This window comes from Cervus elaphus, chromosome 33, assembly GCF_910594005.1.
Source record: "Cervus elaphus chromosome 33, mCerEla1.1, whole genome shotgun sequence".
Classification (NCBI taxonomy): Eukaryota; Metazoa; Chordata; class Mammalia; order Artiodactyla; family Cervidae; genus Cervus; species Cervus elaphus.
In genome coordinates, this window is record NC_057847.1 from 62,090,158 (window position 1) to 62,234,336 (window position 144,179).

Genomic DNA, 144,179 nt, shown 5'->3' on the forward strand with positions numbered 1-144,179 from the left:
TGACCTTGTCCAACATGGTAATGATGCTCAGAGAGGCAGCTCTCCTGGCACTGAGATTTCACACACCTCCACCCACTCAGAGCGACAAGGTTAACCTTAACAGGACCCTAAACCTTGCCCCAAGTCCCCATAGATGCCCCAACTCTAAAATCTGGCCCAGGAATACATAATTTTCATTTTAAACCAGACACAGATCAGATCAATCTCAAGTTCTTTGGATGTCGGTTGACATGGCAGAGCAGCAAAGGGAGTAATCATTGCCGATAAAACTGAGAAAATGGAAGAAAAAGCTCTTTTAGCTGAAATTGTTTCCTATAAAACAGTTTTGAAGGTAAAAGGTACTATCTTCTTGTCAGTGTCAACACTTCTCTCACTGGGTAAGTGAAATTATGTTTTTGTCAATGACGAAATCTCTCCAAAAGAGAGATGACATTTTGTTTGGTTTCTGGCAAGGAAAGATTGGGTCTGATGAAACTGGTAACTATATGGATGCATAAAAGAACATTTGCATAGGAGGCAGAAACATCACACCACTTCTTCCGTGTTCAATGAGTATATGCCCAGAACTCTTAAACCTTGCCTATTCTAATTTGGCTCAATTGACTTGATGAGTATTTTTCACTGAATTTCTGCCTGTTGTTTGTGTGAAAGATAGCGCCAGAAACTGCATGCTACTGCTTTCTGTCACCTATATTCCAAACTCACTGCTTGATTGTCAGCAGCCAATATTCAGATACATGTCTTAACTCTCTGCCCCATAGCCTCGAGCAGTGCCGCCTTGCTGATCCAACCATAGCCATAGTCTAAGACCCACTGATCTGAGCTCAGTTGTATCACAAAATCAAAACCAGATTAAGAGATGCCTGGTCCAGCATGAGGAAATATTCAAGGCTCCTGAGCTGGGGAGGCACTGGTTTTTCAGCTGCACTTTCTCCCCATCTGTGTGATGAATGGCACACCCACTGAGCCCATGAGACTTAATGCCCTCACTTCTAAGTGGGAATCCTCAGGACCTACAACTGCAGAAAGGGATCAAAGGAACTGCTTTGAAGGGTGGAAAGCAACTCCCTCCTATAGGAAATAATCAATGCCCCTTTATTTCATAGTTTCTGGGCTGAAGCCTTCAGTTGCTTAGCATCTAGTGGGAGCTTGTGCCCAGAAAGCAGAAGCACAGCTTGGGCGCACATCAATATATCTGGACTTACTATAACTCTCTAAGATATTAGGGGCATTTTTGTCCTACCTTAGCGTACAGACCTGATGCTCCCTTCGGATTTTTTCATGGTTGATTCTTCTCAAACTAACAGTCAATCTCAGTCATGGGCACATTTTAGAAAGATGTAAATGTGGACCTCGAACCAAGCTAAAATTATGCATGTATGAGAGGCAGAAAAGGCTGGGAGAAACAAGTTCAGAAGGAAGAGTTTAACAATTTTCATGGATTCATCCAAAGAATATAAGCAAATGCCATTTTTATCCCCAGTCATACAAATATTAGGAATTGAAGTGAAAAAGAATTTTTTCTAAATTATGCCATTACTGCAAAGTAACATCACATTTTCTCCTACTTCTGTCCTTTTCCTCTTTCTCCAACCTACCCTGCCACTAAATAAATCAAATTTACAACATAAGATGTGGTCTATTATAATATGCAACGTTATTTTGTGAGCCATCAAGACAGAAAAGATGCTGCCAATTAAACCTTGACACACACCTTGGTTTCAAAGATGTTGAAATGTGAAAAAAGGTTTCATCATAAAATCCATGAACCACAGCATACATACAGGCATACACACACATCACACTCGTCAATGAATTTTTCTTGCAAGAGCAGAAAACTGTCATGAAGAACCAATTTTCCAAACAGGCTAGATTTGTGCCACCCCTAAAAAAAAAGGAGGAGGTGGGGAGTTTAAAGTTTATTTTATGGCATATATTTGCTGCCTGAAGACAACTCAGAATACCATTGACAGATAATGGACCACATTTCATATCTGAGAAATGTGTCTTATTTTTAAAACTGAAAGCAGAGAAAGTCATTAGATTTGCTTTCACTCTTGCCACAGAATGGCAGGGCAATTTTCATCAGACCTGCTCCTTTTTGTTTTCTTCATTTTCCATTTTCCTCTTCTCTTTTACATTCATCTTTATTCTTGCTATCTCTCTCTCTCTCTCTCTTTTTTTTTTACTTGAAATCTAATTTAGGTGTCTCCATATCTCATTAATGTGGCCTGCCTCAAAGGTCCTTAATAATAACTTATTGTACATGTTTATTACACTTGATAGGAAGTAATTTTATTGAAGCTCCTTCCGTCTCCTCGTTTGCAGGTAATCTTGTGTCTCCACATGGGTAATACTGTCCCTAAGAAAGTAGTATTTTTAGCAGTATTCTTGCTTGTTATAACCAGGGAGATGATAATGAGAATTCATGAGGCTGCAAAGCAGGTACAGTGACTCCATCTCCAAAATAGCCCAGTGCCTAGCTATAATGAAGATGCTTTGTATTTATTTGGCATAATATTCCTGACACCTAATAGTGACCATTTTCTCTCCAACACTAAGAATTTGTTTTAGAACAACTTACTCATTGCATTGGTCATTTGTTAAAGCCTTATCTAGGTCACTCATACAAAAGGGGGGTGTCAATCAATTGAAGTTTAATCATCCATCGAGTCAATATGTATTAAGGGCCCAATCTTTTCCCAGATATGCTAGCAGGCCAAAGGATAGGCCAATAGCTGAGACAGTCCCTGGTCTCAAGTTTAGCAGGAAAGTGAAACATATTTGAATTAAACATGGCCCAATATATTTATATCTTCTAGCTGCTATAACAAAATACCACAGACTAGGGACTTCCCTGATGGTTCAGTGGTTAAGAATCCACCTCCCAATGCAGAAGATGCAGAATCAATCCTGGTAGTGGAACAGGCCACATGGCGAATAAGCCTAAATGCTGCAACTAGAGAAACCCATGTGCCGCAGCTACTGAATCCCAGCACCCTATAGTCTATGCTCTGCAACAAGAGGAAAGCCCTTGTAAGGCAATGAAGAGCCTGTGTGCCCCCAAAAGACCCAAAGCAGACAAAAGCAACAACAGCAAAAAACACAGACTGGGTGGCTTGTAAAGAATAAACACAGTTCTGGAGGCTAGCAGTCTGAGATCAGGAGGTCAGCATGGTCAGATGAGGGCTTTCTTCTAGGTCACAGACTTCTTGCTGCATCTTCACATGGCAGGAGGGCCTAGGAAGCTCTATCCCATTAATTAAGCATTAATCCCATTCATGAATCTCCACCCTCATCATCTAATCACTTCCCAAAGGCCCCAACTTCTATTAGCATCACAATGTGCATTAGAATTCAATGTGAATTTGAGGGGAAAACACACACGCACACCACAGCATCCAACAGTCTCCAGACAGTTAAACTGGCACTGTCCTTTCTACATTTCCTCCACTGACCAGCAATTACCAACTTCTTCTCTGGATCCCTGTTCCCTTCAAATAAGACAGCTTGAACCTGTGTCTGTAGCATTCCCACCTCCTAATCCGACCAACACCCACAAAATACATCCTTAATAAAAAAGAAAAATGGATGCATCAGTTAGAGGCATAGTTTATTCCATTATTTATGTCCTCTGCTTCATTACTCTGAGGCCTTCAAACAAATACTAGAACATGTTTCAGTTTCATTAACTATTCACTATTGGAAATTTTCACATATATGAAGTAGAAAGACTAGACTATGAACTCCAAATACTTACTCTCAGCTTCAATAATTATCATCAATTCTGCCATTTTTATTTCATCTCTACCTTCTGCCTTTTTTTGTATTGGTTTTCAAAACCCAGATTTCCTATCACTTCACCCATAAGTACTCCGGCATGGATTTATGAATGTTTGGGGTTTGTTTGTTTTTTTCTTTTTAACTTCACCACAATGTCATTATCTTATTCAACAAAAGTAAGAAGAATTTCTTATTATTGCCGTATAACCTCCCTTGTGTTTCTCTGATTGTCTCAAAAATGTATTTTTATAGTTAACTTGTTGAAATCAGGATCCAAACCAGGTTTACAAATAGCATTTGCTTGATGAGTCTTGTAAGTCTCTTTTAATCCAAAACAGTTTTCTCTCCCATTCTTCTCCATGCTATTTATGTCCAGTGACTGAATGTCTCCTGTGGTGTTACCCAACTTTCCTCTGTATTTTCTATAAATGGGTAGGTAGATGCAGAAGTTTGATTACATTTAAGTTCAATATTTTTAGCAACAAGATGCTATAAACAATGCCGTGATGACCTACTGCCTCACGTGGGGAGGAAAAGAATGTCTAATTGTTGCACTTTTTGTGATAATCAATGAGTTTAAATCATGTCAACTTGATTCACCCACTAAAAAGTCTCTGCATGAACTTTAACCTAGTGTTTGTGTAGCCATTGATAATTGTTGCCTAGAGCCACCTGTCCATTCGAGATTTTTTCCAGTTAATCAATCACTTCATGTTACAACTACACCACAGAATGAGATCATTTACCCTGGTACTGATTAAGCTAAATCAGGGGAAAAAAATTATAGTTAAAATATGTTTAAAACACTGAAACACACTTCAGACAGTTATTCAAAAAATAAATAAAACTGGAACAATTCAACCAATAGATGCCTCCACCTCTTTTGAGAACGAAATCTCTGTTTTAACTGAAAATTTCCTAGACCACCTACCTGATAGAACTTGCCTTTTAATACCTACTGGGAAAATGCAAATGATGAAAAGCTTCTATGAATTCAGTGACCCACTGAACAGATTTCTAGTATATTAATCATAGCAGTAGTCTACACATCCTTGAAATATAGCAAAGTATGTGCCATAAAGATAAAACATAATTTTAAATTGTCCAAGTTTCAATCTTCCCCCTTCTGTCTTACATCACAAACCATGCCCTGTAAAGAGATGCTCACTAGAGAGACAATCGCTAGAGAGACTAGTGGAGGGAAAATTTCTTCAGGTTGAGTGTCACAAGAAGCCTGTGGGAATTTACAGAAAAAAAAGAACAAAATTTTCTGGACAATTTGCAGCAACAGGGGTGGGCCTAGAGGTTATCACACTAAGTGAAATTAAGTCAGACAAAGAAAGGCAAATACTATATGATATCGTGTATATGTGGAATGTAAAGTAGGACACAAATGAACATACCTACAAAGCAGAAACAGATTCACAGATACAGAGAACAGAACTGTGGTTGTCAAGGGGCAGGAAAGGTCAGGAAGGGAAAGACTGTAAGTTTGGGATTAGCAGATGCAAACTATTATATAGAATGGATAAACACCTATGGTATAGCACAGGAACTATATTCAATATTCTGTGATAAACCATAATACAAAGGAATAAATAAAGATCAAGAAAATCACTCAGTCGTGTCCGACTCTTTGTGACTCCATGGACTGTAGCTTACCAGGTTCCTCCGTCCATGGGATTTTTCAGGCCAGAGTACTGGAGTGGGTTGCCATTTCCTTCTCCAGAGGATCTTCCCAATCCACAGGGATTGAACCCAGGTCTCCTGCATTGTAGGCAGATACTTTACCATCTGAGCCACCAGGGAAGTCCTCATAGAAAGGAATATGAAATGAATATATGTGTGTATAACTGAATCAGTTTGCGGTACACAGAAATTAATGTAACATTGAAAATCAACTATGCTTCAGTAAAATTTTTAAAAATTAAAAAAAAAAACAATTTTAAGATTTTTTGGCCAGATTTTCTCCCCTCTCCACCCTTGGATATTCTCAAAAGAGACTGCAGAAGCTTCGAATACCTATTTTAATGATTCTGGATGCTGAGATTTTACATAACTTACATATGTATGTGTAAGATATGGTGTTGATTCAGATGACAACGTTTTCTTACAGATCTGCAACTCGAGCCAGCTCTCTTTTCTGCCCCCCACAGGGGTCCAGCAACTGCCCTCTCTGTCTCTCTGGTTCCAAACATTTCAACCATAGGCTCTACCATCACCATTCTACAATAATATTAACAGTACTCTCCATAAATCTAGAAGGCAAACAAGTATATTCCCTCCTAATCCCCTAAGGGCACCTTTTAAGCTAGAAGCTGGTTCCCCAAGACCAACTTGATAGCCCACAGTAGCATTCGTCCTAGTGGTCATCAAAGTAAAGAGCCCCAGTGGCCTACTCTCCTGCTGAGGCCAAAAACACACAGGGTGCAATTGCCTAGTTAGACTGATTGCTCACAAAGACACAAGGCTAATCTAGCCATTGATCTAAACTCTGATTTGCAGCATACACTGTTCAGTTCAGTTCAGTTCAGTCGCTCAGTCCTGTCTGACTCTTTGCGACCCCATGAATCGCAGCACGCCAGGCCTCCCTGTCAATCACCAACCCCCGGAGTTTACTCAAACTCATGTCCATCGAATCGGTGATGCCATCCAGCCATCTCATCCTCTGTCGTCCCCTTCTCCTCCTGCCCCCAATCCCTCCCAGCAACAGGCTCTTTTCCAATGAGTCAACTCTTCGCATGAGGCAGCCAAAGTATTGGAGTTTCAGCTTCAGCATCAGTCCTTCCAATGAACACCCAGGACTGATCTCCTTCAGGATGGACTGGTTGGATCTCCTTGCAGTCCAAGGGACTCTCAAGAGTCTTCTCCAACACCACAGTTCAAAAGCATCAATTTTTTGGCACTCAGCTTTCTTCACAATCCAACTCTCATATCCATACATGACCACTGGAAAAACCATAGCCTTGACCAGATGGACCTTTGTTGGCAAAGTAATGTCTCTGCTTAGGGGGCCCCCAAATCACCCTCCTTCCTCTATGTAATAGGCCATTTGATATTTCTGTTGATATTCTTCACTCAACAGTATTTTATTCCAGAATTCATGAAGCGAAACTTGAAATTGTGAAGGAATGAAGTGATTTGTTGCAAGCATAAATGGCTTTACAGAGAAGATGAGATGAGGAGTGGTTTCAATCTATCAATCAGAAAGAAAGTGCAAAATATCTTAGATGATAGTTTGGAAAAAGGGGTGGGGAAACAGAGTGGACCTGAGTAGAATGGTGAGGATGCCAGTTAAACAAGGACTCCTGCTCCAATCCATGCTCCAATTATTATAGAGCACTTTTTCCAATATTAAAAAAACAAGGGGGAACAACTTGCCATGATCCAAAAGGCTAAGTCTACCTCTTCCTCAAACCTAGCCCAAGATTCCTCTTAACACATTAGAACTGCTTAATCAGAACAAACCCCTAAAATGCAAATCAGGAAGAATATATATATATATATATATATACCATATTGACGCAGACTCCTGCCTTGAGAAATGAATGCTGACAGAAACAGCCATGTAACATCTTCTCAGAGAACCACTGTGTCTTCCTCCTGTCTTGACAACTTCAAATGAAACTGGATGGTAATAAAGTCAGGCTTAGCATTTGTTCATTCATTCATTCAAAAATATTTATTGGGCAGTCCTGTGCTAGAAGGTAGAGAGATAAATAGGACAGATTGCTGCTCCACAATTTCCTGATCTAACTAACGAGATTGAAAGCTATGCCACTAACCTTAGAGCCTTACAGTAGGATGATGCTACAGTAGAAGTGAGTCTCTCGTGATTAGGATGCAAGTTTCTAACTTGTCAGTGGGCAGCGAGTGGAGAAGAGGCTTGCATAACTCATTGAAGCAATGAGCCATGCTGTGCAGGGCCACCCCAGATGGACAGGTCATTGTGAAGAGTTCTAACAAAACATGGTCCCCTGAAGGAGGAAATGGAACCCATTCTAGTATTCTGGCCACAAGAACCCTATGAAGAGTATGAAAAGGCAAAAAGATATGATACCAGAAGATGAGTTCCCAAGTCAAAAGGTAGGCAATATGCTACTGAGTAGAGGGCAATTACTAATAGTTCCAGAAAGAATTAAGTGGCTGAACCAAAGTGGAAACAACGTTCAGTTGTGGATGTGTCTGGTGATGAAGCTAAAGTCCAATGCTGTAAAGAACAATATTGCATAGGAACCTGGAATTTTAGGTCCATGAATCAAGGTGAATTGGATGTGGTCAAGTAGGAGATGGTGAGACTGAACATTGACATCTTAGGAATCAGCGAACTAAAATGGAAAAGAATGGGTGAATTTAACTCAGATGACCATTATATCTACTACTGTGGGCAAGAACCCCTTAGAAGAGATGGAGTAGCCCTCAGAGTCGACAAAAGAATCCAAAATGCAGTACTGGGATGCAACCTCAAAAACAACAGAATGATCTTGGTTCATTTCCAAGGCAAACCATTCAACATTACAGTAATGCAAGCCTACGCCTCACGCTTTGATGCTGAAGAAGCTGAAGTTGACCAGTTCTATGAAGACCTACAACACCTTCTAGAACTAACCTCTGAAAAAAATATCCTTTTCATCACAGGGGCCTGAAATGCAAAAGGAGCAACTCAAGAGATACCTGGAGTAACATGCAAGTTTGGCCTTGGATAACAAAATGAAGCAGGGCAAAGGCTAACAGAATTTTGTCAAGAAAACATGCTGGTCATAGCAAACTCTCTTTTCCAACAACTCAAGAGGTGACTCTATCCATGGACATCACCAGATGGCCAATACCAAAATCAGCTGAAGATGGAGAAGCTCTATACCCTCAGCAAAAACAAGACCTGGAGATGACTATGGCTCAGGTCATGAGCTCCTTATTGCAAAATTTAGGCTTAAATAGAAGAAAGTAGGGAAAACCACTAGGTCATCCACGTATGACCTAAATCAAATCCCTTATGATTATACAATGGAAGTGACAAATAGATTCAAGAGATTAGATATGACAGACAGAGTGTCTGAAGAACTATGGACAGAGGTTCATAACATTGTACAGGAGGCAATAATCAAAACCATCCCAAAGAAAAAGAAATGCAGGAAGGCAAAGTGGTTTTCAATTTTCTATGATGGTTCAGTGGTAAAGAATTCACCTGCCAATGTAGGAGATGCCAGTTTGATACCTGGATTGGAAAGATCTCAGGGAGAGGAAATGGCAACCCACTCTAGCATTCTTGCCTGGGAAATCCCATGGAGAGAGGAGCCTGGGGGGCTACAGTCCATGGGGTCACAAAAGTCAGACATCACTTAGGGACTAAACAACAACAAAGTGGTTGCCTGAGTAGGCTTTACAAATAGCTGAGAAAAGAAGAGAAGCAAAAGGCAAGGGAGAAAGGGAAAGACATTCCCAACTGAATACAGAGTCCCAGAGAATAGCAAGGAGAGATAAGGCCTTCTTAAATGAACAATGCAAAGAAATAGAGGAAAACAACAGAACGGGAAAGACTAGAGATTTCTTCAAGAAAACTGGAGTTATCGTGGGAGGGAACATTTCATGCAAGGATGGGCATGATAAAGGACAGTAACAGTAAGGATAGAACAGATACAGAAGAGATTTAAAATGTGTCAAGAATACACAGAAGAATGATACCAAAAATGCCTTAATGACACACATAACCATGATGGTGTGATCACTCACCTCGAGCTGGACATCCTGGAGTGTGCACTCAAATGGGCATTAGGAAGCATTACTATGAACAAAGGTATTGGAGGTGATGGAATTTCAGCTGAGCTATTTCAAATCCTAAAATATGATGCTGTTAAAGTGCTGCACTCAATATGCCAGCAAATTTGGAAAACTCAGCAGTGGCCACAAGACTGGTTGGTTTTCATTCCAATCCCAATGAAGGGCAATGCCAAAAAGTGTTCAAATTAGTACAGTTGTGTTTATTTAGCAAGGTTATGTTCCAAATCCTTCAAGCTAGGCTTCAGCATTATGTGAAATGAGAAATTACTGATGTACAAGTTGCATTTAGAAAAAGCAGAGGAACCAGAAATCAAATTGCCAACATCCATTGGATCACTGAGAAAGCAGGGGAATTTCAGACAAACATTTACTTTTGCTTCATTGACTATGCTAAAGCCTTTGACTTTATGAATCAAAACAAACTGTGGGAAATTCTTAAAGAGATGGGAGTACCAGACCACCATACCTGTCTCGTGAGTAACCTGTATGTGGGTCAAGAAGCAACAGTTAGAACTGGAACTGTGACAATGGACTAGTTCAGAATTGGGAAAGGAATACAACAAGGCTGTAATATTGTCACCCTGCTTATTTAACTTCTGTGTAGAGTACATCATGCAAAATGCTGGGCTGGATGAATCACAATCTGGAATCAAGATTTCCAGGAGAAATATCAACAACCTCAGATACACAGATTATACCTCTCTAATGGCAGAAAGTGAAGAGGAACTAAACAGCCTCTTGATGAGGGTGACAGAGGAGAATGAAAAAGGTGACTTTTAAACTCAACATTTAAAAAACTAAGATCATGACATCTGGTCTCACCACTTCATGCAAATATAAGGACAAAAAGTGGAAGCAGTGACAGATTTTATTTTCCTGGGCTCCAAAAATCACTACAGACAGTGACGGTGACTGCAGCTGTGAAATTAAAACACAGGCTTTCTCCTTTGAAGGAAAGTTATGACAACACTAGACAGTATATTAAAAAGGAAAGGCATCACTTTGCTGACCAAATTCTGTATAGTGAAAGTTATGGTTTTTCCAGTAGTCATGTACAGATGTGAAAGTTAGACCATAAAGAAGGCTGAGAGCCAGAAAATTGATGCTTTCAAACTGGTGCTGCAGAAGACTCGACAGTCTCTTGGTTTAGGAGATGAAACCTAAAGTCAATCCTAAAGGAAATCAACCCTGAATATTCACTGGAAGGACTGATGCTGAAGCCTAATTTGAAATCCTTTGGCCATCTGATGTGAAGAGCCAACATATTGGGGAAAAACCCTGATGCTGGGAACGACTGAAGTCAAAAGGAAGAGAGGATGGCAGAGGATGAGATGGCTAGATAGCATCGCTGATTCAATGGATCTGAATTTGAGCAAACTCCGGGAGATAGTGGAGGACAGAGGAGCCTGGCATGCTGCAGTCCATGGGGCTGCAAAGAGTTGGACACAACTTAACAACTGAACAACAGGTGAAGGAAAGCTATGCTGGAGCATGCCTTTGGTGTCTTGACCTTGCTTCTGACTTATTGTATTTACAGGTGCGGCCCTAGAATATGCTGGATTCTATTCACTCCCCCTCCACTCCACACCAAGGAATTCCATACCTCAGCTTTCTGGGTTTTCTCTGGTCAAAGCTCTTGCCCAAGAATGACAGTCACCTAAGGAGGACAAAAGACGAGAATAACTTAATTGAAAGTAAGACTTCCTCCCCAAGGGAACTGCAGAAGAAGAAAGAAGAAAAATAACTCTTAACAAAGATCTCCTTCAGATACATGAGGGACAGCATGGATAAGATGAGAAAGTTGAAGTCCAGGCCCCATTTTATTAATTAAAAAACTTATTGCAGTAATTGTAGATTCACATGCATTGTAAGGAATACTATAGAGAGATCCCTGTACATTTTTCAAAGCTTCTCCCAAAGGTAATATTTTGCAAAATTACACTCTACTATCACAACCAGGATATTGACAGTCACGTAATCCACCAGTCAGTACAATCTCCCAGTCTTACTTGCACTCATTTTTGTGTGTGTACAATTTCATCCCATGTAGATTCACATGTCCATCATGAAAGTAAAGAAAATGTACAACTCCAACACCAAAGGATCCCTCATCATTTATGACCATATCCATCTTCCTAATACTTAATAACCACTAAATCTGTCTTCCATTTCAACTATCATCATGTTCTGATTGTTATATAAATGGACTCCACAATAGTAGCTTCTTGGGATTGGCTATTTTTTTTGCTCAAAAATAATGCCCTGGCTGTTTGTCTAAGTTGTGTATCAATGGTTTGTTCTCGGTATTGCTGAGTAGTATTCTGCTATGGAAGGCATGGCAACCCACTCCAGTATTCTTGCCTGGAGAATCTCATGGAGAGAGTGCCTGGTGGGTTATAGTCCATGGGGTTGCAAAGAGTTGGTCATACCTGAGTGACTGAAAAACAACAAACCATCTAGGACTGGCTTGGAGGAGCCTTAGGGGTGCCAGCAAGAAGGAATGCCAGGTGCCCCGGCTGCTCAGCGTGGCTTCTCCAACCAGGAAGTGCCTGGGGAGTCACTGCAATGCAGATTCCTGGGTCCCACCCCAGAAATCTGAGTGGGTCATCTCAAGGTGAGCTCAGCAAACTGCATTTAGAACAAGCAAACTAGATGTGGTTCCCCTGACCCCTTCTTCTTCCTAGTATTCACAGTTTTGTGTAATCTCTTCAGAGTGGGCAGGACCTATGACTTAATTCTCAGCCAGTAGAATATGACAGAGATGAATAGGTTATTGGAAGACTGGATTGAAGACTTGCTCTAGAGACACCGTTGCTGGCTTGATGATGTAAGTGGACATGTAGGCAAAGCCCTAGTGTCAAAGAACTGCCCGTGGCCTCCAGGAGTTGAGGCAGCCTCTGGTCTCCATCAGCAAGAAGTCGTGACCCTTAGCCTGACAACCACACCTGCCTCAGTGAACTCAGATGTGGATTCTTTCACAGCCTGGCAGTCAACATCTTGATTGCAGTCTCATGAGAAACCAAGCAGAGTGGTGCAGCCTCTATGGAAAACAGTACAGCGCTTCCTCAAAAACCTAAAAATAGAATTGCCATACGATCCAGTAATCCCACTCCTGGGCACATATCCAGACAAAACTATCCAAGCAGATAGATGCACTCCTATGTTCGCAGCATCACTATTCATACTAGCCAAGACATGGAAACGATCTTAATGCCCATCAACAAACAAATAGAAAAAAGATGTGGTACAAATATACCAATGGAGTGTTACTCAGCCAATTAAAAAAGAATGAAATAACACCATTTGCAGCAACATGAATGCTACTAGAAATTATTATACTAAGTACAGTAAGTCTGAAACCAAGAAGAGGATCCAGCTGAGCCCTGCCCGGACTCCTGACTCACAGAAACTGTGAGATAACAAATGCAGGTTGTCTGAAGCTGCTAAATTTGTGGTACTTTGTTATATGACAATAGAAAATGAATACAACCACTGTTAGCGGCTCCCCCCGCCCCCCGCAATATTCACATGTTGAAACTGAATCCCCAATGTGATGGTATTTGGAAGTGGCTCTTCTGAAGGTGATAAGGTCATGAGGGCAGAATCCTCATGAATGGGATTAGCACCCTTACATAAAGAGAGGCCAGAAACAAAGCTAGTCTTTTTTCAGCCATGCAAGGATACATTGAGAATTCAGCACTCTACAACCCTAAGGAGTCTAGAACAAACTCTGCTGGCACCCGGATCTTATACTTCCAGCTTCCAGGACTGTGAGAAATAAACGCTTGTTGTTTAAGCCACCCAGTCTATGGCATTTTGCTATAGAAGCCCAAGCTGACTGAACACCAGGTGAATTTTGCTGGTTCTTGCCAGGGAGAAAGGATAAAAATCTCATCCTCATGTATAATGGACTAAAACACAAAAAAAACTTGTTAAAAACACCTGGCTCTGTCATTCACTACTATAAACTTGGGTAACTTCTTTGGACCTCAGTTGCTTCATCTATGAAATGGAAATAAAAATAACTTTCTCATGGGAAAAAAATTTTCCCCAGGAATAGATATCCAGCCTACCAAGTGATCCTGACACAGAGTGGTGGACCCTAGCCTGGCCCCCATCTTGAGAACCACCGACCCAAACCGAGGTGAGGCTGAGCCTCAAGGAGCTGCTAGTCAAATGAAACCCTACAATCTTCTTGATATGGAAGACCTGCCTGTCCCCTGGGGGCCCTTCAGTTGCCCAGGAGCTTGAGTAACAGCTGCTTCCTGCCCCAGGCTACCATCTGCGTCTCCCACTCACAGCTGGCCCAAGCTCACACTCATGGAATCAAACAGCAGACACTTTGTAATCTGACCCCTTTTACCACTTTGTGAGGTAGTGGGGAGCTTCTGGAAAAATCTTTGGAGTCTTAAATGCCTCTGCTAACTTTTCTAATATCTGGGCTTCCCAGGTAGCATGAGTGATAAAGAATCTTATGCGCAGGAGACATAAGAAATGTGGGTTCAATCCCTGGGTCGGGAAGATCCCCTAGAGGAGGGCATGGCAACCCACTCCAGTATTCTTGCCTGGTGAATCTCATGGACAGAGGAGCCTTGTGGGCTACAGTCCATGGGGTCGCAAAGAGTCGGCCATGACTGAAGCGACTTAACACACGCAACTGGTCACAGGATCAACTTCTAAATGGCAAAAAGACTGTACAATTAGTATACATAAACACACATTTATTTATCTGCCTTAGTATCTGATTCCTCCTGTACACACACACACACACACACTTGCATGCATGCACAGAGGAATTCAAGCACCACAATACAAGGGTAGAAAATTTTTCTGTGGTGTTTAATGATGTGTCTCCTGAGCCTAGAAATTTGTTGACATGTATTTGTAGGAAGGGAGGAAAGAAAGAGGAAGGGATGAGGGGCAGGGTGGGGGTGAGGGGAGAGCTAGTCTAAGCAATGAAGTTAATTCAATGTTAATAAATGATTGCAGTTTCATCCTTTCATACCTCAAAGAAGTAGCTAGTAGAAATATTTTAGGGCTGTGCTATAGGGATTCATATTCCAAAGGCAGTTGTCTGTCCCCTTTCAGGGATAGTAGGGACATCTTAACTGCATATTTATCTGTCATAAAATACCCCTAGTCCTCAATCAGCTACAATTTGCAGCCAATTGAAGACAGCATGCATATTTTTAGAAAGCCTAGCAGTGACAACCACTGTTCACCCCGAGACTTCTTTTTAGGATGATCCACTTCCTGTCAAACAATGGAGTCACAGGACGAATGGCCCATTGGGGAAGGACCTTGTTAATGCACAATAGTCTTAATGGGCCAATCTTTAAACAGACTGCCCAGTATGAAAGCTGATTAATAACACAGTCAAATCTGAGAGGGAAGCTTCTCTTTAACTTTCAATTTCCTTCTCCAGCTGAAGACAGATCTGTAATATGATTTCAGCATGGTTTTTGCAGCTTCAGATTTCTCAAGCAATGAAGCCAGTTTCGTGGCAATATTTTTTCTCCTTCACCACTTCCCTAGCTTTAGGGGATCAAATTCTTTCAAATCTGTCAGCGGACAAATCTGATGAGCTTCTGCATTATTTATTGCCCAGTAAATGAGGGAAACTCTTACCAGATTGCCTTGGATCTCTTGGCAAGTCTAACCACTGGGCACACTGATGTCCTGTCTAATCAAATAATTTATGTACGTAGAATTGACATTTCTATCCATACTTCACACTGAAATGACAGAAAGTGAGTCACTGTCACACATTTTCCCTTTTAATTCCCACGAGATATAAATTTGTTCTTCTCCCTTTTAAGAAAACTTTTTACATTACTAGTCTTTCATTTGGAGCCATCACCTCTCTTGACTCTAGGAAGTTGGGGCAGAAGGAAGGGAAGGCACTGGAGCATGCCCTGACTGAGGTCCTCCCAGCATGTGATGCTTGTGCAGACATGTGCCTGGGAGAAGAGGAAGGGTCTGTCTCACACCAGACACCTTCCCTGTAGTGTGGTGCTCATCCAGGCTCCACTGTTTACACCAGGTTCCAAATGAGAGATCAGAGAGCAGCGTTGAGGCAGGTTGTCTGCCTCCTGGGTTTTGGAAGATGCCGAATGCCTGTGTGTGCTCAGTCGCTTGGTCACGTCCAACTCTTTGCAGCCCTGTGGACGGTAGGGGCTCCTCTGTCCATGGGATTCTCCCAGCAAGAATACTGGAATGGGTTGCCATTTCCTCCTCCAGCGGACCTTCCAGACTCAGGAATTGAACCTGCATCTCTTATATCTTCTGAACTGGCAGGCAGGTTCTTTATCATGGCACTAACCAGGAAGCCCTCTGACTGCCTGACTCTGTATATTACCCAGCAAATATCAAGTGTTCAATATGTGCAAGGGACTGAATCAGGAATATGTATAAAACAGAAGACCACCCAGTCGGGAGACGGGAATGAGTCTGTGCCACACTGAGCACTAGGCTTGGACACACATTTTCTCCTTTAATTTCCATGAGATACAGATGTGTTCTCCTCCATTTCATCCACACGGAAACCGAGGCTCAGAGGAGTTAATCAACTTGCCTATGGTCACGCAGCTGAATCTGATCCAAGTCCACTGTCTTCCTGCTAGAGCACAAATCACCCCTGGTCTGCTGACTATCAGCTATTGCTCTTCCCCAGCTCTTTGATTCCTCCATTCACAGTCTAGGTTTTTATTCTTTTTACTACCACAGTTTTAGGGGTACTCTCTCCCAAGATAACTTCCAAAAGGGTTATTTTATGTTACTGCTAAATTCACCCAACAAGTGGAGGCAAATTTTGGGAGAATGGTGTGACTCATCATCAAAACATGAAATGTAAACTCATCATGGTACAGCTGTACAAAATGTAGGATATGAAACTTTACAGAAAGATCTGAAAACCAAGTACAGGACTCCTAAGAAGGACAGGATTTGGTGGCACAAATCCTTAAAAACATAACTTTTATTTCTTCAATAGGGCTCTTCCTTTAAAATTGGGGAAATAAGCAAACAAACAAATGAATAAATAAATAAGGCTTTAAAGAAAGTAAGGGCCATAGAGAAAATCTAACGTGTTCCCTCTTTGCTGTCACCAATCACATCAACAACCCTCTCCACCCCCACATCATGGGGTGTCTCTTGCTCCTTCGTGCGTTCACCCCTAAGAGCAATGACATTTGCTGATTACTAGCATTAGGTTTTTAGAGGCAAAGGTGGATTGTGTTCGCCTTTCCTATTAGCCTAGCAATACCTCCCTGTATTTTTTTGCAGTAGATTTTCTGAACAGCAATAGGTTCTAATCAATCTTCCTGGCTTCATTTCTTAGAATCTCACAGTCTCCTCAAGGAGCATTTCAAACCTGATTTATCATCATTACCAGACCCTAAATATTCACCAGATTCTATATTATTTATTACACCTAGTTAATTTCCCTGTTCTGGACTTATGGGTTGAATCACAGAGCATGTAAAAGCTTATCCCCACAATATGTCATGAAGACTCTACAATAATGCAGTCACATTTCGAAAGAAGCATTTCACCCCTCACCGAACAGCTCTGAACAGCAGCTGAGCCCTTCTGCATCTCTTTATGATCTGTCCCACATCCAGTTACAGGCTCCCAGTGGCCCCTGAACTGTACGCCTGCAGAGGCAAACAGCAGACACTTCCCCACCCCTGTTCCGCCCACCCAAAGCCCTCCTCTGCTCCCCTATCACAAAGCCTGGGAAGCGGCTGCAGAAGAAAGTGATTCCAGGTCAGCCCGGTGGGCAGAGAGAGTATGCAAAGGTTATAGCAAGGTGAGAAGTGGACATAGGTCAAAGGACAACCCTTCAAGGACAGAACAATACTCCCAGCTTGACCCTCCTACAGAACAAACAGCCCCCAGTGGTGACCCTCTGAAAGAGACCCTACATCCTTCAAACCTCCTAACAGGCTATATGGCTTCCCAGTCCACACCACCCAGCACCCCCCTCCCCAAATGTGGGAAACTCACCTCAGAACAAGGAATGCTGGAAGGGGTGCCAACTGAATTCTTGTCCACAAAACATCTCTAATTTATCTAGGGTTCTGTGCTGTAAGACCTTTCAAAGCCCTGATTGCCCAAGAAGCTGCTCTCTGACTTGTGTTGGGGAATGGGAGGCTTATAGAGGTCTAAAGCCCCAAGAGACAAAGATGTCCTCTGTGTTGCTCCAGATGACAGAATTAGAACCAAGAAGACAAATTGGTGAGTGAGGGGTTTCTTCTCAATACAAGAAAGAACTTCAAACAGGGCCTCTTTCCAGACAGTTTGGCTTGTGGACAACCTAAACGGAGGTTAGGTAACAACTACCAGGGATGGTACATGAGAGGCAAACCAGGAACCCTCTAAGACCTCTTCTGCCTTGACGCTGGTGTGACTCTAAGGAGTTATCTACACGACACTCAGAAGGCCATCGCACTCTGCACCTGCAATGGATTTCTGAGTTCTTCTTGTCTGAGAGTTGCAAATTAGCACCCGCAAGTTGAATGACAGGAAAACCTCATGGTGTTCAGCGTGGCAGTTCACATGGGTTTATTGTTACATGCAGTATACTTAAAAATGGAAAGATTTTACATAAAAATCTGGATTTTTAAACTTCTCAAAAAAATCAGATCTGGTCATATGAGATCTGCATGCTGCTTGAAATTGACTAGTGGCGTGTCCCACAAGGCTGTGTTCTGCTTCAGTCCCCGCCATCCCCGACTGCCCCCTAGCATCATGTGAAAGTTGGTATTCTGTCGGCTTTCTGTTTCACTGTTTTTTGTTTTTTTTCCCAAGTCCTCTTTAACCACATGTATTTTCTGTCTTGCACCTGTGACTAGGAGTGTTTGACATTGCTGGAGTAGTGAAACCCTGGATGAACTAAGGCTCAGAGAAGTTCAGTGATTTGTCCAAGGTCACACAGCCAATTAGTATCAAGCAAGGAACAGAACACAAGTCTTCTAGTGATCCAGTGCTCCTTCATCTTGGCTGCCCTGCCAGCCTAGAGACAGCTCATTTCCCTTTTGATTGATTTGACTCTTCACATTCAGTGTATGCAAATTGCCCCTCAGCACTTCCATTTAACATTTTCTAGGGATCAAGTTTCCACATAGTCCCTTAAAAAAAAAACAATAGCAAAAAAATAAATCTTCAACTGACTGCAAATAACTGGCACCCAAAGACCAAACACCCTTTTGTGTGTCCAATAAAAAAAGCAACCTGATGAACACATAAGATTTCAATCTTCTTTGCAAAATCAGGAATAGGCCAAAACCTTATTATTTCAGAGTCTGCATTGATAGTCCAAATCAATAGTGAAAACAAGATTTCTGGGGGAAAAGTTTAAAGTAATTGGTAGAACACCAGGTGTTAAGCCACCAGAAGCACTTTCAAAGCAAGGAATTAAATACAAATAATTGATAAGCTCATTACAAATCATCTTTATCTATATACATATTAGGGGCTTTACAAGACATCTCTCTATAATCTAATTTGAGTTAACTGCCCACATGTGAAAATGTTATAACTGCACATCTTTTAAAATCTTCTGTAATCAGAATCTGTAAGCTGATTTAAGCTGCCTGTGTTCCCAATTAGTCAGGATTTGTACAAACTGAGTAAACTGAAGAAAAGACTGGTTAAGGACTTTCAAAGCTTTCGCTTGGGGTGGGAGGTCCCTCTCTGCAGAATCTAGGCTTCCTCACTCTGTCTGTGTGGTCAGCAGAGTTGTATCCTGCCCTGGCACTAAACAGAGATGCAGCTTAGGCTGACTTGTTATCAGGTCCCTACACAGCAGGGAGTTGAACTTGGGCTAGGTCAAGTCACATGTCACATTTATGCTCACATTTTAGAGAAGATTAATCTTAACAGAGCAGGTTAAAAGTAAGATTGCTTAATTGCTGAGGCCACTGGCATAGAGCTGTCAAGATTAGAAAAACGGGGTGGGAGATTACTCTCACTGTCCATTAAGCCTAATATTCAGTTAGACACATAATAGGCTAAGCAGTCACTGTGGACTGCCTACCCAGGATCTATGCTCCCTTTCTTCTTCTTAGGAAAACCCACATTATGGTTGGGTACTGATATTGATAAGATTGATAATCAGGTAGTCTAAAACAGATAGACTTACTGCTTTTTATAAAGAGCATCCATCCTGATGGTGTCCAAACTGTAGGAGATGTAACATATTAAGAATTTCAGTCCTCTCTCCTGATAATCTAAGGACCAACCATGACTATAGTTATGAGTCCTGATTAGTATCAGCTAATCATAATCATCCTACCCTTCTTGCCAGTGATTGGTTCAGGTACCTTGACTTGAGCCAATCAGTATAGAGTATTTCCCCTGTTGGCTGCTATTGGGCCAGGGTTGGATCCACAATCCAAATGGACTGAAGAAAGGAATACTTCGTCCATAGTGGAAGAAATGAGTTTTATCTCACTCACAAAGAACAAAGAAGGCACTTGTCTGGACTGTTAGGGCAGCCCTTCTGAGGACAGAGCCTACTCACAGAGGAGGGTAAGCAGGGGACAGAGCTACAGTCCCAAGGCTTTAGGCGCCGTGCCTGGATCCTGCCCTGCTTCCTGCCCTCTGTTACAAGAAACAGTACACTTCCTCATTGTTTAAACTACTTTAGGAAGGATTTCTATTCCTTACAGTCCAACATAGCCTATATTTGCCAAGCCAATCTATTCAAGACAGGTTAGAGGAACTTTACAGATAAAGCCAGTGTCTTAACCCAGCCCCACATATTTTTAATCAGAGCAGATAGAGCAATGGTTGTCAGCTCCCAAGAAGGTTCAAAGTTTTAATGAACTCACCCAATGCAAGCACACATACTTGTAACTGGGTAAGGCAGGGAGGTTGGCAACCTGAGGAAAACACGAATCTGGAGTAACATAGTTTCAGGTCCATCTCAGCTTTGCCTCTTATAAACTCTGTGACCACAGCAAAGTGTCAATACCTGTAAATTATGGGGTGAATATATGTCTTGCAGCACTGTTCTGAGAAGTCAATGAAATTCTGCACACAAGATAGAAGATCAATAAGTAAAAAACATTTTTCTTTCTCCTTTTGCCACACAAGAAGTCTTCCCAGATCCCTGACTCAAAGCTCCTGACTCCTGGCTTGTTCCATATTGTTCCATCCTTTTCCTTTCTTCCCCTTCAACCCTACACTTGTTTAACTCTATCCACAGTATGTTTTGTGTGGTTGGTATATGGTTTTCACTGATTCCATTTACTGGTACTTACTATGTGGTGGATACTGTTACGACATGTAATGCTCATGATCACAATCACCCAGTGAGGAACGTGATATGCTTGTTTCATAAGTGATGAAAGTGAATATAAACTTGCCCATGATTTTTTCCAAAGGTGAATTAAGAGCAAGGAATTCTAGGCCAATGGGACTCCAAAGGTTATACTCTTAGCTACTTCATTACCCTGTGTATCCAAGCAATAATATATATCATATATCTCCCAGTGGACTGAGTTTTTCAAAAGTAGAGCCATTGTTTTCTAAGGGAAGACAGGTAATGCCACGATTGGACAGCTGCTTATTCTACAACATCACTGACAACGCCCACTTTGGGCTGCCCATTGTACAAGCCTTCTTGAGGCCTGAGTACACAAAGAAGCATGAGATATTGTTCTTGTCCTCAAGCGGCCCAAATCAGAAGCAGAAACAAGATCTCTGCATAGAAAGAAATATGACATACCGTATCTTATTTCCCCAGGGAGAAGCACCACATCCAAGTGATACAGGAGGTCAAAAAAAGGAGACGACCAAGAACTGGAAGTGGGTGAGTAGAGTGAAGCAGGCAATGCAGGTGCGTGGGGACTAAGCAGGACCTCAGAGGGAAGATCCTGTGTGTATGGGGGCATGGAAGGAGATGAGGGGGGCGTGGAAGGCGGTTAAGCGGGGAGGAGGTGGAGGCAAGCATTGAAGGCAACACAGGATACAGAAGGTGTCAAAGACAGATGAAGCCTGACACTAGTTAGAATGGTAAGGACAGATTTTAATCAGCAATATACTAATGCAATAGGGAAAAGGGTCCAGCAGGAACTGAACCCAACTTTGATGTGTACAGAGGTGCCTGGGCATTTTAAAGGGAGGATGAGTGAATAGGGAGAGTGTTGCTTGATGTGGGGATGGGGGGAATTCAATAAAAAAAATGACAACCAGCTGGAAGGGGGTTAGTCCATGTGAAACCATCTAGGTTTGCTAACTGGAGCTTATTATAAGTGGGCTTCTGCTCTCCCACAGGGCCTGGGAGGCAGGGGCCCTATCTTTAGGTGTTGGCTGGAACAAAAAGTAAATTATTTTAGCAGCCTTGAGTTTTCTCAGGTGGGCACTTTAAGGGAGGCTAGGGGTCATCCTAGGGATGCAGCCTTGAGCTGTTAGAAATCATGTTAGTGCTTGTTCGGGTCTTTAACAGGTCAAGGTTGAAGCCTAGTGGAGAAGAGGACTCAGGGAAGCCTGACGAGTTTAGACAGGGAGACGGTCTCTGTCGGAAGGCAGCTTCTAGCCAGCGAGCCGGGCACTGACAGAGCTCCCAGCACAAAAGAGCAGTAGGCTGATGGGATTGACAGTGAGACGCCAAAAACCAGGCTGGTGGTTTTGAACTCTCCCTTAGAGGTAGGAGGAGCACTACTTTCATTTTGCCCAAGACTGAGAGGTTTCCCAGGAAGATAGACATTCTGTGCTACAATGAAGGAATTCAGGCAAACAAGGTCCTGTCAACCATCACCTACTTGGAAACACCAGGCACCCGAAAAAGGTGACTGCGCAGGAAGGCGGTGTGTAAGAACTCACGGTTCCAGGTGATTCCCCGAGCTGTAAACTTAAGGCCCTGAGCCCCACTGGCCCTCTAGCGGGTCAGGCTATGTGGCACTGTGCCCCAGTTTGCTCGTTCTGGGAAGAAGTGTTCCAAAGTGTCTGAGTTGAGATGGGTCTGCTTGCTTTATTTACTTTGCGACTCTCAAACACACAACAGTGTGCTCCAAGATTGGTGGAGAAGGTAAGACCATTCAGTGCTAGGTCTGCATTTAAGGAACATTGAGGAATTTGACTCATTGCAGGACTAGGTTGGAACTCACTAGTCACCAATATCTAGCTAGAAATGTATCACTAAGCACCCTCTTTGCCTTCCCTAAGCCTTGGTCTCCTCATCTGTAAAACAGGATTAAAAACACCACCTAGCTCACAGGCTTCCTAGGCGAGAGTATGCATGAAAGGTCCTTCAGGGGGTGCCTGGAATGTATTAAACATTCAGTGAGTAGCAGCTATGGTTAAAATTGCAGTGGTTGTTTTTGCTGGTAAGCATGGGGAAGAAGCACAGTTTTATCCACAGTGCTTAAAGGTCAACATCCTGAAATATTTCCATGGGGTTAGATTTTTGAGGTGAAATAAACCAACATGAGAAATCTGTCACATAAATAGAAGTTGACCCTGGGTCCCTTAGACTTATAAATGGCCATTCGGAGAATTCTGGAAAAACAAAGAGACTAGTGAAAAATACTTGTATTGCCCCTGGGTGCCATCCATCAAAGGGAGAGCCCGAACCCCCAGATTTTTTTTCTATGTCAGAGGAAGGCCAAAAGAAGGGGAACAAAATCCAGTTAACAAAAACATAATTGATTTCAGAAATCCATGAACAGAGAGCATCATTCTTGCTCTTTGAGGAAAACTCTATGAGCATTAAGTGTGGTTAACAACACACAGAGCTACACCATTTATTTATTCATCTTTTAAAATATACTCTTCTTTTAAGGCCTTGGGAAGAAAGTATAATTAAATCAGACCATAAAATATTGACACTAGAGCACTGCTGCAATAATGAGCAAAATCTAAAGGAGCACTCCAGGAGGGCACCTGTCAAGGGACCCCTGAGACCACGGAGGACTCTGAAAGGGGAGGTGCAAGTAGCCAGCTCCTGCCTGGGCCACTGCAGTCCTGTCACTATTCTGACCACAGGAGCACTTCCATACAGCCCACCTGGCCACCTCCTGGACTCACAGCCCCCAGGGAATCCTGGCTTTGTCACTTAGAAATTCTACTGCCAAGCCTGACCTCTCTAAAGCCTCAGTTTTCTCAGCTGGAAAATGGGGAAAACAAGATTGACTGCCCAGGATTATTTTAAAGACCAAGAGGAAATATGTGTGAAGTCCTTAGTTGAGTGCCTGGCACGCAGTGAATCCCAGGGCCTTTTCCCCTCTGTCATCTGAATCTCCTAGTCCTCCTGACTCTTCCAGACCCCCATCTCATATCACCTCCTAAAATATGATGGTATTGATTTAGCAATTATGTCTAATTTTATCATTATATGTTTACCCAACCACACAACAGCAGGGTAAATTCTTTAAAGCCAGACGGAAATGGCCTTTAAAAAAAAACAGAAAGATACACATACAAAATAAGGGGGGAAAGCCAGAGATGGCTTATTATTTAGTAAACACAGAGTGTGGATGAGACAATCTTAGCTCTAAATCTTTACAAGCATTGACTTGTTAGATGGTTATTATTTTTATGATTCCTATTTTACAGATGAGGAAACTGAGGCCTAGAGAGAGAGGTTAACTTGCCAAGGGAGCAGTTTGTCAGCTGCCGCACTGAGATTTAAGCTCATGAGGACTGGCTCCAGAGACCAAGCTCTGAACCACCAGACCCCTTGCATTTCAGACTCCTGTACCCCACAGTGCCTACCACATGGAAGACCCTCCACAGAGACCCATCAACAGAAAGGGAGGACTTCCCTGGTGGCCCAGTGGCGAAGACTCCTTGCTCCCAATGCAGGGGGCCCGGGTTCAATCCCTGATTGGGGAACTAGATCCCACGTGCCACACCTGAGTTCGAATGCCACAATGAAGACCAAGATCCTACATGCTGCAACTAAGACCTGGTGCAACCAAATGGATAAATAAATTTTTTTTTTCAATGAAAGTTTCTTTATTTCTGACAGTTTTTTTTTTTTTCATTTATTTTTATTAGTTGGAGGCTAATTGCTTTACAATATTGTAGTGGTTTTTGTCATACATTGACATGAATCAGCCAGGGGAGATCGGGATGGGGAATAAATATTTTTTAAAAAACAAAAAAGGAAAGATGATTTAGTCAACCAGTATCAATTTGCACAGGAGGAAACCAAAGAAAAGAGAGGTCACATAGTTTGTTTTAGATCAGAGAGACAATGGGAAAGCAAAGGGTGGACCGAAGTGTCAGATCCTTAGAGACTTCCTGTTTCTGCCACATCTCCCTGTGAGCCTTTAGAAGGACCAGCCATCCATGGATGGAAGGCACGGAGACGAAAGCTCATGAGCAAGCCTACATCTGTGCTCCCACACCCGTGGCTGTGATCTCACCCCACCACATCCCACCATGTGGGGTCTTCACACTTTGGATCAGCCATAACTTATAGCCTCTGGTTTTCAGGATTGCTTACAGTTGTGTGTGTACAAGAGAGTCAGCTGAACCTGAGCATGAAAAGCAGACCTGGGGAGGGAAACAGAGACCCAGCCCACAAGCCTCTGGCTGCTTACTGACTGCTCGCTTGGTACAAATCTTCACCAACTTCAGATAAACATCTCAAGTACACAAGTTTTCCAAACCAGATGCTGTTTCTGGAGGGCTGTAGAACTGCCTTCCAAGTATCGTTTCCACCTCATGTCACAACTTAGTAAGCTAGCTTTTTTTTTAAGTTTTTAAAGCGTACATCCCAAATGTTAACCCTTTGCAGTCCATCAACGTGTTACTTTGTGCTGCCAGGAAAACTCACTGTTGTGTGACCTGGACACAGCCTTAGGGACCAGGGGCTGAGTTCAAACCTCAGTTCCTGAACTTGGCAGCCCAGTGAGGGACTGGGCTTTGGGCTTCAGTTTTCTCATGTTTAAAAGGATAGTAAAGCCAGCACCTACCTCATAGGCCTGATTGAATGAGTTTGCATGTATGTACATACACTACACATACATATGTGTACAGGCATACCTCCATTTACTGTGCTTCACAAACACTGAATTTTTTTACAAATTGAAGATTTATGGCAACACTGTGTCAAGCAAATCTACTGACATAATTTTTCTAACATCATTTGCTCATTTTGCTACTCTGTGTCACATTTCAATAATTCTCACAATATTTCAAACTTCTGGAGGAAGCACAAGCTGGAATCAAGATTGCCAGGAGAAATATCAATAACCTCAGATATGCAGATGACACCACCCTTATGGCAGAAAGTGAAGAAGAACTAAAGAGCCTCTTGATGAAAGTGAAAGAGGAGAGTGAAAAAGTTGGCTTAAAGCTCAACATTCAGAAAAATAAGATCATGGCATCCAGTCCCATCACTCCATGGCAGATAGATGGGGAAACAGTGGCAAAACTAAGATCATGGCATCCGGTCCCATCACTTCATGGCAAATAGATGGAGAAACAGTGGAAACAGTGACTGACTTTATTTTTCTGGGCTCCAAAATCACTGCAGATGGTGATTGCAGCCATGAAATTAAAAGACGCTTACTCCTAAGTTACAACCAACTTAGACAGCATATTATAAAGCAGAGACATTACTTTGCCAACAAAGGTCTGTCTAGTCAAGGCTAAGCTTTTTCCAGTGGTCACGCATGGATGTGAGAGTTGGACTATAAAGAAAGCTGAGCGCTGAAGAATTGATGCTTTTGAATTGTGGTTTTGGAGAAGACTCTTGAGAGTCCCTTGGACTGCAAGGAGATCCAACCAGTCCATCCTAAAGGAGATCAGTCCTGGGTGTTCACTGGAAGGACTGATGTTGAAGCTGAAACTCCCAATACTTTGGCTACCTGATGCGAAGAGCTGACTCATTGGAAAAGACCCTGATGCTGGGAGGGATTGTCAGCAGTAGGAGAAGGGGACAACAGAGGATGAAATGTTTGGATGGCATCATCAACTCGATGGACATGGGTTTGGGTGGACTCTGGGAATTGGTGATGGACAGGGAGGCCTGGCGTGCTGTGGTTCATGGGGTCACAAAGAGTTGGACATGACTGAGCGACTGAACTGAACCGAACTTCATTATTATTACATCTGTCATGGTGATCTGTGATCGATGAACTTTGGTGCTACTATTGCAAAAAGATTACAACTTGCTGAAGCCTTAGATGATGGTTAGCATTTTATAGCAATAAAGTATTTTTTAATTAAGGTGTGTACACATGTTCTTTTTAGACACAATGCTATTGTACACTTAGACTACAGTACACTGTTAAACACAACATACATTGGAAAACCAAAACATTTGTGTGACTCACTTTATTGAAATATTTGCTTTACTGTGGTGGTCTGGAACCAAACCCACAAAACCTCTGAGGTATGCCTACTACGTATACACACATCCACAAACACATGCATATATACATATTGTGTATATACTATACCTATATACATGCATATAACTATACTATATATATATAGGTATATATTATACCCCTATACACATATAAAACTATAACTATATGTATATATAACTATACATGCATATATATGTGTATATGTAGATATATACACACACATATAACTACACCTGTATGTATTGTATGTACATAGTCTTATCAGATTGGCCAGAAAGATCACTGGAGATTTTCCATATGATGGTACAGAAAAACCCAAACAAACTTTTTGGCCCACCCAATACATACAGTATAATTATGGGTTGAATTGTTCCCAGATTCATACACTGAAGTCCTAACCCCCAGTACTTCAGAATGTTTAGAGACCTTGTTTAGAGACAGAGTCTATACAGAGGTAATCAAGTTAAAATAGAGTTTTGAAGGTTGGGCCCTAATGCAATATGACATTATACGAAAAGGATATTTGGATCCAGGCATGTGTGTGTCCACATGCCTGAAGAAAGAAAGACAATATGGAGTCACAGGGAGAAGACAGCCATCCACATGCCCTGGAGGGAGGCCTGGAACAGATTCCTCCAGAAAGCCCTCACAGAGAACCGCTGTGGTCTCAGACTCAGCCTCCAACCTGGGAGAAGACAAACCTTTGTTGTTTAAACCATCAAAGGGGTGTGTGTGTGTGTGTGTCTGTAGAAAGAGAGGGAGGCACCCCCACTCAAAAAGTTACCCAGCACATATAAGGAGTAGTACTTAACTGTGACCTGCTAACAGTAATAAGCATATTATTCATCAGAAAGTGAGTAGTTTTGCCCTGCACTAAATCCAGACCTGTGGATACAAAATTGCATATGAGGAACTACAGGGTGGATGTAGTCCACAGGCATGCTACAGCAATGCCAGGCTGGCCAGGCTCAGCTTTTCAAGCTAGACTCAAGCATAACAGCTGCACCGTAATGAGAAATAATGTGGAGTCTATACAGCTCGTCCTCAGTCCTTAGCACTAATGCTTTTCTCTGATTCTTCTAAGTCAAACATGAGCCAATGTCAACAATGATTTAACATTAAAACAAACATTCCCCACTTACCTCTTTCCAGCTTCCAAATACATTTCATGGAAATGTATTCTGTTATATCAAGTCAAGCTACAAAAAAAAAAAAAAGAAGAAGAAGAATGTTACATTATGTAGCTAATTATCTGTGAATGTGTCTCAATATTGTGCAATCAAATCACAATGCAGACCTTTGGGACTGAGGCTGAGGTAAGGTTGCAGTTCAGTGCAGTTCAGTCGCTCAGTCGTGTCTGACTCTCTGTGACCCCATGAACCGCAGCACGCCAGGCCTCCCTGTCCATCACCAACTCCCGGAGTTTACTCAAACCCATGCCCATTGAGTCAGTGATTCCATCCAGCCACCTCATCCTCTGTCTTCCCCTTCTCCTCCTGCTCCCAATCCCTCCCAGCATCAGGGTCTTTTCCAATGAGGCAACTCTTCACATGAGGTGGCCAAAGAATTGGAGTTTCAGCTTCAACATCAGTCCTTCCAATGAACACCCAGGACTGATCTCCTTTTGGATGGACTGGCTGGATCTCCTTGCAGTCCAAGGGACTCTCAGGAGTCTTCTCCAACACCACAGTTCAAAAGCATCAATTTTTCAGTGCTCAGCTTTCTTCACAGTCCAACTCTCACATCCATACGTGACCACTGGAAAAACCATAGCCCTGACTAGACAGACCTTTGTTGGCAAAGTAATGTCTTAGCTTTTTAATATGCTAAGTTGGTCGTAACTTTCCTTCCAAGGAGTAAGCGTCTTTTAATTTCATGGCTGCAATCACCATCTGCAGTGATTTTGGAGCCCCAAAAATTAAAGTCTGACACTCTTTCCCCATCTATCTCCCATGAAATGATGGGACCAGATGTCATGATCTTAGTTTTCTGAATGTTGAGCTTTAAGCCAACTTTTTCACTTTCCTCTTTCACTTTCATCAAGAGGCTTTTTAGTTCCTCTTCACTTTCTGCCATAAGGGTGGTGTCATCTGTTATTGATATTTCTCCTGGCAATCTTGATTCCAGCTTGTGCTTCTTCCAGCCCAGTGTTTCTCATGATGTACTCTGCATATAAGTTAAATAAGCAGGTGACAATATACAGCCTTGATGTACTCCTTTTCCTATTTGGAACCAGTCTGTTGTTCCATGTCCAGTTCTAACTGTTGCTTCCTGACCTGCATATAGGTTTCTCAAGAGGCAGGTCAGGTGGTCTGGTATTCCCATCTTTTTCAGAATTTTCCACAGTTTATTGAGATCCACACAGTCAATGGCTTTGGCATAGTCAATAAAGCAGAAATAGATGTTTTTCTGGAAGTCTCTTGCTTAACTACCATCCAAAACCCCTGATAGCCTATCTTTGTGTTCACCAAAACAGGCTCATTTTCCTTCAAGGAGTATTTATTATAAGTAAACTAAAAGTTGAACTCTTGATGGAATATAGATTTATGCTAGTACAAAATTCTGATTCTTACCTGTGTTATGAATTAGAGAACTGCATTAGATTGTGTGTGAAAAAAAGGGGGATTGGTGATGGTTAATCTGATGTGTCAACTTGGCTGGGCCACAAGGCACCCAGATATTTGATGAAACAATCTTCTGTGTGTGTCTGTGAGAGTTTTCCCAGATGAGGTTGGCATTTACATCAATAAGACCACTCTCCCCGATGTGAGAGAGCTTCACCCAATCCATGGGACGCCTGCATAGAACAAAAAGGCTGAGCAATGGAGAATTCTCTCTCTACCTGATGCTGAACTGGGACGTGGGTCTTCTTCAGCCTTTGGGCTTAGACTAGAATTTACACCATCAGTTCTCCTGGCTGTCACACCTTCAGACTCAAACTGGAACTACACCATCGGCTCTCCTCGGCCTCTAACTTGCTGTGACAGCAGACCTTGGGACCTGTCAGCCTCCATAATCACATGAGTCCATCCCTTACAAAAAATTTCTTGATAGAAACAGAGACAGAGATAGATGAAGTGATTTCCTACTAGTTATCTTTCTCTGGTGAGCCTGGACTACTAACACAGTGGCTGTTCTGTTACTGATTATTATTCCCTATATCACACTCTTTAGGAGAAACTACTCTTTGAATTTCATTAAAATAAACTTTGCTCAAGGGTGTGGATAAAAGGGAACACTTACATGCTGCTGGTAAAGATGTAAATTGGTACAGCTACAATGGAGAACAGTATGGAGGTTCCTTGAAAACCTAAAAATAGAACTACCAAATGATGCTGTAATTCTACTCCTGAGACTATACCCAAAGAAAACCATAGCTCAAAAAGATACATGCAGCCCAATGCTCACTGCAGCACTATTTACAATAGCCAAGACATGGAAGCAACCTAAATGTCCACAGACAGAGGAGTGGATAAAGAAGATGTAGTACATATAGACAGCCTTCCCAGGTGGCACAGTGGTAAATCATCTGCCTGCCAATGCAAGAAACATGAGAGACCCGAGTTCTATCCCTGGGTCAGGAAGATCCCCCTGGTGAAGGAAATGGCAACCCGAGGCAGTATTCTTGCCTGGAAAATTCCATGGACAGAGGAGCCTGGCCAACTACAATCCATGGGGTCACAAAGAATTGAACACAACTGAGCACGCACACACACAATACATATATACAATGGAATATTACTCAGTTATTAAAAAAAAATGAAATTTTGCCATTTTCAGAGATGTGGATGGGCCTAGAGACTGTCATACAGGGTGAAGTTAAGTCAGAAAGAGAAAAATAAATACCGTACAACATTGTATATGTGTCGAATCTAGAAAAATGGTACAGATGAATGTACTGGCAACACAGAAAAGGAGACAGAGATGTAGAGACCAAATATAGATACCAAAGAGGGAAGAGGGTAGGCGGGATGAATTGGGAGACTGGGATTGACATATAGACACCACTGTGCGTATAGATAACTAATGAGCACCTTCTGTATAGCACAGGGATTTCCACTCAGTGCTCCGGGCTGACCTAAATGCGAAGGAAATCCAAAGAAAAAGGGATATATGTATACACACAGCTGATTCACTCTACTGTACAACAGAAACCAACACAACATTACAGAGCAACTATACTCAAATTAAAAAATAAAAAACACTGCCTCCTGCAGACACCATTGCTATGTTCCTTCCTTTCTGGGGCGTAAGAATGACGAAACTTGAACCACCAAAACACCAGGTTTTTTTCACCCAGAGGAACAGCACTAACCCTCACAGCGGGCCTCTTTGTCTCCCCTTCAGCTTACAGCCAAACCACAAAAATGGCTTACTAATCTTCTTGGAAACACCAAATTCTTTTTTGGAAAAGGGTACACATAGTCAATAAGTAATTCTGACTTATCGTAATAAGTAACTTATAAGTAATAGGTAACCAGCAGATCCAAATTTCATCTGCATCCACCTTTTTATAATAATGGTCAGGTACTTTCCTTGAAAGAAACGACTGAGTGTCTGACTTTCCCTTTCCTACTCTTCTTTCTCTCTGAACATAATGCCTCCAAACTAGAACCGAATAATGTAAAAAAAAGTATGATTTGAAAAATGTCGTATCACCTAACAGTTTCTGAAGCATCACCATGTTCTCTATAATTATTTTTAACTGTAGGCTCAACAGACAGATATGCTGGCTTATCTCCTCCTGCCCAGGTTTCTGAAAGACAAAACATAGCAATTACTGTTAAAGGAAAGAATTACAAAAATCATGCATCTTTAATGAAAGGAACAGGAATAGAAATACTATTATCAAGTTCTAGCTTGGCTGGTTCCCAGTTTGAGCCTCTCATGAGCCTGTCCTGCCAGTAACTCTGGCAGGGAGTAGAGAGAAATTTGCCCTGGGGGATCATGATCCCAGGGTCAGCCTCCTGGGGCTCCAGTCCTGCCCCGGCATTTAAGCAGCTGGATGAGATTGGGCACGTCAGTTACTCTTTCCAGAACTCAGTCACCTGTAAAATCAGGGGGTCTGAAATGCCTGTAATTAAGGCAGTTTAGCATAATGGTTGGGGCATGGTACCTGGGTCAGCCCAGGTGACCTAGGATGAGTTAACTCCTTGTTTCTGCTTCCTTATTTGTGAAATAGACACAATAACAGACTTCCCCCAAAGACTCTTTGTGAGATTTAACAGAACTAAATATGGTCAAATGCAGAGACTAGGACCTAGTCTAGAAGCCTTCTTAAATGACAGCTATTATGGTTATACTCAAAGTGCCTCATCACTTTTAAATTATTCAACTAGATGACTCAACCCCCCTCCCCTAAAATTTTTAGTATTCTAGGATTTCGCTACTGCGATATGAAGTAGACACGGAAGGAAAATACTAAAACTGAAAAGTCACATTTTCCTCTCTTTATCAATATATTAACAGAAGGTTAAAAGTCTTAGAAATTTCTCAAGTTCAAATGCAGATAAAATATGCCATTGATATAAAAGGATCAATTTCACAAGGGAGAAGCCTTAAAAGAGGTAAAGAGAAGAGGAAATGTTTTGTCTTTTAAGAGAAGGAAACAACATCCACTGAGCACCTAAACATCATGGGGTATTCTACCACCTCATCTCATCAAACTCTCCAACATCACTACAAAGCAGTCAATACTGTGTCCATTTTACAGATGGGGGGTTGGGGGCTCAAGGAGGCTGATTACAGTTTCAAAGGCATATGGCTCTTCAAAGGCAGACTCAGATTCCTCCCAGGCCTGACTACAAGTCTATCCTTCTTCCACACCAGAAGGCTGGCTCCAGAACACAGGCATTCCTCACTCAGAGTGAGAGTGGTTAGGGAGAAATTGTTTTTTGTAAGACAAATTATAATCTAATTGCACCAGAAACATTCACTTTTTTTTTCTTTTCCATTTATTTTTATTAGTTGGAGGCTAATTACTTTACAATATTGTAGTGGTTTTTGTCATACATTGACATGAATCAGCCATGGATTTATGTGTGTTCCCCATCCCGATCCCCCCTCCCGCCTCCCTCCCCATCCCATCCCTCTGGGTCTTCCCAGTGCACCAGCCCTGAGCACTTGTCTCATGCATCCAACCTGGGCTGGTGATCTGTTTCACACTTCATAATATACATGTTTCGATGCTGTTCTCTCGAAACATCCCACCCTCGCCTTCTCTCACAGAGTCCAAAAGTCTGTTCTGTACATCTGTGTCTCTTTTTCTGTTTTGCATATAGGGTTATCATTACCATCTTTCTAAATTCCATATATATGTGTTAGAATACTGTAATGGTCTTTATCTTTCTGGCTTACTTCACTCTGTATAATGGGCTCCAGTTTCATCCATCTCATTAGAACTGATTCAAATGAATTCTTTTTAATGGCTGAGTAATATTCCATGGTGTATATGTACCACAGCTTCCTTATCCATTCATCTGCTGATGGGCATCTAGGTTGCTTCCATGTCCTGGCTATTATAAACAGTGCTGCGATGAACACTGGGGTGCACGTGTCTCTTTCAGATCTGGTTTCCTCGGTGTGTATGCCCAGAAGTGGGATTGCTGGGTCATATGGCAGTTCTATTTCCAGTTTTTTAAGGAATCTCCACACTGTTCTCCATAGTGGCTGTACTAGTTTGCATTCCCACCAACAGTGTAAGAGGGTTCCCTTTTCTCCACACCCTCTCCAGCATTTATTGCTTGTAAACTTTTGGATAGCAGCCATCCTGACTGGCGTGTAATGGTACCTCATTGTGGTTTTGATTTGCATTTCTCTGATAATAAGTGATGTTGAGCATCTTTTCATGTGTTTGTTAGCCATCTGTATGTCTTCTTTGGAGAAATGTCTGTTTAGTTCTTTGGCCTATTTTTTGATTGGGTCATTTATTTTTCTGGAATTGAGCTGCAGGAGTTGCTTGTATATTTTTGAGATTAATCCTTTGTCTGTTGCTTCGTTTGCTATTATTTTCTCCCAATCTGAGGGCTGTCTTTTCACCTTGCTACATTCACTTTTTAAAAGTGCCCTTACATAAGTTTTGAAATGAAGCAAAAGATAAAAATCTTCTGCACAATACTATTCATGTATGCGTGCTCAGTCACTTCAGTCTTGTCTGATTCTTTGTGACCCTTTGGGTTGTGGCCTGCCAGCCTCCTCTGTCCATGGAATTCTCAGGGCAAGAATACTGTCATTTTCTAATTTCTTAATATTGGAAAAGGAAAGTAAAAACAGTTGTTGAATTAAGGATTGTGAAGGGGTAGATAATTGGAATGTAGTAGAAAAGAATTTGCAATCAGATGATGTGGGTTTCAGTCCTACTTTTGACAGTTACTAGCAGAATATAGTCACTCTCTCAGATTTAACAAAAGGCAACTGCAGGGCCTCTCTCATAACTTATAAAGTTGGAGTAAAAGATGAGAAAGCCTCCAATCTCTGTGTGCCTAGTTCTAATTACTTGGTTTTGTCTTAACAAAAAGAGTATTTCTAAAAATCTTACAAGTTTGAACACTCAGATACAATTTGAAATAACACCTCTGCAAATTCCTTCCAGGTTCTTCCTATCACCAGGAACAACTGGGGATTCACTCCTGGCCACAGATCCAGGCCTCAATACTCCTTTTTTCTTTCCCATGTAAAAGGTCTTAGTTTTTTCTCTCTTATGAAAACTCTGCACAATCAGTACAGATGCAGTCACTGCAGAATGTTTTCTCCTTCTGTTGTCCAATCTCCAGCTTACGGCTAGACACCTCATTTCTTTTTGCCAGCACCAACATTGGCTTAAATATCTACAAGCCTTAATGGCAGGTGTTTCTCCCCAAACCATATGCTAAGGCCCAGGAGTCAGAAACCAGTTCCTTTGTTTTGGTTGGGTTTGGCTTGTTTGTTAGTTTGTTTTTGAATCTCCTATACCTGGCACATGTTGTACCAAGTTCATGTTCAATAAACAATTGTTGAATGAGTGAATGAATCTCTGAATTACATTTATCTGTGCCTTGGTACAGCAACAGCTACACAATTTATGGGGCCCAATGCAAAATGCAAATTACACCCCCTTGTTCAAAAAGCTGAAAAAACGGTGATGTTAAAGATACTAAAATATAAAGCTTTTTTCCTTTGTTCTGTGGTCTCTCGTCACAGTGTTTTTTATTTGCTATGTAATGTTATTCTAAATAAAGAGAAATCTAAATTTAAATTATTAGTAAGAATGTTGTTCATCTTTGTACTGCATTGTGCTAGTTTTAAATGCAATTATAAGACACTTGGGGGCTTCCCAAGTGACTCGGTGGTAAAGAATTCGCCTGCCGATGCAGGAGATGTAGGTTCAGTCCTCCAACTGGGAAGATTCCCTGGAGAAGGAAATGGCAAGCCACTGCAGAATTCTTGCCTGTAAAATCCCATGGACAGAAAAGCCTGACAGGCTACAGTCCATGGGGTTGCAAAGAGTCGGACACGACTGAGTGAGCACATAAGTTCCGGAAGAATAAGAGACTTCATGGGTCCCATGCTCATGAGGTTGGCCCAGCCCAAGTATAGTCCAAACAAATTAAGGAATAATTGACTAAATCCGAGTTTACTCCGGGAATGAGTTTACCCAGCAGTAGCAAGCAAAAGTCAAGGACTTCTGCACATGGCAGGAAGAGGGTATTGTGGAATAGCTTTCTTCAACTTGTAATAATACCACCTCTCATTTCACTCATTGCAAACCAAATTTGTTCCCTTGGAGATGAAGTCTTCCAATGGTACATAAAATGTTTGAGTAAGTTTCTATCTTCTTTGGGAAAAAAACAAAAACAAAAACAGAGAAAAGAAGTTATTGATATAAAGAATTATGGATGGAGAAAATTGCTGGATTTTATTCACTCATATTCCATTCTACCTTTGTGCCTGCAAAAGGCTGGCAAGATATTATATCATAATTATGGACTCCCATAGCAGCTTGAGTATCCGTGGATCCTATTGTTCCAGCCTTTGCAAGCTCCCAGATCGCATCACACAGAAAAAGAGCAGGCACTAATTGCATTGCATATTTATACTTCCTTGTTCCCACCATTACCCACATGATGCACTGTGGGTTCTAATTAGCTCAATCAGAGCTGGGGTGGGGGAAGATCAAGTTTTAAGCAATTTCAAATAAATATGGGGTTTGCTACCACCACAAAATTTGGCAAAATGCTATCTTTACCCAAATTCGGTGTATCTCCCATTTCCAATGAAACTGGATAGCTTTTTTGTTGTGCTTAGATTTCACCAAGGATAACAGCATCTTAAATAACATCAACCTCACTGTTGCATTTTGGCATTTTCCTGGAATTGGAGAAAAAAAAATCCATTGTGAATGTACTTTTTGTTGGGCTCTTAAGTGATAGCTGTGAAAATAACAACCAATAACTCTTCCACACTCCCTTTCTTCTCTTTGTTTTATAATCAGCATTGCCCAGAATTCTTACCTTTAAATCCTTTGCAAACTGTAATGAATGGTACTTAGGAAAAGGATTTCCTAAAGGATTATATTCTGGGGAAATAAGCTTAATTACTCCCAGTATCAATCACTGATTTAAAGTTCTGAGAAATCACTTTCTTTTTTAAAATGAAAGCACCTAAAACTTTTTTTAACATAAACAAGAATAGGTCCCTCCTTTTTCCCATCATATGGCCTCATTATTAATTCATCTGGAATCTCAATTCTAATCAGAAAGATGGCTCCTGCAGCTTCACTTACAATCAGCACAATACCAAAATGGCCTCGTGCAATCACCCTCCTCACGTCTACAGATGACTCCTAATGAAGAAAATCACTCAAAGGCAACAAATATGCTGAGACCCAGTTTGTAGTGTCTAATGGCTGGAGCTTAGGGGTTCACACCAGCCATCTTAACCTTAACCTCCAGTCTCCACTGTGGCAGAGCACAGGCCAAGCCTGGCTGCCTTAGGACTGAATGCAGCCCACAAAACCATCTTGTTTTCCCCCCTTTCCTCCTCTCACCCCAGTATATAATACTTTGTTAGTGGCTACCACTTTTAAAAACTTTTTATTTATTATTCTTTAAATTTATAACTGCACTGGGTCTTCATTGCGCCACACAGGCTTTCTCTAGTTGTGGTGACCAGGGGCTACTCTTTGTTGTGGTACAAGGGTGTCTCACTGCCGTGTCTTCTCTTGTTGCAGAGCACAGGCTCTAAAATGCATGGGCTTCAGTAGCTGCAGCACACAGGCTCAGGTGTTCTGGCTCATGGGCGTAGTTGCCCTGAGGCACGTGGCATCTTCCCAGACCACAGATCAAACCTGTGTCCCCTGCAAGGGTTCAGTTCAGTTCAGTCGCTCAGTCATGTCTGACTCTTTGCGACCCCATGAGTCGCAGCATGCCAGGCCTCCCTGTCCATCACCAACTCCCGGAGTTTCCTCAAACTCATGCCCATCGAGTCGGTGATGCCACCCAGCCATCTCATCCTCTGTCGTCCCCTTCTCCTCCTGCCCCCAATCCCTCCCAGCATCAGGCTCTTTTCCAATGAGTCAGCTCTTCACATGAGGTGGCCAAAGTATTGGAGTTTCAGCTTCAGCATCAGTCATTCCAATGAACACCCAGGGCTGATCTCTTTTAGGATGGACTGGTTGAATCTCCTTGCTATCCAAGGGACTCTCAAGAGTCTTCTCCAACACCACAGTTCAAAAGCATCAATTTTTTGGTGCTCAGCTTTCCTCACAGTCCAACTCTCACATCCATACATGACCACTGGAAAAACCATAGCCTTGACCAGAAGGACCTTTGTTGTCAAAGTAATGTCTCTGCTTTTTAATATGCTATCTAGGTTGGTCATAACTTTCCTTCCAAGGAGTAAGCATCTTTTCATTTCATGGCTGCAGTCACCATCTGTAGTGATTTTGGAGCCCAGAAAAATAAAGTCTGACACTGTTTCCACTGCAAGGGTAGGCATATTCTTAACCACTGGACCACCAGGGAAGTCCAGTGGCTAACATTTAAATACTAGATGTATTTATATAAAATTCCAGGGTATCAGATTCTTTTTGACAGTGCATATGTTCTAGAAACAGCAGGCCCACATTCTGACATGATGCAGATTGGAAGGCACCATGTCAAGGTGGCCATCTTTCTACAGAACAAAGACTCTGTTCTCTGTCATTCCCGCTCACCAAACCAGTTTTTTCTTTCACTTACCTCACTCCTACAGACATATAAGCCTGATCCCCTGAATCCAAAACTCAGGGTTCTCCACCCAGATTTCTTCTTCAAATGGTGGTTGGCCTGATCAAAAGTGTCAGCCCATAAGGAAAGAAAAGGAGAAAGCAGAAGGTTCTATTTCTGTAAACTTATAGAGGAAGGATCGAGCACCATCATTCCCTCACTCAACTCATCTTTATTGAGCACCCACCTTGTGCCTGGTAGAGTCTGAGGAGCTGGAGATGCAGTGGCAACAGGATAAGATCCTTGCCTTCACCAAGCTCTCTTTATCTTGTAAGACAGGCCCTAACTAGAAAAACAAATATGCATCATGTTAGATAAACAGTGAATGCTTAGAGACTGAACATACAAATAGATGACAGCAGAATATATATATAAATAGAATTCTGACCCACAATTTGCAGCAAGCTGCCCAAGAAACCAACCCAGGAAGCCAGCCTGCTATAATCAGACTTGCAGGAGGTCAGACCACTATCTCCAATGATAGTTTAGGAAGCCAGGCAATAACCCCTTGTAACAATTGGCTCCAAGTGGACAGGGCTTGATTAATAACTGGAGGCTTCCCTAACTTTTCCCCTGCTTCCAACCAGAGAAGGCTAAGTGTGCACCCCTAACCACTGACATAGGAGGCCCCTTCTAGTTAGCCTACCTAAAGCTTCCCCAGTACAACAGTTTACAGTGAGGGCATAACCCAGGGAAAGCCTTCCCCTTTTCCATGTAAAGCTTTCCCACTCCTCTGCCTGCCTTTGAGTCTCTGTCAAATGCAAGGGATGCTGGCTGACTCTCATGCTGGAGCAAATTCTGAATAAGTAGCCTTTGTTTATTCTCCTTTGAATTGGCTTCCTTTATTTCCACAGGGCTTTAAAGCAAAAGAGAGTTAAAGGGATGGACTGATGAGCGGATGGGGAGGTTGGGAGAGAGGTGATGCTGGGGGTGAGAAGAGAGGAGAAGGGATGGAGACTCATGTGACTCTGATGGAGAAGCATCCTGAGGAGAGGGAACAACAAGAGAGCAAACTGGTGTGTTCTAGAATCAGCGAGGAGCAGAAGGGCAGGGGAGAGAGGAAACGTAAGGAGATGCCAGGGTACATGGGGGCCTGTCGGCCTCAGGAGGGACTCTGGATTACCTCCTGGGTGGAAGAGAAAGGTAGTGTCAGGTGCTGAGTAGGAGGGTCACATGTCCAGCCTGCTGTGTGGAGAATAAGGGGGAAAGTGGAGGTGGCAGAGTGGTTATGGCCCATCGCAGAGATCCACATTGCAAGGTCATGGCCACCAGGACCAGCGAGGAGCAATGGGAGTGGCTAGATGCAGCCAGATTCAGGATACTAACACCACTGAGGTGTTCAAGGCGAGGTGATAAGTCCCCCCTTCTTCCTATTTTCCAACCCACTTTAGTACCCCTCCTGTATCCACCCCCTGGTATCCCAGTACCACCCTTTACAAAGTCACTTGTCCAGCAGAACAACTAGAGATAGACAGATGAAGCCAAGAGTGGATGAGGTCAAGCATGGGGCCTGGGAGCTTATGAGGAGGGAACAGGAGTGGTAATAGCCAAGCCAGGGTGCTCTTTGTGTGGAAAATCCTCAGGCTCCTTATGTAAAAGTTTCTACCCAAGTCAGGAGACCCCCCAACCTCTGAGAGTGCCTTCCTTAAGAGGGTCCAACCCAAAGCTTTTCTCTATTTCTCAGTCTGCTTTAGTCCCCTTTCCTGGGGGTGCCAGGACCTTGTGGTAAACACTGTTGATGCCCACATCTCATTCCCCTCACCACGTCTGTCTGTGCAAGCCAGCTTGACGTCCAGCCATCTTTCCAGGCTACAGGGGTCTGGGAATGTGAATGCCTCCTCTACTCCCCAGCCTTGCCTCCCCACCACCCCACCCCACACAGCAATCCTGGACAATGCCCAGTAGGTGGGAGATGAAGCACTCCAGCTTTCTCTCCCCTTGACCCAGGGTTGTTTTGAAGTGTGTGTTTGTACCATTTTTCAAAGTGACCCACTGTGGCAACCAGCTGGATAGCACTCTTTCTGTCTCTCCTCACCCCCACCTAATGTCGCCTTGCCCAATCAACAACTTGCCCTTGAATTCTTGGCTCAAGGTCAGATTCTGGGGGACCCAAATTCAGACCACCTGCTTCGATCTGATGTTCATATGTTGAAAATCTAACTTTCAAAGTGATAGTATTAAGAAGTGGGGCCTTTGGGATGTGATTAGGTCATGAGGGGAAAGCCCTCAAAAATGGGCTTTATCATCCTTAAAAAAGAGGCCCCCACTGGGCTCCCTAGCCCCTTCCACCACCCAAAGATACAATAAGAAGTCCCCAGTCTACAAGCTGGATGAGACTTACCACCAGAACCTGACCTTGCTGGCACGCTTATCTTGAACTTCCAGCCTCTAGAATGGTGAGCCATAAATTCTGACTCTTGATAAGCCACTATCTATGGTATTTTGTTATAGCAGCCAGAACAAACCAACACAATATCTATGACAGACTTTTTTTTTCAATTCCTAGATAGTATCCATGTACTTCAAAACAAAAACAAACAAATCACCTCCAAGTCATGGTTTATAAATACCATTGCCTTCTAAAAGTAACCATGCTCCTTTGAAGAAAGGCTGATTCTAGAGCTGTGGCAGGGAACATACAAAACAATCATGAAACATCCTCCATGCCCCCAAAAGTGAGGAAGTGCTCAAAGAATGATGAGACCATGCTAAATGAGCACAGGAGGCAAGTTGAAGGAGTTCCTACTGGCTAAATTTGGGGCAACTTCAATATTAAAATAAGTAAAAATATTGATGTATTATAACCCACTGAGTCTATCCAGATAATAAAGAAATTAAAGAAATAAACATGAAAAAGGAAAAGGCTCTTCTTTTTAACACAATGTTGACTAGTAAGTAAATAATTAGTAAAACCACATGGCAAGAATTGAGGGAAAAACAAATCACCAATGATGGTAAATCTAGAAAGTTTGATGAGAAATGGGATACTTATATGGTCACAAAGTATCTCCCCACAAATTATTCATTAATTACAAAGGGGAAAATAGTATCTATACAGTAGAGAAAGTGGAGCAAAATAAAGACTATTTCTTAGACATGCCCAAAGATTTTCACTTGTTCTTTAGTCAGAAAGGTATGGGGAATAAAAGCAGGAATCCAGTGACTGTATTACATGCATCTTTGTTATATAAGCTATGCTAACATCAATGCCCTAGTTACCTATACACAGGGTTAGGGTCTTCCTTACCTATATCTTTTACTCTTTTCATTAAGCCTAGGTTTTTTTAGAGAACCACGCCACATCCAGATGAGCCCCACTGAATCACCTCCTTCAGGCCATGCATCACTGCCCCACAAAGTCAGCAAGTGTTTGCTACCAGTCTATCTAGGCTTCCTGAAGCCAGAAGAATTATTCCTTCAAGTATTACCCAGAGTTAATTTTGTATATTTCAATGCCATTCACAGGCCATGATTAATACCCAAGATGCAGAGGCAAAATCACTTGCCTTATAAAAATTCTATAAGTAGTACAAAGGACAACTTTGTAGTATAATTAGCATACACCTTGGACCATAATCTGAAAACTGCCTACACATTCTTCTCTGCAATTTTATCATTCACTTTTAAATGGCACTGACCTAGCAACTTCTCATACAGCCTCTCCCTACTTCTCAGGAAATACAGAGAAGGCTTAACTTTTATGCTTCAACCTCCAAACAGTCTATACATTCACATGTATTATCACACGAAACCCCTTTTCCTATGCTTTCACTCAACACTTTCACTCAACAGCTAAGGAATGATCAATTCAAGCTATCACACACTGATGTTACCCAAGAGTGAACTGTTCTGTTTCAGTCCAGAGATATTTGTGCCAGTATTTGGATGTTTATTATATTTTGTCCTATTATTTTCTAAAAATGAATAAAAAACAGAAAAAGGAAAGTGCTGATACAAGTGATAAGAAGTATAGTTCATGTTAAACAGTACAACTGAGACAAAGACAAAAATCATTAAGCAGCCAGAAGACAAAGAATCTTCCACCTTAATCTTATTCTCATTGGACTTAGGCAGGTCAATTGTATATTCAATTAACTGAGAAGGAAAAGAACAGAATTAAAGAACATGTACCAAATGTTAGCAATAAATCATAAATAATTGTGTTTTTTAAAATGGAGGTGTAATTAGGGATCTTATCACCTTTTCAGCTCTCTGGGAATGGAACCCCTTCCTCCTTTATATCAAATAAGTCTATTATCTGGCTTTCCCACATGCAATTCTTGTACAAATTTTCAAGAATGTATTATACATGAAAGGAGGGAACTGCCTGTATACTTAGGATCAAAACAAAGAGGCAGAAATATTAAAGTGTAAACTAATATCAACCTAATACCAGTATCCAAAAGGAACTTAATTGTACTTAAATGTGAATAAAGCTGAACTGAGAAACCAAATCATGAGCTTCTCCCCAGGACAGAGACCAACTGAACAAAAATACAATGACAAATACCTTTAAGACAAACCTCCACAAATATGAAACAACCCACACACAAAGGTATTTATGACTGATGCAAACTGGAAACCCAAATGTCTCTCAGTAGGGGGCTGGTGAATAGCTTATAATACACAACAGAAAGCCACATAGCGAAGTCAAGATCTCCATGAATTAACATGGAGTGACTTCAAGAAAATACTACTTAGTAAAAAAATATAAAAGTACAAAATACTATACAGTTTGACATTTTTTATATGAGAAAGATGATAACTTGCTTATTTTTGAAAGAAACATAAAAAAAGCTAATATCTATAGAGGATAGTGGCAATGTATGGAGAAAAAAGAGATAGAAACTTCCCTAAATATATTTTTGCATATAATCTTGATTTTTGAAAATGTGTAAATATTTAAACATTATTTAAACATTAAATAAAAATAAGCCATAAAATCATACACAGAAACAAAATGAATTCAACTGCCTATAAAATTGGTAGCCACACAGAGAAAAGCATATTCAAAATTGCTTTGAATACAAAACTATGACTGTACCTCCTAGGGTGTATATTCTAAAGGCAAAGAACAGAAGAAATGTTAAACTTGGTGGGTTTACTATGCACTTAATATTAGAATTACAATTTTTAAATTATTTAATGATTACTGACTTTTAGGGGAGCACAGATGAGAATTTTATACCCAGCCAAGTTATCTCTCACATGTAAAATATACTATCACCTATTCTTCTGGGGGAAAAGAAGCCACTTAACAATGTGCTTCAGGAACCAAGGAAAGAATCATATTTAAGAGATCAAAAATGTGTCAGTTGCATAAAATGAGTTACCAGTCTTATCTTACTCAGTCTGGACCTCAAATAAGAACATCTGTTGGATTTTTATGTTACAAGATGTATTCCACACCCCAGGATATAGATGACCCTTCAGTGCTAACCTTGGCTGCTTTCTCTATTTTAACCAGTGTCAGAAAGCGTGTTCATTGAGCTCTGTTCTTTACTCCAGAGTTCAAATAAAAGTTTTTGCCATGTTTTCTTACCAGTTAAAATAACCTATACTATTCTGTTTCAGTATTTTCTCCAAGAATCACAGGGACCACAACCTTATCTAACTCAATGAAATTATGAGCCATGCCATGCAAGGCCACCCCATATGGACAGGTAATTGCTGAGAGCTCTGACAAAACATGGTTCACTGGAGAAGGGAATGGCAAACCATTTCAGTATTCTTGCCTTGAGAACCCCATGAACAGTTTGAAAAGGCAAAAAGATAGGACACTGAAAGATGCATTCCCCAGGTCAGTAGGTGCCCAATATGCTGTTGGAGAAGAGTAGAGAAGTAACTCCAGAAACAATGAAGAGTCAGAGCCAAAGTGAAAACAACTCCCAGCTGTGGATGTGAATGGTGATGGAAGTAAAGTCCAATGCTGTAAAGAACAATGTTGCATAGGAATCTGGAATGTTAGGTCCATGAATCAAGGTAAATTGGAAGTGGTCAGACAGGAGATGGCAAGAGTGAACAATGACATTTTAGGAATCAGTGAAATAAAATGGACTGGAATGGGTAAATTTAATTCAGATGACTATCTACTACTGTGGGCAAGAATCCTTAGAATAAATGGAGTAGCCCTCATAGTGAAAAAAAAGAGTCCAAAATGCAGTACTTGTGTGCAATCTCAAAAACAACAGAATGATCTGTTTGTTTCCAAGACAAACCATTCAATATCAGGGTAATCCAAGTCTATACCCCAACCACTTATGCCAAAGAAGCTGAAGTTGAACAGCTCTATGAAGACCTACAAGATCTTCTAGAACTAACACCCAAAAAAGATGTTCTTTTCATCATAGGGGACTGGAATGCAAAAGTAGGAAATCAAAAAATACCTGGAGTAACAGGCAAATTTGGCCTTGGAGTACAAAATGAAGTAGGGAAAAGGTTAACAGAGTTTTGCCAAGAGAATGCACTGGTCATAGCAAACACCCTCCTCCAACAACACAAGAGATGATTCTATACATGGACATCACCAGATTGCCAATACTGAAATTAGATTGATTACATTCTTTGCAGCCAAAGATGGAGAAGCTTTATATTGTCAGCAAAAACAAGACTGGGAGCTGACTGTGGCTCAAATCATGAACTCTTTATTGTCAAATTCACACTTAAATTGAAGAAAGTAGGGAAAAGCACTAGACCATTCAGGTATGGCCTAAAACAAAGTCCTTATGATTATGCAGTGGAAATGACAAATAGATTCAAGGGATTAGATCTGATAGAGAGAGTGCCTGAAGAACAGTGGAAGAAGGTTTATAACATTGTACAGGAGGCAATGATCAAAACCATCCCCAAGAAAAAGAAATACAAAAAGGCAAAATGGTTGTCTGAGGAGGCCTTACAAAGAGCTGAGAAAAGAAGAGAAGTGAAAGGCAAAGGAAAAAAGGAAAGATACACCCATCTGAATGCAGAGTTCCAAAGAATGGCAAGGAGAGATAAGAAAGGCTTCCTCAGTGATCAATGCAATGAAAAAGAGGAAAACATTAGAATTGGAAAGACTAGAGATCTCTTTAAGAAAATTAGAGATACCAAGGGACTACTTCATGCAAAAATGGGCACAAAAAAGGACAGAAATGGTATGAACCTAACAGAAGCAGAAGATATTAAGAAGAGGTGGCAAGAATACACAGAAGAACTATACAAAAAAGATTTTCATAACCCAGACAACCATGATGGTGTGATCACTCACCTAGACCCAGACATCCTGGAATGAGAAGTCAAGTGGGCCTTAGGAAGCATCACTATGAATAAAGCTAGTGGAGGTGATAGAATTCCAGTTAAGCTATTTCAAATACTAAAATATGATGCTGTGAAAATGCTGCACTCAATATGCCAGGAAATTTGGAAAACTCAGTAGTGACCACAAGCCTAGAAAAGGTCAGTTTTCATTCTAATCCCAAAGAAGAGCAATGACCAAGGATGTTCAAGCTACTGCACAACAGTACTCATCTCACATGGTGGTAAAGAAATGCTCAAAATTCTCCAAGCCAGGCTTCAACAGTACATGAACTGTGATGTTCAAGCTGGATTTAGAAAAGGCAGAGGAACCAGAGATCAAATTGCCAACATCTGTTGGATTCTTTAAAAAGCAAGGGAATCCCAGAAAAACATCTACTTCTGCTTTATTGACTCCAAAGCCTTTGACTGTGTGGATCACAACAAACTGGAAAATTCTTCAAGAAATGGGAATACCAGATCACCTTACCTGCCTCCTGAGAAATCTGAATGCAGGTCAAGAAGCAACAGTTAGAATCAGACATGGAACAACAGACTGGTTCCAAATTGGGAAAGGAGTGTGTCAAGGCTGTATATTGTCACCCTGCTTATTTAACTTATATGCAGAATACATCATGAGAAATGCCGAGCTGGATGAAGCACAAGCTGGAATCAAGATAGTCAGGAGAAATATCAATAACCTCAGATATGCAAAGAACACCACCCTTATGGCAGAAAGTGAAGAAGAACTGAAGAGCCTCTTGGTGAAAGTGAAAGAGGAGAGTGAAAAGTTGGCTTAAAACTCAACATTCAAAAGACTAAGATCATGTCATCCAGTCCCATCACTTCATGGCAAATAGATAGGAAAACAATGGAAACAGTGACAGACTTTATTTTCTTGGGCTCCAAAATCACTGCAGATGGTGACTGTTCAGTTCAGTTCAGTTCAGTCGTTAGGGTGACTGTAGCCATGAAACAAAAAAATAAAAAATAAAAGATGGTTGCTCCTTGGATGAAAAACTGACCATTCTAGACACCATATTTAAAAGCAGAGACATTACTTTGCCAACAAAGGTCTGTCTAGTCAAAGGTATGGTTTTTCCAGTATTCATGTATGGATGTGAGAGCTGGACTATAAAGAAAGCTGAGTGCCGAAGAATTGATGCTTTTGAACTGTGGTGTTGGAGAAGACTCTTGAGAGTCCCTTGGACTGCAAGGAGATCCAACCAGTCCATCCGAAAGGAGATCAGTCCTGAATATTCATTGGAAGGACTGATGCTGAAGCTGAAACTCCAATACTTTGGCCACCTGCTGCAAAGAACTGACTCACTGGAAAAGACCCTGATGCTGGGAAAAATCAAAGGTAGGAGGGAAAGGGGACAACAGAGGATAAGATGGTTGGATGGCATTACCAACTGGATGGACATGAGTTTGAGCAAGCTCCAGGAGTTGGTGATGGACAGGGAAGCCTGGCATGCTGCAGTCCATGGGGTCACAAACAGTTGGACATGACTGAGTGACTGAATTAAACTGATTTACATGATTAAGATGTGCAGGGAGAATCACAGAAGTATTTTTTCTTCCCTCTTCTCTGAAAGCATAGTTACATAGAGTAACATAATAACCATTTCCATAGCTGAAAAACTCAAGGATTATTTTCTGCAACTTTAAAACTCATACTGAATGACCTAAATCTCTGAGATTTTTGTTTTTCCAAAGGATTAAAACTAAGTAAGAAACTAGTTTATAGCAGCTATCATCTTCTTCAATGTCTCTTTTTATCATCTTCTACCTAATAGTTACAAATGTCCCTGCATTTACCATATTTTAAACTTTGAAATGAATACATTTTAAAACACACAATAAAATGAATACTAATATAGTGAAATTCTGTGTAATAATTTTTTTCTTTACACTTTTATATTTTTTAAGTTTTCTATAAAGCATTGATATCACTTGCATACCCACAAAAATAGATGTTTAAATCAGTACATACATTTTATACATATGAGTATAATTATGTTTTTTTAATATGCACCCAATGAAACACAAAGGAAACCAATATGGTTATTTTTTCTAAGGCTGTAATTGTTTTCTCCTCTCCTCTGCTTTTCCGTATTTTCCATGTTTTTGTCATGAATGTATGTATATTACTTTTATGGTGGTGAGGGAAAAAACAAGTCAAAGTCGCTTATTAATTGGAGATCAATAGGCTGTTATTTATCCAAAACGTGAATAGGGGATATGTAAAAAAGAGACATTAAGACATGTTATGGGGGACTTCCCTGGTGGTCCGGATGTTAAGAATCCACCTTCCAATGCAAGGAATGTGGTGCCATCCCTGGTCAGGGAACTAAGATCCCACATGGCTTGGGCCAACTAAGCCTATGAGCTGCAACTACCAAACTTGTGTGCTCTAGAACCCTTGCACCCCAACAAAAGCCCACAGGCTGCAACGACAGAAAGCCCATGGGTCACGACAAAGACCCAGCGCACCCTTCCCCTCCACACCAAAAAAGGCATGCTATACACAGATGCACTCAGCTTCAGTGCCTGCAGCAGCCACACATGGTGAACGGTTAATGAACATCCTTATTAGACGGCTCTCACCCATATTCCTAGTTCTCAGTTCTGCACCTTTGTGGGTTACAGCAGGAGGGAAGTGGACTTAACACCATCCTTCCCTTCCGAAATTTCCGACTGTGCTCTAAAACCAGTACAGCCTAAACACATCAATGCTTTTTCTGTCCAGCATGTGAATTGAGAACTGTGTTTATTTGCAAAGCCATGGTTGCCTTGTAAAGCCCAAAATTAAGTTCCCTAAACAGATTTTGGTTTACAGGATTCTTTCAAACTGCATTACTTTTTCCTAATAAAGTTTTCCTCCTTGCTCCTTTCTTTCTCCATACTAGAGAGAAACATTTTATGGCCGCTTTTAAAAATGATGTGATGGGGAGGCTGATAGCACAATAAGAAATTTGATTCCCCTGATGGAAAAACCAACTCTTGTAGACCTTGCTCTATAGTAACTAACAGCCTCTAAGTACAGATACCTTCCTTTTTTAAAACATCCTAGGGTAAATGCCTTGTGCATTTTGTAACAAACTGACAAGTTTTCTTCTGCTATAGTGTTAGCTTGAGTGACCCAAAAGGAAAAAAGTATCTGAACTACCAAAGGCTTCAGAACTATTTTTAATAATCCGTGTTGCTCTGTATTACATGATGACAAGAACACATAGGAGTGGGTGCTGTTGCAAGTCCTCACCCTGCAAGTGTTTATTCTAGCACTGCACTCATGATCACTCTGCTTCGAGCCTCACTGTGGGCAAAGTGATATTTTCTTTTTTGTTTTATTTTTCCTAATATCCTTCACTCTGATATCCAATATTTCTTTGGCCCTTCGGGGGCACCTTGGGCCAGTTTTTTCAAGAAATATGTCTATGCTGTTTTATTAACTCCATTTTTGGGCTGTCATTTTTTCTCTCTCTGGGCCCATCCCATACTCCAAATGAGACCAACAGTTTTTCTCATAGTGGAAAAAACTGGGCTTTGGAGCCAGACATGCTTTGACTCTAATCCCAATGCCGATACTTTCTGGATTGATGAGTTACAGTGGGCAACCCATTCTCCCTAAGATTCACCTTGATCACTTCAAAGATGCATAAATAGCACTTATATCACAAGACTGCCACAACAAAGAGACGCGGTATGGAAGTTTCCAGCCAAGGACAGACATCATGGAAGGGAAGCTGTTGTTCTAACCAGTCACATCATTAACACTTGTCCTTGCTGACACCTCCTGTCAACATTCTGCCTTGTAAAGGACCACTAAGGGCCTTTCTGATTGCCTTGTTATTTCATGGCTTATATGCAAACATTTGTGCTGAGGTCCACATATTTCCTTGGATGCTTTCTCTGCTATATCTCTCAAGACTATTAACTACCTTCTGAGTACCAGTCCCCCTGGGTTCCCATTATTAAACCTTAGCAAAAAGCAGAGCTGTGTTCCCCTCTTTTGTTTCCTGTGTTGATTTAAGTGTCCATACCACAAACATGGCTGAGCGCACAAACTTGTCTAGACATGTGAAAGTGAAGCATTTGCCTACACAGGGTTTACAGTCTAGAAGAGGGACCAAGTCATAACTCTGCTAGAGGAAATGCGGCTGAGCTTTTTATAAGCAATTTTATTTTGTGAAAACAAACAACAACAACTCAGCATGACTTGGATAACACCTGAAGTCATGCTACAGTAGATGATGTCTGTGCATCTCATTAATAGATTTCCAGGTTGCAAATAAAAGAGGAGGAGGGGTAAAAGACCAATGCTGTATCATTTGCTTTCAATGAAATATCTAGAATAGGAAAATTCACTGAGACAGTAAGTAGACAAGAAACTACCAAGTGCTGAGAGGAGGGGAGATGTGACTATTGCTGAATAGAGTTTCAGTTTGGGATGATGAAAATGTTTTGGAAACAGTGGTGATGGTTGTACACGTTATAAATTGTAATTAATGCCACTGGATTGTACACTTAATAATGGTTAAAGTCACAAACTTTATGTTTTATATATATTTTATTACAATAAAAAAATAAAATGAAATCAAAATAGTTATAAACAGTAAAGTATCTCCCTTCCACCCTATCCCAGCCCCTCTGAGTCACACGTACAATAAGTCCCCCACAGAGGAACCTTCAAGTTGTGCACTTTCAAACATGCAAACGTGCCCGTGTATGCTCGCTACTGGACTTTACTACCGTTCTTTTCAGAGTACTGTACCATAAGATTAAAAACAGTTATCTTTTGTATTTGTTTTTTTATGTATCATTTGTGTGAAAAGTGTTATAAACCTATTACGGTACAGTACAATATAGCCGATTGTGTTAGCTGTATACCCAGGCTAACTTTCTTGGACTTAAGGAGCAAACTGGACTTATGAACACACTCACAGAACAGAACTCATTCGTATGTAGGGAACTTGCTATATTTGTGTACACGGCTTTCCATAGTAATGTAGTCAGCGGGGGTTTTCGAAAGCCTGATGTGTGTCAGGCACTGTGCTGGGCGCTGGAGAAGAGCAAAAAGAATCTGTTGCCTGTGCTCAGTCCAGACCCACAGCCAAAAGGGCCACCGTGCTGTCTGTCCAGCTCAAATGCCCCATCCTTCAGGAAGTTTCTAAGATCAGCAGGTTGGGGTGAACTACCCTCTTGTCCCTAAGGCTATTGCCTTTGTGCCTGAGCCCGCTTTTCACTCTCCTTGGTCTGTGCCCCACCCCGCTGCCCTGGCAAACTCCTTCTAGGTCTAAAATATAACTTTTTCCACCTTTGCACTCATCCACCTACGCGGCGCATAAGCACTAGCCCTCAGTGTACGCTGAGTCCAGTCTTCTGGAGAACAACGCTCTCAAACCTGCCAAGACCCAGCAGTACCACTTTCTCCCACTCTGCTTTAATCACTTAATCCTCTCATCTTTCCTCACTGTAGTGCCTTTATAAACTATTTTTCTTAACCATGGATTAAAAAAAGAAGAAAGGACTATTTCTCTTTTGTGAATTAACCTCAGCCCCAGGAGAGCTAAGATGTGTTCAGCTCAGGCTTCCTACCCCCAGCTGATAAAAGGAACACACCTATTAGTGTTCAATGCACAACAAACATTTTAATTCCAGATAAGGTCAATCATTACCAATCAAAGAAATAAATGCGAGCAAGAAGAGATGGAAGAATGAGGGGGAATATTCAATTATACGAACAGAAAGAATGTTTGCAGTAAATGACCAGAGGTCCTAGAGAGCTGATTTCTCCTTCCATGAGCTCTGACTGAAAACCCAATGTAATATATGCATATTTGTATTGTAATGTACAAATCTTTGTGAGAACAAAACACAGTTTTAAACCTGAGGTTATAAAGCTGCTGTTTACTCAGTACTTACTACATGCCAGAAACTATGACAGCTGACATATATTAGCTTATTCAACTCCTACAATAATCCTGAGAGGACGTAAATAATGTCTCCTTAAGGACACCAGCACTCAGAGAAAGTCCTCTTGCCCAAGATCACACAGCTGGGAAGTGACAAAGTCAGGATTCAAATAGATTTTTGTGATTCCAAAGTTAGTATCGTATTCAATACCCTAAACTGGCTGCTCACTGGTCCCTAAAGCCCCTTGCTTTTTTTTTTTTTTTTCTTAATTTATTTTTAATTGAAGGATAATTACAATGTTGTGTTGGTTCCTGCCATTCATCAACATGGATTAGCCATAGGCATACATATGCCCCCTCCTTCCCGAGCCTCCCTCCCATCTCCACTGCAGCCCACCCTTCTAGGCTGTCATAGAGCCCCAGTTTGAGTTCCCTGAGTGGTACAACAAGTTCCCACCGGCTACCTATCTTACATATGTTAGTGTACATGTTTTCATGCCACTCTCTCCTTTCTCCCACCCTCTCCTTCCTGCTCCCGCCCCCTGGTCACCTCCCCTCTCCGTGTCCGTAAGTCTGCTCTCCATGTCTGCCTTTGTGCTTTTGCCAAAATTCAAGGATCAACTCCGACTCCCACCTTTATTTCTCCCCACTCAGTCATCACCTCTTGCTGGCAGTGCCTCCAAAATGCACCCCGAGCCTGGGCCATTCCCCTCTTCTTGCGTTGCTCCAGTTCTAATCAAGACATCATCACATCTGGCCTGGACCCCAGTGTGGCCTTCCAGCTGATCACTCTGTTTTCATTCTTGCCCCCAACATCCAATTTGGCCACTGTGACAACCACAGCAATCTTCAAAAAGCATCAATCTTCCTTCTCACCAAACATTCCAAAGCTTCTCACTGACTTCAGAATAAAATTCCAAGTCTGACCATGGTCCACAAGGCCTGTCCTGGGCAAACCCCTGTTTTTTACCTCACTCCCTTATATCCATGGGATATACCCCTCTCCACAGTCCACTGTACTCCAACCCATTGGCTTTCTCCGCCCCCTTCAAATATGCCACTGCTTCCTGCTTACCTAGAATATTCTTCCTACAGACTATCTTACCATCACTGAGCTTATGTCTGAAAAACCTTTCCCAGTCTTTCTAGCTAAAGTGGCAGCATCCATTCCCTGATACCTGCCCCACCCTAGTCATTCTCCATCCTGTGCTATTTCCATTTTCTCCAGAGTACCTTTCTCTAAAACTATATCAGCTATTGATTTAAATAATGTTGGCTGTCTCCCCAATCCCACTCCTCAACTAGAAAGTAAGCTTCATGAAGGCAGGTACTGTATCACCAGAGCTTTGAATAATGGCTACTACTTACCAGATGCTCAATGATCACTGGTTAAATTAATGTGAGTGGCTCTCTCTGCACATCCTTCTCTTCCATCTTCACCTTCCTCCAACTTGTCCCTCAAAACCAGCTCTGAGATCACCTCTTCCAAGAAGTCTTCCCAGTATTCTCAGAAGTTCCCCTCCTCTCTGCATCATCTACCATCTTCCATGAGAATATTTATCAAACTCTACAGTCATTGTTTATCTCCCACACTGGATCTTGGCTTCCTTTGTCTTACTTCTGCATCCCTATTCTCCAACACACCTGGCTACACAACAGTAGCTCAATGTATATACAATGAAAAAACAAGCAAATGAATCATTTTTAAATTATTATTGGGCAAAGGTAACAAATGTCCACGTGGGGGAACTTCTTGGAGTGCTCTTAGAAGAAACTACATGGAAGAAAACTAAAACAAGTTTGAAATGTGCCTAATGTCTTAAAGTTTACATTGACAATAATAGCAAGATGCAGGAGGGGATGTTATGATCCTAGGTAATGATGCAGGGGAAATGATCAGTAAATCCTGGTTGGATGACTGATAGGGTGAGGAAAGAGGCCTATTAGACACAGAGAATCAGGTGGCCAACCACGACAGAACAACACTGCTGCCTTGAAACATCCCCCCCGCCACACACACATAGGCCAGAGTGTGGCCCCATGAAGTCTTGCTCCTCAAAGAGCAGACTTTTCCAAGGAGGCTGAATAGCTAAAAGCTCCCAGATGCTCCATCTTTAACCCCTGTACAGAATGGGTAAACCAACTGAATTCTGAATCCTAGGATTCCCCCTTCCTTTAAACCCTCAACAATAGCCCCTTCTCTTGCATGCGTGCATGCTGAGTCTCTTCAGTCATGTCCAACTCTGTGTAATCCTACGGGCTGTAGTCTGCCAGGCTCCTCCGCCCATGAGATTCTCCAGGCAAGAATACTGGAGAGGGGTGCCGTGCCCTCCTTCAGGTTAACTTCCTGACCCAGGGATCAAACCTGCATCTCTTTTGTCTCCTGCATTGGTAGCTGGGTTCTTTACACTAGGGCCACCTTAAGAGCAGTCTTTTCCTTGATCATGTTAATCTATCTTTCTGTCTATAGCTATACCCTTCTCTTCTGGCTTGGAATCTGGTTTTGAAGATGCTTTGCAGATATTTTTAATCTTACCAGTAAGACTGATTTTCCTAGCTTGTGTCACAGAGCTCTGGGGATCCTCATTGTTCACTCTGCACCATCTACATGACAATGATCTAGAGTTTTCATCTTGTCATTTACTAAATCCCACTGTTCTCCAGCAGAGAAGGATTATTTCCCTCTTGCTGTCTGACCTTCACCCTTTCCTGCCTCTCTATTTAAGTTGTTGATAGAATATGTCCCCCTTCCCTGATCAATAGTCATTTCATGGCATGTACAATGGCATGCGATAAATAATCCTTGTCTCTATGATTGTACTGGCTTCCTCCCTAAACTGCATTCTCAGAAGCAGCTGACTCACTTCTCTGAGTTGAGTCTGTTTAGTCAATATGGTGTTGAAAAGGCTAGGAGGCTAGATTTATGGAAGTTTCTACCTCCAATTCAGTAGTAAATTCCTCTAACATATTTACTAGACACTACAAGGTTGGATTCTATTTTTCTGGCCCTTCTTACTCCAGGTATTGACAAAACAAATTATTTCTTAGCTAATGCTGAGTTCTATTACATCGTACTTTCGTGCATTCAAAACACAGATTGCTGGGGGTTTTCTGGTTTTTTGTTTGCTTGTTTTTGCTCTCCTTAGTGGGTTTAATATTTGCTTCATATTGAAAGAAGGCAATGGAAAAATTGCCTTATTACTGATTTTTTTTTTACAGTTTTGTTGCTGTTCAGTCACTAAATCGTGTCTGACTCTGTGACCCCGTGAACTGCAACAGGCCAGGCTTCCCTGTCCTTTACAGGCTTAGCCCCTTTGCTAAAAACAACAGATCCTAATCTCAGCCCATCTCAGTCCACTCACTTAGAAATCACTCCTCATAACTGTGTCACCAAACATGAGTTCATACTCTTTGCTTGTCAAAATCTTCTATTCTGCAAGGAGAGCATCTAGAAAAAAGGGAATCAAATCATCTTGAATCTTCCTCAGTGTCAAGACTCAACAATCTCACCATAAAACTGATAAAAAGAGGGCAGAACTGAGAATTAGGTGCTTCTGGTTGAACTTGATCCAATGGGGTTTCATTAATGAAAAGTCACAGTGCAAATAGTGCCAATATTATGATGCTGAAGGTCCGAAATGTGACCGTCTAGAGATGAATCTACATGCTCAGCTCTCTTGGGGCATCTGAGACCAAAAAGAAAATGGCATCATCTACCTGAGTGGTCTTTGAAACATTCTAAATACATTCCCAACTCATGAAAAATTATTCCAGCACCCCTAAGATTGCTTGAAGCATCTGATTCATACTCAAGGTTTTAGCTTTGTATAGGATAGTGATAATCCTCTTTCAAAATCAGGCAAAAGGGGAGAAGGCTGAGAACCCTAAGTTAATGTAATAGCCAGGGCTTAATTTAATTTAACAAACACTGGGTGCCTGTCGTGATCAGGTGTCATGCAGGATCGTACAGACATGGAAATGCAACAGATAGTCCCAACTCTCAAGGAGTTTGAAATCTATGGGGAGAAACAGAGACATGAATAATCGAAAACAATTTGAAGGTGAAATAATAGAAGTATACATAGAATAATATGGAGCTGTGTGAAAGAGCTTTAAATCCAAGAAAAGGGTCTTCAAAGAGCAGTAAGAATCAGAATCATTATTCAAATTCCCTTCCTGGGCAGTTTATAATTCTTACCCACAGAGGTCCCAGTAGTTCATGCCTAGTGAAAACATAAAGATAACATTTGGAAGGCAGGAGAATACAGAGAGTAGCAAAAATTTATATGAGTCTTTGAATCACCAAACCTGAAAACTGTGTGGTGTGCTGTGTGTGTGTCTCTGTACTCAGAGGTCTACTTTGTGAATGTTGCCTTGAATAATAGGTACTTTACTGTACTTTCGAAACATGGGTTGCCAAATAACTAACTGAATGGGAATTACAACCCATGTATGTGTAGTATGTTACTTTCCTCACAGATTTAGAGGTAATCAGCAATCTGCCCACATAGGTTAAGAATCCACAATAAAATTCACTCAGATGATTCTAGTTGGGGATTTCCCTGGTGGTCCAGTGGTTAAGGATCCACCTTCCAATGCAGGGGATGCAGGTTTGATCCATGGTCAGGGAACTAAGATCCCACATGCCGCGGGGCAACTAAGCCTGCTGCTGCTAAGGCGCTTCAGCCATGTCCAACTCTGTGTGACCCCACAGACGGCAGCCCACCAGGCTCCCCCGTCCCTGGGATTCTCCAGGCAAGAACAACGGAGTGGGTTGCCAGTTCCTTCTCCAGTGCATGAAAGTGAAAAGTGAAAGTGAAGTCACTCAGTCATGTCCGACTCTTAGCGACCCCATGGACTGCAGCCCACCAGGCTCCTCCATCCATGGGATTTTCCAGGCAAGAGTGCTGGAGTGGGGTGCCATTGCCTTCTCCAGCAACTAAGCCTACGAGCCACAAATACTGAGCCCTCATGGGCTACAACTAGAAAAGAGCCTGAATGCTGCAACAAAGATCCTGCAGGCCACAGCCGAGGCCCGATGCAGCCAAAAATAAATAATTTTTTTAAAAAGATTATTTTAGTTATGCCTTTTTCATTTCAGAATACTTGCTTTTTAGGAGAAAGGGCAGTACACCCTTATCTCACTGAAAAGTAAATGTTTGCTTTGAGTTATAGCATCTCATTTTTAATTCACTTTTTAAGGTAAAGACAAATCACACCAGGTGAACACATACAATACATAAAACATGAGCCCCTTACCTATATTACACTTAGTTCATCTTACAGCAATGCTGCAAGGAGAGGATTGTTATCCTCCAGTCCCCATCCACACCACACCATTCACATCTTACAGATGAGAAAATGAAAATTTGAGGCAATTAGGCAAATGATCAGGTTCCCGCACATTGGCCTGATTTCTTCTAAGCATGATATTATATTTTCCCCAAGACATAAAATGTTGTCCAAAGCAAGGAGAATGCCTTCTATTTCACCTGTGTCTCTCCATGGTTCATCACAGAAGTAACAGCCTAAGTCCGTAATAGTTATGTTGGGTTTCCTCAATCTACTTGGCAAGTAGAAGCTGAGTACAAATTCACAGTTTCTTTATTTAGGGAAGAGAAAGCCCTAAAATATTTCAGAGCCCTGTAGCCTAGATTTTTCCATAAATTATTCCAATGTCAAATATAGTGTAGCACCATGAATCATCAAACTTATGATAGAAAAAAGAGCTTCGTATAAACGGCCTTCCCCATAGTTTCATGGAAATAACTCTGGAGACACAATCCAAAAAAAGAAAAACTCTCAACACTAAAACCAAAGCTAATAGTCAAGTGAAAGTGAAGTAAAAGGGAAAGTCACTCAGTCGTGTCTGACTCTTTGCAGCCCCATGGACTATAGTCCATGGAATTCTCCAGGCCATAATACTGGAGTGGGTAGCCTTTCCCTTCTCCAGGGGATCATCTTAACCCAGGGATTGAACCTAGGTCTCCCACATTGCAGGTGGATTCTTTACCAGCTGAGCCACAAGGGAAGCCCAAGAATACTGGAGTGGCTAGCCTATCCCTTCTCCAGCAGATCTTCCCGGCCCAGGAATCAAACCGGGGTCTCTTGCATTGTAGGTGGATTCTTTACCAACTGAGCTATCAAGGAAGTCAAGACATCACCTTAAAAATGAATGAACTATATTTAAAAATTGGTCCATTGATACCAAATGGAAGTTGAGGGGGAAGTTGAGGAAGTTGGAGGGCCTTTTTCCTCTTCCTGTACTGTCTATTCCCTAGTTTCCAATAAAAGGCCAACCAGATCTTTGAAGCATGGCTACCACTTTATGAGTTCGCCACAGAACATCTTCTGATACCTGAATCAGTGGTCTTTTTAAAAATCATGGCAAAATGTACATAACATAAAATTTAAAATTTATACAGTTCAGTGGCACTAAGAACATTTCCATTCTTGTATAATTATCACCACCATCCATTTCCAGAACTTTTTTCTTTCCAAACTAACATTCTGTAGCTATTAGAAAGTAACTTATTTCTCCCCTTCCCCCAGCCCCAGCAACTATCATTCTACTTTTCGTCTATGAATGAGGCACTCTAAGTGCTTCATATAAGTGAATCATACAGTATTAATCCTTTAGAAACTGGATTATTTCACTTAGGAAAATGCCTACAAGGCTGAATCATGTTATAGCATATGTCAGAATTTTCTTCCTTTTTAAAGCCATATCATAGTTCATTGTATGGATATACCACATCTTATTTATCCACTCAGCCATCAATGAACACTTGGCTTCTGACTCTAGACTACTATGTGAATAATGCTACTATGTATATGGTTGTACATATGAAGTTAGTGGTCATTTTATACACATAATTGAAGACTATAACTCCTAAATAACAACTCAGGAGAAGATATAGGAGTTTGGAGTGGGGAAGATACCATTAGTATATTAAATTGTGAGTAATGAAAGTATTGCAGCCATGAAATTGCAAGACGCTTACTCCTTGGAAGGAAAGTTATGACCAACCCAGACAGCATATTAAAAAGCAGAGACATTACTTTGCTAACAAAGGTTCGTCTAGTCAAGGCTATGGTTTTTCCAGTTGTCATGTATGAATGTGACAGTTGGACTGTGAAGAAAGCTGAGCGCTGAAGAATTGATGCTTTTGAACTATGGTGTTGGAGAAGACTCTTGAGAGTCCCTTGGACTGCAAGGAGATCCAACCAGTCCATCCTAAAGGAGATCAGTCATGGGTGTTCATTGGAAGGACTGATGCTGAAGCTGAAACTCCGGTACTTTGGCCACCTGATGCGAAGAGCTGACTCATTGGAAAAGACCCTGATGCTGGGAGGGATTGGGTGCAGGAGGAGAAGGGGATGACAGAGGATGAGATGGCTGGATGGCATCACTGACTCGATGGACATGAGTTTGAGCAAACTCCGGGAGTTGGTGATGGACAGGGAGGCCTGGCGTGCTGCGATTCATGGGGTCACAAAGAGTCGGACACGACTGAGCGACTGAACTGACCTAAACTGAACTGGATGAAAGCATCTTCACGGAAACGTCAAGGATACGACAGAAAAAAAACAGAAACTCAGTGGACATGTACCAGGTGCCTACCAGGTCAAATATAGAAGGAAGAGGAGCATCCCAGCTCAAGACAAGAAGTGCCACAGAATAAACCCCAATAAAACCAGATTTGGCATTAGGGCAGGGTGCATACCACCACCCCTGAGAAGGAGATGTGGTCAGCACCAAAGTGGACAGACTGTGAGGCCAAGATTTGACCTTTCTGTAGATAAATATTGAATCTAGTTGGATCCTTTTGAAGGTGAGAAAACAGAAGGGTAAAAAATGAGATTTATATTAAAACAATAACTATAGAACAAGGGAAACTAATACTAAAACTTTTGGTAGGGGAACACGTACCTCTGAAAATGATTTACTAATAAAATCACATAAAATGATTAAATGGGCATCCTCATTAGATGGTCTAGAGATAGCCTTTATGGAACAGTACAGAAAACCATAAGAGGAAAGATCAAGATCAAGATCGGGGGCAGAGTGAGATAAAAGTGATAACTTGAGGAAAGATGCAAAGATATTAGAATGCAGTAAGAAAATTTGAACCCACAATGGAAACAATAAGTAACAAAAATGTATTTATCAAATCAAAGACAAAGAGAAAAGATAAGAATTGTAGCAGATCATGAGAATGAACTCAAACAACAGAAAAAGAAGGAATACCAAAAACATAGTAAAAGAAAACTGTAAAGTGAGCAGAAACTGAATGGTTTATTCATCCATTACTTAATATTAATGTGTACCTACTACATACCAAGCTTACAGAGGTGAACATAATTTCATTCCAGGATAATTTTAAAAGAGAGCCATACCTAGTGTTACCATGCTAACATTTTTGAACGATTAAGAGAGGTTAAAAGAATCTCACATGTAAAGCAGACACACATGATAGACAGGTGCCTTACAACTGTAAGGAGAACATCTAGGCTGGCCTCATATTCTCTTCTGCAATGGGATACAGAGCAACATGTCCTGAATTTTATACCCAACTAAGAATTCTTGCTTATGTGGAAACAGAAATATATGCTGAAGGTCAAACAGTTTTATAAAATATAACCTCCACATACTGTTGAAAAATTTAAAGAGATACTTCACCAACTATGAAATTAAATGAATAAATTTCTTCTAGTTCAAAATGTCAGGCTGAATACACATGTTTATCTTCCTAATCTTAAAACAGATTGTAGTGGCAATTAGAAAGGGACTACATTCCCCAAAGCGCTGAGACTTGGTAGGAAAGAATACCAGTAGACCAATGTTTCTAATAAATTTCCTAAAGATAGAAGGCAAGTATGATAAACTAGAGCAGAAATGTACTACTCAGAGCATGCACCAAAGAATGCAATTAAGATAGATGGCTATCTTCATGGAAGAACTCACTGAAATCAGCAGGAACCCAGAACATACGCAAGAAGGACAGAAATTAAGGTCATTGGTTGAGAACTACACATTGGCATTTCCCCCAAGGTTGAAAGTGAAAGTGTTAATCTAGTCACTCAGTTGTGTCCAACTCTTTGCAACCCCAAGGACTGTAGTCCTCCAGGCTCCTCTGTCCATGGAATTCTTCAGGTAAGAATAGTGGAGTGGGTAGCCATTTTGTTCCCCAGGGGATCTTCCCAGCCCAGGGATCGAACCTAGGTCTCCTGCATTGCAGGCAGATTCTTTTATCATCTAAGCCACGAGGGAAGGTTGCAGCCACATAAACATTCTCTGAAGAAAATGAGTAATCTAATGGGTGCAGGCTGGGGCTTTCAGAGGTTGATACCCTAAACATAAGACTGTCAAAGGTCAGATGGTTCCTACTTGCACAACCTAAAGTGAAGTCTTCTAACATATACAGTCCTGCTCACATAGGTAACTCAGCCCTCATCCAGTTTTGCACTGACAGAGGAAACACACCTACCTACTCATTAATCAACACAGTCTTTACTTTTTAAAAATAAATGTACAATGAGGGATTAATAGACATTTGAAAAAAATTAGGAAGACCATAAAAAGACAAAGATAAACTAATAGAAAATTACCTGAAGGGACTATTTAATCCAAGGAAAAAAATTTTAAAGAATTGTATAATTATTTAATGTATAATTAGTATCTTTAGGAAGGTGCTGTTTCCAGACAATAAGATGATTCTTCTGAACAAGCAATAAACCAAGAATAGAATTAATGGAATTAAGGAACATGATTGCTAAAATAAAACACTCAAAATATTGCTGGAAGGAAACATTGAAAATAAAGCAGACTTGAGAGTGAAAAGTCAGAGCTTAGAAAAGAAGAGCGAGAAGAGTAATATCAGTAAGATAGCAAAATAGGAGGTCCTCTTGTATCCCCTTCAGCAACAATAATTTGGCAGCCCCCTCCCCCAAACAAAAGTACCTTCCTGGGAGACTTTGGATCCAGGTAGGAGGTTATGAAACACAGTGGAGTACAAGACCAAATGGGTACCTTTCAGAAGGCAGGCCTGCACCCAGGTGGCTGACTCAATGACTTTCATCCTAGCTACAGACCTGAAAACAGTTCTGTACCCCTGAGGACTTGGCAACAGTCCCCCTTGGCTTCATCCTGCCATCAGTATCATACACCAAAGGACCTGGGGAGAGTCAGGCTCACCCATGCCTCAGGTAATAGGCCCAGAGACTTCAGTCCCAGAAGTGGACCCTGATGTGCCTGTGATTCAGAACCAGCCCCTACGAGGCACAGTAAGGGAGGAGTCCCACCAGCACAGGACCCACAGGGAAATAAGCCCCTATTGGTCCTTACAGAGGCAGGGCACACAACCTTGATCTGACAGCAGATTCCAAAACAGACCTGCGACTTGGCTGCTGCTGCTAAGTCACTTCAATCATGTCCGACTCTGTGTGACCCCATAGACGGCAGCCCACCAGGCTCCCCCGTCCCTGGGATTCTCCAGGCAAGAACACTGGAGTGGGTTGCCATTTCCATCTCCAGTGCATGAAAGGGAAAGTGAAAGTGAAGTCGCTCAGTCGTGTCTGACTCCTAGCAACCCGATGGACTGCAGCCTACCAGGCTCCTCCATCCATGGGATTTTCCAGGCAAGAGAACTGGAGTGGGTTGCCACTGCCTTCTCCTGTGACTTGGTTGCAACCCCCCTAGAAATAAAGCATAAGAGCTGGAAACATCCAATGTCTATGAAGAAGAGACATATGGACATCCAGATACAAGAAGGTCAAAGGACCTCAAGCAGGATAAACCCAAATATTATCCTCAAGACACATTATAACTAAAATGTTAGAAGTCTAAGACAAAGAAATTTGGAAATCAGCAAGAGAAAGATGCTCTAACAAGAAATGCTAAACATAATTCTGTTTTCTTCTGAAAATAAAATTAAGAAAACAATCCCACTTACAATAGTATCAAAAAAGAATAAAATAATTAGGAATAAATTTAACCAAGGAGGTAAAAGGTCTGCACACTAAAAACTATAAGACATGGGAAAGATATTAAAGAAGATAAAATTAAGGGAAAGGCATCCTGCATTCTAGAAATAGAAAAATTAATGTTGTAAAAATATTCATATTACCCAAATGACCTAGAGTTTCCATGTAATCCCTATCAAACTACCTAGGAATAAACTTACCTAAGGAGATCTAAAAAAAAACAACATAAAACTTGTACTCAGAACATTGTAAGACACTGAGGAGAGAAACTGAAGATGACAAAAACAGATGGAAAGATACCCCATGTTCATGGACTAGAAAAATTAATATGACTAAGACGATCATACTACCCAAGGCAATCTACAGCTTCCATACAATCTCTATCAAAACCCCGATTTTTTCACAGAATTAGAACAATTTAAAAATTTGTATGGAAACACAAGACCCCCAAATAGCCAAAACAATCTAGAGAAAGAACAAAAGAGCTGAAGGTATCATTCTTCTTGACTTCAGAATATACTGGAGAACTACATTAATCAAAATAGCATGGTACTGGTCTGAAAACAGACACATAGAGCAATGGAACAGAATAAAGAGCCCAGAAGAAGACTCACACACCTATGGCCAATTGATCTGCAATAAAGGAGGCAAGAATGTACAATGGAGAAAAAACAGTTTCTTTAACAAGTGGTTTGGGAAAACTGAACAGTTACACATAAAAGAATGAAATTAGAACATTTTCTCACACCATATACAAAAACAGACTCAAAATATTATTAAAGACCTAAGTGTAAGACTCAAAACCACACACTCCTAGAAGAAAACACAGGCAGAACACTCTTTGACATAAATTGTAGCAATAATTTTTAGACCTGCCTCATAAAGCAAAGGCTACAAAAACAAAAATAAACAAATTGAGACCTAATTCAACTTTAAAGCTTTTGTACAGCAAAGGAAACCATGAACAAAACAAAACAGCAATCTATAGAATGAGAGAAAATACTTGCAAATGATATGACAGATAAAGGTTAACAACCAAAGTATATAAGCAGCTCATACAACTCAATATCAAAACAAACAACCTAATTTTTAAAATGGGCCGAAGACCTAAACAGACATTTTCCCAAGAAGACACACAGATGACCAAGAGGCACATGAAAAAATGCTAAATGTGGTGAATCATCAAAGAAATGTAAGTCAAAACCACAATGAGATATCACCTCACACCTATTAGAAAGGCTATCATCAAAAAGACCACAAACAGCAAATGTTGGTGAGGATGTGGAGAAAAGGGAACCCTCTTACAATGTTGGTGAGAATATAAATTGATGCAGCCACTGTGGAGAACCGTATGGGTTCCTAAAAATACTAACACTAGAAACTAATATATGATCCAGTAATTCCTCTCCTGGGTATGTATCTGAGGAAAACAAAAACACTAATTCAAAAAGATACATGCATCCCAATGTTCAGAGCAGTATTATTTATAGCAGCCAAGATATGGAAGCAACTTAAGTACCCATCAACGGATGAATGGATATAGCAGATGTCACATACACACACACACACACACACACACACACACACACACACACAAATACTACTCAGCCATAAAAAAGAATGAAATTTTGCCATTTGCAACAATACAGATGGACTCAGAAGATATTTTTGGTGAAATAAGTCAAACAGGGAAAGACAAATACTATATGATATCACTTAAATGTGAAATCTAAAAAAATGAAACTAGTGAGTATAACAAAAAAGAAACAGACTTGAAGATACAGAAAACAAACTAGTGGTTACCCAGCAGGAGAGGGAAGGGAGAGGCAAAGTAGGGGTGGAGGATTAAGAGATATAAACTACTATGTATAAATAAAAAAACTACAAGGATATATTGTACAACACCAGGAATACATACAATGTTTCATAATAACTATGAATTGCTATGTTGTAAACCTGCAACTTATGCAATATTATAAATCAACTATACCTCAATTTTTAAAAAGTGTATGTGTCCTCCCATGCTCAGTCATGTCCAACTCTTTGTGACCCTATAGACTGTAGCCCACCAGACTCCTCTGTCCATGGAATTTTCTAGGCAACAATACTAGAATGGGTTGCCATTTCCTCCTCCAGGGAATCTTCCCAGCCAGGTCTATAACCTGAGTCTCCTGCATCTCCAGCTTCGCAAGCAGATTCTTTACTGCTGAGCTGTCAGAGAAGCCCCTTGAGTAATTGAGATGAATTTCATCCTATGTGTTCTACTGAAACATCAATCAGTTCAGTTCAGTTGCTCAGTCATTATCTAACTCTTTGCGACCCCATGGAGTGCAGCACGCCAGGCTTCCCTGTCCATCACCAACTCCCGGAGCCTACTCAAACTCAAGTCCATCGCATCAGTGATGCCATCCAACCATCTCATCCTCTGTCATCCCCTTCTCCTCCCACCTTCAATCAAACATCAATAAATACAATTTAAAGTTGGTTAACTAATGAATTGAGGTATCTCTTTCTTATTTAGAATTATGATTTTATAACACTAACAGAACTGGGTTGGGGGAATTTTATTATTCATGCTATAACATTCTGTACTAACATTTTAGTTTCCATGTACATCTACTACAATAACAATAGCATAACAGGGAGCATGAGTTTACCACTGTCCTGTTCCAAGGGGCAATTTCCCACTGGTTCTGTGTTGACCCCTCTTGGCCCTGTCATAATCAAGAGGCAAGGTTCTGTTTACACCACGATGGCAACCCAGGAGGGTTACAATTTCCTTAGTCTCTATCCCCAAAGGCTTACAGTGGCCCATGACCAGCAGTGAGCTATGACTGGGACAGGGAAAGATATTAGATAGAATCTCCATGGCCCAGATGTTTGTCATTTTGACCCAGACACTCAGGGATGATAGGCTGACCACTGGTGACAAGAGGGACAGCTGAGTCCACCTACTCATGGTTCCTTGGTGCTCCCCAAGAACATCATGTCATCACCCTCCCTCCAACCCACATCTGAGGGTTTCCCTCTGCTTCCTCTTTCTTCAATCCTTCAAAATTCTTCTCCCTCCTCTCCAATTTCAATCATATGTAGCTCACAGAAACAGAAAGATTCATTTAGCAAGCTTGCTTCCAAATCTTGCTTCTGATGCTTTCATCTGACACTTACAAGCAGCTTCTTTCTTTGCATCTTAGGCTCATAGATGCTACCTCTGAAGCGGTGACCCAAGCCCACAGATCTGAGCACTGGAGAAGGGAAAAGCCCTCAGGACATGAATCAGAGACATTAGTGGGTCTAGTGAGGGTGAGAACCACGCAGGAAAGGCACAGATAAAATCCAACTATGACACAAACAACAAAAATATCAAGGTAATGATATTGTGTCAATTTAAAAATCAAAGATTCTCAGAGAACCAAGAAAAAATGCTTCTATCTAACCATATAAGTCAAATTTCTCTCCAGCAGAAAAAAACATTTGGAATGCCTCTAGGAATCTGATATATGTATAACAAAGATGTTATTATTTTAGGACAACATATTGTTCAAGCTTCATGATAAAAATGGAAGTGCCTTTGTATTCTTCCTAAACATATGGTAAAAGTAAACCTACTGGTCTTGTGGATCAGTAAGTTGACTTGGTACTATGTATAGAGTAGATAACTAATCAGAACCTACTGTAGACCTCAGGGAACCCGACTCAGAGCCTATGGTGACCTAAACGGAAAGGAAATCCAAAAAAGAGGGGCTATATGTATATTTATAGCTGTACAGTAGAAAATAAGACAGCATTGTAAAGCAACTATACTCCAATAAAAGTTAATTCAAAAATAATAATAAAGTACAGTAAAGCCTCAGTGTATTTTCTTCTTCCTATTCCTTCCTGAACAATTCAATCCAAAGGCCATGGATGCTGGAATTTGAAGTGGCCCAGAATGGGGTGTTAGAGTCTTACCAAGGAAAGGAAAGAATCCCCATGTTGGGGTAGATGGGGATGGAAGTGGGGACAAAGGGGAACAGTCCAAGACGGTTGGCTGGCATCCAAGTGCAGTGAGCAAGGCATTCACACAAGAAGGAGATGTGATTCTGGAGCCTGAGTGGGGCCAGGGCAGCACTGCAGGTGCCAGAGCCAGGGCTGGGTGAGGACGTCATTCGTGGAGGCGTGAGAGGAGCCGCCCAGCACAGAGCGTCTGAGTCTGAGCAGGGTGAGGAGGCCGTGTGTGTAGGAAAGTGGCCCACCGGGGTATCCGAGCCTAGCAGAGTGAGCGGCATCGGTCAAGCCAGAGCAGTGGCAGGTGCCAGCTTGGGAGTCGGGCCTCAAGTGGGAGGGGAAGGTGTCCCCACAGGGAGTGGAGCATCAGAGATGAGGGAAAACGGTCCTATAGACAGAGAAATAGATTACACACACCAAACAGTGTAGAGAGTAGGAATCAGGTTTCTCACCATTAAAGCAGGGAGCTACAAACACAGAACGTAAGAAGATTAGAATAAATTCTATGGTGTTGGACTGGAATTGGAGATAATCAGTGTGGACTCATGGTTTTCACTGTGTACAGCTAAATGTCAAAATAAACAGAGATTCAAATGTATACACATACACAGTCCCTAGCTGTGTCCAATGAGTGGGTCTGGAAGCAGTGACACCTCAGGAGTAATAAGCATGCCCAGTACACAGACCTTGATTTCTAAATACCATATTCCACTGAAAAAAAAATAAAGAAAAGAAATTAGAGCTCCGTAAAGAAATAACTGATTCCAGATGCAGGGCAGAGAAAATGTAAGATGAGCCTGACACATCCTGTTGTACCAGAAAGCATGGAAGAGCTCAAGAAATGCCAAAAGGACACAGAAGCAACCCTGAAAGGGCTTCCATGGACCCACTCTGGGACATTTTGAGCATCATAATAATGATCGTAATGGATATAATCCATTAATAAAATAGGAATTCATGAACTCCATACCCAAACAAATGGAAAGGATAAATGAAAATAGTAATAATAATAAATATAAAATTTGATAAAGAACAGTGAATTTATATAATCTCAAAGTTTCTCTCCAAAAAACAGTTATTAATTACAAAGAAAAAAAAGTAACTTTACAGTAGAAAAGTCTAATAGCCATCATTTTAATCAAGTAACTAAAGTAAATATCATCAGATAGAAAACGAGTTGAAACTGTGTACCACCTAACAGAATGCAATAAGAAGAAATCAGCATTGCATCTATGGTATTTCTGACAAGGACCTATAACCTAAATCTAATCAAGTGGAAAAATCAGACAAATGCAAATTAATGCAAATTGAGGAACACTCTATAAAATAACTGGCCCATCATCTTCGAAAGTGTCAAGGTTATGAAAATCTAAGAGAGATGAAGAAACTGAAGGATACTTCAGAGAAATATAATAAATGAACACAATGGGAATGTCTGGGTATTAACCTTTCACTATAAAGAATGTGAAAATTTGGGAAATTGGCAGAATGTAAATAGATTGTGAGTAATAGATGGTAGAGATGCATAGTATTAATTTCCTATGGACTTTCCTGGTGGCTCAGATGGTAAAGAATCAATGTGCAGTGCAGAAGTGAGTGAGTAAGTGAAAGTTGCTCGGTCATGTCTGACTCTTTGCGACCCCATAGACTATACAGTCCATGGAATTCTCCAGGCCAGAATACTGGAGTGGGTAGCCTTTCCCTTCTCCAGGGGATCTTCCCAACCCAGAGATCGAACCCAGGTGTCCCACAATGTAGGTAGATTCTTTACCAGCTGTGACTTTGCAATGCAGAAGACTTCTTCAGCAATGCAGAAGACTTTGGTTCTATCCCTGAGTTGGCAAGATCCCCTGAAGAAGGGAGTGGCTAACCACTCCACTATTCCTGCCTGAAGAATCCCATGGATAGAGGAGCCTGGTGGGCTACAGTCCATGAGGTCGCAATTTCCTATACCTGATTTGCATGGTGGTGGTGAGGTAACACAGGATATTTACAGAATACATGGCATGTGAACTTGAATGTTCATCAGAATCATCTTAAACATTTGTTAAGATACAGATATCTGGACTTCACCCCAGAGTTTCTGATTCAGGAGATTTGGGGTGGGACTCTAGAATTTGCATCTTTAACAATTTGTCAGGAGTTACTGATGCTGTTTGTTCATCAGAGACACCACTTTGAGAGTCACTGATGAGGAGAATATTCTTGTTATTGTGGGGGTAGGGGGAGTATTCAGGAGCAATGGGACCTACTCTTACCCACTCTTATTCTCAGTGTACAAAAAAAAAAAAAAAAAGTTCTTTGTACAGTACTTGAAAGGTTACTTTAATTTTGAAATATTTCAACAAACAAACAATCTCACTGATTCCAAAATCATGAGATCAAGCATTTACAATAACTGGTCAGTGAGGCACCTGTGGTTAAACAGTGGCTAGTAAATCCTTTCTTAACGGGTAGTGCAAAGTAAAATAAACTAGACAGGAAAGGGGCCACTGAGAACACTTAGGAGAAAAAAACATTCACCAGAAACTAATATGCAGAACACCCCAATTCTAAACACTAAAATAGATGTCCTTTAAGACATCTTTGAGTTTTCTGTGGCCACTTCTCTCTGTATCGCCAAATTTTCCCTTTTCCATTTTATTGCCGCTTTGAGCTCTAAATTAAAAAATTAGGAAATACATCTAACAAAAGAGCTGGTACCTTTGCTAAAAACCATCTAATACTGTGTTACAGAGTTCTGATACTGTGTTACAAAGTTGGGAAAGAACATAAAATTCGATCTTCATTCCTATACCTCTCCAAAATGTTTGCTGGCTCCTCCATATAGCAATCATGTAAAGCTAGGCAACTTCCCTAACCTCACTGTGCCTCCATTTACTCATCTGTAAAATGGGGATAATAATACCTATACCTTATAGGAGTGCTTTGAGGACTAAATAAATAGAATGAACTTAGAATGAGCCTGGCACATAGTAAGCCCATTATAAATGTTTTTTTTTTTTCATGATAAATGTTATATGCTATTGTTTCATTTCTGTAACAAAAAAAATATTCTTTTTTTTTTTCATTTATTTTTATTAGTTGGAGGCTAATTACTTTACAGTATTGTAGTGGTTTTTGCCATACATTGACATGAATCAGCCATGGATTTACATGTGTTCCCCATCCTGATTCCCCCTCCCACCTCCCTCCCCATCCCATCCCTCTGGGTCTTCCCAGTGCACCAGCCCTGAGCACTTGTCTCATGCATCCAACCTGGGCTGGTGATCTGTTTCACCCTTGATAGTATACTTGTTTCAATGCTATTCTCTCAGAACATCCCACCCTCGTGTTCTCCCACAGAGTCCAAAAGTCTGTTCTGTACATCTGTGTCTCTTTTTCTGTTTTGCATATAGGGTTATCGTTGCCATCTTTTTAAATTCCATATATATATACGTTAGTATACTGTATTGGTGTTTATCTTTCTGGCTTACTTCACTCTGTATAATGGGCTCCAGTTTCATCCATCTCATTAGAACTTATTCAAATGAATTATTTTTAATGGCTGAGTAATATTCCATTGTGTATATGTACTATAGCTTCCTTATCCATTCATCTGCTGATGAGCATCTAGGTTGCTTCCATGTCCTGGCAATTATAAACAGTGCTGCGATGAACATTGGGGTGCATGTGTCTCTTTCAGATCTGGTTTCCTCGGTGTGTATGCCCAGGAGTGGGATTGCTGGGTCATATGGCAATTCTATTTCCAGTTTTTTAAGAAATCTCCACACTGTTCTCCATAGTGGCTGTTTAAACACTCTCCGACATAAATCACAGCAGGATCCTCTATGACCCACCTCCCAGAATATTGGAAATAGAAGCAAAAATAAACAAATGGGACCTAATTAAATGTAAAAGCTTTTGCACAACAAAGGAAACTATAAGCAAGGTGAAAAGACAGCCTTCAGAAAGGGAGAAATTAATAGCAAATGAAGCAACAGACAAAGGATTAATCTCAAAAATATACAAGCAACTCCTACAGCTCAATTCCAGGAAAATAAATGACCCAATCAAAAAATGGGCCAAAGAACTAAACAGACATTTCTCCAAAGAAGACATACAGATGGCTAACAAACACATGAAAAGATGCTCAACATCACTCATTATCAGAGAAATGCAAATCAAAAAAATATTCTTCAGGTTTAATACTGACCATCTCAGCACACAACGCACTTCCCATATCATTTGATATGTGAAGCTGCCAGGCCTCTGGGTAGAAATTCAGCAAACTCACATAGCAACCAAGAAGTTTTCTGGGAGAGAAGATACCAAGATACAGCCTATGTTTCTCTTGAGATTCAGTGTTTTTAGACCATCTTTGGTGGTTTCTTATGGCTCCTATCCAGATCAGAGAGGCAGCAAACTGTGGCAGTGGGAGCTTAGGCTCTAAAGATAGAGTCTGAAGTTTGAATCCAGATTCTGACACTTACTATCTCATCTTCAGCAAGTTAATTAACCTCTAAGTTCCTGAATTTTTCTGCTTGTAAAATGGAAGGGATAAGGGATAGCAGTAGAATCTACCCTCATAAGGTTATTGGAAATACAAAGAAGACAATTTATATCAGTGTCACAGTGCTTGACATAATAAACACTTAGTAAAACTTCTGGGCACAAGGTTGGCCTTGTGACTAGCTCTAGCCAGTGACATAATTTGTATACATTCTGTAGGGGAAGAAAAATACTTTTTCTCTACCCTCTTAGTTCAGTACCCAGGGCCTGCAAATTAAGCTGACAAAAGACAGATGAACAAAAGAAAATGTTTAGGGGACTTCCATGGTGGTCCAATGGTTAAAACTCTGACCTTCCACTGCAGGGGACACAGGTTCAATCCCTGGCAAGGTAACTAAGATCCCATCTGCCATGGCAAGACCAAAAAACAGAAAAAAGAAAAGAAGAAGTTTATTTTGCATGCTCATGGAAGCTTCACAGAAAAGAAGTGAAAACAGGAAGAAGCAGTTAGCTTCAGAGCTTATATACCATTTTAACAAAGACTGATAAATCATGGAGATGTGACAAGACAAAGGAAAAGGGGTTTGGTCTTCCAGGAGTGGTAAGTTGTGGGAAGATAAACATATGCAAGAAACTAATGAAAGATAAGGGTTTTCAGTAAGGTTGTTGTGCAAATTCAAGTCAGTGCTATCTCTCATGATAAGAGAGTTACCTCCATTGATTAAAAGTCATTCTCTTCCTGGTACAAGAGAGGGGAGAGGGGAATATCTTCACAAAGGGAAGTATATGCCCTGCTTTTAGACAGAAAGGAGGAGGAAAGAGAGTTCCTCCATTTGCTGTTTCTCAACTGCCTTCAGTTCAAAATACTCCTTATGCCAAAGGAGCATATATGGGGTGGCATAGCCTTATCCCCTTCACTTCTGAACTGAAGCATTTGATTACCAATGCAAGACCCTTTGGAACTTTTGCTCTCTGTCATGGTGAGCAGCGACTTTCTAGATGGTGGCTGCTCAATCAGCTTGGGACCTTGAGTACTTATAATGAAAACAGAGCTACCTTTGTGACTTACAAAGGGCATGGAGCATGAATAAGAACAGAAATTAACCATTGTTCTTTTACACCACTGAACTTTAGGCGTAATTACCATAGCATAACCTACCCTATCCTGAGTGAGCCAAGACAACTATCACCTTTATCACTGCCAAAGGGAGCCCACCATGATGGAAGAGAGAATTTGAATTGTTGACTTGGGTTAGGGTAGGGGCTAAGGGGTGCCGTTTATTAGCACAGTATGTGGCTGAGTCTAAACATCCTCTTCTTACTCAATAGACATTGTAATAGTCATATACTGCTGCATAACAAACTATCCCCAAACTTAGTGGCCCACCTGCACAGACCACTATACTGTTGACAGTCAAAGCTGGATGTACCGTCTCTCTAGCTCCCATGCTCTTCCTGTCCTTCTCTATTGAATTTATATTCTTCAGGATATAGGGATTACACAAAATGTTTCATGTAAGTCGATTTACTGTAAAGGAAAAGAAAAAAATGCTTACTATATCTCAGAGCTTAGAAAACCACATGGACAAATAACCACCATAAAACCCAGGTACCTACAAAGGTGTGGGGAGTGTAAAACAGGGTTCAGTCACACCTGCACCCATGGTTGGCAGGATGAAAAAGCCCTTAAAAGTGGTAACTGATTAGAACGAAATAGGTCCAAAACAGTGGATGAGTTCACTTCCACTAGGCCTTGAGACTCAATATACACTCACTGTAACATATCCACAAGCTAAATGACACACCCACAGGCACCATGACATTCCAAGGCTCACCATAAAGGTAAATAACTGGGCGGTGACTCAATTCCTGGAAAACTCCAGCTGTTCCCCAAAATAGCTGGAATAATCCTCCTACTTATTAGACTGTGAAATTACCCACCCCTATAAAAACTAACAGAGTTTTGCCAAGAGAATGCACTAAGGGTCATAGCAAACACCCTCTTCCAACAATGCAAGAGATGACTCTACACATGGACATGACCAGATGGTCAATACCAAAAGCAGACTGATTATATTCTTTGTAGCCAAAGATGGAAAAGCTCTATATAGTCAGACCAAGAGTTGACTGTGGCTTAGATCATGATTGTCTTATTGCAAAATTCACACTTAAATTGAAGAAAGTAGGGAAAACCACTAGGTCATTTAGGTATGACCCATGTCAAATCCCTTACGATTATACAGTGGAAGTGACAAATAGATTCAAGGGATTGGATCTGATAGACAGAGTTCCTAAAGAACTGTGGAAGAAGGTTCATAACATTGTACAGGAGGTGTTGACCAAAACCATCCCCAAGAAAAAGAAATGTAAAAAGGCAAAATGATAGTCTGAGGAGGTCTTACAAAGAGCTGAGAAAAGAAGAGAAGTGAAAGGCAAAAGAGAAAAGGAAAGATATACCCATCTGAATGCAGAGTTTTAGAGAAAAGCAAGGAGAGATAAGAAAGCCTTCCTCAGTGATCAGTGCAAAGAAATAGAGGAAAACAATAGAATGGGAAAGACTAGAGATCTCTTCAAGAAAATTAGAGATACCAAGGGAACATTTCATGCAAAGATGGGCACAAAAAAGGACAGAAATGGTATGGACCTAACAGAAGCAGAAGATATTAAGAAGAGGTGGCAAGAATACACAGGAGAGCTATACAAAAAAGATCATCACGACCCAGATAACCACAATGGTGTGCTCACCCACCTAGAGCCAGATGTCCTGGAATGAGAAGTCAAGTGGGACTTAGGAAGCATCACTTAGGACAAAGCTAGTAGAGGTGATGGAATTCCGGCTGAGCTATTTCAAATCCTAAAAGATGGTGCTGTTAAAGTGCTGCATTCAACATGCCAGCAAATTTGGAAAACTCAGCAGTGGCCACAAGACAGGAAAAGGTCAGTGTTCAGTCCAATCCCAAAGAAAGTCAATGTCAAAGAATATTCAAACTACAACACAATTGCACTCATTTCACATGCTAGCAAAGTAATGCTCAATATTCTCCAGGCTAGGCTTCAATGGTAGGTGAACTGAGAACTTCCAGATGTTCAAGCTGGATTGGAAAAGGCAGAGGAACCAGAGATCAAATTGCCAACATCTGTTGGATCATGAAAAAGCTAGGGAATTCCAGAAAAACATATACTTCTGCTTCATTGACTACACTAAAGCCTTTGACTGTGTAGATCACTACAAATTGTGGAAAATCATTAAAGAGATGGGAATACCAGACCACTTTACCTGCCTCCCTGGTAGCTCAGATGGTAAGGCGTCTGCCTCCAATATGGGAGACCCAGGTTTGATCAATGGGTCAGGAATATCCCTTGGAGAAGGAAATGGCAACCCACTTCAGTGCTCTTGCCTGGAAAACCCCATGGAAGGAGGAGCCTGGTAGGCTACAGTCCATGGGGTCCTAAAGAGTCATACATAACTGAGCAACTTCACTTTCACTTTACCTGCCTCCTGTGAAACCTGTATGCAGGTCAAGAAGCAACATTTAGAACCAAACATGGAACAACGGACCAGCTCCAAACTGAGAAAGAAGGACGTCAAGGCTGTATATTGTCACTCTGCTTATTTAACTTATATGCAGAGTACATCATGCAAAATGCCAGGTTGGATGAAGCACAAGCTGGAATCAAGATTGCTGGAAGAAATATCAATAACCTCAGATATGCAGATGATACCACCCTTATGGCAAAAAGTGAAGAAGCATTAAAGAGCCTCTTGAAGAAGGTGAAAGAGGAGAATGAAAGAGCTGGCTTAAAACTCAACATTCATAAAATCAAGATCATGGCCTCTGGGTCCCATCACTTCATGGCAAATAGATGGGAAAACAATGGACATAGTGAGAGACTTTATTTTCTTGGGTTCCAAAATCACTGTGGATGGTGATTGCAGTCATGAAATTAAAAGATGCTTGCTCCTTGGGAAAGAAGCAATGACAAACCTAGACAGCATATCAAAAAGCAGAGCCATTACTTTGTCTACAAAGATCCATCTATTCAAAGTTATGGTTTTTTCAATAGTCACGTATGGATGTGAGAGCTGGACAATAAAAAACACTGAGAGCCAAAGAATGACGCCTTTGAACTGTGGTGCTGGGGAAGACTCTTGATAGTTCCCTGGACTGCAAGGAGATCAAGCCAGTCAATCCTGAAGGAAATCCTTTCAAATATTCAGGAAGTTCTAAATATTCATTGGAGGGTCTGATACTGAAGCAGAAGCTGTAATATTTTGGCAACCTGATGTAAAGAGCCGACTCACTGGAAAAGACCCTGATTCTGGGAAAGATTGAAGGCAGGAAGAGAAGGGGATGACAAATGATGAGATGGTTGGATGGCATCACCAACTCAATGGACAAGAGTTTGAGCAAACTCTGGGAGATGGTGAAGGACAGGGAGGCCTGGCATGCTGCAGTCCATGGCATGCAGTCAAAGAGTCAGACACAATTGTTCAACTGAACAACAACAAATAAAAACTGACAACTCCTAATCTTGCTGCTCTTGCCTTCTGAGATGGCCCACACACACACGGTATGTGGAGTGTGTTTCTCTCTAAATAAATCCACTTCTCACCTACTATTAACACTCTGTCTCTTTGAATACTGAATTCTTTCTGCAATGAGACATCAAGAACCTGAGCTTCATTAAGCCTTGAGACCAAGTGTGACCTTAGTTAAAAGACTGTAGGTTCAAGTCCCAATTTGAGTCACACAGTTTCATTTTCAACATAGTCTTAACAACCAATATGCCAACACACTATCCTAAAAATAATTATAAGAGAGAAGCCACTAGAGAATTTGCTGTATGCCCTCCCCCTCAGCTATATCCTGGCCACCACACATTGTTCCAGCAAACCCTAGCAAATAACGGGAAGTCTAACAGGGAACCTGATTTAATAACTTAACATCCAGGAACCAGAAAGAGTAGGCAAACTCCAGAAAACCCCAAGCAAGAACCTGCAGCAAGTGATTTAATATTAACAGGGTCAGCATCTCTCCTTTCCAAGAAAAAAGATAGCTATTTAGTGGTTCCTCTTGTCCCCAATCCCATGCATAAATAACTGCTTCAGGGAAAAGAGACCAATAATCCCTGTTATATTCTGTTATATTCTCAGATAGCCTGCGATCCCTTTAGGCAGTGTTTCTATTCAGTGTGTGAGTGAGTGGAGATGACAGAGTCCTTCCATGGAGGCAAAGAGGTATCATTTGCAAAGAAATGGAATAGGGTGCAAAAAAGATGTTGAGTCATCCAGCTGATCCCCAAGAGGGTTAACAAAATAAAGGCACCATTTCAAGGTTAAAGCAGGAGACAGACATGATGCTATATATACAGTGCCCTTTTGAGCACCAAGGCATGGATCATAACAAGCCAAGGGCTACATTGGACACATGGTGGGTGTCCATCATTGTCAAGCCTGATGGAATGACAGCAGACAAACATGAAATGCAAGCCTTGAAGCCAAACCCTACCCTGGGTGAGATCTCATTAAAACACACATCAAAGATCGCATGGCAGGGGTGAACAATAAAATAAAGAGTAATAGCCAGCCTGGGGGATAAGAGAGGAAGAGAAGAGGGAAGTTGATGTTAGCTAGGAATCATTCCCAGCTGCCCAGGAATCATTCCCTGCCAAGCCTGGGACAATTTGACAACCTCCTCTCCAAGGGCCATGTGGTCACAAAACTCTTCTGCTTCACAGCCTTAGGATGGACCCATGGTATAACATCATAATATAACAAAAACCACCTGACTATGTGCCAGGCACTGTGCTAGGTATCCTGGGTGTAATCACTCATTTCATTAGCCCAGGGGGTGGATAAGGCTGGTATCACCCATCCCACTTCACACACGCAGAAGCAAAGGTCAGAATGGATTATAGTTACTGGTCCAGGATCACATAGGTGGTAAAGCCAAAGTTTCAGTTCAGTTCAGTTGCTCAGTCGTGTCCGACTCTTTGAGACCCCATGAACCACAGCATGTCAGGCCTCCCTGTCCATCACCAATTCCCGGAGTTCACCCAAACTCAGATCCATTGAGTCGGTGATGCCATCCAACCATCTCATCCAATCTCATCCCCTTCTCCTCCCGCCCTCAATCTTTCCCAGCATCAGGGTCTTTTCAAAGGAGTCAGCTCTTTGCATTAGGTGGCCAAGGTATTGGAGTTTCAGCTTCAACATCAGTCCTTCCAAAGAACACCCAGGACTGATCTCGTCCAGGATGGACTGGTTGGATCTCCTTGCAGTCCAAGGGACTCTCAAGAGTCTTCTCCAACACCACAGCTCAAAAGCATCAATTCTTTGGCACTCAGCTTTCTTAATAGCCCAACTCTCACATTCATACATGACTACTGGAAAAACCATTGCCTTGACTAGACGGACATTTGTTGCCAGAGTTTGAACCCATATATTTCCAACTACAAAGTTTTTATCCGTTGTACCTAGCACACAGTACCTGGCACATAGTCGGGTGGTTTTATCTCTGATGCTACTGCTTCAGCTTTTGCGGTATCACAAGCTGTCTGAGCCCTCATGGCCTCCACTCTCCAAGGTTGCTGGGCCAGGAAATGTATACACGTTGCCACTCCCCTTCCAGACCCATCTGCTACTAAATTAATAATCCCCATCCCTGCTGGGCCTGGACGCTGACACTTGAACCATGCTGAGGGGGTGCCCGAAGGCACTCTGCCAGTCCACCAGAGGGCTGCATGAGCGCACCAAATGGGAGCCCTCGGTTAGTACACTGCACGTGGCAGGTGGAGGTGATGGCCAGGAGTGGGGTCAAGAACCCCCCGGGGGAAAAAGGACATGCCTGACTGCCTTTGTCATACACATGCCCTGTCTCCAGTCCCACAGCTAGCAGCCTAATCCATCTCCCCTGGGCCATATCATGGCCACACAAGTCCCAGCACACGTGAGCACACTGCTGTCCATCTCAAGGTCCCACAGGGCTAACATGGCCCCAGGACCCCAGGAGCCCTCTGGAGCAAGGAACCTCTCCCGTGCTCATCTCATCCTCCTGGTTCATAAGATTTGGCTCTAAGACATGGAGGACACACCAAATTATTGATGTTAATGACTTCTGAAGTTAGGATTATAAGCAGATGGAAAGTGAAAGTCTATCAGTCGTGTCTGACTCTTTGCAAACCCATGGGCTATACACTTCATGAAATTCTCCAGGCCAGAATACTGGAGCAGGTAGCTGTTCCCTTCTCCAGGGCATCTTCCCAACCCAGGGATCAAACCCAGGTATCCCCACATTGCAGGTGGATTCTTTACCAGCTGAGCCACAAGCAAAGCCCAAGAATACTGGAGTGGGTACCCTACCCCTTCTCCAGGGGATCTTCCTGATCCAGGAATCAAACTGGGGTCTCCTGCATTGCAGGCAGATTCTTTACCAACTGAACTATGAGGGAAGCCCATAATAAGATGTGGGGTAGGGGGTGGGGAGGGAACTGTCAACTCTGTGTTTATTCAATTTTGTAATGTTTTACTTACCATAAAGTCATGATAAAGCCCAGAATTAACAAGTATATAAAGATGGGGGAAATGATATCTAACTCCACATACCTCCTCCCTAAATACCTGTGTGGAACCAGCATCCAGAATCACTGCACTCCCACTGGTCTGGTTAGATTTCATGTTAACACACCTTGAAGACAGGAACTTTCTTTCACATCGTTGAATCTGTAGGGTGACTGCCACATATTAACACTGATTTATTGAAAAAATTGAATAAACAATAGAATGAATGTGAGCAAACAAAGTCTCCCTAGATATCTTTTTCACCACGTGACCAATATCTTTATCCACGATGTAATGAGGACAGGACGCCATGGGGCCTTCCAGGGACAGACACCCCACCCCCTTCCATGTCCTCAGCCTGCCTCTTATCTGTAGAAAAACTTTAGCCAAAGAAAAAATTTAATCAGAGGAATTAAAAACATACAGAAGCAAAGAAAAGCAAACAGGACAAAATAATAATAGTTTAGTCATTAAACATAGTCGCAGACCTTTAGTGCAACTAAAAAGCTATAATGTTCTCAGATAGATAATAGATAATAGTCTCAGCCATATCCTTTGAGCTATTTGATAGATACTGAAACCCCCAGCAGGTGGAAAAAGTTAACTATATGATGACCAGCTTATAGCCAAGATAAGAGCTGCTCCATCTTACCCAATTTCAAGAACTGGTATCAAGGAAATGGGAACAAACAAGCCCTGGACCTGAAGGTTAACTGTATTTAAAACAACCAAGAGAATGCTGATCAGACCACTACATGAATAACTTCAAGATGATTGTCAGAGCTAACAGTGCTGTTCTGCACATATCCACCTCCCTCCACCTGTAAACCCCTATAGCCCCTCTTTAAAAGTTCTTGCTTGATGATTGGCAGTTTGAAGTTGGCTTTTGGACAAGAGTCCACCTTCTCCCCAGGTTGCTAGCCTCCTGAACAATATGACTTTTCCTTTCCAACCAATACTTGTCTCCTAAGTATTGACTTTTGAGTGGCGAGCAGCCAAACCTGAGTTTGGTAAAACCGATGACTGTGAGTCTGCTGCTGCTGCTAACTCGCTTCAGTCGTGTCCGACTCTGTGCGACCCCATAGACGGCAGCCCACCCGGCTCCTCTGTCCCTGGGATTCTCCAGGCAAGAACACTGGAGTAGGTTGCCATTTCCTTCTCCAATGCATGAAAGTGAAAAGTGAAAGTGAAGTCGCTCAGTCATGTCTGATTCTTTGTGACCCCATGGACTGCAGCCTACCAGGCTCCTCCGTCCATGGGATTTTCCAGGCAAGAGTACTGGAGTGGGGTGCCATTGCCTTCTCTGGTGAGTCTATGCAGGGGCTAACCAAATCCATAATAGAATTCTTCAGAAAGAAATACAGTTAATAACTTAAATAAGAAAGACTAGATCAGTATTAATTCGAGATGTGATTGGTGAAATTGTTTAGGACATATGACCTATTTCTTCAATAAATATAGAGCATAGATTTTTTTTTCAAGTCTAAGATTTAAGAAATAAAACAACCAAAAACAGTATGTGAGTCTTTTTCATTTTTTTGATCCTCACAAAATAACTCTAAAGGGACATTTAGGAGACAATTAGGGAAACCTGAACAATGACGGAGTACTAGAGAATGTTAAAGATTATTACTAATTTTGCTAGGTATGATAATGGTATCATGATCACATTAAAAGAAAAATGCCATGTTAGAGATGGATGAGATAAAGTCTGAAAATCACTTTAAACACCAAAGCCTTAAAAAAAAGAGAGAGAAAGAGAGGGATAAGCAGATAAAACAACATTAGGAAAATGTGTTGTTAATTGTTGGAACTGAATAAACATATATGGGATTCTTTATTTTGCTCTCATTTTTAACGTTTGTTCAAAGATTTCCATAGTGAAAAGTTTTTAAAATAAATTTAAATGGGCTCCCAATTTTTAAAAGATGTAGTCCATGAACTCTCCACATCAGACTAAACTGGTGCTTGTTAAAATGCAGAGTCCCTGGCCTCTCTGACCTGTTGGGAGGAAGGCAGTGGCCTTAAAGCTGCACTTTAACAAGCATGCCCCTACTCCACCCCCAGCTGTAGTATACCTGTGGTTCTGATAAGAGGATTCCCCTGAGAAGGACCAGTTACACGCATCTCTAGTAAATCTTCATAGAGTGAAGTCTTTCCTCACTCTCATGCATGTCCCAGTTTAGCAACAAAGCAGGTAGTCATTCCAAGTTAGAGTGAGTCATACCCACTCCTCACATGGTGCCCCCATCTGCATGTGCTGACCACACACCCCCCCCCCGACTTGTCTGCCAAGGCCCAGGCCTACTCTGATGACTCCAAGTGAGAAAACTCCTCCATCCTTTAAAGCATGGAGCCACAGCCACAGACAGCATATAGTGGTGTCCTCAAGTGTATCTTCTTGGATGGCTTTGACATTATCCTATAAGAAACAGTATATTTGGTCTCTGTCTCTAGTTTCTGGCACAAAACTCCTAAAATCCTTGCAATTCCCTGAGTGACAGCAGTGTTGTTTGTTATTTATAATAAGCCCCTTTCAACCACACCCGAGTTTACACTGATGAGGTGACTTTCAGAGGATGGAAACTGTTTTCAGGAGGGGCCAAGTGTGCATGGGATTAGAAGGTTAGAACTTTCAGCCCCACCCCTGACCTCGAGGTAGGGTAAAAAGGCCAGGGATTGAGCCAGTGGCCAATGATTCAATCAGACCTGCCTATGTAATGGAACCTCCACAAAAACGCTAAACCCCAAGGTTCCAAGAGCTTGTTGGTTGGTGAACACATCAGGGTTCTGGGAAGGTGATGGCCTAGTGAGGGCATGGACATTCCTTCCCAGACACCTTGCCCTGTGCATCTCTTCCACCTGGCTGCTTCTGGAAGCAGTTCTTTGGCCCCTTTCCTGTTTGCTCATTTCTGTTGCCCTCTAACATTCAAAGAACTTTATTATAGGAATGAGATCGCTAGGCAATTTAACCTAACTTCTGATTTATGCTCCTAAATCTACACCATGCCTTGATGGTTTTCCTAGATTAAAAGAAGAATAAAGAATTTAATAGTTAAAGAATGACTAGCTCTCTACCCCCAGCAGCCGCCTTAGCAATTCTGCAGGCAGACCATGAAGGGACAAGATTATGTCTGAAGAAAGATCATGAGGAGTCAGCCAGTGTGCACACCATGGAGAATGAAGCAGAGCTTGAACTCCTGCCTTTAGGATTGACTGAGATTCTTTCCCCCTTTTAGCAAGGCTGAGTAGAATCTTTGGAGTTGATCTTAGGACATGAGTCTACCTTCTCCCCAGATTATCAGCTTTTCTGGTTTAAGTAATTTTCCATTTTGCCAACATTTACCTCTTGAATATTGGCTTTTGAGTGGCAAGCTGCTAAACCTGAGTTTTGTAACATTCCAGAGCTCCATCCTCTATAATAAACTCATAATCATAAGTAAAGTGTTTCCCTGAGTTCTGTAAGTCATTATAGCAAATTATCAAGGCTGAGGAGAGGGCTATGAGAACCCCCAAATTACAGCAGGTCAAGTGAGAAGTGTGGAAGGCCTGTTCTTGTGATTGGCATCTGAAGTAGGGGATAGAGTTGTAGAACTGAGCCCTGAATTTGTGACGTCTGTGCTAAATTCAGGTAGTGTCAGAACTGAATTGTTGGAAACCCAATTGGTGTCCAGAGAGTTGGAAATTGGCCGGTATATGGAAACCTTCCATGCATTTGCTATCAGAAGTACTATGAGCAGAAAAAAACTATTTCTCTTTTAATGGCCATCCTTAGTTTCCATGTTACCTGCCAGGAGTTCCTTAAAGGCAATGACTATGTTTTATTTATTTCCTTCTCTCCAGAAGTGGCACACAACAGATGCTTGACAAGTGTTGTTCAATGAATGAATTAACAAGCAAATTAATACATAAACAAGAGTCATTGTGTTGGGCACCTCACAGACATATCTGTGCTTACTTAAATTCTGATATACTATCATGATGAAATGTTAGTCAGCCTCACTTTAAGATGACTAGTGTGAAATCTGGGTAAAACATGGGGGAAATATGATATGTCATGTGGGAGGAAAGATCAGAATTCCAAAAAATATATAGACACTAATTGTAATGATAAAAACGTATATGTATATATACATATTTTTTCTATTTTTAGGCCACATGTGGCATGCAGGATCTTAGTCCCCCACCGAGGGACTGAATCTGTGCCTTCTGCAGTGGAAGCAGGGTGTCTTAACCACTGGACTGCCAGGGATGCCTCTATATATATATTATTTTTTATGAGAACAAAACTGAAAGATAATATGCAAAGAGAGTTTTTTTTTAAAGTAAAACAGTGAGATTCTAGGTGACTGTACTAGCTATTTCCATTTCCCAAATCTTTTTCCTCGACAAGGAATAAGAAAGAGGGCAAAACAGAGCTTGGTGACTGGTTTCATGTAAGCCGCATAACACTGATTCCAGAATCATATGGCCCTCCCAAGGCCCCCTCCAACTCCGATACAAGAGAAGAATCCTCCAGTGCTGTCCCTAACATCGGGAGCAGATGGAGATGAGCAAGTTTTTCACCCGACTAGGGCTTTCCTTGGTCACGTCCAGTAAGACCTCTGACTCCTGAGAGAGGGAATCTTATAGATTTACATGTTCTTCATGCTGCACAGACTTGTGAGTACAGAGGTATTTAAGAGAACAAAGAACTAAAACAGTCACTTTGCTTTCTCTGTACTGAAAGCATCCAGGCCCTTCTAACCAACCTGCAAGGAGCCTGCTCAAATATTCACAGGGATCAACCTAATATATTGCACAGCCAGCACCATTATTTTCTTCTCAATCTATTTTACCTAGCACGTCCCCTGGGGCAGATTGGAAAATATGTGGTAATTATATATTGACAGAACGTGGGAGCAGGTTATATATGGACCCATTGTACTCGGCTTCCTTATTAACCAGCTACAATGTGCTCAGTGGGATCCTTCTTGACTCTTTAAGGAATCTCTGGAACAGAAGTGTCCCTCTCTTTATGGTTTTCCCCTTGTTTATGAAAACTATCCAACTCTCCCAGAGCCTCACGTGTACGGAGCAAGACAGGGTTTGAGACACAGTCCCCGTGTCATCCTCCTCGGTGAAGGCCCCAGGTGAGGCTGGAAGACTTCCACACAGACATAGAACAACTCACTGGGGGGCTGCCTGGTCCCCTGCACTGTCTAAGTAAAGAAGAGATAGTCACTGCAAGAAAAGTAACTTATTAGGAAAAGGTCATTGGACCTTGTTTGTGGCCCTTCAGAAGAAATAAATTACCTTTTTAGAGCATAGCCAGCTTTTAATGATAGGTTTTCCTCACGAACACTAATGATAATAGCCCCAGTGAAGAATCCACAAGAGAATGGGATTGGGCACCTCTGGGAACTTTAATGGTCTGTGGTGGTTTAGTCACTAAGAAATGTCTGACTCTTGCAACCACATGGACTGTAGCCCACCAGCCTCCTCTGTCCATGGTATTTTCCAGACAAGAATACTGGAGTGGATTGCCGCTTCTTTCTCTAGGGGATCTTCCTGACTCAAGGATTGAACCCATGTCTCCTGCATTGCAGGAGGATTCTTTCCCTGCTGAGACACCAGAGAAACCCTTAATGGTCTTGGCTTGGTTGATTTGTCTACAATGATTGAGCAGAGGAAGCAAGAGGAGGAGGCCTGATGTCAAAGGCATTTGGGGGAAAGACAGGGTGGAAAGCAAGTGATGAGCCCCAAGTACTTTAGGACTGCTGCCCAGGTGATGGCATGGATGATATAACAGATGGTCATTATGGGTGATCTAAGTGGATCTGGATCTAAAGAAAATGTGAGAAGGCCACATAACCCACATATGGAGGATGTGGCTAGGTTGTCCAATAGCAGTTCTGTCACTCAGCAAGCACTCACTCAGCATTTCCTATGGCCATGAAGGAACTCAACTGCCCTGGCTGTCCTGACCTCAGGCCCCAAGGTGGCAAGTGGCTGAACATGGAGCCTTGTCCTGGGTCAACGACAGGGTCCTTCCAGAACCTGGGTCCATCCACCAGCTCTGCCACGCACCTAGTGGGCTGCCTTCTGCAGGACTCACCTCTCAGAGCCCTCTCCAATCAGAAAATAGAGAGAGGAGAGAGTAGGAGGTCACTACTTTCCCAGCCAGCAGTGATAATCGACTGCATATGTAAAAAGAACCCACCCGAAAGAGCTGCTTTTTTCTTAGCCTGGACTTGTCTGTCTACATGGTTCATTTGCCAAAAGATATCCCATCCTGAAGCAGCTAAGCCAAATGACCAGATGGGGGAACTATGTCAGCTTCCATCAGGTAGACTCAAAAATGAGAGAAAGAACCAGAACTCGCCCTTGAAGGTATGACTCTGCCAATTAACAACTCAAGTACAAAAAAGAGAAAGATAAATACTGTATGACATCATTTACATGTGGAATCCAAAACAGGACACAAATCAACATATCTACAAAACACTTACAGATATAGAGAACAGACTTGGAGTTGCCAAGAGAAGGGGGGTATGAAGGAGGGAAAGACTCAGAGTTTGGGATTAGCAGATGCAAACTATTATATGTAGAATAGATAAACAGCAAGGTATAGCACAGGGAACTATATTCAATATCCTGTGATAAACCATAAAGGAAAAGAATGTGTATATATGTATAACTGAATCATTTTGCTCTATAACAGAAAATAACACAACCTTGTAAATCAACTATAATAAATTTTTTTTTTAGAAATTGAAGTCCAGAAATCATCTAATGAAATACAACCTCTTCCTCCACCACCCTTTGTCAAAAAAAAAAAAAAAAAGCTCCTGTTACTGTAGCAATAAAGTCATTAGGAAAGAGGCACATTCCCTCTAAAATGAAACCACCAATACAGTAGCTTCCAGTTAAATTTAATTACTGCCTAATTTCCTTTACAATAGATGACCTAGTTTTTGGACAATATTCTCAGAAAAGAGATTACGTGCGGGTGGAAAAAGTCTGCCCTATCTTGGAGAAGCAGAGAGACCATTCACTAGACTAATCCATCCTGATATGAGTGTGTGTAAGGCAAGCAGATGAGAGACAGCCCGGCTGATGAACAGGCTCAGTTCTTACACAAAGGACAAAGCGGCAAACAGTATAGCGTTTATACCTCTAAGAAAAAGCAGTTCCATAGAGACTGGTGAGCTGTTTGTCAAACTTGCTGACCAACTTCCGGAAGGCAGCCTTGGACATTTGTCTGAAGAGCCAGGCTATGACCCTGCTTGTCACCTTCTCCAGGTGCAGACCCAGCCTGTGCTCCCTAGTCCCCAGATCCCAGGACGAGGGTGGGGCAGAGAGCAGCCCACACTGTGGAGGCTGCACACACCCCTCGCGCCTCAGAAAGCCCCCGACCTGGCAGAAGAGCAGGGAGGCTGGATCCATGGATACTCTGGCTTGCCTTCACTTCTCACCAAAGTTGTTCCAAGAGGAGGGCAGTAAATGGTGACACGTGAATGACAATGAATGGTGACATGTGGGATGAATGGGGGAGAAAGAGGTATCAGAAGCATCCCAATCCCCAGCAGCTAGAACATCCTTGAGGATAAGGTCAACTGCCTCTTCAGTCACTAATTCCTGTAATTAAAAGGAAACAGGGTGGGGCATACCTCCTACCTTCAGGGAACTCAAGAGTCTAGGAGGAAAATAAATACGTAAACAAGGCAATTACAAAAGAGTGCAAATAATTCGATAGCAAGAGAGTACCGCAGGAAAGGCAGCAGGAAGAGGAGTCAAAGAAGGAGAGTTGGGATGGCTTCCCAGAGTTTGGGACCTTGAAACCAGATCTAAAATACATGAAGGAAACAAGAGGTGTAGAGGGTATGAAGCAAGATGGGAGAGACTGACTGTCAGACAAGGATGCTAGCAAGTACAAATACGTGCAGGCAGAGAGAGGACGGCAATGTGAGGAAAAGCAAGGGCTCCACTGGACTGGGTGTGAGAGGGATAAGGAGATGAAGGGCCACAGATGAGGCTGCTGCTAAGCAGAGGCTGCCGGTGCTGTCTGTAGGGACTGCACCCAGTCGTTTGGCTTTGCAGTGACACTGAAAGGCCTTAGGTAGGCCAGTGACAAGTCCAAGTTTTTGTTCAAGAATGATCACACTGAAATGACATGATATCTAGGAATTATAAGATATAAACATTTACTATTCAAGGAAAATACAAAACAAAAACAGGGAGATTCATGAGAAAATGAACTGCTGAAAATGATAAGTGTCAATAGCTCTTGGAAGGCAGGTGATGGGTACATGAAGGTTCATTACACTATTCACTCTACCTTCATCTGGGTTTGAAATTTTCCCTGGCAGAAATACTCACTTAAAACTAACATAAGTTATTTTTGCAAATCAGAAGCACCTATATTTAATTCTTGCCATTAAAAAATGCTATATATCTTAACTCATTAGCTAAAAATAAATAGGAGCATATTGTTTGTTTATTATTTTTCTACATTTTAAAAATATCCCTGTGCTGCAGAATGGAGAGTAAATGGGAGACAAGGAGAGAAGAGACAGGAGGCCATTAGCATGTTGTTCAGGGACCCAGGTAAGAGATGGGTGTCCTGTACTGACAGTGGCAGGGGGAATGAAAGGAAGGATTTAAAATGTTCAGGAGGTAAAATGGCCAGGACCCAGTGACTGACTCGACATGAGTGAATCATGCATTCAGTGACTCTCCCTGTAAAGATTTAAGGCCACCCACTCTGCCAGAGACCGTGGGAGGAAGGAAAGGCAGGTAGGACAGGAGGTCAGACATCCACACAGCTATCTGACAGTAATAAGATGAAATAAGCTAAAAGGACTAAAACATTCTTGAAAAAGTAAAAGCCATAAGTAATCATTAGCTTAAAACATGCTGGAATGAAGTACCAACAAAATTTAAAAAATGCTGGAATGTAAATGTGGTAAGTTGAAGAGTGCATACTTAAAACATTAGAACTAGAAAAAGTGGCCAAGATAAAATAAGCAGTAAGAATACATCATAAAAAAACAGATAATACAACAGATACTATTTTTTTTAAAAGACAAAAGCAGGGACTTTCCTGCTGGTATAGTAGATAAGAATCTGCCTGTCAATACAGCAACATGGGTTCAATACCTGGTCTGGGAGGATTCCACATGCCTTAGAGCTACTAAAGCCCATTTGCCATACCTACTGCTTCGGAGCCCAAGAGCCACAGCTACTGAGTCTGAGTGCTGCAACTACTGAAGGCTGAGCTCCTAGAGCCTGTGTTCCACAATAAGAGAAGTCACCACAGTGAGAAACCGGGTGCACCACAACTGAAAACCCACTCGCAGCAACAAAGACCCAGTGAAACCAAGAGCAAATATATTTTTAAAAGGACAAAAGTAAATAAAATAATATTAGCTAATGGAACATATGAAAAAGATTAAATAGTTAAATAAAAATTATTTAAAATGCATAAATCTTGCTAAAAACCTATTCTAACCAAAGGATAAAAGGAGAAATATGGGCTGTGACAGGGATGTCAACACACCGGTGAGCTGCCCAGGCCTCTGGTCAACCGCACCTCTCATCACCACCGTGAAGCACTCTGAGCCCAGCCATCCAAAGCACTTTCCATTCTCCAAATCTACCACATTTTCCTTAAAGGACACTGATGGAGGGAGGTGAGGATTACATGGCACAGTCCACAGAAAACCTCATAAAAATCCTCTTTAGACATTTGTACTCTCCTCAAAGCTTCCCACTCATCAGTCAGTCAGTTCAGTTGCTCAGTCGTGTCCGACTGTTTGCAACCCCATGAATCGCAGCACGCCAGGCCTCCCTGTCCATCACTAACTCCTGGAGTTTACTCAAACTCATGTCTATTGAGTCGGTGATGCCATCTAACCATCTCATCCTCTGTCATCCCCTTCTCCTCCTGCCCCCAATCCCTCCCAGCATCAGGGTCTTTTCCAATGAGTCAGCTCTTCCCATCAGGTGGCCAAAGTACTGGAGTTTCAGCTTCAGCATCAGTCCTTCCAATGAACACCCAGGACTGATCTCCTCCAGGATGGACTGGTTGGATCTCCTTGCAGTCCAAGGGACTCTCAAGAGTCTTCTCCAAAACCACAGTTCAAAAGCATCAATTTTTCGGTGCTCAGCTTTCTTCACAGTCCAACTCTCACATCCATACATGACTACTGGAGAAACCACAGCCTTGACTAGACAGACCTTTGTTGGCAAAGTAATACCTCTGCTTTTCAATATGCTGTCTAGGTTGGTCATAACTTTCCTTCCAAGGAGTAAGCGTCTTTTAATTTCATGGCTGTAATCACCATCTGCAGTGATTTTGGAGCTCCAAAAAATAGTCAGCCACTGTTTCCACTGTCTCCCCATCTATTTGCCATGAAGTGATGGAACCAGATGCCATGATCTTTGTTTTCTGAATGTTGAGCTTCAAGCCAACTTTTTCACTCTCCTCTTTCACTCTCATCAAGAGGCTTTTTAGTTCCTCTTCACTTTCTGCCATAAGGGTGGTGTCATCTGCATATCTGAGGTTATTGCTATTTCTCCCGGCAATCTTGATTACAGCTTGTGCTTCTTCCAGCCCAGCGTTTCTCATGATGTTCTCTGCATATAAGTTAAATAAACAAGGTGACAATATACAGCCTTGACGTACTCCTTTTCCTATTTGGAACCAGTCTGTTGTTCCATGTCCAGTTCTAACTGTTGCTTCCTGACCTGCATATAAGTTTCTCAAGAGGCAGGTCAGGTGGTCTGGTATTCCCATCTTTTTCAGAATTTTCCACAGTTTATTGTGATCCACACAGTCAAAGGCTTTGGCATAGTCAATAAAGCAGAAATAGATGTTTTTCTGGAACTCTCTTGCTTTTTTGATGATCCAGCGGATGTTGGCAATTTGATCTCTGGTTCCTCTGCCTTTTCTAAAACCAGCTTGAATATCTGGAAGTCCACAGTTTACGTATTGCTGAAGCCTGGCTTGGAGAATTTTGAGCATTACTTTACTAGTGTGTGAGATGAGTGCAACTGTGTGGTAGTTTGAGCATTCTTTGGCATTGCCTTTCTTAGGGATTGGAATGAAAACTGACCTTTTCCAGTCCTGTGGCCACTGCTGAGTTTTCCAAATTTGCTGGCATCCTGAGTGCAGCACTTTCACAGCATCATCTTTCAGGATTTGAAATAGCTCAACTGGAATTCCATCACCTCCACTAGCTTTGTTCGTAGTGATGCTTTCTAAGGCCCACTTGACTTCACATTTCAAGATGTCTGGCTCTAGGTGAATGATCACACCATCGTGATTATCTGGGTCGTGAAGATCTTTTTTGTACAGTTCTTCTGTGTATTCTTCCCACCTCTTCTTAATATCTTCTGCTTCTGTTAGGTCCATACCATTTCTGTCCTATATTGAGCCCATCTTTGCATGAAATGTTCCCTTGATATCTCTAATTTTCTTGAAGAGATCTCTCGTCTTTCCCATTCTGTTGTTTTCCTCTATTTCTTTGCATTGATCTCTGAGGAAGGCTTTCTTATCTCTCCTGGCTATTCTTTGGAACTCTGCATTCAAATGGGTATATCTTTTCTTTTCTCCTTTGCTTTTAACTTCTCTTCTTTTCACAGCTATTTGCAAGGCCTCCTCAGACAACCATTTTGCTTTTTTGCATTTCTTTTCCGTGGGGATGGTGTTGATCCCTATCTCCTGTACAATGTCACACACCTCTGTCCATAGTTCATCAGGCACTCTGTCTATCAGATCTAGCATACACAGAGACAATTTCAATCCTCTACCACAATGGCTGCCTTCCCACACCCCCTAAGTCCTCAGCAGGACGCCAGCCACTGGGTCCTAGAGACAGCATTTTGTCCAGTGTGGAGTAGGTTTCCAAAACTCAACAGTGGGAATTTTGCAGGAGATGCCATAAGGCAGGACCACTGATCTTATACCCAGAGCATATCTTTCTTTAAGATGCAGCGACCAGCTACTAGGCTTTCAGCACATTGTCCAACACTGGGCTATCACCAGCAGCACTGCATTTGCATTTGGACAGCCCTAAGTGTCAGAAGTCAGCACGCTCTGTTCTCTGAAAAACACAGCAATTCCAGTTGCCTCCTCCACAAGGCACTACTTGTGAAGTTTAAATAGACAGCAACAGTTCACAGAATTAGACTCCTCAGCAAGAATCTACCTAACCTCTTGTACAAGCTTCTTTTCAGTTCTCATAGCCATTTGGATTATGTAAATCATTACACATACTTATTTCTACCAGGATGATTGCTGGCTTTTTATTTTTTCAGTTCCAGAGAGATCAGGAAGCTTCTTTGTCCAGACTTTAAGAAGCCTTGGTGGGGGGAGCTTCACCAGCTATACAGCCTTGCATTCATCTGGAAGAAGATGCAAGTCTGAAATTCCATCTATTCCAAGAGAGATGCCAATACCACAGATATCAGACAGCAATGGGAGTATAGAACAGCCTTGCTCTAGACTGGATGCTATGTCCCCTCAAATTCATATGTTAAATCCTAACACACAATGTGATGGTATTAGAAGGTGAGGGCTTTGGGAGGTGATTAGTTCAGGAAGACAGAGACTTCACAAACGGGATTAGTGACCTTATAAAAGAGACCCCAGAGAGTTCTCATCTCCCTTCTGCCATATGAGGCCACCAAGAGAGGACAACTGTCTGTAAACCAGAAGGCGGCCCTCACTAGACACCAAATCTGCCAGTACTTTAATTGTTGGACTTCCCATCCATCATGTGAAAGTGAAAGTGTTCGTTGCTTCAGTCCTGTCTGATTCTTTGTGACCCCATGAACTGTAGCCCACCAGACTCCTCTGTCCATAGAATTCTCCAAGCAAGAATACTGGCGTGGGTAGCCATTCTCTTCTCCATGGGATCTTCCTGATCCAGGGATCAAACCAGGGTCTCCCACATTGCAGGCAGACTCTTCATTGTCTGAGCCAACCAGGGAATCCCTTCCCTTTCACACCCATACATCAGAAGTGTGGGATATAAATCTGGGCTGTTTACACGCCACCCAATCAATGGCATTCTGTGACAGCAGCCCAGACTAGGACAAGCCTCCAGTGTAGAATTAATAAGAAGTGGTTAGGAACTAGTTTCCTAACTCCTGAGTCCTTCGCCCGGGGGCCTTTATTTGCTTTCGGAAGATAAAAATTTAAAGAGAGTGGAGGAAGGGGGAATTTGTAAAGTGATTGCTTTGAAGAGACTTGTTAAGATGCTGTGAGTCCCTCCCTACACTGCCATGTAAGGGGAAGGATGTGCTTTCTGTCACCTTAAACCTGGGTAGGGGCTGCCCCTGGGCCACTGAAAGTGTGTGAGGATGGTCCCCACACTTAGGGGACACTGTGCACTGTAGAGAAATCTGGGTGGCACACAGCAGTGAAAGAGGGCACACAGCTGGGATGGGCCTACATCTTCCAGGTTTTACAGGAACGGAGATGCAGACCATGAGGAAAAGCCAGCCCGGGTCCATTTTAAAACCTGCCAAAAGGTCTTCCCGGGAGGGCGTGAGGCCTCCAACGGTAAGACAGTGTATGAAGAACATCAGAGAATCAGGAGGAGAGCAGTGTGGAGTCGGGGGAGTTGCATAGTCTGCATCTAGGGAGTGGCAGGGGGTTCCGAGGCAGAGGCATTCCCAAGCAGCCCACCAGAGCATCCGAGAAAGAGTCAGCTAAAAGTATCTGCCAGGCTGGGAGTGTGGAGCAAGTGGCAGGTGAAGGAAGCACTCTCCTGTCCTTCCGTCCCCCCAGCCACCCCCACTCTTCCAACCAGAGGTCAGGAACAGCAGTTATGGGGATAGAGCAGAGCTATACATTACAGTGAAGAAAAACAGTGAATTCTGACTAGATAGCAAAAAAAAAAAAAAAAAAGATTTCACAAAGATGGTGGAGCTTGAACTGAGGCTTAAAGTATAAAAAAATATTTTAAGAGACAGACAAAGCAGGAAAAAAGATTTTCAAGGTGAAGGAATCATACAAGGCAAGGCACAGAGAGGTGAAGGGTGCACAAGCTCTAGTGACGAGAGCAGAGTCTGATGGAAGATGGCGCAGGGCCAGCTAGGAGAATGTTGGAATCGGCAAGCGTAGGAATCCAAACTCTAGCCAGTGGGGAGCCACTGGTAAGACTGATAAGAGGGTAGAAGGATGAGCAAACTTGTAGTTGGGGAAGATAAGACTGGTTGTAGAGGCAGAATTTCAGAAGCAAGATATTTGAGGTGGGAAATGGAAAAACCAGTTATGAAGCTACCATAACCACACAGGCAAGTTATATATGTATTTTCTTCCTTTACTTATTCATCTGTCAATATGTGATTTCCATGTGTTGCCTATTGTAAATAATGAAATGAACACGGGAAAGCAGATATCTCTTAAAGATAATCATTTCATTTCCTTTGAATAAATGCTCACAAGTGGGATTGCTGGATCATGTGGTAGTTTCAATTTTAATTTCTTGAGGACCCTCCATACTATTTTCCACAGTGACTGTGCCAGTTTATATTCCTGCTAACAGCACCCCAGGCTTCGCTTTTCTCAGAAACACTTGCCAGGATTTGTTCTCTCTTATCTTTTTGATAATAGCCATTCCAACAGGTGTGAGGTGATTTCTCACTATGGTTTTGATTCGCATATCCCTGATAATGAGTGATGTTGAGTACCTTTTCATGTAGCTGTCAGCCATTTGTACGTCTCCTCTGCAAAAGTTCAGGTGCCTGGCTCACTTTTTACTAGGTTATTTGATTTTTGGCTATTGAGTTGTAAGAGTTTCTATATTGACTCCTTATAAGACACAAATATTCCTCAAGTTACAGTGGAGTTATATCTTAATAAACTCATCATAAATTGAAAATATCATAAGTCTAAAATGCATTTAAAATACCTAACCTACTGTACTCGTTGGAAAAGACCCTGATGCTGGGAAAGATTGAGGGCAAGAGGAGAAGGGGGCGACACAGGATGGCATCACCGACTCAATGGACATGAATTAGAGCAAACTCAGGGAGACAGTAAAGGACAGGGAAGGCTGGTGTGCTGCAGTCCATGGGGTCAGAGAGAGTCAGACATAACTTAGCAACTGAACTATGATCAAACAAGATAGCTTAGTTTGACCTACATTAAAGACACTCAGAACACTTACACTAACCTACAGTTGGGCAAATCATCTAACACAAAGCCTAATTTAAAATGATGTTGAATATCTCATATAATTTATTGAATAATGTTTTGAAGGTGTATGGCCACAGAATGGTTGTAAGTATATCAGTTGTTTACCCTTGTGATTACATGCCTAAGAGCTGTGGCAGCATGCCACAGCCCAGTCTCAGGAGAGAGTATAATAGTGCATACAGCTAGTCCAACAGAAGATCAAAATTCAAAGTGTAGTTTCTATTGAATGTGTATCACTTTTGTATCAATGTAGAGAAAAAGAAAAATTCATTAGGTTGAACCATTGTAAGTTGAGGACCATCTGTATATGCTTTGAAAATATTTTCTCCCATTCTATAGGTTGCCTTCTCATTTTGTTCATTTCTTTTGCTACACAGAATCTTTTTAGTTGGACACATCTCATTGCTGGTTTTTGCTTTCGTTGCTGGTGATTTTGGTGTCATATCCAAAATATCATTGCTAAGAACAATGTTAAGGAGCTTTTTCCCTGTGTTTTTCTCCAGGAGTTATAGAGTTTCAAGTCTTACATTCAAGCCCTTAATCCATTTGGAATTAATTTTTATGAGTAACAGAAAATAAGGGCCAAATGTCATTCCTTTACATATGAATATTCAGTTTTCCCAACAGCACTGATCGAAGAGACTATCATATTCTCAGTGAGTATTCTTGGCTCCCTTGACAGAGATTAGTTGACAGTATTTGGGTAGGTTTATTTCTGAGTACTTGATTCTTTTCCTTTGGTCTTTGTGTCTGTTTTTATGCCAGGATCATACCATTTGGTTACTACAGCTGTGTTACTTATAGCTTGAAATCAGCAAGTATGATGCCTCTAGTTTGGTTCTTAAGATTGCCTTCAGTTCAGTTCAGTTCAGTCGCTCAGTCATGTCCGGCTCTTTGTGACCCCATGAATCACAGCACGCCAGGCCTCCCTGTCCATCACCAACTCCTGGAGTTTACTCAAACTCAAGTTCATCGAGTCGGTGATGCCATCCAGCCATCTCATCCTCTGTCATCCCCTTCTCCTCCTGACCCCAACCCCTCCCAGCATCAGGGTCCCTTCAAATGAGTCAGCTCTTTGCATGAGGTGGCCAATGTACTGGAGTTTCAGCTTCAGCATCAGTCCTTCCAATGAACACCGGGACTGATCTCCTTTAGGATGGACTGGTTGGATCTCCTTGCAGTCCAAGGGACTCTCAAGAGTTTTCTCCAACACCACAGTTCAAAAGCATCAATTTTTTTGGTGCTCAGCTTTCTTCACAGTCCAACTCTCACATCCATAACATGACCACTGGAAAAACCATAGCCTTGACTAGATGGACAAAGTAATGTCTCTGTTTTTTAATATGCTGTCTAGATTGGTCATAACTTTCCTTCCAAGGAGTAAGCATCTTTTAATTTCATGGCTGCAGTCACCATCTGCAGTGATTTTGGAGCCCCAAAAATTAAAGTCAGCCACTGTTTCCATGGTTTCCCAATCTATTTCCCATGAAGTGATGGGACCAGATGCCATGATCTTAGTTTTCTGAATGTTGAGCTTTAAGCCAACTTTTTCCACTCTCCTCTTTCACATTCATCAAGAGGCTTTTTAGTTCCTCTTCACTTTCTGCCATAAGGGTGGTGTCATCTGCATATCTGAGGTTATTGATATTTCTCCTGGCAATCTTGATTCCAGCTTGTGCTTCTTCCAGTCCAGCGTTTCTCATGATGTACTCTGCATATAAGTTAAATAAGCAGGGTGACAATATACAGCCTTGATGTACTCCTTTTCCTATTTGGAACCAGTTTGTTGTTCCATGTCCAGTTCTAACTGTTGCTTCCTGACCTGCATAGTAGTAGTCATTTGTGAATCCATAAGAATTTTGGAATTTTTTTCTGTATCTGTGGAAAATGTCACTGAAAATTTGTTAGAGATCATACTGAATCCATAGACAGTGTTGAGTAGTTTGAACATTTTAATATTAACTCTTTCAATCCATAAACATGGGATACCTTTCATTCATATGTTTCTTCTTCAGTTTCTTTCACCCAGGTCTTACAATTTTGAGCATATGCATTTTTCACCTCTTTGGTTAATTCATTCCTAAGTATTGTATGGTTTTTATGCTATTCTCAATGGGATTTTTTTATTTCTTTTTCAGATGTTTCATTGCTAGCATACAGAAACACAATTGACTTTTGTCTATTGATTTTGTATGCTAAAACTTTACAGAATTTGTTGACTACTTCAAACAGTTTTTTTTTTTTTTTTTTTTTGGTGGAATTTTTAAGATTTTCAATGTAGGAGATCTTGTCATCAGCAAACAGAGACAATGTTATTTATTTATTTCTAATTTGGATTTATTTTACTTCTTATTTGCCTATTCGTTTTAGCTAGGACTTCTAGTCCTCTGTTGAAAAAGAGTGGTGAGAATGGGCACTCTTATACTATTGACCTTAGAGGAACAGCTCACCGGTAAGTATAAAGCTAACTGTGGTTTTGTTATGATTGGCCTTTACTATGTTGAGGTGCGTGCCTTCTATATCCAACTTGTTGAGAGATTTTTACCATAAAATAATGCTGAACTTTGTCAAATACTTTTTCTGTATCTATTAAGACAATCATATAATTTTTATCCTTCATTTTGTTAATATGGAATATCAGGTGTTTTTATTTGCATATGTTAAACCATCCAGACATCCTGGGAATAAATCCTTTTTGATCCTGGTGCATGATACTTTTAATGTGCTGTTAAAATTAATTTGCTAGTATTTTGTTGAGGTTCTGATGCCCTTGTCTAACTTTGGCGTGAGACTAATGCTGGCCTCATAAGATGAGAATGGAAACTTTCCCTCCTCTTCAATTTTTTATAAGACTTTGAGAAGGATTGGCTTTAATGCTTCTTTAAATGTTTGGTAGAATTCACTGTTGAAATCATCTAGTCCTGAGCTTTTCTTTTTACTCATTATTGGTCTGCTCAAATCTTCCACTTTTTCATGATTCACTCTTGGTAGGTTTTGTATTTCTAAAAATGTAACCATTTCTTCTAGTATGTCCAATTTATTATGGTAGTCTCTTATAAGCATTTGTATTTCTGTGGTAATGTTTCATCTTTCATTTACAATATTGAGTTTTCTTTCATTTTTTTATTTGGAAGTATGGGTAAAAGTTTGTCAATTTTACCTTTCAGTTTTATTGACATTCTTTATTATTTCTCTATTTAATTTAATTCTGCTCTAATCTTAATTATTGCCATTCTTCTGCTAAATTATGGCTTAGTTTCTTCATTTTTCTTCCTGGTTTTTTGAGGTGTAAACTTAGGTTGTTTATTTGAGATCTTTCCTTTTTCTTAAGGCAGGCATTTATCACCATAAACTTCCCTCTCAGCACTCCTTTTCCTGAAGCACACAAGTTTTGGAATGTTGTATTTCCATTTTCATTTGTTTGAAGATATTTTTTATTTCTATTTTTAAGTCATCTTTGAGCTACTGTTTGCTCAGGAGCATATTTTATCTCCATACATTTGTGAATTTTCCAGTTTCCTCCTGTTACTCATTTATAATTTCATCAGAAATAATTTGGTCAGAAAGGACACCTGGTGGTTTCAACCATTTTTTAAATTGCTAAAATTTGTTTTGTAACCTAACATACAATCTCTCCTAGAGAATGTTACCTGTGTGTCTGAAAAGAAATGTGTATTCTGCTGCTATTGGCTAGAATGTATATGTTAGGTCCATTTGATCAATAGTGTAGTTCATGTCCAGTGTTTCCTTATTGATTTTCTGTCTGGTTGATCTAGCCATTGTTGAAAGTGGGATATTGTATTCCTCTATTATTGGATTTCTGTCTCTTACCCACTTCAAATGTACAGTATTTGCTTAATATATTTAGGTGTTCCTACATTGGTGTAAAAAGATTTATAAATGTTATATCCTCTTGATGAAATGATCCCTTTATATAATTATCTTCTTCTCCTGTTACAGTTATGATCTAAAGCCTATTTTGTCTGATATAAATATAGCCACACTTGCTCCTTTTTTGTTTCTATTTGCATGGAATATCTTTCCATCCCTTAACTGTCAGCCTGTGTGTGTCCTTGAAGCTAAAGTGAGTGTCTTATAGGCAGCATATAGTTGAATCTTGATTTTTATCCAATCAGCCACTCCATTCATTTGTATTAGAGAATTTAATCCATTTACATTTAAAGTAATTATTCACACCCAAGTCCTTACTGTTGCCATCCTGTTAATTGTGTTCTGGCTGTTTTGTAGCTCCATTCTTCCTCTCCTGCTGTCTTCCTTTATGAATTGATGGTTATCCATAGTGTCATACTTGGATTCCCTTGTCTTTGTGTGAATCTACTATGGGTTTTTCTGTGGTTACCCTGAGACTTATTTGAAACATTTTATAGATATTACAGTCTATTTTAAGCTGATAACAACTTGAATTATAATTTTAAAAACCCTACCCTTTTACTGGTCTTCCCTCATAGCTCAGTTGGTAAAGAATCCACCTGCAATGCAGGAGACCTCGGTTCTATTCCTGGGTTGGGAAGATTCACTAGAGAAAGGATAGGCTACCCACTCCAGTATTCTTGGGCTTCCCTTGTGGCTCAACTGGTAAAGAATCCGCCTGCAATGCGGGAGACCTGGGTTTAGTCCCTGGGTTGGGAAGATCCCTGGGTTCAATCCCTGGGTTTGGAAGATCCCCTGGAGAAGGGAAAGGCCACCCACTCTCGTATTCTGGCCTGGAGAACTCCATGGACTGTATAGTTCATGGGATCCCAAAGAGTTGGACACAACTGAGTGACTTTCACTTTCACTTCACCCTTTTACTAACCCCAAACACATTTTATGTTTTTGTTGTCACAATTTACATCTTTATATATTGTATATTGATGGACAATTTCATAGTTTTGGCTATTTTTAATAATTTTGTCCTTTAATATCATATAAGGGTTAAGTGGTAACACAGCACCTTACAGTATTAGAGTATTTTAAATCTGACTATTTATCTATCTTTACCAGTACGTTGTATATTTTAGTAAGTATCTATGTTATTAATTAGCATATTTTTGTTTCAGTTTGAAAAACTCTTTTCAGCATTTCTTGTGAGGTAAATCTAATGGTGATATACTCCCTCAGTTTTTGTTTTCTTGGCAAAGTCTCTGTCTTGCTTTCATTTCTGAAGAACAACTTTGCTGGATAAAGTGTTTCAGTTGGCAGTTCTCTTCTTTCAGTACTGTGAAGATATCATCCCACCCTCTCCTAGCTTGCAAGGTTTCTGCTGAGAAATCCACTGATGTCTTTATGGGGTTTCCTTTTTAATGAGAAAAAAGTTTTTCTCTTGCTGATTTTAAAATTCCTTCTTTGTCTTTGATTTTAGACAGTTTTATTGTAATGTGTCTTCAAGAAAATCATTTTGGATTGAAATGCTGGGGTAATCTATTAATTTTATGAACTTGGATGTCCATATCTCTTCCCAAGTTTGCTATGTTCTCAGTCATTATTTCTTTAAGCAAGTTTTTTGCCCCTTTATCACTCTCTTCTTTAGGATTCCAATTATGCTTAGATTGTTTTTCTTAATGGCATCTCATAAATTCTATAGGCTTCTTTTTTTTCAGTCTTTTTTTTCCTTTAGTTCCTCTGACTGGATAATTTCAAATGCTCTGTCTTAAGTTTCCTCTGCTTGGTTGAATCTTCTGTTAAGATTTCTACTGAATTTTTCAATAGATAGTCCAGTTCTATTAAACTATCAATGTATTCTTCAGTTCCAAATTTGTTTGGTTCTTTTTTGGTCTGCTCTTTGTTGATCTTCTCATTTTGTTCCTGCGTTGTTTTCCTGATTTCATTTAATTGTTTACCAGTATTCTCAGAGAACATCTGTGGAACAATTATTTTGATAACTTCATTGGGCAAATCCTGGATCTCCATTCTTTGAGGCCAGTTACTAGAGGTTTATTATATTCCTTTGGTGGAGATGTGTTTGCTGATTCTTTATAGCCCTTGTGTAAGTGTCTGCATATCTGAAGTAGTCCAAAAATTCCAGCCTTTATGGACTGACTTCAGTAAGGAAAGACTTCATCTGATGATAGGGACATTGGAGTATGCTATGATTCTAGGTCAAGTGGCGGAGGGTGTCAAGGCATAGGGCACGTAGCATCTCTAGATACAGAAGGGCATGATGTCTCATTGGCTCAGCCACTGGGGTCCACAACATTTACAACTGTGTGGTGTCTGGTGAGTTCTGTGGGCATCCACAGCATCTGCAAGGGCTGTTGAGGGTCCTTGGCAGTACCTCCAGGTCCAGCAGCTAGGGACCAGGGTAGGCAGCATTAGTGGCCAGAGAGGGTAGTATGTACACACCCAGCAGCAGGACCCAGCTGCAGGTTCCAGTGTAATGACAGAAGCTGATGTACACACACACATACACAGTGGCAAAGGCCTCAACCAGCAAGGGTCAGGGCCAACTTTGGGTTAGCACTAGCTGCTGTAGGGGCCCTGATTGTGTGTGTACTCCTGTGGGTCTGGGGTCTCACCACATTTGCACACATAGCCGTGGAGGCCAGTGACAAGAGTCAGGCCAGAGGTGTGCAAGTGCATATCTGGAGAAGCTAGCATTAAGCATGCACACAGCAGAGATGGCAGCCACGGGAATCTAGCCTGCTGTCTTACACTTGTACAACACAGAGGCTGGAGCTGTTGCCAGTGAGTTTCCAGGAATCAGAGGGGCAGGGTACCAAACTCAGGCTAGTGAATGCCACACCCATAGACTGAAAACCAGTGACATCTCCAGGGGGCACGTTGGCTCCTCCAGTGGCAAAAGCCATCGCTGTCCTCTGCAGAGCAGGTCACTGGGAAGCCCAGTCGCTCCTGCTCTGTGGCTGGTACTGGCCACCTCTGCTCTTCTTCCTTGCCCCCAGCCACCTGCATACATCTCGGCTTTGCCAGCTTCTGGGTGCAGTGAAATCAAAGTGGGTTCTTGGTGTAGTGTTTGAAATCTGGTCGCTAGTCCCACTCTCCCTCTCCCCACAAGGGGAACTCTTTCTCGATGGGGAGCAGGGTCAGCCTGTGGGATGGGATGACGCAGCAAAATGAAGCTATTGTTCCTTCGCGTTTGTGTAGTTATTCTGTTGTGTGATTTTTTTTTTTTTTTGGCAGGGGGAGGCGGGGGGCTTGTTTTGTTCATCGCTCTACTGCATTGCTGAAGCTTCTGAAGCATACCGCAGAGCTCTCCCAGGCTGTTATTTTTCCTGTATCGCTAACTATTGATCTTTTGGGAGGGATGTTGGCTGGGGTCTTCCACCCTGCCATCTTGGTGACTCATCTCCCTAACACAGGCTTTTTGAAGGAAAGGATTATATATTATCCCAGGCCCTGTTACCCAGGGGGTATTCAGTAAACTAACAAATACAGAAATAAGGGAATCAATCAATGGACACAGAAGTTCCTACCAAGATTTTTTAAAGGCAATAAGACTGAAGAGCAAAGAAATCACAAAGAAAATCTTCTTTCCCTAATCAGGCCTCTAGTCTGCCCAATTGTTTACCCTGTTTATTTAAATCCTTCCTTCTTCAACTGGCTGCTCTGGCAAAAAACTGACACAGACTTTGCACCCTTCTTATTGCTTCACCAACTCTCCCTGGGACCTGGTGGCCTGCAGAGCTCTTTACTAATAAATTACGCCAAGAGTACTCAAGAGAGAAGTTCCTGTTGTCAGACCAGCAGATGGATGAGTTTCTGATTTGAGAGATGGATCAAGCCCACACGCTACTGCTCAAGACAGGCATCTGTTGCATCAAAGCCCCTGGAAGACCCTGAGCTTGACCAACTATCTCAGCAGCTTTATCTTACTTCAAAAGCCAAACTGAACCTTCTAAAGCAAAGCAAAGCGTTCCAGATTGGGTGGATTTATGCTCATCAGCAGGAGGAGATCCAGGAGCTCATTATGACATAGAAGGTGGTTTGTTCAGGAAAACCACAAAAGCATAAAGGAAAAGAGAAACCAATGAGCCACAAGCCAGCAAAGTATATAAAACAGCAGGAACCACACACACTCCAGTCCCATTAGGAAAATAGGAGGAGATTAAAAGGAGAAAACAAACAGTTTTAATGTTTTCATGTGAAATGGTTACGGCTTTTCCCCAAGTCATCATTTATGAAAATAAATTTACTTATTTCCAACAAGTATGCTAAATATATGTGTGGGTGTGGGGTGGGGGGTGTTGGGCCTCTGTCTCAGTTGTTTAGACTATTGTATTAATGAAGTCAAGAGCAGTGGTTTAACCCTCAGGTGGCCTGCTTAGTTTCACTCAGGATGACTTCATGCACCACCTCGGATCTCTCTGCTGCCTCAGGTCAGCGTTCCCTCCAAGCCAGCACTGACCACAGGCATCATGGGTAGACAAGCAACCCTTCTTCAATTTGGAAAAGCATCAAAACCTTTATGCTTTAAATTGGTGAGTCATAGTGTATCAACGTCACTTTTTTATTTCTGCCATACTATGGGCTGAATTGTGTCCTTCCTAGACTCCATATGTTGAAGCCCTAACATTGAGTACCTCAGAATGTGACTGCATTTAGAGATAGAGTCTTTGGGCTGGGGGAGCAGGCCAAGTGGCTTTTGACATCTTACTTCTCCAACCAGTGAACCTGGACCCCTTGCAGTGGAAGCACAGCATCCTAACCATTGACAGGGTCTTTACAGAGCTAATTAAAAATGAGGTATGCCCTAATCCAGGCTTCCCTGGTGGCTCAGTGGTAAAGAATCCGCCTGCCAGTGCAGGAGACCTGGGTTCGATCCCTGGGTTGGGAAGAATCCCTGGAAAAGGAAATGGCAACCCACTCCAGTATTCTTGCCTAGAAAGTCCCATGGACAGTGGAACCTGGCGGGCTACAGTCTATAGGGTTACAAAGAGTCAGGCATGACTAAGCTACTAACCAACAATAGCAAGGTCCTAATCCAACACAATTAGTTTCCTTCTAAGAAGAGGAAATCTGGACACAGACACAGAGGAAAGATAACGTGAAGACACAGGGAGAAGATCGCCATTGGCAAACCAAGGAAAGAAGCCATGGAAGGAACCAAACCTGCTGGCAATCTCAGACTTGCAGCCTCCAGAACTTGGAGACAATAAGTTTCTATTTCTTAAGCCACCCAGTATGCAATACTTTCTTTCTGTAGCCCTAGAAAACTAGTACATGTCACATTTCCTCTAATTAACTTTGTGATACCAATAAAATGAAAGTTCCAAGGAGGCAGAATTTTTCAAAGTCGAGATCACTGCTGTATTCCCAGCATCTAAAATGATGCCTGTTACAGAGATGGCACTCAATAAATAATTGTTTGGGGAAAAAAATAATGAAGACATAGATGACATAAGTCTAAAATACCATTTCTGAACTATTTTCCTTCCCTCTTACTCTAGTTAAATCCTGGTTATATTGTTTTAAAATGATTCAGAGAATTCAAACCACCAATAACTGTAATACACCATATTCAATTTTGCACAGTAGATATACAGTCTAATGAGACATGCATGTGTTTTATGAACCTGCTTTCTCTCGGATCCACACTGCTGGTGATGGATTCTGTGCTCTCAGACTCAGCAGAAGTCATCCTCTTTGTTCAGTTTTGCCATTGCAAATCCATTGAATGAAGAGTCACCTCAAAGACTGCTAGTGATTGCATGGGACCCAGGAAGACCTGTCTCAAACTCCCCCCAAATGCCAGCCTGTCCATCAGTCATAGGAGCTTTAACCAATGGCCACCTCCATCACCACCTCAAACCTAGAGTATCTACTCCCTTCAACTTAACAAGTGTTCACTGAGCACCTATTCAGTGTTTAGCAAAATACATAGCAAAAGGAAGTGGAAGAACTGGATGTAGAAGGCCATGAGCCCAGTTTTCAAGTCTAGTGATATAGCAGGAACCCAAGGCTGAGATGCAAGAAGGAATCAAGGAAGCATATGGCCTGAAGTTAGGAGGGAACCTGTGTTAGATTTAGGAAATGTGCTGCTCATGGCCAAGTCCTCTCCCCTCTGCAGCCTCAGCTCTTCCATCTGCAAAACTGGGAGGGCAAGCAAGGTCTCTTTCAGTCTATGGGACTGTGGATATGTGACCATTCAGACAGGCTGCCTTGACTGGTTGCAAAGACGAGCAAGTTACCTCCAGGAAGTGTGCATTGAAGAAAGTTACTCTTGGGTGTACCGAGGCTGGACATGAATAAGAAACCCCAGGAACAAGCAGCGTTGGGGCTGGTCTCTTGGTCTCTGCCTCCTTCCCTCCTTCCATGGCTCTATGCTTCTGTAATCCACACAGTTCTCTTCTCTCTGTCTCTATCTTTTCTGCTCCCTCATCATCTCATTTTACATGTGGCTTTGGCCATGACTGTCCTGACTTCTGCCTCAGGAGATCACTGGTAAACCCCCGTATTTAGTAGTTGCTGAGAAAGAACATCTGATGTGCTCGATAATCTTTTTACACCAGATTGTCACCATAATCCACCCCTGGGCCACCAATAATTTGGGTTGCTGGACCCAAACCACCAGCAATGGTCATCTGACTGTTCTGGTAATAAACGCACACGCTTTCATAGCTGAATTAGAAAACTGAGTCCCCACCATGTCCCAGACTCTGGGCTAAATAGAATATTATTGTGACAAAAACAAGCCCAGTGATCCAGCACCTAACACGGTGCCTGGACAGACAGGAACTCCTGATCAACAGTTACTGAATGACTATATAAGCATCTCTGCCTCTGTGGCTGTTCTCTCGCCCACAGAGGTGTGCAGGGCTGTCCCTGAAGAGACTGAGAACCCCGAGTCACACTGAAGAAAGGGACAAGTAACCAGGTGGGGTGAGTAACAGGGGCTGAGGCCCAGGGCACCCTGGGACTAAGGCTGGCAGCTGAGGCAGCAGAGATGTGATGGCTGGGCAGCTGCCCTTGGAAGGGGGGATGGGTGGGTTAGGATGTGGAGGCCAAAGGTCATAATATAGGTAGAGTCCACAAATGCTTAACACAGTACATTATCTGGAATGCAGGCTGGGTTGCCCCATAAATGATGACATTTTATCTTCTATAGCCTCCTTCTCTGCATCCATAATTAGACTTATCGGGAGCTGTGTGGGTCCTTATCCTCTGAATCAAACCTTCTGGAGATGGGGAAAGAAATACCAGTCAGTCTCCCAACCATAAGGCTATCCCTGGATGGGCCAGGCACTGAAGACCAGGATCAGACATTAAGACCCTGTGATGAGCAATGAGACTCCTGGGCCACTTTTGTGACCTTGAAAAAAAATCAGTTAACCTTCTGGACTTTGATTTCTCACTGGTAATATGAGAATAAGATCTTTCTTACATCCTTTTTTGAATCCTAATGAACAACAGAGAAGAAAACAGATTTTTTAAATGGCTTGTGAAAGCACAAAGTCCTAAGCATGTTTAAATTTAACAAAATTAACAATTTTAATTATAATGAATCAGAAAACAGTCTGTATTTAGGTATAGGGGGAAGAAAAGAAGGAAATACACCAAAATGGCCAGTTATCACTGCTAAATAATGGCAGTTATTTTCAGATGGTAAGATGTGGGTGATTTTCATTTCTTCATACTTTTATCCTATATTTTTCAAATTGTCTAAAATAAAAGTATGATAAGCAGAAAAATCTTTAAAAAATGTGTGGGTCAGTGAGATTCCACTTTCTTCCTTGGCTATGCTAGCTGCCTTCTGAACATTTTATTGTTCTGTTCCTAAGCGTTTCACTTAGAGGCTGGGCAAAGAAAATAAAAGAAGGTCAGCTTCAAACCAGTCAATTTCTGCGGCATGTTCTTGCCCCTTTGAAAGGATTCGCTGGAAAGAGAAGGCTGAAACCTCGCAGCCGAAATGAGACTTAGACGGCACGCTTGCATTTCAACTACTCAGGCTGTCCTCACATCCTGCTACTAAGATTTCACTTTGCCATGGTGTTTCATCTCATTTGGGGAATCCATATGATGTTCTCACGAAAATTACTCAAAAGAGAAAAATGTTCTCAGACCCTCAAGGAAAGGGGGATGATGTGCAAGTTTTGAGCTTCTGAGATTTATAAAGGGATACTATATAACTGGACCCAACCCACCAGCAATGGTCATCTGACTGTTCTGGTAACAAACACACAAGCTTTCATCACTGAATTAGAAATCTGAGTCCCCACCATGTGCCAGACTCTGTGCTGAACAGAATGTCATGCTGACAAAAGACAAGCCCAGTGATCCAGCACCTAACACGGTGCCTGGACAGACAGGAGCTCCTGATCAACAGTCACTGGATGACTATATGAGCATCTCTGCCTCTGTGGCTGTTCTCTCACCCGCCGAGGTGTGCAGGGCTGTCCCTGAAGAGACTGAGAACCCCGAGTCACACTGAGGAAAGGGACGAGTAACCAGGCAGGGTGAGTCAACTGTATGTCCCTTTTACCAACTCTATCACCCCCAAAATGGGGGGAAGGGATATTACTTAGAGCTTTGGAACTGAGTTAAAATCAAAGATAAAGGAGAGAAAGAAACGTCTCAATTCATGTCAATGCATGGCAAAAACCACTACAATATTATAAAGTAATTAGCCTCCAATTAAAATAAATTAATTAATTTTTTTAAAAAAAAAGAAATGTCTCAAAAGCTAAACTTGAGCATCAAAGACAGACAGGATAGTAGATGTTATTAAGAAATCATGTTTATATTTTGTTTTCAAACTATCAATGTATTCTGAGGCATTTAAGGATTAAATAAGTCTGGTGTTTGCTTTCAAGTAATCTGGGGGCAATGAAAAATTGGGGGGTGATCTATGACACAAGAGCTACAAGATCAGCAAGACTGGCCATTTACTGAAAATTGTAGAAGCTGGGTGATGGGGACACCAGTGGGTCCCAGACTTGTCTGTAGCAGCCAGGGAACTTCAAAAATACTGATGGCTATTTTAACTCGCAGAGATTGTGAGTTAAATGGCCTGGGAGGATCCCTCGGCATTGGAATTTTTAAAAGATCCCTAAGTGATTCTAATATGCGGGAACCATTGGGTTTACTATTCTCTATACTTCTGAGTATATCTGATTATTTGCAGAGCAAAAGTGGTTGTTTTTTTGTAATGCAGTGGAAATGAAAGATAGTTAAGCATGTGAGTGGGGGGAGGGGCCCTGCCCCTCCTTGTCTGAGGACTGAGTATTCACTGGTGCAGCTCTGAGTCTTTAATGCCAGCCCCGCCCCACCTGCAGCCGGCTCCCCACCTCTTCATTCCTAAAGTTGGGTGGGAACCTGAGGAACCTGTGCAACCACAGTAACCCACAAGCACCACCCTCAAGCCCCGAAAAGGAAGAAACCTGAGTGTGGGGGTCTGGGCCTCCCAACACAGCCTCCTCTTCACCCCTCCCTTCCACTTAGCCACCCCCACACCATTCTCCCTGGGCTCATTCTTTTGTGACAGTGAATTATCCACTTTTATCTCCTGCCAGGAAGGGAAGCCCAGGGCTTCCTAACAGCCCCATGATTGATCTTAATCATCCCTGGATGGATGGATGCTTTTTACCCACTTATTTCCAGCAGGACCTGCAAAGCCCTCTCCCCTGGCTTCCCAAAGACCCCCATGGACAGGCCTATCTGATAGGATAATGCTTTCTTTTAACCAGAAGATCTCAATAGTAGGTTTCATGTTCTCAGCTGTGCTCACAGTGGGGATGTGATTTTCTTTCATGAAAATGCTATTATTATAGAACTCCAGGCTCACCATCCTCCCTACAATAATTCTCTATTATTTGTGAGGAAATGGTACTTTGGAGAGGGATTTGCATGTGGTTCTCTAAGACAAGCAAAGCATAGCTGACAGTCAAAGGCTTCCATACAACTGTAACTCCAGCCAGCTTCCAGTCACACTGAGGAAAGGAACGAGTAACCAGGCTAGGTTTAAAGGACTAGATCTGATAGGGACAAACAGATTTAAGGGACTAGATCCTACAGACAGAGTGCCTGATTAACTATAGATGGAGGTTCATGACATTGTACAGGAGACAGGTATCAAGACCATCCCTGTGGAAAAGAAATGCAAAAAGGCAAAACGGTTGTCTGAAGAGGCCTTACAAATAGCTGTGAAAAGAAGAGAAGCGAAAAGCAAAGGAGAAAAGGAAAGATATTCCCATTTGAATGCAGAGTTCCAAAGAATAGCCAGGAGAGATAAGAAAGCCTTCCTCAGCGATCAATGCAAAGGAATAGAGGAAAACAACAGAGTGGGAAAGACTAGAGATCTCTTCAGGAAAATTAGAGATACCAAGGGAACATTTCATGCAAAGATGGGCTCAATAAAAGACAGAAATAGTAGGGACCTAACAGAAGCAGAAGATATTAAGAAGAGGTGGCAAGAATACACAGAAGAACTGTACAAAAAAGATCTTCACGACCCAGATAATCACAATGGTGTGATCACTCACCTAGAGCCAGACATCCTGAAATGTGAAGTCAAGTGGGCCTTAGAAAGCATCACTACGAACATAGCTAGTGGAGGTGATGGAATTCCAGTTGAGCTATTTCAAATCCTGAAAGATGATGCTGTGAAAGTGCTGCACTCAATATGCCAGCAAAGTTGGAAAACTCAGCAGTGACCACAGGACTGGAAAAGGTCAGTTTTCATTCCAATCCCTAAGAAAGGCAATGCCAAAGAATGCTCGAACTACCGCAGAGTTGCACTCATCTCACACGCTAGTAAAGTAATGCTCAAAATTCTCCAAGCCAGGCTTCAGCAACGTGTGAACTGTGAACTTCCAGATGTTCAAGCTGGTTTCAGAAAAGGCAGAGGAACCAGAGATCAAATTGCCAACATCCGCTGGATCATCAAAAAAGCAAGAGAGTTCCAGAAAAAACATCTATTTCTGCTTTATTGACTATGCCAAAGCCTTTGACTGTGTGGATCACAATAAACTGTGGAAAATTCTGAAAGAGATGGGAATACCAGACCACCTGACCTGCCTCTTGAGAAACCTGTATGCAGGCCAGGAAGCAACAGTTAGAACTGGACGTGGAACAACAGACTGGTTCCAAATAGGAAAAGGAGTACATCAAGGCTGTATATTGTTACCTTGTTTATTTAACTTATATGCAGAGTACATCATGAGAAATGCTGAGCTGGAGGAAGTACAAGCTGTAATCAAGATTGCCGGGAGAAATATGAATAACCTCAGATATGCAGATGACACCACCCTTATGGCAGAAAGTGAAGAGGAACTAAAAAGCCTCTTGATGAAAGTGAAAGAGGAGAGTGAAAAAGTTGGCTTAAAGCTCAACATTCAGAAAACAAAGATCATGGCATCCGGTCCCATCATTTCATGGCAAATAGATGGAGAAACAGTGGAAACAGTGTCAGACTTCATTTTGGGGGGCTCCAAAATCACTGCAGATGGTGATTGCAGCCATGAAATTACAAGACGCTTACTCCTTGGAAGAAAAGTTATGACCAACCTAGATAGCATATTAAAAAGCAGAGACATTACTTTGCCAACAAAGGTCCGTCTAGTCAAGGCTGTGGTTTTTCCAGTGGTCATGTATGGATGTGAGAGTTGGACTGTGAAGAAAGCTGAGTGCCGAAAAATTGATGCTTTTGAACTGTGCTGTTGGAGAGTCCCTTGGACTGCAAGGAGATCCAACCAGTCCATCCTGGACGAGATCAGTCCTGGGTGTTCATTGGAAAGACTGATGCTGAAGCTGAAACTCTGGTACTTTGGCCACCTGATGCAAAGAGCTGACTCATTGGAAAAGACCCTGATGCTGGAAGGGATTGGGTGCAGGAGGAGAAGGGGACGACAGAGGATGAGATGGCTGAATGGCATCACCGACTCGAGGGACATGAGTCTGAGTAAACTCTGGGAGTTGGTAATGGACAGGGAGGCCTGGTGTGTGATTCATGGGATTGCAAAGAGTTGGACACAACTGAGCAACTGAACTGAACTTCATAGATGTTGGTCACTGTTAGAGAAGCAGAGTGAGGCCATCTGAGCCTCAAAAAGGCAAAGAAAATGGAAGGTATGAAGAACCCAGCATGTGCTCCTGTTCTAGACACTTTATAGTAGAGGTTGCACTCCCAACATCCATAGGGTCAGGGATGGAAAAAGAACAAGGGAAGCAAGTTGAGCTGGGCATGGTGGAGACTACACTGCCTCAAGAAGGCAGCCATGACTTAAGTGTTAGGCCATACTTTCCTGCAGAAATGTTGGCTTCATGTAGCAAAATCTATTTTTTTCACAGAAGCTGGAAGCCTAGAATCCCAAGCAAAATCTCTCCATTTTTAAATGGTGGTAAAGAACTTCATTTTCAGGAAGAAAAAAAAAAAAATTGGTAGCAAACACTACATTTTAAAATACAGGTATGTTTGGACGGGACAACCCTAGGTTGAAATCTGCTGTCTTGCTCATGTATCAATCTCTCTCCACTCCTTCCCCAAATACCCTTTTAAGCAGCCCCCTGGCTCCCAGAGCACCCCAAACAAACTTCTGGTGGCAATGCATTTTCTGCTGCACTGAAAGCTTTCATGGACATATTGGCATCCATACCTGCCAGGAAGGGACCAGGGTTCATTGCCTGGGCACCCTCAGTACCCAGCTTGTGACTGGCATATAGGTCTTAAAGGTATGAATGTTTGTTGCATGACTGACTGAATGGATCCACCTTTCATTTACTCCTCACCACCAACCCACCATGCTGGTGTTCTTATTCCCAGCACACAGATGAGGAAATTGAGCCTTAGACCGGACAAAAGACTTGTCCCAACCCCCCAGTTCCCACTACGTCTCCCAAATCCAAGCCTGTGCCCCTTGGGCGGACCCCTGCCTCCTCCACGGCATAGTCGTCCTCCCCTGCTGACACGCTGCACCTATTGAAAGCCATAGTCTGGACTTAACGAGACAAACAGCACGTTTTTAAAATCACGTCAAAAGTCCGCCACTTTTCAGCTCAATGTGTCAACAAACTACTCACCAATTATTTACTGTTGTGGCCTGTGACCCCTTGCTGGGTCAAGGTCTGAAGTGGGTCGGCAAATGAGTGTTTTTAAGATACCTATTAAATACCCAACGGCTGGTGCGTGTTAACTGTCCTGACCCTCCCCCATCAGGGAGGAGTTTTTGAACAACACAGAGCATCTATTCTGCCTCCTGCCTTTTAATTCTTTAAAAGAAAATATAACCAAAACAAAAACACTGCTCTCTGTCCGAAGCAGCAGAGCAGCGTGTGAACATTTCTCCGCAGTGGCGCGCTCTCAAACACCGGACTCCCTGGGAGAGATGTTCTGACCCGGGACTGGACCTTGGCCGCCACTCACTGGGGGAAGGGGCAGCAGGAGTTCTCCCCTTCCTTAATAACAAATGCACGCCTGTTCCGGAGAGACTTACCTGCTGGCTTCAGTTCTAGCCTAGGCATCAACGAGAATCCCACAACCTCCTCCAGGCACCCCCAAACCATGCAAAGGCACCGGGTCCCTCATACCCTTCAAGGAACTATTGGGCATTCAGAGCTGCGAGTACCTTGGCGGCCGAAATCCAAGTGCCTGGCCTGCCACCTTATGGACACTTGAAGGAAAACACCATGGTGGGCCAGATCCCAGTGCCCTCTGCCTGCAGATTATCACTCTCCACCGGGAGAGAGCAGGCAGAGAGATGGAAATTCAGATGAGCTGCAGATTAATGTGGCAAAATTAAAGAGAACCCATGAGGAGGATTCGGGGATCATTTTTCCTCCATTTAATTAACACTTTATATTAGGAATTGTGCGAGGTTTAAATGCTCTAAATCCAAACCACAGATGAATCTCTAAAATATGATCTAGTGGTTCTTAAAGTCTGGTGGGTGTCAGAATCTCCCAGAGAGAGTTTCAAACTGTAAATGCCCGCCCCAATCCAATCTATTTACTCAGAATCTAGGTCCAGTAATGGTTGATTTGTTTATTTATATTGTGAAGGTCTTCCCTGATAGCTCAGTGGTAAAGTATCTGCCTGCAATGCAGGAGATGCGGGTTCAGTCCCTAGGTTGGGAAGATCCCCCGGAGGAGGGAACGGCAACTCACTCCAGCATTCTTGCCAGGAACATCCCATGGACAGAGGAACCTGGCGAGCTCTACAGTTCATGGAGTTGCAAAGTTCATGGAGTTGGGACACAACTGAAGCAGCTTAATGCATTGTGGTAAAACAATATAACATAAAATTTCCACCTTAACCATTCTTAAGTATACAGTTCTGAAGTCTTAAATATGTTCACAGTTATGAAACAGATCCCCAGAACTTTTTATCCTGTAAAACTAAAACTGTCCTCTAAACAATTCCCCATTCTCCCCAACCCCCAGCCCCTCGTAATCACTATTCCACTTTCTGTTTCTGTGAAGTAACCTTTAACTACTGCACATAAGTGGAATCATGCGGTACTTTTCCCATCATTGCCAGCTTATTTCACCTAGCATCCTGTCCTCAAGGTTCACCCACACAGGAGCATGTGACAGGATTTCCTTCCGTTTTGAGACTGACTTGCATTCCAGTGTATGGAAAGACTACATTTTGTTTATCCATTCATCTATCAATAGACATTTAGGTGGCTTTTGCCTTTTGGCTATGGTGAACAATGCTGCTATTGACATGAGTTTGCAAACATCTTTTCAAGACCCTGCTTTCAATTCTTTTCGCTATAAAACCAGAAGTGAGATTTGGGATCATAAGGGATTTCTATGGGTCACCTCTAGTTTTCACAGGTTCCCTGGGTGGTCTGGATACACAGCAGAATCACAAATGTGGTCCCACCCCTTCACCATACAGTATAGGAGACCAGGGCCCCGGGGCATGGGGATGGGACACTTGAGGATGCCACTGAGGAGGTTTTGCCCCACCCTCTCCAATCTAAAAAATAAACTTTGAGTTCTGTGTAGTTCCAATTACTCAACCTGCATATAGCCTGGAAGACAGAGTAAACAAGCAAATAATGTAACTTCAAATAGTGATTGTTGCTACAAAGCAAACAAACCAGGGTTAGTAACAGAGTGACTTGGAGTAGGGACTCCTATTGCTTATGCAGCACAGACTGCAATGGGCACTGTCCTAAAGGCTTCATTTACATGATAAAATTCACAAAAAAACTTATGATCTAAGGATATCATAATCCTTACTTATAGCTGAGCAAAATGATGCACAGAGAAGTAATTGTTGAATATTACAAACCAGCACATGATGGAGCCAAGAATGGAAGCCAGGCAGTTGGGCTCTGGAATCCCTATGAAGGGCCAGAAACGTGTGACATGAGACCAGAGAAGTCAGCCAAGCATAGTTCTGGGATGAGCATTCCCAGACAGCAAATATGAAGAGGCCGGAACCAGCTTCCCGGAAAATGAAAGAAGACTGAAGTGACCAAAGCAGTAGGTGGAGTCAGAGGAAAAGAGGGGAGCACACAGGAGGGTAAGATCAGATCCTGAAAGGCTCTCACCGGCTGGAATGAGGAGGCTGAATTTACTCTACTGACTCTGGGAAGTCACTAAAGAACTATGAGCAAGGGACCGATGTCAGCTTTGCTTTCCCGCTGATAGGCTTCCTCGATGATGTATATTAAGCACAGTTTCAACAAGAAACCAAAGTCTGGTGGGGACCCCAAAGGTCCAAGTCCCGGAGCTTCTGTATCCTCAGCCACGTTTCACTAATATTCTGTGCACACTCAGAATGTCTGAGGCCAGAGCATCCCATCCATTTCTCATGAGCATCCTCATCCTGAGGCCAGCTCTCCCCATTAGGCATCATGTAACTGATGACTTACGTCCACTTCAGCTGCAGACTCCATGCTTTGTTTTCACCCCTTATGCTACCGTCATACCTCGTAGCTCTGCAAACAGTACTTGATCTTTTTGGAGTTATGATATTTCACTACAGAAGGACAAGATGACTTGCCCCGACTTGGGACATCCATGAAGACCCACAACTGCAGCAGGAGGAAAATGGGTGTGAATTAGAAACTGTAGCCCACCAAGAGAAGAAGAGTCAACCAAAGAAAGATAAGTGTTAGCATTTTTACTATGAATTACCATGAGATACCTCTCCATCTACATAAACCCCAGAAGATCAAAAGCGCTCTTTAACATACCATTTTCGTAAACCTTTGTTCCAAGGTGGAACAAAGAATTGCTAGGAACTGCTCGTCCCTGAAGCCTTTGTGTCCTAACAATCTCTGCCTTTTATAATGACCAGTTCACTTCGATGCCGAAATGTCTAAATCCTCTGCTATACTGAATTGCTTTGTTTTGTCTCATTTTAATTGACTAGGACACCTAGTACAGTGTCCCTTCCCCACAGCACTCTGATTTCCTTGTGGGGACTTGCTCCTGCACCCCACGGGATGCTGTCCTTGTCGGACAATAAATCCAGATGCCTGCCCTGCCATAGTTGGAGCTGGAGTGTTCCCAGGAGGCTTTGTCCTTCTTCCCACCAAGTTGGTACAGGATGGCCATGTTACTTTAGCTCAAATCAGTTATGTGACCTTGACTCAGCCAATCAAATACTTGCTTCCCTGAAATGTTGAATCACGACAGAAGGATACAAGGGAACTGGCAAGAAATTCGAGTTTGCTGATGAGATCAATGAGCAGAGCCTGCTGCTAGGACTTTCTAGCACAACCTGGTACCCACCTGCTCCAGGTCGACTTCAGCCCTTACTTCCATGTTAGGAGCAACCCCATCAACTTCTCAAAGGATAATTAGTCCCTTTATGCTAAAATTACCTAATATTTCTGTTGCTTGCAATTAAAAAAAAAAAACCCCAACCAGTGGGTTCAACAATGAACAGTCAAGGATTACAGCTAGGTATCAATAAGCACCTAAAATCTGTAAGGAGTTACATATATGCCTCTGCTCTCTAGAAGTAAAATGACAAGAAAAGGTGGGGGAATTCTTTTTCTTTCCCACTGCAGAGGTGTAGAGGTAGGTACTCCAGGGCTGGTATGATGGTTCCACGATGTTCATACTGGTTCAGGCATCTTCTGTGTTTCTGTTCCACCGTCCTTAACACACACATCCATCTACAAGGTTTTCTTACTAGATGATCACTGTGGCTTTAGTCATCCTAGCCATGTTCCGGGCAGAAAGGGGATACAGGGAAAAGGTCAGAGTCTCCTGCTAGCTGAGTGAATTCCCTTGAAAGAACTCTGCTGGAAGTAACTGCTACCCAAACTTCATTGACTACCCAACCTCAAGGAAAGCTAGCAAATGAAGTATTTTTTTTTTAAACTGGGCAAGTTGCCACATTCAAATATATAGAACTCTGTCCTTCAAAGGAGGAAGATGGATAGAGAGTAGTCAGCTAGCAATCTCTTTCCCAGGTGGCTCAGTGGCAAAGAATCTGCCTGCCAATGCAAGAGATGTAAGAGATGCAGTTTCATTCCCTGGGTTGGGAAGAGGAAATGGCAACCCACTCCAGTATTCTTGCCTGGAAAATCCCATGGATGGAGGAGCCTGACAGGCTACAGTTCATGTGACCACAGAGAGTCAGACATGACTGAGTGAGCACATTCACAGGAAATCTCTTTCATGCCCTGCTTTTTTATTTTCAATTTACAATTTTTTAAAAAAATTTTTGTTGGGGAGATCATACCACATGGCATACGGGATCTTAGTTCCCAAGCACTGATTGAACCCATGCTCCCTGCAGTGGAAGCACAGAGTCTTAACCACTGGACCAGCAGGGAAGTCCTGCCCTGCTTTCATGAGAATTGCTGAAGTTGCTAAGTACTCCCATCCATCTTTCCTCAACCTTCCTTGGTCAAGCCTGCCTGAAAAGATTCCCTAGTCTAAACTCTAGTTATGAGAAAAACTACAGGAAACTGTCCATATCCATAAGGCTGACGTGGAATTCTGGTTCTACCACATCTTCAGTGCATGACTTTGAACAAGATAGTTGACTCATGAGGAGCTTAGCTGCCTCAAATGTAAAACTTGCTTCAATGAAGGAAGACTGGCCTAGATAATGGGGGCTGCCAAGATGACACTAGTGGTAAAGAACCCACCTGACGATGCAGGAGACATAAGAGATGCAGGTTCGATCCCTGGGTCAGGAAGATCCCCTGGAGGAGGGCATGGCAACCACTCCAGTAGTCAAGGAGCCTGGTGGGCTACAGTCCATGGGGTCACACAAAGTCAGACACAACTGAAGTGACTGGGCACATACTCACGGCCTAGATAACAATCTACAGTCCCATTTAGTTCAAAGATGATGTGAAATTAACTTTTCCAATAGTTGGAGTGTCCAACAGCCCTGCCAAGGGCACCAAGTTAAAAGAGAGACACCGGTCATAAAGTGAGTAAGACTTCTAAAATTCTTCTCAGTCTTTACCTGCAGGGAGGGATAGGCTTGAATTGTGCCTTAAGCTCAGGCAGAAACCTGTCTGCCTGAATTTCCATAGGAATTAGAGAGAGAAAGCTACTAGGATGTAAAACCAGGAGTGAACTTACCTGAGGGAGCTAGGGAGGAAGGAGGGGAAATTGAAACTTTAGGGCAAAAACATATCTTTGAAAGACAATTATCCATGCATCTCTGCTCATACTACAAGCACAGACGCTGACTGCTTTTGTTCTAGACTATCTGCCCCAGCATGTCTGTATAAAGAGTAGTCTTGGAAGATAGGGATAGTATTTCTCTCCAGAGCAAAGGACAAGTTTGCTAACTGTCCATAAAATAGAGATGTCTTCCTCTGGAGCTAAGGGCAGGCATGCTTACTGCCCATTATAAAGGATTTTGGTTCCCAAAGCTCAGGATGCCTCTCTTGTAACTCACTCCACTACATGTCTGTATCACTTGGCTTGCTTCATATCATCCAGAAAGAAAGGGAACAGGGCACTGTCACAAATGCTGATACTCTGGCTACTACTACTGTGGGAAGTAATGAGGTTCTTTGTCTCTGAAACAGGAGTCCAGCAGCATCCATGAAACTGCTGTGGGCTAATTGATTGGGCTTGCAAGTTGCAAGTAGAGTAAAATCCCAGACCTTTCATAGTCTTAGCATCCCTTTCCTCTTTATCACCTCCCCAGCCAGCTTCCCTGACCTACCTCCCAAATGTAAAAAAGGGCCCTTAGCTTATAATCATCCCCCAGAAAACATAAATATTTTAACACTCTACTAAATTATAGAAATCTCAGAATACTTCCCTGTGTATTTTTAAGAACTTTCTGGTTGCACAAATAATCCCTCCAACACTTAGCTCCATGCTGTGGTTAAACCCTCAGCATAAAATGTTAAAAGAATATTTAACAATAGTGATGGATATTTCCTGTATGGATCCACCACATGAGTCACAAGAAAGGGGCTGTGTATCAAACCCAAAGTTCAAGGAATGTGCATTTATCTCCAGCTTTTATCCTCTAACATTATCAGGCTGAGTTGCTGACAGCTGATTTTTTCTTCTTTTTATGAACTGGAAAGTTAAGGGAATGAGGCCACAAGTAACAGGCTAAGCTGACAGTGGGTGAAACTGTCCACACTGTTTGACTTCCCAATATTAAAACCCTTGGTCACCGGAGATACACACAAAGAATGATCAGATAGGAAATAATCTACTCTCGGCCATGCCTTGCAATCTGTTGTCATCTGCCAGAGCTACAGCAGAAGTCAAACACTGAACAGTAATAAAAAAGATAGTGATCAACTCTGCCAGTGTCAATCATTTCCAATCCATCTGCACTCCGTGTACATCAGAAATTCATTCCTCTTGCTCAGAGAGCAAGAACGCACACATTTTAGTCATCAACACAAGTATGACTCTTCTCTCCCCTATGAGAAATGTCTACAGTGAAAGCCTCTAAAATTAGTGAAAATTTCTAAATTTCATTCTCTTCAGAAAATCAATAGAATACTGTCTATTTTCATAAGCACATCCACACTGGCAAACAGCTTCCTGTTTTTCCTAAGGGAATGGCTTTCCAGTAAGATCATCAAATGTTAGAGCTAACTGGACTTTGGAAGCCTCCCAACCCAAACCTTCTTTTTCACATGATGCTCAGAAGGAGCTAGTGATCACCTAGAGTGCACAGCAGTGTCCTTGTTTCCATGGCTCTTTCTACAACATCCCTCTGCCTCAGGGCTCTTGCATTTGTTTCCTCTGTCTGGAATGCTCTTCCCAAGTCATGGTTGCATGGCACATTCCTTCACCTCCTTCAAAATTTAAATGTCTTAGTGAGCCCTTCCCTGCCTATCCTGCTTCCCTGCATCCATCCACACTTGCTATTCACTTTTCTGTTATATTTTCTTCATAGAACAATCACCTTCCAACGTATTCTATAATTTACTTACTTGCTTACGGTCTCTTCCCACACTAGAATGTAAGCTCCATGTAGTCGGGGATTTTGTGAATTGGCTAGCCATCACAGGTATTCAATGGATATTTATTGGCAAAATGAGCAATCTACCTCAACAAGCCTGCATCTAGAGATCACAAATCCAAATCTCTATGGGAAACAGGCAGGAAATGTCAAGGGTCAGGTAGGGACAATGGCAAACCAGAGATGTCATGCTACCACCTAAAAAGGCCAGCGTTACTCAGCACACGTGTATCACCGCCATGTGACACAACTGTTTTTATTTTGATTTTTTACAGGGAAACCACAAATTGGAATTTGGAGATAAAAAGTAAAACCTACTGATTTTTACAGATGAGAATTTTTTTTTTTTTATGCTGCACTGCACGGTTTGTGGAATGTTAGCTCCCTGACCAGAGGTCAAACCTGTGCTCCCGATAGTGGAAATTCAGGGTCCTAACCACTGGACTGCCAGGAAATTCCTGGGGAAAAATTTTTTAATTAAACTGTGAGCATACTGTTTAAACTGAGCAGACTGTTCAAATGGTACCGATTTTGGACCTCTCTTCGACCCAGAATAGAAAGTGGTTGGAACAGGGGCAGGGAGGGGTGCGGGGAGAAGGTGTACTTCAGAAAAGCTTCTCCTTTTTCTGTGTGTGTCACTGCAGAGCTTAGAGAGACGAACAGCCAGCCAGGTTTTACCTAGCCTAAGAAGCCAAGAGATTAATTGAAGAACTGGTTCATGGAGGTTCAGAATAATCACTGCACCCCAGAATTTCCCCAAATAGATCAGAAAGTCTCTCTCTCAGAAGTAACAAACCCAAGAGTTTTCTCAATATGCGTTTCATGAAAACCACTCTGTCCCCATAGGCTTGGCTGAGTCTTGATTAAAACTTAATTGATTAAGGACTTCAATGTAAGACCTGAAACCATGGAATTCCTAGAATAAAACACAGGTAAATACCCCCTGACATGAGTCTTAGCAATGATTTTTTTAGGTATGACCCCTAAAGCATAAGCAGTGAAATGAAAAATAAACAAGTGGGACTACATTAAAATGAAAAACTTCTGCACAGCAAAGGAAACAATCAATCAATGAAAAGATAACCTATGAAATGGGAAAAAATATTTGCTAACAATATGTCTGATAAGGGGTTAATATCTAAAATATATATTTTAATAAAAACTCATACAACTTAACAGGAAAATAACAAAAACAAATCATCCAATTAAAAGTGGACAAAGAACACAAACAGAAGTTTTTCCAAAGAAGACACACAAATGATCAACAGGTACACGACAAGGTAATCAACATTATTAATTATCAGGGAAATGCAACTCAAAACCACAATGAGAAATCACCTCATGCCTGTCAGAGTACCTATCATCCAAAAGAAAACAGATAACAAGTGTTATAGAGGATATGGAGAAAAGGGAGCCTCTGTGCACTGTGAGAAGGTAAATTGGTGCAGCCACTCTGGAAAACAGTATGGAGGTTCCTTAAAAATTAAAAATAGAATTACTATGTGATCCAGGAATTCCACTTCAGAAAATATATCCAAAGGAAATGAAAACCCTATGTCAAAGAGATATCTGCACCCTCATAGTCACTAGCAACATTACTTATGACAGAAGTTATTATAGAGAGAAAAAGAGGAACAGATGGGTTTTTCCTTAGAAAGAGGAACAGACGAGTTTTACCTAAGCCTAAGAAGCCAAGAGATTAACTGATGAACTGCACAGCAAAGGAAACAATCAATCAAACAAAATACATACATACAGACACGTGTGTGTCTCTCTGTGTGTGTGTGTGTGTGTGTGTGTGTGTGTGTGTGAAATTACTCAACCATAAAGGAAGGAAATCTTGCCATTTGTGACAACATGGACCTTGAGGGTATAATGCTAAGTTTAAAAAAAAAAATCAGAGAAAGACAAACTCTGTATGATCTCACATATATGCGATTTTAATTTAGAAAAAGAAAAAACTGAACTTCTAGAAAAAGAGATCAGATTTGTGGTTACCAGAACTGGGAGATGGGAGAAGGGGGAATCATTTGAAAGTCATCAAAAGTAACAAACTTCTAGTTATAAGGAAGAATTAAGGATATAATACACAATAAGATGACTGCATTTAACATTGCTGAATGGCACATATGAAAATTGTTATAGAGTAAATACTAAGAGGTCTCAGCACTATCTAAATGAGATGATGGATATTACCTAAACTTATTGTGGTAGTCATTTCACAAGATATGTAAGTCAAATCATAAGTTCAAAGTATGATTTTTAAGTCAAATCACACCTTAAACTTATATGATGCCATGTGTCATGTCAATTATATCTCAATAAAACTGAGTGGGGGGGAGTTTTAAAACTGTTGACAGTTCCCAAGAAAATAAAAGAATCAAAAGCTTTGCCTCAGTGGACAAAGGGTATTCTCAATAACGAAGAGAGGACCAGCCAGACCAGCCTGGCTGGACACACACTCCTCCCAGCCACGTGGACATTCTCAAGTGTAGGGCAGGATCCTAGGGTTTCCCTAGGTCAGTCAGGGTCAGTACCCAGGACCAGCAGGAACTTTCACTGGACCCATCTGTTTTCATCTCCCCTTCCCCCATCTCATCCTCAACCCAGACTCCAGCAAAGCTATTCAGCTAGCCCAGCAGGCTTCATGGAGGGTAGATGCATAGAAGGTGGGAGTCAGGGGGGAGGACTAGAAACCTCCCCAAGGGATCCACAACCATTAGTACTTTTAAGGAAAATCCATTGCCGGATTTCCCACTCATATCTCCACTGTGGCCATGTTAGGTTTATAAGCTTCTTGCCAGTCTGTTTGTCCCCCTCTGCCACCTCTCTGCCTCATCACCCAAGGCTTACTACCAACCTCAGCTCTCTCACCTGGCCTGACTTCTTCCATGGGATTTAGCCCAGGTGGTCCTTGGCTCAGGCCCTAAATAAAGGGAGAGAGTCAGACATCAAAGCAAGGGGATGACTGAATAGAAGCAACAAAGGAAGTTTTCAATTCAAACGTTCAAAACTTCTACTTAATGTCCTCTCCTCTTTTATCCCCAATGTGCATCAAAGAAAACAAGGCTCCTGAGGCTGAGAGCAAAGCAAAGAGTCAGCACAGACCTTACGTCACCATGCAGCAAGCTTCCAGGATCCAGGTATCATTCCTCTCTCTCTCTCTCTTCCTTAGAATTAGACCAGAAGTGAGAGAGGAGGCAGAGAAATGTCTACTTGAATTGAAAAATGAAGTCAGATGTTTTCTGGCAGGAAGCAAGTAGATGCGTCTGATGAGCTTGACCATGATGGACATTTTCCATAAATTAAAACCTATAACTCCCCAGTTTCATACAAATACATTTGAAGCTTTGGCATTTGATTAAAAAAATATATTGCATTGGCAAGTGTATTGCAATGTCCAATATTTTATTTCTCAATAACTTATAAGCAGGTTAAAGATGATGGCTTTAGGTGAAAGAAATAGTATCATTAATAATAATTTGATAAAGGTTAATATATAATTTTCAGTATATTTCCAAGAAATCAAGAGAGTGAATAAGTCTAAGAGCTGGATAACAAATCTTCTGCAGTTCAAGCTATTTCCAATTCTTTGCTTTTAATAAAATCGGAAGAGGACCAAACTGAGCTGGCAAATGATGTATCATTATTAAAATAAATTTTGTGGTATATCACTATGTGATTGTTGTCATATAACTGTGAAGGAATTCAAACTGATATCATAAATCTTCTTCCATAACTGTTTATTTTATATGTGAAATTTTTTATTTGCATCTATAAAAAATGGGAATAGAATTGATGCAGCACCCTGCCTCTTCCCGGCTATAAGTCATACTTACCCATGAATACAGGAACTCATTGCTAGAAGCCCAATCATGTCATTTAGGAGTCATTAGGTATCTTTCCAAAATTTTTTTATACTTTTTTTTTACTAATATTCATATTATGATGTTGTGGTCAACAGCACACTAATAGTGCATCTGTGCACTACTATTAATAATTATAATGATAACTCAACCATGAAGAAGTTTTTAGTACTTGGAGTTTTAAGATCACAGGATATAAAGGAAGGACTCAGTTTTAAACAGTGCATTTTTTGTTTGTTTTATAAGAACATGACAGAATGATCAATAAAAAACTTTCAAGCATAAACAACTATACATTAGGATAAGATTTTGTGGAATAAGCAGAATAGACAGAAAATAAAGATGTAAAATATTCAAATGCTAAAAGGAAGTTTGTTTATGTATTTAAAAATAGATAGTGATGAGTATCAAATTCCTTGGGTTTTTAGATTCCACTGAATAGATTTAAGAGAATAATGTAGGAGATTTATTTTTAAATGTCAATATTTAGAATAAAAGTTGTAGACTTTGCTATGCTAATTTTCTTAGGTATGATAATAGAATTTATTATCTCAAGATAGGAAAATGCCCTTATTCTTAAAAGAGGTACCAGCTGTCATGAAATCTGTCCATATTCATATATCAACAGGGCTATTACTAATTTACTGCTTTTATTTCAGTTGACTCCTTTTCTTTAGCAAGTTCATTTGGAAAGAAAACACTATGTCATTAGCACAAATAGAAAATCAGCATTATTTGTTATAAAGAGAACATAAACATCAGTAAATAAAATAAAAACAAGATGACATTTAAAATTTCTGGCTAGAGTCTGTCACTCACATGATGAATCTAAGCCTGAAATCTACTCTTTCTTATTCAAAAACAGGGCAGGGTTGTGCTGGGAAAAGCAGTTTACAGAGTGGTAAAAGCATTAAAGCAACCTGAGATCGAATTTGACTTCTTTTTTTTTTCTCTCAGATGAGGGTGGGATGAGAGACAGTTAAGAACTCAGTCTTTTACATGCCCAATGGGTTAGGTACAGGGTGCTAGGAGGACACAGAAGGGATGGGGGTCCCAGGAAGGACACTAAGGGACATAAAAATCAAGGTCTATGGATGGGGGGGAAAAAAAAGCATGTGTGAGGAACTAAAATTTCAGTATGATTTGCATTAACTGAACTTCCTGCTTTTCTTGGGAGAGTTCTAGTTCTCTCTTACTGTCTCAGAATCATCATTAACAATACCCTCTTATATTTGCAAGTATTATTTTGTCTGGACAATCAACTATAGGTCTCCCTAAGTATGACCAGAATGTGTGGAGCGTGGTGAGAAAAAGCAAGAAATGAGGCTGGAGAGGTGGGCAGAGCCCCGCTGAAGCTCGAGAAGCATTCAGGCAGGGGAATGCCACGATGAGACTGCATTGAGAAGGCTATGTAAACAATGGACTGGGGGGCAGAAGTGAGGAGGGTAACATCCATGGGAAAGAGGAGAAATGATCTGAGGCAAATGATTTTTAGGAGGTAGATTCACAGGGGCTTGGTTATTGTAGGCATTGGATCAGGAGTAACAGAACAAGATAAGCTAGGATGATAGCCAAATTTTGGCTTGGGCAACTGTTTGAATGGTGGTACTACTTGCTGAAAGTGGGGATACGAGGAAAGGAGCAAGGTTATGGAAGAGCTAAATGTCACTTGGGTCAGACTGAGTGTGATGTGCTTAGCGGACATCCAAGTGGATATGAGTATTGGAACCTACACATACCTGATGTAGCTGATGAATTGGGATCTGTCAGCATGAAATCAGAGTTTCTCAACATATATACACATCACATACAACTGAGGAACCACCATCCCCAAAAGAAGCACTGTGAGAGTGAATGTCAGGGATAGGTTGTGCATTCAGAACCCCTGCAGTGGTGTGAGCAATTTGGAAAAGCCTCTCTCCTGGCAGATGACTTCTGACAACCCTCCCTCTGTTTGAGAATCAGTGATGCCAAGAGTATTGGAAGCCAAGCCCATAGATGGGATTGTTCGGGAAGAACAGAGGCCTGGGGCAGCACTGCAAGAAGTCCCAGGATATGCAGGGTAGAAGAAAATGAGCCAGCAAAAGAGAGTGAGAAGTGGTGTCCACAGAAAGGAAATTTAAGAGAGCATGGTGTTCCTCAATTGAGAGAGGATGCTTCCAGAAGAAGGAAGAGATCAAATGATCCCAAACAGTAACCAATAGAGACAAGATGGACAAGAGGTCATGGTAACTCCCAAGAGGTATCCACTGGACCTGACAATAAGGAGGTCACAATGGCTCTTGGTTGGGCAGTTGATGGGCAAAAGTGGAATGGGGGGTGGACAGAGGTGAGAGAGAGTGATTTTCTATCAAGACACTTGCCTGTGACCAAGACAAGAGCAATAAGTGACCCCTGTTTAGCCATGCAGATTTCTTAGTACCAAGAATGTGACCAGGACTTGAGGAAAGGTAGTAGGAATTACAGGTCTCCCACCCAGCCAATTTCAGTCCACAGAAGCCATCACTGGGCTCCCTCAACTGGGGTGCCACTTGCAACCCCATGCCACCTCTGTTTCACATGACCAGCTAGGAGAATCATATTCACATCTGGACATGAGTCTTATCCACTGGTCTGCAGGAACCTCTCCATATATAAGACTGAACTGTAGCCCTTATACCTTCATAATCTCAACAGTAACATCAACTCTTACTACTAGACTTTACCACTAGCATGTACTTCACGCTTTGACAATCATATATAACTTATTCTTTATTTCCTATGCCAAAAACACAACTGTCTGCATCTTATAATTAAAGAAAATGAGGATCATAGAGGTCAGAGTACTTGCCCAGGCCACACAACTAGTTGGAAAAAAAGCCAGAATTCCAAGTCCCCATTTGCCTGCCCCTACGGAAACACCTTTGCTCCTTACAAGGTTTGCTAAACAGAAACATCTTAGTTAAAATTGCCCAAGGCCTCCTAATACTAAAATTGGGCAAAGTATGCATCTCACTACACCCTTGAGGGAGAGAAAATGGTATAGAAGCTTGACCTCAGTCTGAATGCAGAAGAACCAAATTCAAGTTGTGACCTTGGGTAGCTAATTCACATAACCATCCCAGACCTGCTTCCTCATGCATCAAAGTGGGATGGGTGTTGACTTGGCCATGTACCCAATCAATTTTAAAAAATGAGCACATACTGCCAATATATATGCATATATTTATCCTTTCATTTATAAGGGGTTTTAATAAAGAAATATTTCATTTATCATTAAAAGGTATAAAAATAAAATATTTATAGGATGAAAGAAAAATTAAATAAGGAATATCGAATGTCCTTCTGATTATAATGGCTTAATACCATAATCACCTAATATCTCAGGGCCTAATAAGAACTGAGTTAAGAATTGAGGTGGAAAACAAAACCAACCCAAGGAAAAGGAAAAGCAAGAAGACAAAGTGGTTATCTGAGGAGGCTTTACAAATAGCAGAAGAATGAAGAGAAGCAAAAACCAAGGGAGAGAGGGAAGGGTTAGTTTAGTTCAGTTCAGTTCAGTTCAGTTGCTCAGTCGTGTCTGACTCTTTGCGACCCCATGAATCACAGCACACCAGGCCTCCCTGTCCATCATCAACTCCTGGAGTTTACTCAAACCCATGTCCATCGAGTTGGTGATGCCATCCAGCCCATCTCATCCTCTGTCGTCCCCTTCTCCTCCTGCCCCCAGTCCCTCCCAGCATCAGGGTCTTTTCCAATGAGTCAACTCTTCACATGAGGTGGCCAAAGTATTGGAGTTTCAGCTTCAGCATCAGTCCTTGCAATGAACACCCAGGACTGATCTCCTTTAGGATGGAGGGAAGGGTACATCCAATTAAATGCAGAGTTCCAAAAAATAGCTAGAAGAGACAAGAAGGCCTTCTTCAATGAACAATGCTTAAAAATAGAAGCAAACAACAAAAGGGGAAAGACTAGAGATCTCTTCAGGAAAACTGGAAACATCAAGGGAACATTCCACCCAACAATGCGCACAATAAAGGATAAAAATGGTAGAGACCTAGTAGGTGCTGAAGAGATGGAAAGAATACACAGAAGAACTGTATAAAAAAAGATCTTAATGAACCAGATTACTACAATGGTGTGGTTAGTTTCCCAGAGCCAGACATTCTGGACTGTGAAGTCAAGTGGGCCTTAAGAAGCACTGCTGTTAATAAAGATAGTGGATATGATGAAATTCCAGCAGAACTTTTCCAGCTGATGAAATCTGTAAAGGATGATGCCATCAAGGTTTTACGACCAACCTAGACAGCATGTTAAAAAGCAGAGACATTGCTTTGCCAACAAAGGTCTGTCTAGTCAATGCTGTGGTTTTTCCAGTAGTCATGTATGGATGTGAGAGTTGGACTATAAAGAAAGCTGAGTACCGAAGAATTGATGCTTTTGAACTGTGGTGTTGGAGAAGACTCTTCAGAGTCCCTTGGACTGCAAGGAGATCCAAGCAGTCCATCCTAAAGGAAATCAGTCCTGAGTATTCATTGGAAGGACTGATGCTGAAGCTGAAACTCCAATACTTTGGCCACCTGCTGCAAAGAACTGACTCATTTGAAAAGACCCTGATGCTGGGAAAGATTGAAGGCAGGAAGATAAGGGGACAACAGAGGATGAGATGGTTGGATGGCATCACCAACTCAATGGACATGAGTTTGAGTAAACTATGGGAGTTGGTGATGGACAGGGAAGCCTGGTGTGCTGCAGTGCATGGGGTCACCAAGAGTCGCACATGACTCAGTGACTGACCTGGTTTTGCATTCATTATGTTAGCAAATCTGGAAGACCCAGCAGTGGCCACAGGATTGGAAAAGGTCAATCCTCATCCAGATTCTCAAGAAGGGTAGTACCAAAGAATGTGCTAACCACTGGACAATTGCAGTCATCTCCCATGCTTGTAAGATCGTGCTTAAAATCTTGCATGCTAGGCTGCAGCGTTATGCGAACCAAGAACTTTCAGATGTTCAGCCTGGGTTTAGAAAAGAAGAGGAACTAGAGGCCAAATTGCCAACATGTGCTGGATTATAGAGAAAGCAAGGGAATTTCAGAAAAACATCTATCTGTATATCATCGACTATGCTAAAGCCTTTGACTATGTGGATCATGACAAACTGTGAAAAGCTCTTAGAGAGATGGGAATACCAGACTATCTTACCTGTCTCCTGAGAAACCTGTATGCAGGTGAAAAAGCAACTGTTAGAACCCTGTATGGAACAACTGATTGGTTCAAGATCAAGAAAGGAGTACAACCAGGCTGTCTGCTGTTACCCTGTTTGTTTAACCTATATGCTTAGCATATCATGAGAAATGCAGGGCTGGATGAGTTAAGAAGTTGGAATCAAGATAGGCAAAAGAAACATCAACAACCTAAGATGAGGATGGTACCACTCCAAAGGCAGAAAATGGAGAGGAATTAAAAATCCTCTTGATGAGGGTAAGGAGAAGAGTGATAGAGCAGGCTTAAGACTAAATATTAAGAAAACTAAGATCATGGCATCTGGCCCCATTACTGCATGGCAAATGGAAGAAGAAAAGGTAGAAGTAGAGACAGATATTCTCTTCTTGGGCTCCAAAATCACTGCAGATGGTGACTGCACCCATGAAATCAAATGACTGCTTCTTTGTAGGAAAGTGATGACAAACCTAGATAGTGTGATGAAAAGCAGAGACATTAATCTGCTAACAAAGGTCCATACAGTCAAGGCTTCCCCAGTAGTCACATATGGTTGTGACAGCTGGACCATAAAGAAGGCAGAATTGATCCCTTTGAACTGTGGTACCTTCAAACTAGTGCTAGAGAAGACTCCTGAAAGTCCCTTGGACAGCAAAGAGATCAAACCAGTCAATCTTCAGGGATATCAACCCTGAATATTCACTTGAATAACTAATGCTAAAGCTGCTGATGCTGCTGCTAAGTTGCTTCAGTTGTGTCCGACTCTGTATGACCTCATAGACGGCAGCCCACCAGGCTCCCCCGTCCCTGGGATTCTCCAGGCAAGAACACTGGAGTGAGTTGCCATTGCCTTCTCTGATGCTAAAGCTGAAGCTCCAGTATTTTGGTCATCTGATGTGAACAGATGACTCATTGGAAAAGTCCGATACTGGGAAAGATTGAGGGCAGAAGGAGAAGAAGGCATCAGAGGATGAGATAGTTGGACGATATCACCGATGCAATGAACATGAACTTGGGTGAACTCTGGGAGATGGTGAAGGACAGGGAGGCCTGGCATGTCGCAGTCCACAGGGTTGCAAAGAGTTGGACGTGACTGGGTGACTGAACAGAAACAACAAGGAATGATTTACCATAAAAACAGTAGATGATAATCAATAGATCAAATGCCTTGATAATTTCAAGACATTTTGGCTGACTTCCTACCCGGTTTGATGGCACTGTCATTATTCTTCCCTCCCAAGAGCAGTTGATGGAGACAGGGGCAGTGGTGCCATGTCCTTGAGGTCCACTTGACATTGCATCAGGGCTGTCTTTACAGACTGCCCATTTGGTGAGCAATAGCTTTATTTAAAAAGAGAAACACAATTTGTAAATCTATTGCATTGGTCAAAAAGTTTGTTCAGATTTTTCTGTAAGCGGTAATGGAAAAATCTGAATGAACTTTTTGGCCAATGCAATACCTACACAGTTACCTGAATTAGTTTCCTGTGGCTGCCATAACAAACTGGTACAAACTAGGGGGCTTAAAATAACAGAAATGTATTGGCTTTCAGTTCTGGAAGCTAAAAGTCTGAAATCAGGGCATCAGCAGGCACCCTCTTGCCTCACCTCTTCTAGCTGCTGGTATTTGCTGGCAATTCCTGGCATTCTTCGCCTTACTGATGCTTCCTTGACATCATTCATCCCATTCCAACTTGTCCCCATCATCACATGGCTGCCTTCTTCTGTGTCTCTGTCCCATGTCTCTTCTTCTCTTCTTGTAATGATACAGCCACGTTAGGTGTCCCACCCTCGTTCAATATGACGTCATCTAATGTAAATAATTCCTACAATAATTCTATTTCAAAATAAATCCCTTTTTAAGGGATTTCAACATCCCTCTTTGAGGGAATGATTCAACCCATAACAGCATGCATTAATATGCCAGAAGGAAATGAAACAAGGAAGAAGCTTTATTCATGCTATAGAGCCTCCACCCTTGCCTCGGACATGGGGCCTATTTACTACGTGTGATCCCTGGAGCAAGTGAAGACGTTGTGTCAATCCATATATTAATTTTTTTTTAACTTGTTTAAATACAGGGACTGGGAAACAGAAAGAGCAGTCAGAGAGAGAGAAGTAAAGGTACAAGAGTGACCTCACTCAGTTCAGCGAGATGAATGCTTCAAGAATGGAGGGTGAGCAGGCACCAGCCAAGTAGTCACTATAATAATAATGTCTTGGAAATTCTGTTATACTTAACAACAGGAAGATCACTATGGCCCTTAATTTCTTTGGTTTTAAATTAGGACTTTTTTCCCCCAACCCCAATGGATAACCTTGTGCATCCTGTAGGGTACAAGCACTTTATTGTAGAGACTTCTGTCCTAAGAGAATTTCAAAGGTCTCTCCCAGGTTAAAAAAAAAAAAAATGTAATAACACCAAGAATATTCCTTTCCCAGAGGTCACTTCCAAAATGACTAAGAAAACAGGTGCCATGAAATAGTGTTAGATTGAATCATATAAGAATTTTTGAGAGGGCAGAAAGGGGAGACATGAAAAGGAAACTTGAATCTATTAGCATATTTATTTTTCTCTAAAGGGCATTTGCAAGGAAAGCATGTAGGGAAATACTGTGTTGAAAGGAACTGGGGGCCTTTCTGCTAACCATTAGTAGCAGCAGCGTTTACCATTTTTCACCTGAAAAGCAGCTGGTTAGTGGCATTCAGTTTGGAGCCAGACTCTCTAGTTCGAATCCACCTCTGTCACTTACTAGCTGTATAACTTGGTGTAATGTAATCATTTTTGTGCCTCAGTTTCCTCACCTATAAAATCTGTTATACTAGTACTACCTCATCGGGGTGTTTTGCAAATAAACCTATGTGAAGTGCTTAAAATAGTACTTTCCTGGTACCTAATAAGAGCTATGTAGGGTTGCTTGCAGTTGCAATGATGATGACGATGACTACGGCCACTTACTGAGATTCTAGACACTAAGCTAAGCATTTTATTCACATTATCTCTTTTCATCAATACAAAATAGCACAGGAATTAAGAGAATGGACTAAAAAATCATATCAACTTCAAATCCAAGCCTCACCACTAGCAAGTGACTCTGGACAGGTCACTGAAATTTTTTAAGTTTTATGCACGTACACAATGCCATATTTAAAGTGGATAACTAACAAGAACCTACTGTATAGCACATGGAATTTTGCTCAATGTTATTTGGCAGCCTGGATGGGGTGGAGTTCGGGGGAGAATGGATACATGTATATGGATGACTGAATTCCTTTGCTGTTCCCCTGAAACTATCACAACATTGTTAAATGGCTACACCCCAATATAAAATAAAAACTTTAATACATAAGTAAATGTAAACATGGAGGTATTTCCATTTTCACTTAATTTTTTTTTCTAAACTTTAGTTTCTTCCTTAGACCTATCAAATTTTCCATGTGATCCATCTAGCATAGCACCTGGTGAATAGCCAACGTTTCACTAATGTGAACTCTTATGATCCATAACTTAATTAAGAAAGTGTAATTACTCCACACTGATCCAGGGTCTCCCAGTGGATGTGGATTTGAGCCTGGCCTAAAAGTCAAATCAGTTACATAGGCACCTGGTGCTATGGTCGGCATAGCTTAGACCATTCTGTTATCTGATTCCTTACATTTCATGACACCTTATCAGTTATCCATTGTCAGGGATTTCTCAGAGCAGCAATAGGTACAAATGTAAGCACCAGCCCTTTCACCAGAATGACAATAATCATGCTCAATCTTTCTTAAAAGCAAGGGTGCTGGTCTGCCTTGACACTGTGGGAAAACAAAAATTTAAATTACTGTTGAGTGGAGGGAATTTTGAACTGCTTCTTGACCTAGCCCTGAAACTGACCAAGATGTGGCCATGGTGGAACAGATTATTTGGTCTATAGGGCCCCTTTGAGTTCATAAATTCTTCAATTTTATGAACTTAGAATGCAGGTGGGGATATAAGACCAAGGTAACTAGTGAACTCCGGGAGTTTGTGATGGACGGGGAGGCCTGGTGTGCTGCGATTCATGGGGTTGCAAAGAGCCAGACATGACTGAGCGAGTGAACTGAACTGACCTGACTGAACTAGTGAACAATTTGAGGTCATTCATGGCCAAAGGATAAAAATTTTGTGGAGGTTAGGGTAAACTTTAATTGACAATTTAGACAGTAGTTTCTAAAATGCCTAATCATGAAAGTATCCTGAGGTTCTTCAAATGTAAAGATTTCTCAGCCCTACTCCAGACCAACTGAAACACAGATGCCAGAGAATCATTATTTTTAACAAGCACCTCTGATTCTGATCAATGGACTTCATCCCTAGACAGTTAGATTTAATTAGGATGGTGTTTCAGGTGACACTACTTTTTCTTTTTAAAGCTCTAAAGGTGGTTCTAGTACAACCAGAGTTGAAAGCAACTAAGTTAGATCATTGAACTGTCAGGATCATATATTTGGGTACCCGTGTTCTTAGCAGCATCATTTACAGTAGACCAAAGATGGAAGTAATCCAAATATCCTTTGATAGACGAATCAATGAACAAACTGTGGAATATACATAGAATATTATTAAGCTTTAAGAAGGAAGGGAATTCTTACAAAACATGGATGAAGCTTGAAGACATTCTGCTGAGTGAAATAAGCCAGACTCAAAAAATCAACTATTGTATGATTCTACTCATCTAGAGTAATCATCTAGAAATAGAAAGCAGAACGGTGATTACCAGGGGCTGGGAGGAGAGTGGGGGGTGGAGAGCTGTTGATGCATGAGTCTAGCTTCAGTTTTGCAAGATGAAAAAGATCTGGAGGCTGCCTGTACAGCAATGTGAATATCCTTACTACCAATGAGCTGCACACTTAAACATGGTTAAGATGGTAAATTGTAGGTTACATGTATTTTTACCACAATCAAAAGAGAAATTTTTTAAAGGGTAGGACTGGTAGGTGAATATCTTGTTGTTGTCGTCATTCAGTCACTCAGTCATGTCCAACTCTTTGTGACCCCATGGACTGCAGCATGCCAGGATTCCCTGTCCTTCACCATCTCCCGGAGCTTGCTCAAACCCATGTCCATTGAGTTGGTGATGCCATCCAACCATCTCATCCTCTGTCACCCCCTTCTCCTCCTGCTTTCTATCTTTCCCAGCATCAGGGTCTTTTCCAATGCGTCAGTTCTTCACATCAGGTGGCCAATATTGGAGCTTCAGCATCAGTCCTTCCAATGAATGTTCAGGATTGATTTTCCTTTAGGATTGACTGATTTGATCTCCTTGCATTCCAAGGGACTCTCAAGAATCTTCTCCAACACCACAGTTCAAAAGCATCAATTCTTCGGTGCTCAACCTTCTCTATAGTCAACTCTCACATCCATACATGACTACTGGAAGAACCATTGTTTTGACTACATAGACCTTTGTTGGCAAAGTAATGTCTCTGCTTCTTAATATGCTATCTAGGTTGGTCACAGCTTTTCTTCCAAGGAGCAAATGTCTTTTAATTTCAAGGCTGTAGTCACCATTTGCAGTGATTCTGAAGCCCAAGAAAATAGTCTTTCACTGTTTCCATTGTTTCCCCGTCTATATGCCACGAAATGATGGGACCAGATGCCATAATCTTAGTTTTTTGAATGCTGAGTTTTAAGCCAACTTTTTCACTCCCCTCTTTCACCTTCATCATTAAGAGGCTCTTTTATTCCTCTTCACTTTCTTCCATAAGGGTGGTATTATCTGCATATCTGAGGTTATTGATATTTCTTCCAGCAATCTTGATTCCAGCTTGTGATTCATCCAGCCTGGCATTTCACATGATGTATTCTGCATATAAGTTAAATAAGCAGGGTGACAATATACAGCCTTGACATATTCCTTTCCCAATTTTGAACAAGTCTGTTGTTTGATGTTCAGTTCTGTTGATTCTTGACCTGAACAATAAATACCTTACTTGGCACCATCCACACCCCCCTCTCCTGGCAAACATTGCTAGTTGATTACTGAATACTCCCACATTGAGCCTAGATCTTCCCAACCCCTGATGCAGGTGAGAATAGTGTGAGAAGAGATGGGGAGAAAGTGACATGATTAAGGCTCTGTGTCTGTGGGTTTGGCAGAGGGAGTAAAAGTGGAGGCAAAATGAAGATTATCCTCCAGGGCTGGGAGGGAGAACTGAGGAGAAAAAAGACACAATAAATGAAATCCCCACAAGCACACTTTGTTTTTGTGCAGTTGCCAAGTCATGTCCAACTCTGCAATTCCATGGGTTGCAGCACACCAGGCTTCTCTGTCCCTCACTATCTCCTGGAGTTTGCCTAAGTTCATCTCTACTGAATCGGTGATGCCATCCAACCATCTCATCCTTCGTCATCCTCTTCTCCTCCTGCCCTCAATCTTTCCCAGCATCGGGGTCTTTTCTAATGAGTCAGCTCTTCGCATTGGGTGGCCAAAATATTGGAGCTTCAGCTTCACCATCAGTCCTTCCAATGAGATTTAAAGGTTGCTCTCCTTTAAGACTGACTGGTTTGATCTCCTTGCAGTAGAAAGGACCCTCAAGAGCCTTCTCCAGCACCACAGTTCAAAAGAATCAATTCTTCAGTGCTCAGTCTTCTTTACGGTCCAACTCTCACATCCGTACATGACTACTGGAAAGACCATACCCTTGACCATACAAACTTATGCCAGCAAAGTGATATCTTTGCTTACTATGCACTATTTTTTAAAACACCACCTAATTAATGATAACCCTATATGCAAAACAGAAAAAGAGACACAGAAGTACAGAACAGACTTTTGAACTCTGTGGGAGAAGGTGAGGGTGGGATGTTTCGAAAGAACAGCATGTATATTATCTATGGTGAAACAGATCACCAGCCCAGGTGGGATGCATGAGACAAGTGCTCGGGCCTGGTGCACTGGGAAGACCCAGAGGAATCGGGTGGAGACGGAGGTGGGAGGGGGGATCGGGATGGGGAATACGTGTAACTCCATGGCTGATTCATGTCAATGTATGACAAAACCCACTGAAATGTTGTGAAGTAATTAGCCTCCAACTAATAAAAAAAATAAAAATTAAAATTAAAAATTAAAAAAAAATAAAAACTAAAACACCACCTAATGAGCAGAAGAACAAAAAATCTTCTGTTGCCATGCTACCACATAGTCTTACTAGGAGACTAACTAGCCACAGGGGTCTGTTTGTAAGTGACCCAGTGAGGATCCAGAAATGGGGTTGAATGTTTGCCTACCCCTTGACCCCTTGAAGGGGCAACCCCTCCATCCTGCTGTCCCAGACCTCTCTCCAGGCTGCTGCTGTGGATGACACCCCAGGCACAGACTTCTGTAGGTCCCTGGCCCCTGAAGACCTGATGCTCTGACAAGGTGGAGAGCTGTCTGAGGTGGGAACCACTTTACAGATGGGGAGATGTTGGCAAAGGCTTTCCTGAGACATTCCACTTGACACTTGGCCAGACTAGGTTTCCACCTTTGCAGAGAGGGGTCGACTTTCTACAAAGAGGAGTCAGCACCTTTAAATAAGTCACATCCCTTGAAGGTGTTTTCTCCCCTTCTCACAATCCCTTTTGTCTTTTAGAACCAGAGGAGACAAATGTGTATTATGCTCTTCAATAATTGGGTTCTCCATCCTGGCCTCAGCAAAGCCAAAAATCTATAAGGAAGGAAGCGTGTGGTTCAAACTCAGGGTGGGGGTGTTTATCTGTTTGGAGAAGTTGGGTTGTTCCCAGAATAATCATTACTGCAAAGGCAAATCAATGCCTGAAGATTTGCTCCCTGCTTTTGCACTAATTAGTGTACAGAAGGGAGGAGGAGGGGGAGGAGAAGCAGAGGGCAGCCACCAGCTGCGAAGGTTTGTTATGTTAATTAAACAACAGGATGAGACAGGAAAGCCAGGAAAGACATGTCTGATATGTCCTAGGTGCCCAGACTGGCCCTGTGATGCCCACAAGGGAGTTTGGATGTGTGTGGGTTGGCGGGGGGTCATTGCCTCCCCTGGGGTTGCCCCTCTCGCCCCAACACCAAGAGTTAAGCCTTGGAGTCCTGAAATCTCTTCAACTGGGCACCAAGAAGCAGGTCTCATGCCAATCTCAGAAACCAACTTGAAGCACCTGGGACCACAAACAGTGTGGGGTGTGGGGAGGCTTCTGTGTCATGGCCACAAGCACTCCGCTAGCTCCAGGCAGCACCAGAAAGCTTTGCTGTGGTGTCGCAGCTGTATTTTCTGCAGGCTTTAAGCACAGGTTTATAAGAGAGGATAAATGGGTTAGTGAGCAGAAGAACACTGAGGGGGAGTGTGGAGCAGAGATGAGAGTCTCGTGATAAAGCAAAATGGAGTGCTACTATTAGTGAAGCAACCCTGCTTTTAAAAAGCAGATTGCCATCTAGGTGGCTATTAAGTACACTCAAAAACAGCTTGATGTGCTTGCTTTCAGCCTCTTCACATTTCCTGTACCCTTGCCAATATATCCGCTTCTTGAGGTGGCAAAGGCAATCTGTCTGTTTGTCACCTTCAGGGTGTCCGGGGATGGCTGCAGTAGCCTGGGCAAACACAATGGCACCAAGTCCCCAGACAGAGCCAGAGGCTAGAAGCCTTGCAATCGCCTCCCTTGCTCCCTGGAAATTATCCCTTCAAATGCAGGCAGCTCCACTAGACACAGGGAGACAGATGTACCATCAGAATCACGGGGATTTACAGCTGGAATGAACCCAACCAATGAACGATCCCACACTCTCATTTTGGAGGCAGCAGAACAGCTGAAAGTTGCAGTGATAGCACAGAAGGACAAATGGTCAGAAGCAGGGCCAGCTGAAAACCAGGGTTCCACACCTGGCCCATACCACGGACCCACTCGTGGAGATAGTTGGATTCTGCTCCACTTACTGTGATTTGCTGGGGCATCGCCCTGTGTGTTTCTGGTCAGCTCCCAGGACTTTGGAGAAGACAACAAAGGGCTGGAAATCATTTATCCATTGGGCAAACTGATAATTGAGGCTATGCTATATGCCAGAGATGAAGCTAAGTTCTGGGATGACAAGGAGCAGACTCACAGCCCAGCAGGAAGAGCAGAGTCGTGAACCAAAAATCTATATCTGTAATGTACCGTGCGAGTGGGTACCAGAGCCCAGGAGAAGAAGAAGCAGGCTACACTGAGCTAGAAATGCCTTCCTGGAAGAACTGGCATCTGAGCTGAGGTGCAAACCCTCCCAGAGCAGCAGCCAGCCTTCTTGGCCTTCCACATCCCTTTAGGATGCTTCTCCTAGGAAATCAGCACCTTTATATAGGGTTGGCCAAAAAGTTCATTGAGGTTTTACCATAACATCTTACAGAAGAACCCAAATAAACTTTTTGGCCAACCTAATTAATACCTGTCCTCAGGCTGCAGGCAGCTTAAGACTCAAAGGTTTGCCCTCCCCAAGGAATACCTTCTGGTCCCTTCTCACCTTCAGAACTAACTTCCCATCTTACTGGGATAAGGAACACATTCTAAAAATGGATGGTGAAGGACTTCCCTGGTGGTCTAGTGACTAAGACTCTGCACTCCCAGTGCAGGGGACCCAGGTTCAATCCCTGGTCAGGGAACGAGATCCCACATGCCACAAGTAAAAATCCTGCATACCACAACTAAGACTCCTGTGCAGCCAAGTAAATAAATATTTTTAAAAATAAATAAATAAAAATGGATGATGATGGTTGCACGACTTGATAAATTTACTCCAAGTCACTGACTTGCACACTTAAAACGGTGAACTGTGTAGTCAGTAAATTATACCTCAATAAAGTTGTTTTTAAAAATTCCCAACATTTTTTATGGTATAGTACTCAGAGAAAATGATATAATTTGTGTCATGCCCTGGGGTAAAGCAAAGAAAATTTAGAGTTTAGGGGGAATAAAGCATTATATTTTATTTATATCAATAGAAGAGAAATAAAATGCTAACACTGCAGAAAGATATTAAATATTGAATTTATATAAAATATCCAAATAAAATGTTTTCAAATATTTAAGTGACATGCTTGAATTTGTGTTCGTGAACATACTTTTTATAACCTCTCCCCATTCTCCAGGGGGGGAACACAGGTTAGACATGGTTACATGTAACTCAGGAACAACACTGTAATGGCAATTCTTAAAATTCTTGGTTACCATCAATAAGAAACTTTGTTCCCATGAGGAAGTGATACAAATTTTTAAATCATTTTTACAACTATTCAAAAATTTGCCTTGGAACTCTATTGGAATAATCAAATAACTCTTTTCCTTTATTGATGAATAAGTAATACTAACTTTTTTTATAATGTAAAGATTTCAATTCAACCAACTTTTTACGCCAAGTATTTCAAAATAATGATAGCACATACATCTGCAAAATGTACATAAATGATTACAATGATCAGCCCATAGCTGACCACTAAAGGTATAGCAGCTGTAGAAATAATTAAGTGATGTATGTGAAAACACTAGGAGTGGTGACCGCTAGGACACTCTGACTGACCCACACCTTGGATGACATACCCCGTTCCTGGGCACTTGGAACACTAACTCCTCCTACTGGTCCCTGGGCTCTTGTCCTCAATGGGTAGTGGTGGGCCCTACAATTGGCTGCCCCCGCTGATGCCCAGGGAGTGGGACAAGAGGTAGATGGTCTCATAGCAGGACTGGGGGCCTTGATGGCAGAGACCCTCCATTCATTCAGACATCTTCTGAGAGACTCCTGAAGGCCAGTCTGCTACCCTGAGGCACGAGGGATTCTGACCTTAGGGGGCACAGGCCGTGCCTATGCCTACTAACACCTCCTGTGTCTAGACTCCCAGATAACCTATACGCATTTCCTAAGAGGTTTCAAGCATCCTAAGACAATATCCATTGTGAGGCTTTGGAGGTTCCCTCACTGGAGAGGCAGTGTGCTCAGAGCAAGAGGAGCAAAAGGTTAAAAACAAACTAGGGGAAAAATCTGTTAAAGAAGTGGGTGGACAAGTTGCACCTTGGTGAGAAAATAGAAAGGGAGGAAATCAAGTGCTGAGAGATCACAGAGGTTAAAGGAAGGGAGTAATTAGCCAAGAGAGAGAAGAAAAGCCTGAAATACTAATAGGAGGAGGGGGAGGAGAAGCAAGGCTGCGGGAAATGATGGAGAAGTGCTCCTGAGGTTGAAGACAAGGCCTACAGGGTGGGGGCAGGGAAGACGCTATTAAATAGAAAAATGATTCATGATGCTTGTTAAAATGGTAATGAGACTTCCCTAGTGATCTAGTGGTTAGGATTCCAAGGTCCCAGTGCAAGGGGCATGGGTTTGCTCCCTGGTCGAGGAACTAAGATCCCACATGCCGCAGCCAAATAAACAAGTATCTGTTCCCCCACCTTCATCCTGGATTTACTCTAAAACATTGATAATGATAACTGCATTCAAAAGGGACCACTGCAATGGGAGTTTTGTAAGTAGGGGAGAAAGATCAGGTTCAACACCAAATACAATAAGTGGAGATTTATAGCTACGGAGCAGGGTGGGGGTCAGTGGATGCAAGATCACTAAGAGGAAACATCCGAGGTGGGGGGATTCCTGCTAAACTGACCTAACAAGATTCTTGCTGAAGGTGGGCCAGAGTGAGAAGATACCAAAAGTGGGGAGTGAAGAGTTTGATCAGATATCCAGGGTGATCAGACATCAAGGGTGGGAAGATTTTTGCTAAACTGGTTCAGCAGAATTCTTGCTAAGACTGGACTAAGCAGGTCAAGGACAGAGCCCAAGGTCAAGGATTAGAAAAGAGGAGGGCTCAGAGGAGCCTGACTCGGGTTTGGTCAAAGACAGTCTTTGTCAGAGGGGCATGGTAGCTTTAGGCAGTGATGTGGCCAATGGAAGCAGTGTGTTCTGGTTTGCTGACCCGAGGAAAAGAGGCTGTGAGGGTACTGCTGGCAGGGCTGGGGGGACGAAGGGCTTGTTGAGAGAGTCAGGACCCAGGAGGGCAGGAGCTCAGGGGTCCAGAAAGAAAGGTCTTCTTCTGGGGAAGGAAGTTCCTTTGCTTTTGAGTTGGGAGCAAAGGTTTTCCTTTTGGGATAACAAGGGGATTCAAAGAGCCAAAAACCACCAACCAGTCAGTTGGTGCAACAGATGGGGACAGCCAGCCGATGGCAATGTTCCTTCATTATTCACGTGCCAGCACTTTCTGGACAGCTGTTGTGTGCCAGGCCTGGAGACAACTGAGACATGGCCCTTTCCCATTAGGACCTCAGAGTCCAGAGAACAAGTGAGCTATCAGACCATCACAGAGCCAGCAGAAAAGACCAGGAGATGGCAGGATGCAGTGGGGAACCATAGTAGGTGCACCAAACCTGCCTCAGAGGGATGAGGGAGGCTTCCTCCAGGAGGTGGCACTGGGACTTCCCTGGCAGTCCAGTGGTTAAAACTATGAGCTTCCACTGCAAGGGGCACTGGTTTGAACCCTGGTCAGGGAACTAAGATCCCACATGTCACATGGTGCGGCCAAAAAATAAAAAAGAAGTGGCATCTCAGCCAAGACTTCAGGAAAAGGAGGAATTAGACAAAAAGGGAAAAAACTATTCTAGGAAAATGCCAAGAGGCAAAATGGAACACAGTGCATGTGGGAAGGGAATATGTTCAGTTTGGGTGAGGGCATAGCAGAGAAACCCAGAAGGTGTTGGCCAGAGAAATAAGGCAGGAGCCAGATGATGAAGGATGTTATCATCTGAGTTGAGGGTTCTGCAGTGTGCCTAATGTTCCTCCCAGTCTTTGTAATAAAGAGGCTGATCTAAAGAAGGAAGCGTTTCCCTATCCTCCTAGACTCTCAGGACTTAATCCACAAAGAAAAATCCTGGATATTAGGTCAATCAGGTGATACAGTGTTTGGATCATATGAACGAAGTGAAGTGCCCTGCAGATCAAAGCCTTTACAAACAATGTTCATTAGGTTTAGCTGTTGTCCTGGTTCTTTCCTTTCTTTGCAGAGATTACACAGAATAATATCAGTCGTGACTACTTTTCCTTAAATACCATTTCTGTCTCTTATTTCCCCACTCAAGAACCTTTTGAGCCTCCCCACTGATAGTCTCATCAAGTCTGAGTTTCCCTGTTAGGGTTTTAGGGCTCTTCCAGAGCTGGCTCACTTCTTACTTTCCTTCTTTCACCTAATGTGGAATTTCTGATCAGCTTTCTCAACATCAACACACTTACAGATTGCTTTAGAAGACAAAGACCCTGTAGTGAGAGTTTAGTTGCTGTTTGAGAGAATTTCATAACCTAAGAAAGCAAAAAAGTGTCAGAAAGTGTAAGGAGAGTGGGGCTGCCTCAGGAGTTGAGGAGAGGGGGTTGTAGGAGACTTATACACCTGCACATCTCTGCCTCTCACCTCTGGAAACCTCCTGATGTCTGGTGGCTGACAAAGAAGGTGAGATCAAAGGAATATGGAAGCATATTTGATCATGATCATGAAAATGGAGGATCAGTAAAGTGTAACTGTAAAGAGCATGCTTTTTGGAGAAACACAGAGCCCCTTGGCCTTTACCAATTTAAATTAACCCTCTCTGAGCCTCAGTTTCCCATGTGGACAAATCTGATGATCATAGCCACTTCCAGGGTTATTATGGAGAGCAAGTTAAATGAGATACTATATACCAGATACTCAAAGCACTGAATACAATGCCTAGCAGATACTCAGTTAATTGTAGTTACTAGTATTCACTATCATCATCATATTCTGAAAAAGAAAATAGATGACATGTTAGCTAGGTATCTATCTCAGGATTCCTATTGCTGATCCACATGCCGGCTGTGTGCCTTGAGTGAATTACTTCAACTTCTCTGTTTCTCATTTTCTAATCCATAAAGTGGAGGTAATAGTGGGTACCACACACATCACTGTGAGGAATATTATTCGTACCAGTGTAAGCAGATATGATCAGTTCAGTTCAGTTGCTCAGTCATGTCGAACTCTTTGCAACCCCATTGACTACAGCATGCCAGGCTTCCCAGTCTATCACCAACTCCCAGAGCTTGCTCAAACTCACGTTCATTGAGTCGGTGATACCATTCAACCATCTCATCCTCTGTCGTCCCCTTCTCCTCCTGCCTTCACTCTTTCCCAGCATCAGGGTCTTTTCAAATGAGTCAGTTCTTTACAGCAGGTGGCCAAAGTATTGGAGTTTCAGCTTCAGCATCAGTCCTTCCAATGAATATTTAGGACTGATTTCCTTTAGGATGGACTGGTTGGATCTCCTTGCAGTCCAAGGGACTCTCAAGAGTCTTCTCCAACAACATAGTTCAAAAGCATCAATTCTTCAGTGCTCAGCTTTCTTTATAGTCCAACTCTCGCATCCATACATGACTACTAGAAAAACCATAGCTTTGACTAGGTGGACCTTTATTGGCAAAGTAATGTCTCTGCTTTTTAATATGCTGTCTAGGTTGGTCATAGATAAAATCACTGCAGATGATGACTGCAGCCATGAAATTAAAAGACACTTGCCCCTTCGAAGAAAGGCTATGACCAACCTAGACAGCAGATATGGTAGGGGGTCCCCAAAGACAGAGACCCAGGAATGGCTTTCTTGACATAAAAGAACCATTTGGGGCCAAAGCCATCTGTGATCTAAGCCTGGCTACAAATGTTTGCCATTGAATAGATCTCAGTAATTAATAATCTTAAGGAATGCAGAAACAAGGGAGGAACAGTCAAGAAACAGTAGTACTGCCTTGGGGTAGGGTCCTGGTTCCTCAAGTGATATACATAATAATACATCTTTGAGTTCGGCAGGAACTAAGGCCCCACCCAGGCAGAGGACAGAATGCTGATGATTACCCTCCTCACCAGAGATCAAATTGCCAGCATCGGTTGGATCATTGAAAAAGCAAGAGAGTTCCAGAAAAACATCTACTTCTGCTTTATTGACTATGCCGAATCCTTGGAGTGTGTGGATCAAAACAAAGTGTTGAAAATTCCTAAAGAGATGGGCATACCAGACTACCTGACCTGCCTTCTGAGAAATCTGTATGCAGGTCAAGAAGCAACAGTTAGAACTGGACATGGAACAACAGACTGGTTCCAATATGCAAAAGGAGTACATCAAGGCTGTATATTGTTATTCTGCTTATTTTACTTATATGCAGAGTACATCAAGCGAAATGCTGCGCTGGATGAAATACAAGCTGGAATCAAGATTGCCAGGAGAAATATCAATAACCTCAGATATGCAGATAACACCACCCTTATGGCAGAAAGTAAAGAACTAAAGAGCCTCTTGGTGAAAGTGAAAGAGGAGAGTGAAAACTCAACATTCAGAAAACTAAGATCATGGCATCTGATCCCATCACTTCATGGCAAATAGATGGGGAAACAATGGAAACAGTGACAGACTTTATTTTGGGAGGCTCCAAAGTCACTGCAGATGGTGAGTTCAGCTATGAAATTAAAAGACACTTGCTCCTGGGAAGAAAAGCTATGACCAACCTAGACAGCATATTAAAAAGCAGAGATGTTACTTTGCCAAACAAAGGTCCATCTAGTCAAAGTTATGGTTTTTCCAGTAGTCATATGCAGATGTGAGAGTTAGACTATAAAGAAAGCTGAACGCCAAAGAACTGATGCTTTTGAACTGTGGTGTTGGAAAAGACTCTTGAGAGTCCCTTGGACTGCAAGGAGATCCAACCGGACAATCCTAAAGGAAAGCAGTCCTAAATATTCATTGGAAGGACTGATGCTGAAGCTGAAACTCCAATACTTTGGTCACCTGATGCAAAGAACTGACCCATTGGAAAAGACCCTGATGCTGGGAAAGAGTGAAGGCAGGAGGAGAAGGGGATGACAGAGGATGAGATGGTTGGATGGCATCACCAACTCAATGGACATGAGTTTGAGTAAGCTCCAAGAGTTGGTGAAGGACAGGAAAGCCCAGCATGCTGCAGTACGTGGGGTCACAAAGAGTCGGACATGATTGAGCAACTGAACTGAACTGACCTTCCTCAACTCAATCAAGTGAAGTTTGGACTCAGCCAACCTTTGTCCTAGTTCTATGCTGAATCTTCCTTTGCTCCAGCCCCTTCATGAATATATACTTACCCTTAGCTTAAAACTTCCAATTTAGGTCTTCGGGGAGACGCTGATTTGAGGAAGATCTCTGAGATTCTCCTAACTTGTAGCAAGCAACAATAAAGCCTTCCTTCTCCAAACCTTTGGCTTAGTTGTGTCTATTGGCTTCTACCCATGAAGAGGTGAACCCAGTTTTTAGGAAATATTGGCAATGAAGTGTGAAAAGAGGAGAAAAACAGAAGTCTAGAGCGAGGTGATGACTGCTGCCTGCCCTCAGTTCGCAGGGCTGCTGGCATATAAACAGACAGCGAAACAGAATACGAAGTCCAGAAATAGATTCAAATGTATATGGGACACTACAACCATCTCTCCAATCAGTGGAGGAAAATGGACTGTCCAGTAAATGGAGTTGAGACCCTGGAAAAGCCGGCTGCCATCTGGAAAAGCTGGCTCTAGCCCTCTATCTCCTTTGATGAGGAGAAAGTGAACTGGGCAGATGGGTCACAGAGTTGGGCCAGAGACCCTATAAACTGTTGTAAGTTTTAAAGTTGGATCTACTAAAAAATATTACCTACTTTAAAAAGTGAAAGAGCAAAAAAAGACAGTACTCAAGAACGATGAAAGATGGAACGTCCAAGAGAAGAGCCTGGAATCTCGCAGACAGGACTGGTTTCGTGGGGAAGTGAGCACACCGTCCTTACAATAGGCTAAGCAAGATTGCTCTGAAAAACCTAGAAAAGGGCTCTTGGGGTCCCTGTGTGTCATTAGTCATTAGGTCACAAGTTCAACAGAAATTCAAGCACTATCCAGAAAGGGGTAGAGTCTCTATGCCAGTTTTCCCAGAGCTGCAGTGAAGTTTGCCAGATTAGCACAGATCTGAGCTGCTGAAGGTGTAGGACCCTGGACAAGTCAGTGTGAGAGGAGCCACAGGGCCTGGTGGGTACCAATGAAGCCATCAGAGTCAAAGAAATCAAGGGGCAACGGGGCGAGGGAGTCCCGGAGGATCCCAAAGACAGGAGCACTGAGCATTCACGGAGAGAGGGCAGGGGGAAAAGATCAAGGGATGTTTCTCTAAGCTGACCCTCATTAGGCCTGGCCTTAGAAGAGTGCAGACTTCCAAAGAAGCTGGAGGCTGCATGTACTGACCTCGGAAAAAATCTCTCAGGCCCCACTGTCCTCAGCAGTGA

At 42.0% G+C, this 144,179-nt stretch overlaps 1 long non-coding RNA gene across 1 annotated transcript; it reads right to left on the minus strand.

The window, feature by feature from the left end:
* Nucleotides 1–28,040: 28,040 nt before the first annotated feature.
* On the minus strand, nucleotides 28,041–111,032 carry LOC122688735. The gene is made up of 3 exons (XR_006339557.1): nucleotides 110,927–111,032; nucleotides 38,325–38,423; nucleotides 28,041–28,093 (listed from the first exon to the last, which is right to left on the minus strand). It is a non-coding gene; the product is annotated as an uncharacterized LOC122688735 (long non-coding RNA).
* Nucleotides 111,033–144,179: the final 33,147 nt, after the last annotated feature.